General features: G+C 40.9%; 2 long non-coding RNA genes and 2 other non-coding genes across 5 annotated transcripts; 3 read left to right on the top strand and 1 right to left on the bottom strand.

Moving 5' to 3' along the window:
* Positions 1-84,579: 84,579 nt before the first annotated feature.
* LOC102551574 (uncharacterized) lies at positions 84,580-141,968 on the top strand. Of its 2 annotated transcripts, XR_005487226.2 has the most exons (3): positions 84,580-84,893; positions 138,293-138,373; positions 139,385-141,968. It is a non-coding gene; the product is annotated as an uncharacterized LOC102551574 (long non-coding RNA). The 2 variants fall into 2 exon arrangements; XR_355758.4 differs by lacking the exon at positions 84,580-84,893 and having other exon boundaries at positions 130,007-138,373.
* Mir30d (microRNA 30d) lies at positions 108,049-108,130 on the top strand. Its single transcript, NR_031842.1, has one exon. It is a non-coding gene; the product is annotated as a microRNA 30d (primary transcript).
* Positions 111,846-111,932, top strand: Mir30b (microRNA 30b). The gene has a single exon (NR_031841.1). It is a non-coding gene; the product is annotated as a microRNA 30b (primary transcript).
* On the bottom strand, positions 128,235-143,750 carry LOC120093680 (uncharacterized). Its single transcript, XR_005487227.2, has 2 exons — positions 143,638-143,750; positions 128,235-128,450 (listed from the first exon to the last, which is right to left on the bottom strand). It is a non-coding gene; the product is annotated as an uncharacterized LOC120093680 (long non-coding RNA).
* Positions 143,751-144,179: the final 429 nt, after the last annotated feature.

Raw genomic sequence — 144,179 nt, 5'->3', positions numbered from 1 at the left:
AAGGAGAAGTCTGAGTATTAGGTACTCCATGACAGTATCATAATCAGGGCAAAGACAGAAACCCTGAGCCTGTGGATATTCAATGCACAATAATAATGAGAAGAACTGAACATGCAGAAGAACTGTGGTGCTTGTTATCACCCTAATTCAAGAAATGCCATTGTGAGGCTTTGACCAAGAATGGCCCCCATAGTTTCATATGTGTGAATGCCAAGTCACAACGGAGTGGATTAAAAGGATTAAGAGATGTGGCCTTGTTGAAGTAGGGATGACTTTGTTGAAACCAGTGGGGGTGGACTTTGAGCTTTCATAAGACCATGCATGCCAGGCTCCATATCTTTCCCCCTCTGTGTGTGTGAGGAGGAAGGTATCTGTCTGTCCTTCTGTCTCTGTTTCTCTCTCTTTATCTCTTTTTCTGGGTGTGAATCAGTTCTCAGCTATTGTTCCAGTGCCATGCTCCCCACCATGATTATAATGTACTGAGCCTCTGAATCTGTAAGCAAGCTCCCAAATAAATGGTTTATAAGAGTTACCTTGGCTACAGTATCCTCTTCACAGAAACAGAACAGTGACTAAGACAGTCATGCTACTGTTTTAAAATCAAACTGAGTCTATCTTACCTCATCAGCCAAGAGTAGCACTAAGTCTATCTAAGATAAAGAATGGAGGAGACTCTACCATGATATAAATACTCAGTGTTTGTTGAGCGCTTACATGTCACATGTTGTCCCTAACTCTAGTGCATTGAACCTTTACAACATTTTCAGTAAGAGTGTTAGCATCTAATGCTATTGTGAAGAAACTAATTGTCTAAAGTCAAGAAAGTGGTGAGGAAAGATTTCAACTCTGACTGAACCCCTAACCCAATGCTACTGAGACAATAGAGTTCACATGATATGAAACATGGGACATGATCTCTTGTTTTCTACTTATCATGATGGCAGCTAAAAGTCCTCCCTGTCAAACTCTACACAGTCTATTAGAAGGCTGGCTTTTGTGGAACCACATACTCCTTCTGCGTGTTGAGGATTTTTCCACAGAAATGTCATCTGTAGCCTGCAACATGATAGATGGAGACTCAGACAGCCCATTTCTGCCATTTCTCAGCTCTAGGACTTTTGCTTTAGAATCACCCCAAACCTTTCCTTCTAGGGGCTCAAGAACTCCAATTCTCCTTTCCCAGGATATGGCTGTGGTCCTTGCCCCTACAAAGTGTCAGTCTCTGCTCCCCAACCTGCCTGGAAAGGTCTAGGCTGTCATCCTTGGGCCACTCTCATTTGGAGCTAGGGAGGTCGTTTATCAAAGATGTCTGGCTCCTTCTGGCCCCCTAGGTAAGGGAAAATGTTCTTGCTCAGAACAGATCCAGGGTCTCAGCATGGCATTTTCACACAGGAACACTCTGGGAGGGCTGTTCAGACTCAAAATAAATTTGAATATTTATTAAGCTGTTTCTGGAAGGCTGAAACAAAGTGACTTGGACATGGGGTGCTTTTTAAATTCATAGCAAGGTGACTTTAAGACTAGAGTTAGGCTAAAAAGACCTTGTCATCAGGCAAAGGTGGGAAGCCACAGCAGTTCAAATCCCCGCAACACCCCACAACTGAGTTCACCTTTGCTGAGCACCTGTTATTGCTCAGGCATGCGTCTAAGGATTAACAGTAATGACATCACTTCATCTTCAAAGCATCCTATGAAGGAAGCAGCATTAGAATGCCCATTCTACAAGTAAGGAAGCCTTAGACAATTATTTGCCCAAAGTCTCAAGAGCTAATAAGTGAAAAAGCTAGGATTCTAACTTACGTCCTTCGAAAAAGACACTCCAGGACTCAGCCTTGTACAAAGAGTAATCCTATGACCGCAGAACACATACAAATGTTGCCTGAAGCTGCAGTCCTACAGGCCTGCATTAGTGGAAATGTTGCTAGCATCAAAATCACCAATGTACATGCATATAATTGCTTAACATAAAAGAATTTCAGACACTCCCATCCTATACTAAGACTAATGATAATTGCTTTGCCTCACGGAAAGATTAAAGAGTACATTCTATATAATTCTATATAGAATGCCAGGACCACTAGCAACAATTTGAATTTGGAGCTGGAAAGATGGCTCAGTGGTTAAGAGCACTTACTGCATTAAAGAGGATGTGGGTTCACCCACACAGTGACTCACGATTGTCTGTAACTCCAGCTCCGAAGAGATTAGACATTTCTGATGTCTGCAGGCTCCTGCATGCACCTGATACACAGACATACATCCAAGCACACATACATGCGCATAAAATGAAATAAATATTTTAAAATCCATTTTTCCCTTCACACTACCAACTTTCCAAGCACTTAAACTCCTCACTGCTGAATTTCTAAGAAACCTGCCTTTTCAGTTAAATTCATGGACTGAGGTTTTTAAAGAGAGGCTGGAGCTGAGTTTTATTATCCAATGCAGATAACTTTTTTGATGTGTATCAATCATTTTCATTTGTAAGGTTGGTGGATTTTATATATCTGTATCTAGCTGCTGGGAGAGAAGTCTTTAAAGCCTCAAGATGGGATTTTAAAAACATCTTTATAGATTAAAAAAAAAAACAAGTTTCACCTTCAAGGAAAATAAAAGAGAACATGAAATCTACACTTGAACACACACAATATCAAATAAAAAAAATACTGTGTGTGAGATCTCAGATGCACGACCTTGACAGCAATTGCTTGGACAGCATAAAAAGGATTATTTTGGTCTGCCATGGTGGAGGAGGCAGCTCAGTGCGTGACACACTTCCACAGTCTGTCCCCAGGCACAATGCTGCCGTGGGGCTTGAGACTTTATGATTACAGAGGTCTTATTCATTCTTTCATTTATTCCCTCCTTGTCCCATCTCCTCTCTTTGCCCATGCATTCATCTAAAAATCTCTGGAATCTTTACCAAGCGGCAGGTACCATGGACAGCTCCGTTACAAATACCTGCTTTATGGAGAGGCAAACATGTACAGTAATAGAAAGTGTTATCGGTAAACCACTCACAGCAGCAATAGGAGCAGAGAAAAATAACTCAAAAATAAATAGGTGAACAATATAATTTTTACCCATTGAGAATCAATGAGGAAATGTGGAGCTGAAAGCTCTTGGAATTGCCTGGGTGTCCGTGGAAGGGCTATCCGTGTTCTGCAGCATAACTCAGGAGCAGACTGGAAAAGAAAGATATCGTGGGCATTCTTGTCCCCTAGTGAAGGGTGTACTACACTGCACAAATAATCTAGGTCATTCTAATTGCCCGTTCATGTATTTCCCTCCAAAGTCTTTAGTTTTTCTGATTATTTTCCAGGTCAAATCTGTGAAGGTGGAGAGCACAGGCGTGGTCAAAGTGCAGAAGGGGAAAGACCTTAATCACAGCTGTGATCTGCGTGTTTTATATCTCCCAAACTTGCTTGTTGAGACCTAATCGCCAATGCCATGGGAGCAGAAGGTGAGGCTTTGAGGAGGTGATTCAGCTGAGGGAGTGCAGCTCTTTTAAATATAATGAGTGGCCTTAAAGGAGCGGTGTAGAGAGCTTTTCTTCCCTTCCACCAGGTACTGATGCAGCAAGGACTGTCAACAATCTATAGGGTTTCTGCAACCCACAGGGTTAGGGTAAGCCTCTTCAGACATGGAACAGGCGCAGACTTCCAGACTTCATGAGAAGGGAAAGTTTCTAACATTTGTCAGTTACCCACATATTTGGATATAGCAGCTGAAACAGATTCAGATAAGCATCTTCTCCTCCAATCTTTAACTAACTGATTTGTGTGTGTGTTTGTGTGTGTGTGTGTGTGTGTGTGTGTGTGCGTGCATGCCTATGTGTACACATGTGTGTACATATGCGTACATATGTATAGATATACTCAAAATTAGCCTTGAGTACTATTCATTAAGTTATGCATCTTGGTTTTTAAGACAGAGTCTCTGAATGATCTAGGGCTGATTAGGCAAGGCTAACTTGGGTAGCCATCAAGCCCCAAGTATCTGCCTGCCCAAAGCTGGGATTACAAGAACATGCCACCACATTTGGTGTGTGTGTGTGTGTGTGTGTGTGTGTGTGTGTGTGTGTGTTTAGGTTCTAAGAACTAAATCAAGCCCTCATGGTGTATCAAAGCGCCAAACTCCCAGCCTTGTATTTTTAACAAGCTGGTTTCTGATCCAAAGAGGTTATAAGACTTGGCTATGGCCACAAAGCAAACTAAGATGCTATTCCCCAGCCCCCTCAGTGCCTACACTTGATGCGCATACCATATTAGGTGAAGATCTCCGTCACTCGAACAAAGCAGCTATTACCTTCTCCATTGCAGAAGAAAGTGGAGTCCTTTGATCAGGAAATAAGTTATGTATAAGGCCACATAGCCACCCTGAATGTTCTAGACTTCAACTGCACCAGCTAGAATCCCTTTTCTCTTCTTAGTCTCTCCTGTATGCTTTCCTGTATGATTGCTGCCACCCAGAGGTAATCTGAGAGCAGCAGACACAAAGGAAGGCTTTATCTTGGGCAAGAAGGAAGCTGGGAGCAGACTTGGAGGCTATTTTCATCTCTGTCAAGCTCAACCAGGCAGCAGCAGTTCTGCCATCCACTGTCGCCACCATACCTCAAACTTCCTGTGCATCCTCCAGGGAGACTCTTAGGTAATTCAACTAAGCCTGGAAATAGGTGCAGATCTCCCGAGAGGGATCGGTTTACACTGATGTACAGAGCCAGAAAGATACATCCCTTTGAAACAGTTGAGAGCAAAAGGCAGGTCTTCACAATGAATCTGTGTGCCCCTTAAAGTGTAGGCAAGGTGGAGCTTCATTCTGAAAAGACCCACGTACACACAGGTATAGGTGAGTAGGGGTGCAAATACTGACCATCTTTTTGCAGCATTATATACAGCAAGTCTAACTATTGGTAGCTACCACCCCCTTTGAATAATACATTTCCACAGAGCAGATGGAGGTGACAAGGGACCAGAGAACAGACCAAGAGCACAGCCTAGTGGCAAACTCAGAAATGACAACTTCATTCTTCATTGTCACAGGATGAAAACAAAGGAGAGAAATAAAGAAAAGTCCCCTGTTACCCAAGCCTAACAGTTCCTCAAATGCCTCAGTATTCCTGCCACGTTTCAGTCACAAGGATAGATGAGCAGAATGTTGCAAGATATTGAGATAAATATTTGGAGAAGTATCTGATGGATTTAAAGAAAAGTGAGTCACAGTGGCGGGGACACTTAGCAGTTCACAATCAACAAGGCTTCAGCAATTCCACTTTGTGTGTGAGAAAGAAGGAAGTGGGTGTGCAGAGACAGAGACAGAGATGGAGACAGAGAGAGATGAGAGACAGAAACAGAAAGACAGAGAAATACAGAAACAGAGAGGTATGTCACATAAAAAAACATAGTTTCCAGAAATGCTGCATGCAATTTAAGTTTTCCTAAAGTGCTAAAAGTGTGCTCTCAAGTAAGCACTTCAACTGTGAGGTCCTTCTCTCCAGATCAGCTGGAGTCTGTGTTTTTAAGGGAACTATAATCTTCTACCTAAGCAAACACATAAACAAATAAACAAACAGTGAATCTGCAGCATTCATATAAAGATACATCCATCTCATCAATGAAAAGAGGGGATTATGAAGCACCCACAGTGTATTCAAAGCTGCTCTGGAAATTGACAAGAAACCCAGAGACTTAACCAATACCCTTTCCAGTCTGAATGACACAGATGTTCAAGCCCCAGGCTAATGGGCACACATGCTGGCATCATTCCTAAAATATTGTCTCTGTCTCTCTGACTGTGGGTTTTCTCTCCTGCCATGTTGGAGTAATGATAGGCTTTGCACATGGTGGTTGTTAGAACTAATGTAAAGCTCAGCAATCATCAGATACTAACATCTCAGTCAGTGGCTTCTGTCAGATGATGATTAGGATGAATAAATTATTTAATGTAGCCAAGGACAAATTTACCCACCAACCACTGTTTCCTAAGAGACTAACACTAAGAACTAGAGACTCAAACCTGGCCAGGTTTCTCCTAGAGTGTCTACAACCTGCTTCCAAAATGTGGTTCAAGAACAGGCTGCAACATCCTCACCAGGACCATGTCTGAGGCATCTCCTCGATTTACTCATTCAAAATCTGTAGTTTAAAATGGTGTCCAGAGAGTTGGCAATCTGAAGAGTCCTGCTGGCCTGTAAAAGTAGAGGCTAGCTTTTTAAATGTTGGTCCAGCAACTTGACAGAGATTGGGCTAGTAGGTACCCAGTTTGGACTGTCCCACCCCCTTGCTTTACTGTCTTGAACAGCTCCACCCTTCCGACCTGAGTTGGAGGTGAGGGAGTATCTGCTTAAAGTTGGCAAGATGAACTGGAGAGATGGCTCAGAGGTTAAGAGTACTGAATGCTCTTCTAGAGGTCCTGAGTCCAATTTCCAGCAACCATATGTTGGCTCACAACCATCTGTAATGGAACCAAATATCCTCTTCTGGTGTGTCTGAAGACAGCTAGAGTGTACTCACTCATATACATTAAATAAATAAATCTTAAAAAAAAAAAGATGGACAAGATGGGACTCCTCCAGTTTGGTTCTTCCCATTTTTTCATTGTCATGGAAACTTGTATCCTATTTGCCCAGGGAACTAACACTCCTGGTTTCCATGAAAATAGCCAATGGACACCTCCAGAAATCAGTGCTAAGACTGGAAACTGTCCCTCTTAGTTGTTGTGGGAACTTAATAAGCGACTCTTGGCACCTCCCCTCTCCCCACCTTTTCTCTTTTCCAAGGGTAGGGGTGGGGTCTCAAGAGGCTGAGAGAGGAGTTAGGTCTAGATGCCACTCAATTTAGGACAGGAAGAACTGGATTGTACCACAGTGGGGTGGGGGAGGGGACTATATCCACATCTCAGGTAACAGAAAGATGCACGGGTTGGGGATGGAAGCTGGGTGGTCCAAAGGCAGGGGGTGGAGGAGGCTGGAGTTGGAGAAAGGCTTGATGATGGGGCTGCTTGTGGGAGGGGAGGAGGCACCCCAGCAATGGGTAAGTGGGGAACCTAGCCTGGCTAGACTCCTAACCCCACAAGTCTGTATAATAAGGTTTGCTATAAAACTCAGAATCTATAAAAACAAAAACAAAAAAAAAAATGTTGGTCTAGGTAGTCAAACCTAGCTTGAAGCAAGGCTTTTTCCTTCTGCAAATGGTCCCTCTTCGTTGGAAAGAGGATATAATTGGACTATTTGGTAGCATTGTAATGTAACTTAGTGATATCAATGAGTATCCTTCCTGTGTACACAGAACCAAGGAGCAATATGTATTCATAAAAAATATAAACAAGTTCACCTGCCTGCCTTATGGAACTGAGCAACTGCTAGATCCTTGGACTTCCATTCACAGCTGCTGCTGACCACTGTTGGGGAGTTGGACTACAGACTTCTCACATCACTGCAAGAAGAACCTGGACTGGCCGAGCCCACTGGTCAAAGAACTATGAAATACATAAAGAAAACCAGAGGTCTAGCCTATAGTTTCAAGATTTATTGAGCTCTCTGCTCCCAAACCCCGTGGGAGAGAGACCTCACCGCCTGGTCAGGTGGGCACTCCCGAGGCTGCAGAGCGGAGGAGACCACCAACACTGCCCACCCCTGCCCACATCCCTGGCCCAAGAGGAAACTGTATAAGGCCTCTGGGTTCCCGTAGGAAAGGGCCCAGGAGCGGCAAGACCCCTGCGCCTGAGACACCGCCGGAACCTGAAAGAAACAGACCAGATAAACAGTTCTCTGCACCCAAATCCCGTGGGAGGGAGAGCTAAACCTTCAGAGAGGCAGACACGCCTGGGAAACCAGAAGAGACCGCACTCTGCACACACATCTCGGACGCCAGAGGAAAACACCAAACGCCATCTGGAACCCTAGTGCACGGAAGCTACCGGAAAGGGCAGCACAGATCTTCCGGGTTGGTGCCGCCACAGAGAGCTCGTGGGCAGCACGCTGCGAGCAAACATGAGCCTCGGGACCACAGGTAAGACCAACTTTTCTGCTGCAAGTGACCTGCCTGGTGAACTCAAGACACAGGCCCACAGGAACAGCTGAAGACCTGTAGAGAGGAAAAACTACACGCCCGAAAGCAGAACACTCTGTCCCCATAACTGGCTGAAAGAAAACAGGAAAACAGGTCTACAGCACTCCTGACACATAGGCTTATAGGACAGTCTAGCCACTGTCAGAAATAGCAGAACAAAGTAACACTAGAGATAATCTGATGGCGAGAGGCAAGCGCAGGAACCCAAGCAACAGAAACCAAGACTACATGGCATCATCGGAGCCCAATTCTCCCACCAAAATAAACATGGAATATCCAAACACACCAGAAAAGCAAGATCTAGTTTCAAACTCATATTTGATCATGATGCTGGAGGACTTCAAGAAAGACGTGAAGAACTCCCTTAGAGAAACACAGGAAAACATTAATAAACAAGTAGAAGCCTACAGAGAGGAATCGCAAAAATCCCTGAAAGAATTCCAGGAAAACACAATCAAACAGTTGAAGGAATTAAAAATGGAAATAGAAGCAATAAAGAAAGAACACATGGAAACAACCCTGGATATAGAAAACCAAAAGAAGAGACAAGGAGCTGAAGATACAAGATTCACCAACAGAATACAAGAGATGGAAGAGAGAATCTCGGGAGCAGAAGATTCCATAGAAATCATTGACTCAACTGTCAAAGATAATGTAAAGGAGAAAAAGCTACTGGTCCAAAACATACAGGAAATCCAGGACTCAATGAGAAGATCAAACCTAAGGATAATAGGTATAGAAGAGAGTGAAGACTCCCAGCTCAAAGGACCAGTAAATATCTTCAACAAAATCATAGAAGAAAACTTCCCTAACCTAAAAAAAGAGATACCCATAGGCATACAAGAAACCTACAGAACTCCAAATAGATTGGACCAGAAAAGAAACACCTCCCGTCACATAATAGTCAAAACACCAAACGCACAAAATAAAGAAAGAATATTAAAAGCAGTAAGGGAAAAAGGTCAAGTAACATATAAAGGCAGACCTATCAGAATCACACCAGACTTTTTGCCAGAAACTATGAAGGCTAGAAGATCCTGGACAGATGTCATACAGACCCTAAGAGAACACAAATGCCAGCCCAGGTTACTGTATCCTGCAAAACTCTCAATTAACATAGATGGAGAAACCAAGATATTCCATGACAAAACCAAATTTACACAATATCTTTCTACAAATCCAGCACTACAAAGGATAATAAATGGTAAAGCCCAACATAAGGAGGCAAGCTATACCCTAGAAGAAGCAAGAAACTAATCGTCTTGGCAACAAAACAAAGAGAAGAAAAGCACACACACAGAACCACACATCCAAATATGAATATAACAGGAAGCAGTAATCACTATTCCTTAATATCTCTCAACATCAATGGCCTCAACTCCCCAATAAAAAGACATAGATTAACAAACTGGATACGCAACGAGGACCCTGCATTCTGCTGCCTACAGGAAACACACCTCAGAGACAGAGACAGACACTACCTCAAAGTGAAAGGCTGGAAAACAACTTTCCAAGCAAATGGTCAGAAGAAGCAAGCTGGAGTAGCCATTCTAATATCAAATAAAATCAATTTTCAATTAAAAGTCATCAAAAAAGAAAAGGAAGGACACTTCATATTCATCAAAGGAAAAATCCACCAAGATGAACTCTCAATCCTAAATATCTATGCCCCAAATACAAGGGCACCTACATACATAAAAGAAACCTTACTAAAGCTCAAAACACACATTGCACCTCACACAATAATAGTGGGAGATTTCAACACCCCACTCTCATCAATGGACAGATCATGGAAACAGAAATTAAACAGAGATGTAGACAGACTAAGAGAAGTCATGAGCCAAATGGACTTAACGGATATTTATAGAACATTCTATCCTAAAGCAAAGGATATACCTTCTTCTCAGCTCCTCACGGTACTTTCTCCAAAATTGGCCATATAATTGGTCAAAAAACGGGCCTCAACAGGTACAGAAAGATAGAAATAATCCCATGCATGCTATCAGACCACCACGGCCTATAGCTAGTCTTCAATAACAATAAGGGAAGAATGCCCACATATACATGGAAATTGAACAATGCTCTACTCAATGATAACCTGGTAAAGGAAGAAATAAAGAAAGAAATTAAAGGCTTTTTAGAATTTAATGAAAATGAAGGTACAACATACCCAAACTTATGGGACACAATGAAAGCTGTGCTAAGAGGAAAACTCATAGCACTGAGTGCCTGGAGAAAGAAACAGGAAAGAGTATATGTCAGCAGCTTGACAGCACACCTAAAAGCTCTAGAGCAAAAAGAAGAAAATACACCCAGGAGGAGTAGAAGGCAGAAAATAATCAAACTCAGAGCTGAAATCAACCAAGTAGAACAAAAAGGACCATAGAAAGAATCAACAGAACCAAAAGTTGGTTCTTTGAGAAAATCAACAAGATAGATAAACCCTTAGCCAGACTAACGAGAGGACCCAGAGAGTGTGTCCAAATTAACAAAATCAGAAATGAAAAGGGAGACATAACTACAGATTCAGAGGAAATTCAAAAAATCATCAGATTTTACTATAAAAGCCTATATTCAACAAAACTTGAAAATCTACAGGAAATGGACAATTTCCTAGACAGATACCAGGTACCGAAGTTAAATCAGGAACAGATAAACCAGTTAAACAACCCCATAACTCCTAAGGAAATAGAAGCAGTCATTAAAGGTCTCCCAACCAAAAAGAGCCCAGGTCCAGACGGGTTCAGTGCAGAATTCTATCAAACCTACATAGAAGACCTCATACCAATATTATCCAAACTATTCCACAAAATTGAAAAGATGGATCACTCCCGAATTCCTTCTATGAAGCCACAATTGCTCTTATACCTAAACCACACAAAGACCCAACAAAGAAAGAGAACTTCAGACCAATTTCCCTTATGAATATCGATGCAAAAATACTCAATAAAATTCTGGCAAACCGAATCCAAGAGCACATCAAAACAATCATCCACCATGATCAAGTAGGCTTCATCCCAGGCATGCAGGGATGGTTTAATATACGGAAAACCATCAACATGATCCATCATATAAACAAACTGAAAGAACAGAACCACATGATCGTTTCATTAGATGCTGAGAAAGCATTTGACAAAATTCAACACCCCTTCATGATAAAAGTCCTGGAAAGAATAGGAATTCAAGGCCCATACCTAAACATAGTAAAAGCCATATACAGCAAACCAGTTGCTAACATTAAACTAAATGGAGAGGAACTTGAAGCAATCCCACTAAAATCAGGGACTAGACAAGGCTGCCCACTCTCTCCCTACTTATTCAATATAGTTCTTGAAGTTCTAGCCAGAGCAATCAGACAACAAAAGGAGGTCAAGGGGATACAGATTGGAAAAGATGAAGTCAAAATATCACTATTTGCAGATGATATGATAGTATATTTAAATGATCCCAAAAGTTCCACCAGAGAACTACTAAAGCTGATAAACAACTTCAGCAAAGTGGCTGGGTATAAAAGTAACTCAAATAAATCAGTAGCCTTCCTCTACACAAAAGAGAACCAAGCCGAGAAAGAAAGTAGGCAAACGCCAACCTTCATAATAGACCCAAATAATATAAAGTACCTCATTGTGACTTTAACCAAGCAAGTAAAAGATCTGTACAATAAGAATTTCAAGACTCTGAAGAAAGGAATTGAAGAAGACCTCAGAAGATGGAAAGATCTCCCATGCTCATGGATTGGCAGGATTAATATAGTAAAAATGGCCATTTTACCAAAAGCAATCTACAGATTCAATGCAATCCCCATCAAAATACCAATCCAATTCTTCAAAGAGTTAGACAGAACAATTTGCAAATTCATCTGGAATAACAAAAAACCCAGGATAGCTAAAACTATCCTCAACAATAAAAGGACTTCAGGGGGAATCACTATCCCTGAACTCAAGCAGTATTACAGAGCAATAGTGATAAAAACTGCATGGTATTGGTACAGAGACAGACAGATAGACCAATGGAATAGAATTGAAGACCCAGAAATGAACCCACACACCTATGGGCACTTGATTTTTGACAAAGGAGTCAAAACCATCCAATGGAAAAAAGATAGCATTTTCAGCAAATGGTGCTGGTTCAACTGGAGGTCAACATGTAGAAGAATGCAGATTGATCCATGCTTATCACCCTGTACAAAGCTTAAGTCCAAGTGGATCAAGGACCTCCACATCAAACCAGACACACTCAAACTAATAGAAGAAAAACTAGGGAAGCATCTGGACACATGGGCACTGGAAAAAATTTCCTGAACAAAACACCAATGGCTTATGCTCTAAGATCAAGAATCGACAAATGGGATCTCATAAAACTGCAAAGCTTCTGTAAGGCAAAGGACACTGTGGTTAGGACAAATCGGCAACCAACAGATTGGGAAAAGATCTTTACCAATCCTACAACAGATAGAGGCCTTATATCCAAAATATACAAAGAACTCAAGAAGTTAGACCGCAGGGAGACAAATAACCCCATTAAAAAATGGGGTTCAGAGCTAAACAAAGAATTCACAGCTGAGGAATGCCGAATGGCTGAGAAACACCTAAAGAAATGTTCAACATCTTTAGTCATAAGGGAAATGCAAACCAAAACAACCCTGAGATTTCACCTCACACCAGTGAAAATGGCTAAGATCAAAAACTCAGGTGACAGCAGATGCTGGCGAGGATGCGGAGAAAGAGGAACACTCCTCCATTGTTGGTAGGATTGCAGACTGGTACAACCATTCTGGAAATCAGTCTGGAGGTTCCTCAGAAAATTGGACATTGAACTGCCTGAGGATCCAGCTATACCTCTCTTGGGCATATACCCAAAAGATGCCCCAACATATAAAAAAGACACGTGCTCCACTATGTTCATCGCAGCCTTATTTATAATAGCCAGAAGCTGGAAAGAACCCAGATGCCCTTCAACAGAGGAATGGATACAGAAAATGTGGTACATCTACACAATGGAATATTACTCAGCTATCAAAAACAACGGCTTTATGAAATTCGTAGGCAAATGGTTGGAACTGGAAAATATCATCCTGAGTGAGCTAACCCAATTACAGAAAGACATACATGGTATGCACTCACTGATAAGTGGCTATTAGCCCAAATGCTTGAATTACCCTAGTGCCTAGAACAAACGAAACTCAAGACGGATGATCAAAATGTGAATGCTTCACTCCTTCTCTAAAAGGGGAACAAGAATACCCTTGGCAGGGAAGAGAGAGGCAAAGATTAAAACAGAGACTGAAGGAACACCCATTCAGAGCCTGACCCACATGTGGCCCATACATATACAGCCACCCAATTAGACAAGATGGATGAAGCAAAGAAGTGCAGACCGACAGGAGCCGGATGTAGATCGCTCCTGAGAGACACAGCCAGAATACAGCAAATACAGAGGCGAATGCCAGCAGCAAACCACTGAACTGAGAATAGGACCCCCGTTGAAGGAATCAGAGAAAGGACTGGAAGAGCTTGAAGGGGCTCGAGACCCCATATGTACAACAATGCCAAGCAACCAGAGCTTCCAGGGACTAAGCCACTACCTAAAGACTATACATGGATTGACCCTGGACTCTGACCTCATAGGTAGCAATGAATATCCTAGTAAGAGCACCAGTGGAAGGGGAAGCCCTGGGTCCTGCTAAGACTGAACCCCCAGTGAACTAGACTGGTGGGGGGAGGGCGGCAATGGGGGGAGGGTTGGGAGGGGAACACCCATAAGGAAGGGGGGGAGGGGGATGTTTGCCCAGAAACCAAAGAATTATTATTAAGTATTAAATAAATTTAAAAAAAATATAAACAAGTCTTTGAAAGACAGTCACCAGAAATTCCTACATTTTCTTTAGGGAGGAATCTCTGCCTAAGATAGGTGAGCTGGGCTGAACTTTGTTTAGAACATGGTCAATTGTCCCCTAAAATTTTGCTGATACTTACTTCTCCATGTAACAGAATTTAAAGATGACAGAAGTTTTAAAAAGTGGTCCCTGGTAGGAGATAACTGTGTCATCACTCCATAAAGGATCAGTACTAGACTCCTGGTGGGCCAGGTCTCACATGAGTAGATTAGTACCTTCCCTATGTCTTTTCTTTTCAATTTTTATTAAATTGGGTGTTTCTTATTTACATTTCAAATGTTATTCCCTTTCCCGGTTTCCTGTCCATCAGACCCCTAACTCCTCCCTCTCCCCTTCTAAAATGGTGTTTCCCTCCCCATGCACCCCTCCTTAACCCCCTGCAACAATCCCTTACACTGAGAGTCCAACCTTGGCCGGACCAAGGGCTCCCCCTTCTACTGGTGCCCCAACAAAGCTATTCACTGCTACATATGCAGTTGGAGCCCAGGGTCAATCCATGTATAGTCTTTCCTTCCCTATGTCTTAAAGTCTCAGCAACAATCAGCCGTGCAGTGTTAGGGACCAAGTTTGCAATACATGGAGACCAACTATGCAATGCATAAACATCTACGGACAAACTCCACACAAGACACAAGTAGACTGAGAGAAGATCAGTTTGGGGCTTAAGGATTCTGCTAACCCCTTAAACTCAACTCAATGTAAGGCAACTTCGACTTCTAGGAAGGAGTCATTCATATTTCCACATCTCTTTAAGAATAATCTCCTGTACCTCAGATCTGAACCAGGTCCTGAGCATACTTTGGCCAGTGGCTCCTTACCCATTCCCACAAAACCCAGAGGAAGCTCAACTCCTAGGTGCTCTAATGTGCCCAGGATCACAAGTGAGGAGGACACAACATCTGCCCCAACACCTGGAGCAATTGGGTCCCCCAGGATCCAGGGATATAAGAATCCCCACCTAGCCAGGGGTAGGGGTGCCTTCTAGTCTGAGACAGTGCCCTGAGGAGACCTTGGGCATTGACTCCTAACCCAGTCCCACAACACTCAGAGCAAGCTGATGACACAACAGGATCTCAGGATCACAGAGGCAGCTAGACTCTGAGTTCTGACACAACCAAAATCACAGGAGGAACAGATTCCAGACAGAAACAGAAAGGGCAGGCAGCACTAGAGATAATGCAATAACAAGAGGCAAGAACAAGAACAAAAGCAACAGAAACCAAGGCTATTTGGCAACATCAGAACCCAGTTCTCCCACTGCCGCAAGTCCTGGATACCAACCACCAGAAAAGCAATATTCAGATTTAAAATCACATTTCATGATGATTTTAGAGGACTTAAAGGGGATCATAAATAATTCCCTTAAAGAAATACAGAAAAACACAGGTAAACAGGTAGAAGCCCTTAACACACACACACACACACACACACACACACACACACACACACACACACAAAATCCCTTAAAGAATTACAGGAAAACACAACCAAACAGATGAAGGAATTGAACAATAAAGAAATCACAAAGGAAGACAACCCTGCAGATAGAAAACCCAGGAAAAAAGATCAGGAGTCATAGATGCAAGCATCACTAACAGAACACATGGGAGAGAAGAAGGAATCTCAGGGGCAGAAGAAACCATAGAAAACATTGTCACAACAGTCAGAAAAAGTGCAAAGTGTAAAAAGCTCCTAACCCAAAACAACCAGGAAATCCAGGACACAATGAGAAGACCAAGCCTAAGGATAATAGGTATAGAAGAGAGTGAAGATTCTGATATTAAAGGGCCAGTAAATATCTTCAACAAAATTATAGAAGAAAACTTCCTTAACCTAAAGAAAGAGATGCCTATAAACATATAAGAAGCCTACAGAATTTCAAATAGAATGATTCAGAAAAGAAACTCCTGTTGCCACATAATAATCAAAACACCAAATGCATAAAACAAAGAAAGAATATTAAAAGCAGTAAGGGGAAAAGGTCAAGTAACATATAAAGGCAGACCTATCAGAATTATACCAGACTTCCCACCAAAGACTATGAAAGCTACAAGATCCTAGGCAGATGTCGTAAGGACCCTAAGAGAACACAAATGTCAGCCCAGAAAAACTCTCAATTAACGTGGATGGAGAAACCAAGATATTCCATGATAAAACCAAATTTACACAATATTTTTCCACAAATCCACCCCTACAAATGATAATGGATGGAAAACTACAACGCAAGGAGGGAAACTATACCCTAGAAAAAGCAAGAAAGTAATCTTCTTGCAACAAACCCAAAAGAAGAGACACACAAACATAATTCCACCTCTAACAACAAAAATAACAGGAAACAACAATCACTTTTCCTTAATATCTTTTAACATCAATGGACTCAATACTCTAATAAAAACATATAGACTATCTGACTTGATATGATAACAGGACCCAGCATCTTCCTGCATACAGAAAACATACCTCTGTGACAAAGACAGACACTATCTCAAAATAAAAGGCTGGAAAATTTTTTTCCAAGTAAACAGTTACAAGAAACAAACTGGAGTAGCCATTCTAATATCAAATAAAATCAACCTTCAACCAAAATTTATCAAAAGACAAGGAAGAACACTTCATACTCAAAGGAAAAATCTACCAAAATGAACTCTCAATTATGAAAAATTACACCCCAAATGCTAGGGCACCCACATTCATAAAAGAAACTTTACTAAAGCTTAAAGCACACATTGCACCAAACACAATAGTACTGGGAGATTTCAACACCCCTCTCTCATCAATGGACAGATCATGGAAACAGAAACTAAACAGAGACACAGTGAAACTACTGGAAGTTATGAACCAAATGGGTTTAACAGATATCTATAGAATATTTCATCCTAAAACAAAAGAATATACCTTCTTCTCAGCACCTCATGGTACCTTCTCCAAAATTGACCATATAATTGGTCACAAACAGGCCTCAACAGATAGAAGAAGATTGAAATAATCCCATACATCCAATCAGATCAGCTTCAATAACAACAAAAATGACAGAAAGCCTCATACATATGGAAGCTGAACGATGCTTTACTCAATGATAACTTGGTCAAGGAAGAAATTAAGAAAGAAATTAAAGACTTTAGAATTTAATGAAAATGAAGGCACAACATACCCGAGCTTGTGGGACACAATGAAAGCAATGCTAAGAGGAAAACTCATGCCTCTGAGTGCCTCCATAAAGGAAACTGGAGAGGGCATACACTAGGAGCTTGACAGCACATCTAAAAGCTCTAGAACAAAAAGAAGCAAATACAACCAAAGAGGTAGACGGCAGGAAATAATCAAACTCAGAGCTACCTACTTGAGGACCCAGCTATACCACTCCTGGGCATATACCCAAATGATACACCAACATATAACAAGGACACATGCTCCACTATGTTCATAACAGCCTTATTTATAATAGCCAGAAACTGGAAAGAACCCAGATTCCCTTCAACAGAGGAATGGATACAGAAAATGTAGTACATTTACACAATGGAGTACTACTCAGCTATCAAAAACAATGATAAGCAAAACTCATAAGCAAATGGATGGAACCAGATAATATAATCCTGAGTGAGGTAACCCAATCAAAAAAACAAAACAAAACAAAACAAAACAAACCGCATTGCATGCATTCACTGATAAGTGGATATTAGCCCAAAAGCTCAAATTATCCAATATACAATCAATCCACAGACCACATGAAGCTCAAGAAGGATGACCAAAGTGTTGATGTTTCAATCCTCCTTAGAAGGGGGAACAAAAAATATTCATAAGAGTAGATACAGAGACAAAGTTTGGAGCAGAAACTGAAGGAATGGCCATCCAGAGATGCCCCACCTAGGGATCCAGCAAATACATATACGGCTACCAAACCCAGACACTATTGGGGATGCCAAGAAGTGCCTGCTGACAGAAGCTTAATGTAGCTCTCCTGAGAGGCTCTGCCAGAGCACGACAAATACAGAGTAGGACACTTGCAGCCAACCATTGAACTGAGAGCAGAGTCCCCACTGAAGGAGTTAGAAAAAGGATTGGAGAAACTGAAAGGGTTTGCAACCCCATAAGAACAACAATACCAACCAACCAGAGCTCCCAGGGACTAAACCACCATCCAAAGAGTACACATGAACAGACCCATGGCTCCAGCTGAATATGTAGTGGAGAATAGCCTTGTTGGGCACCAATGGGAGGAGAAGACTTTGGTCCTGCCAAGGCAGGACCCCCCCCCCAGTATAGGGGAATGTCAGGGCAGGGAGGTGGGAAAGGGTGGGTTGATGGGTGGGGGAATACCTTCATAGAAGAAAGGGGTTGGGGGATGGAGTAGGGGGGTTATGAACAGGAAATGGTGAAAGGGGATAACATTTGAAATGCAAATAAATAAGATATCCAATAAATTTTTTAAAAAAATAAGAAAGTGTGGTCTATTTATACAATGGAGTGCTACTCAGCTATTAAAAACAGTGACTTCATGAAATTCATAGGCCAAAGGAAGAAACTAGAAAATATCATCCTGAGTGAGGTAACCCAGTCACAAAAGAACACACATGGTATGCACTCATTGATAAGTGAATAGTAGCTCAAAAGCTCAGAATACCCAAGATACAATTTATAGACCACATGAAGCTCAAGAAGAAGGAAGACCAAAGTGTGGATGCTTCAGTCCTTTTTAGAAGGATAACAAAATACTCACAGGAGGAACTACAGAGACAAAATGTGGAGCAGAGACTGAAGGAAAGGACATCCAGAGACTGCCCCACCTGGGCATCCTTCCCAAATACAGCCACCAAACCCAGCCCCTATTGCAGATACCAAGAAGTGCATGCTGACAGGAGCCTGATATAGCTGTCTCCTGAGAGTCTTTCCAAGAGCCTGACAGATACAGTGGCGGATGCTCTCTACCAACTATTGGACTAAGAACTGGGTCCCCAGTGGAGAGATGAGAGAAAGGACTAAAGGAGCTGAAGTGGTTTAAAACCCCATAGGAAGAAGAACAATATCAACCAACCAGACCTCCCAGATTTCCTAGGGACTAAACCACCAACCAAAGTGTTCACATGAAGCAGTCCATGTCTCCAACCACATATGTAGCAGAGGATGGCCTTGTCAGGCATCAATGGGAGGAAAGGCCCTTGGTCGTGTGAAGGCTTGATGCCCCAGTGTAGGGGAATGCCAGGGTAGGGAGGAGGAAGGGAGTGGGTGGATGTGTAGGAGACCACCCTCATAGAGACAGAAAGAAGGGGGATGGGATAGGGTATTGCCAAAGGGAAACCCGGAAAAGGAATAACGTTTGAAACGTAAATAAAGTGTTGAATAAAAAATTTAAAAAAATAAAAGACATATTGGAATAAATATATGTGTTGATAAAAAAAGGAATAATCTCCCTAAAAAGCAATTATCAGGAAACAACCTAGATGTTCCTCAACTCAAGAATGGATAAAGAAAATGTGGTACATCTAGACAATGGAATACCATTCAGCTATTAAAACAAAAACATCATGAATTTTGAAGGCAAATAGATGGAACTTAAAAATATAATCCTCGGGGCTGGAGAGATGGCTCAGTGATTAAGAGCACTACTGCTCTTCCAGAGGTCCTGAGTTCAATCCCCAGCAACCACATGGTGGCTCACAACCATCTGTAATGAGATCTGATGCCCTCTTCTGGGGTGTCTGAAGACAGCTACAGTGTACTCACATACATAAAATAAATAAATATATAAAAAAAGATTTAAAAAAATATCATCCTCAGTTAGGTAACCCAGAACTAGAAAAACAGATATATTGTGTACTCACTTATAAGTAGGCATTAGCCATAAAGTGCAAAATAACCATGCTACAATCCATGACCCAAAGAAATTGGGTAATAAAGAGGTCCAAGGGAGCATGTACTAATCTCACTAGGAAACTACATAATCATCAGAGGTGACGGAGAGAGGGAACTGAGGTGGGGGATTAGGAGAAAAACAAGGATGGCGATCAGGTGAAGTGAGGAGTGGTTGGAAAGTTCTTGGAGTGAGAATGGAAATTAGTTGGGAGCATCTCTGGGACTAGCTGGAGGCCTGGGATAGGGGTCTGGGGGAGGATACAGGGGAGTCTATCGGAGCGACTCTAGCTCAGATTCCTACCAGAGAGGGATATAGAAAGTGAAGTAGCCACTTCGTGTAGTCAGGCAGGACTTCCAGAGGATGAAGGGGACATCAATCTACCATAAAACTTTCAACCCAAAATTGGTCTTGCCTACAAGATGTGCAGTGATAAAAATCTCGCAGACTGAGGGAACAGTCAATCAGTGACTGCCCCAAGTTGAGACCCATCTTATGTGAGATATCCAAACCTTGACATTACTGATGATACTCTGCTCTGTTTGCAGACAGGGACCTAGCATAAACGTCTTCTGAGAAGCTTCATCCAGCAGCAGATGGAGTTCAGGGAGTCTTGTGGAAGAGTAGGGGATAGAAGTGAGCAAGCCAGAGGGGTCAAGGACACCACAAGAAAGGTCAACTAGTCTGGGACCATGGGGGCACAAAAAAAATGGGCCACCAACCAGGGAGCATGCAGTGGCTGGATCTAGGCCCCCTATACCTTTGTAGCAAATGTACAGCTTAGTCTTCATATGGGCCCCCTAATGAGTAGAATGGGGGCTGTTTTGATCTCTGTTGCTTACCATTAGATTCAACTTCCCCTACCTGGATGGCCTGGTTGGCCTAGAGGGAAAGAATGTGCCTAGACCTGCTAGGACTAAATGTGCCAGGGTGTGTGGTACCCAAGGTAGGCTTCTCCCTTCTCTGGAAAGGGGGAAGGACAGCAGAGGGGAAGGAAGGTTTGTAAGGGTCAAACTGGGAGGGAGCTGTGATTGGGATGTAAAATGAATTTTAAAAATTAAGTTACTGAAAGAAAGCAATCATCAGTCATACGTATCTGTGAACTCTTCCAGCTACAATAGTGACTATCTTGGCAAAAATGTTCACTGTTGCAATAGTAGTACCAACATGGCATTAACCAATCATTTTCTGATTGGGTTTAAGGCCTGACTCACAAAATAAGACCTGTGTCTGGCACCTACTGGGCCAAGAACCTATAGCTAGAGAGACCACAGTCCCTAGGCAAGAACCAACTACTGTTATGGAGCTAAGTGGACATAGATTTGAAATGACTCCTAATAACTTATCATACTTTATAGTTCAATGTATCTCTCAACCGAGAACTGGTAAGACTTCAAACTTTCTATTTGAAGTAGATGGTAGATAACACAGAGACCCAAGCTTACCAATATGCAAAGAATGCTCAGCCGTAAAGGTAATATATATACCAGACCCTCTTTTTCAAAGTCTCAGGGATCGTTATGAAAGAGGAGTCACAAAGAGTGTGAGAGCGGGAGGTGGTGGCTGAATACAAAACACACAAGTAGAGCATCTGTGGTGGTTTGAATACGCTTGGCCCAGAGAGTGGCACTTTTGGAGTTGTAGCTTGTTGGAGTTGGAGTAGGTGTTACCTTTTGGAGTAGGTGTGGCTTTGGTGGAGGATGTGTGTCACTGTGGGGTGGGTTTTGAGAGCTTCCTCCTAGCTGCCTGAAACTTGCAGTCTTCTCCAGCTTGTCTTTAGAATGAAATGTTGAATTCTCAGTTCCTCCTGTGCCATGCCTGCCTGGGCACTGCCATGCCTCCACCTTGACAATAATGGACTGAACCTGTGAACCTGTGAGCCAGCCCCAATTAAATGGTGTCCTTATAAGAGTTGCCTTGGTCATGGTGTTTGTTTATAGTAGCAAAACCCTAATTAAGCTACAGTAGCAATAGCATGTGGATACGAAACCTGTGCATACTCAAGAGAGACTAAATCCCATGGATATGTAACTTGAGCACAAAACTCTAACCCGAGCTGAGGAGCTATTGGTAAAGATGCTGGGAAAGAGAACATTTTCTCTAACTGTGTAACACTAGGTAAGTCAGTGACACCCCAGTGGAAGACCATATATCCAAGAGTATTCAGACAAATTGGTCTGAAGTTTTAAGGACACAAATGTGGGTGAGTGGCAAAGGGGTGGATCTGCAAAGAGTTTGGGGAGAGGGATGAAGATGCTCAAAATACACTGTGTAGAACTCTCCAAGAACTGATACTTTTTTACATAAAAGAATGACCTAGCTGGAGGCAAGAGCAAAGAAAGACTGGACTGTGTGATGGCCTTTAGCTACAGTCACAGAATCACTAGGAAAATAACAAAAGAAGGGTTGGTGTGGCTCACACACTCAGAGGTTTCAGTCCATCATGACCCGAAGGTATAGTAGACCAGAACAGCTCACATCATGGCAACACAAAGAAACACTGTGTATCATCTGGCTTGTTTCTTTTCTTTCCCCGTTTTTCTTCTACTCACACTCCCAGCATAAGGAACTTTGTGACCCACATTCAGGAAAAGTTGTCTCCATTTATTTACCACTTTTGAAAGTACTTTGACATACATATATATAGGCATTTTAGTAGTTTCATAAGCATTTGACAACTAAACAAGTTGACAACATTACCTATTACCAGTCCACCTCTTGTCGACTTGATACCCAGATACATCAACTAAAATCATGACTTTTCTGCCATGACTCTTAAAGGCTTATACCCATCTAATAAAGCAAAATGCTTTTACCATGAGTCCCCAAAGCCTTAACAGTCCCAATGCTGCTCTGAGACATAAAGCAAGCTCTTAGCTTTTAAGTCCTACAATTTCTTTTATTAACACTGCTGACATGTAGTGACACAGGGGGTTCATTCTCATTCTAAACAAGAGGAATAGAGCATGGCAAGGACAGATAGTGCCAAGGCAAGACCAAAACCCACGAGGGGAATGCTGAGTCCTATGGGTTCATGCCTGTCATCCAAGGCATGTGATAGCCTTAGATAACATCCCCAGTGTTACAACGTTGCCAGTCATAGCTCACATGACTTACCTTGGGACAACTGTTCAATGTTTGAGGCTCTTTTGTTTGAAGATATTTCTTGTTCTTAGCATGACTGGATTTCTGAAATACCCATTGCATCTTCAGTACCACCCTCACAGCTTCACTCACGTCTCTCAGGTACTGCTTAAAGGGCCCTGACCCTAACCTATATTGCTACTCAGACCTGCCTTTGAAGCCTCCATGATCTCACAGCTCTTAAATTATACATGACTACAAACTGAGCATCATGTAGATGAGGTCAAGGTTTGAGCTTGAACTGAATCCACTCATACCACAACTGCAAAGGCTTCTGTATTGCCTGGCCACTGAGCATGATGAAAAAATCTGAGGTAACAACCTCCATAGCCCTGGATGAGCATGGCAAAGTCAAAAGAGTTTACCCTTTCACACTCTCTGTTCAGGTCCTGTAATATAGGAGACCTTGTCAACTACTTAGATACCTTCAAGGGTACGTTCTTATTGTCCTGATAGGAAATGCATGGCTTCTTTGCAGTAATGTATTGTGATCTCTTTAGAAGCCATGATTTCACTTGTACAAATTCGACATAGCTTTCTCAGCACATGTTGAATAGTTTTTAATCTTTCTGCTTTTTCTTACTCCCCTTATTTCTCATTGTAAGCCTGGCTAAAAGCAGCCAGCCATATCCATGCTATAGCCTAAATGTTCTGCTGCCTTAAAGTCTCCACCCACTTTTATCCAGATTTCTGGACTCTTGTGGCCTTAATAGCATATCCACAAGTTCTTTGCCATGGTATATCAGAAAGGATTATACTCCAATGCTTAATAGAGTCCTATTCCATCAGAAACCTCATGAGCACAATCTTTACTGTCCTCATTCATACTGGTATTCTTGTACCCTGATATCACCCCAGAATTACCATCAACATCTACTTACAGCATCCTAGTGTTCCTCTGATCTTCCCCCCAAAGATCTTCTGAATTCCTTTCCACAGAACAGCATCAGGCTCAGTCATATCAAGGATCATCTTCTTGATACCATTTTCTGGTAGTCAATTTTTCATCACTGACTAAATAATTCAGAAAAAGAAAGGTGGTGGGACTTTTTCTGGGGGAAAATCAACAAATGTCTATTCATCTTATAAAGGACACCAACCACAGACCAACGACATGACTTTTGCAAGTGAGCTACTTGGCATTAATTATAGGGTCATAAGTGAGGGGTTATGTACAGGAACATAAGTCACTCAAAAGCAGTGGCATCCCTGAGAAGCTCACCCCAGCATGGCTGATGATGCAGAAAAGCCACATCCCTAAACAAGTCTCAGACCATTCAGCAAGCTGGAGAATCTCCTCTCCCAAACAACCATTTACTGCTTATAACTTTAAAGAGGCTCCTCCGGACTCTTCCAACTGAGGAAGAGCCATTTGAGTTCTGTTTCCTGGGCCTTCCAAGTCTCACCAGCTTCTTGAATCTTCTGTGATCCCTCCTCCTTCCAGCAGCAAATGTTTAAACTCAGAGAAATTATCTACACAACTTTAGTGGGGAATCATTTGTCCCAGTTCTAAGTTCCAGGACTTTCCACCCATCACACCAGGCTGGGTGTAGCAAAGGAAAGCAGCTCACAGCACAGCAGCCAGGATGCAGAAAGACTGACTACATACTAACTGGACCGCGCTCTCTCTCTTTTTCCTAGTTTTATTTTATCAGACTCCCAACCTAAGAGATGCTTTTGCTTGCATTCAGAGAGGATCTTTCCCTCTTAGTTCATCCTCTTTGGGAACATCCTCACAGGCACACCCAGTGGTGAGCTTTACTAACCTCACCTATGCATCTCAATCTGATCAAAATGGACCATCACAGGCAGAAAGCCATTAGAAGATATCCACAAGGCCTGGTCCAGATGACAGAGAAGAGAAGAAATGGTTGGGAGGCATTTCTGTACAGAAATACATGAGCCTTGGAGACTCATTGGAGAATGAGAGGAGAGAAGTATGCTCTCTCAATCTTCAAATCTTGTTACTTCTGAATCCAATTAAAAGCAAGGAACAGTTGGGAGAGAGAGGACAAGCTCTTTAAGCTGGAAGCTCCTGGTGGCTTTCTGCTGAGAGCGTGGCTTTCTCTGTTTGCCTACCTTGCACCTGGTGATTCAGAAGGAAAACACTCTGAAACCTTAACGATGTTCAGGAAGGTCAGAGAGCAAACAAAGCCCAATTTGCAAGTGTGTTCTATCAGCAAGAAATGTAAGATCATGTTTGCCAAGGAGCATGGGAGCCAGAGACCAGAGAAGAAATCCATTTAATCTCTGCCAATTTTTATATATGGTTACATCACACTTAATATGATATGAAGTAAAATGAAGTTAGCAAACATTGTGTACAATTATTAAGTGCTAGACACGGAGCTAGGCACTTGGGGTAGTCAAATGAATATGTGACAGCTATTACAGAAGAAAGCTTACTGCTGAGAAAAGTCAGCAAAGGAGACATTAAGACAACTTATAAAAATGAGGTAGCTATATAAATATGACACTAAGATTTTTTTAAAATTATTTTTCTTAGCTTTAAGTGTGGGTGGTATAGAGGTGGTTATGTCTGAGCTTGGTCTAAAAAAAAATCAAAAAGCATCAGCAAGTAGAAGCCACTCAAGAAATCAGCTTTCCTCATAGAAATAAAGAAAGGAAAACGGTACTGTGTAGGATAATGGAGAACATGGAATTTTAAATTAACTTAAAATAGGAATCTCTCTCATGTTTTCATATACTCCAGAGTGTGCAAACTGAACTATGAAGAGTCCTAATCCAGCAGTGCCTGGTGTCAATTTGAAAACAGAAAAGACACAGACAAGAAGACCAAGGGGTTTGTAAGACGGAGGGAGGGAAGCCCTGGTCCTGCCAAGGCTGGACCCCCAGTGCAGGGATGTCAGGGTGGGGAGGCAGGAAGGGTGGGTGGATGGGTGGGGGACACCCTCACAGCAGAGGAGGGAGGGGGAAGGGGTGGGGGCTTATGGACGGGAAACTGGGAAAGGGGATAACATCTGAAATGTAAATTTAAAAATATTCTATTCCAATAGTTAAATAAATATAAACATATAAATAATAAGCATTTATTTTAAATATTGAGAAAAGAAAAAGATGAAAAGATGTATAAACCAAGAAAAGCCCAGTATTACTGTGGAGAGCACCAAAGCTCGGGAGAAACAGGGACCCTTCAGAGGGCACATGGGCTGAAAGTGCCTTGATTTAGGATTTCTTGCCTCCAAAACCAGGAGCTAAGTGGCTTCTTTTTAAGACACTCAATTTACAGCTATTTGTTACAGAACCCCAGGAATCAAGCCCACCCAACACTTAGAAGGGCCACCCTGTAGAACCCAGCCAAGAAAAGCCATGGGAAGAAAGATCCCCCTGTCCCCTTTGTCTAGCATTGCTGGGACCAGACCAGCCTTGCATTTGAGTTGAAACGGTTCTCTCCATTCTGGCTATCTGCCACTGCAAGCTGAAGAGACCCAATCATTGAACCCTTTGCTTTATCCTTCCACTGAAGAGCCCACCGGATCTGAACCTATCAGCCACACACCGTGACATGACTGCTTTCCAAGATTGGTGGACAAACATAAGAAACTCCCACAATGACAATATTTGAGTCCTTTGAAAATTTTTACAAAACTAACTTCTGCTCTATACTTCATTCACTCAGCCACTCAATTTACATAAAAGATGTATCATCTCTGATTGTGGAATTTCCTGAGTCCTTATGCATTTGGATACAACCAAAGTTGTTCATCTAGAAGTCACAGATAGTGCTCTTGGGAATCTTAAAAACACAATTAACCTAATTCTTTGGAAAAAATCTAAGGAGCATTAATCTTATCATTTATTTAGAAAAAGATAACAAAGTTAACGTTAACAAAGATAATATTTCTTTGCCAAATACAAGCTGTAAATTTTCTACATGAAGGTAAAGTGGAGTGCGTCATAGATATGGAGGTGAAAATGAAGAGAAAAGTGTAAGAAAAGATGAAGGGGTGAATATAATCACAGGGCATTCTATGTATGTGTGGAAATGACATCATGTTTCCCTTCTGCACAATTTACATATTTGTATACATATGTCCAATTTATACTTCTTCTACACATGAGCTTTCAGTTGCCTTTGTCTTTATACCTGTTTACCAAGAAATATTTGTTCCAATAATTCTTTTATAATGATTCCGGGAGTCATTGGCCTGTGACCTTGGGATAATGAGTGTTTGCTTAGGAGCCTATGTGCATTTGAATGTTTACAGAATTGTGTTCTTTCATTTAACTCTCCTCCATGTTTACCATAAACACAAGCCTTTTCCTGACCTTGCGATGATTAAACCCACTGCCTACGAACTCCACTCTCCAGATCTTAATAACCCAATAGAACAAGAAGATGCAGATTTTCCTAGCATCAGGAAATAGCCACAGAAATTTCTTTCTCTGAAAGTTAATTTCAAGTAAAGAAAATACAGTATATGTCCTGAAATGTTAACTTTCAAGAGTCAGAATCTTTAAGTGAGACTCATCAATAAATGCTAAAAGTAATGGGGCAAAATGACAAGTAGCATGGTTATTACATAAGTTTTTTAATTATTTCACTGGAGTGGTAACTTTGGAGTGGATGGTCTTGGCAGGAAATATGTACTCATCTGATCAACATTACCCTCTTGATTACATAGAAAATGGTCACTGTGTGCCTCCTTACATAATGTGCAGTGAAGAAAAAAAAATCACTTCTGTGGTCTTTCTGTCAAGAAGAACCCTGAACCCACAAGGAAATGTCAGGCAAACTAAGGAAAATCTACAAAATAATTGCCTTCCATTTTCAAAACTGTCCTTGGCTAAAGAAAAAAAAACTTTGGGAGGTGTTCCAGACTAATGAAGGCTGGCATTGGGACAAGAGATGCAGGGTGTGATCTAAGATTCTAGTTTGCTATGGAGACTGCTCTTGTGGCAGTCTGGGGAAGACAATAGTTATTTCACTTCAATGTAAATTCTCCAGTTTCCATTTTTATACTGTGGTTTATGTAAAAGAATGCCTTTGATTTTAGGGAACACGTAATGAAGTAATTAGGAAGAAGGGAGCATCAATTCTGTAACTCATTCTCAACTGGGTCAGAAAGCAAGCGTGACACGTGGAAGAGAAGAGTGAGGCAATGTGAGATGGCAATCCAGTGAGCCGCTGCAGAAGGTGATCAGTAATCCCCTGTAGGGGGGGCTGAAGCCCAGATGGATATGTATTGCTGACATAAGCACAAACAAAGATCCCAGTTCTTCAGACCTGTGAAAGTGGCAACACCTTTCCTAGCTGCTGCTCAGAGGAATGGCAAAGCCTCCTGTGCTCTATATGTAGATATTGAGAGTGGGTGCAGAAAATATCTCATGTAGCTTTCCCCTCTCCCTAAGACTTCTCTCCTATGAAGAATGCTCCTACTGAGGTGGGCACTCCTGAGGCTGCAGAGCGGAAGAGACCACCAACTCTGCTCACCCCTGCCCACATCCCTGGCCCAAGAGGAAACTGTATAAGGCCTCTGGGCTCCCGTGGGGGAGGGCCCAGGAGCGGCAGGACCCCTGTGCCTGAGACACCGCCGGAACATGAAAGAAACAGACCGGATAAACAGTTCTCTGCACCCAAATCCCGTGGGAGGGAGAGCTAAACCTTCAGAGAGGCAGACAAGCCTGGGAAACCAGAAGTGACTGCTCCCTGCACACACATCTCGGACGCCAGAGGAAAAAGCCAAAGACCATCTGGAACCCTGGTGCACTGAAGTTCCCGGAAGGGGCGGCACAGGTCTTCCTGGTTGCTGCCGCTGCAGAGAGCCCGTGGGCAGCACCCCACGAGCGAACCTGAGCCTCGGGACCACAGGTAAGACCAAATTTTCTGCTGCAAGAAAGCTGCCTGGTGAACTCAAGACACAGGCCCACAGGAACAGCTGAAGACCTGTAGAGAGGAAAAACTACACGCCAGAAAGCAGAACACTCTGTCCCCATAACTGACTGAAAGAGAGGAAAACAGGTCTACAGCACTCCTGTCACACAGGCTTATAGGACAGTCTAGCCACTGTCAGAAATAGCAGAACAAAGTAACACTAGAGATAATCTGATGGCGAGAGGCAAGCGCAGGAACCCAAGCAACAGAAACCAAGACTACATGCCATCATCGGAGCCCAATTCTCCCACCAAAACAAACATGGAATATCCAAACACACCAGAAAAGCAAGATCTAGTTACAAAATCATATTTGATCATGATGCCGGAGGACTTCAAGAAAGACATGAACACACTTAGGGAAGCACAGGAAAACATTAATAAACAAGTAAAAGCCTACAGAGAGGAATCACAAAAATCCCTGAAAGAATTCCAGGAAAACACAATCAAACAGTTGAAGGAATTAAAAATGGAAATAGAAGCAATCAAGAAAGAACACATGGAAACAACCCTGGATATAGAAAACCAAAAGAAGAGACAAGGAGCTGTAGATACAAGCCTCACCAACAGAATTCAAGAGATGGAAGAGAGAATCTCAGGAGCAGAAGACTCCATAGAAATCATTGACTCAACTGTCAAAGATAATGTAAAGCGGAAAAAGCTACTGGTCCAAAACATACAGGAAATCCAGGACTCAATGAGAAGATCAAACCTAAGGATAATAGGTATAGAAGAGAGTGAAGACTCCCAGCTCAAAGGACCAGTAAATATCTTCAACAAAATCATAGAAGAAAACTTCCCTAACCTAAAAAAAGAGATACCCATAGACATACAAGAAGCCTACAGAACTCCAAATAGATTGGACCAGAAAAGAAACACCTCCCGTCACATAATTGTCAAAACACCAAACGCACAAAATAAAGAAAGAATATTAAAAGCAGTAAGGGAAAAAGGTCAAGTAACATATAAAGGGAGACCTATCAGAATCACACCAGACTTCTCGCCAGAAACTATGAAGGCCAGAAGATCCTGGACTGATGTCATACAGACCCTAAGAGAACACAAATGCCAGCCCAGGTTACTGTATCCAGCAAAACTCTCAATTAACATTGATGGAGAAACCAAGATATTCCATGACAAAACCAAATTTACACAATATCTTTCTACAAATCCAGCACTACAAAGGATAATAAATGGTAAAGCCCAACATAAGGAGGCAAGCTATACCCTAGAAGAAGCAAGAAACTAATCGTCTTGGCAACAAAACAAAGAGAATGAAAGCACACAAACATAACCTCACATCCAAATATGAATATAAAGGGAAGCAATAATCACTATTCCTTAATATCTCTCAATATCAATGGCCTCAACTCCCCAATAAAAAGACATAGATTAACAAACTGGATACGCAATGAGGACCCTGCATTCTGCTGCCTACAGGAAACACACCTCAGAGACAAAGACAGACACTACCTCAGAGTGAAAGGCTGGAAAACAACTTTCCAAGCAAATGGTCAGAAGAAGCAAGCTGGAGTAGCCATTCTAATATCAAATAAAATCAATTTCCAACTAAAAGTCATCAAAAAAGATAAGGAAGGACACTTCATATTCATCAAAGGAAAAATCCACCAAGATGAACTCTCAATCCTAAATATCTATGCCCCAAATACAAGGGCACCTACATACGTAAAAGAAACCTTACTAAAGCTCAAAACACACATTGCACCTCACACAATAATAGTGGGAGACTTCAACACCCCACTCTCATCAATGGACAGATCATGGAAACAGAAATTAAACAGTGATGTCGACAGACTAAGAGAAGTCATGAGCCAAATGGACTTAACGGATATTTATAGAACATTCTATCCTAAAGCAAAAGGATATACCTTCTTCTCAGCTCCTCATGGTACTTTCTCCAAAATTGACCATATAATTGGTCAAAAAACGGGCCTCAACAGGTACAGAAAGATAGAGATAATCCCATGCGTGCTATCGGACCACCACGGCCTAAAACTGGTCTTCAATAACAATAAGGGAAGAATGCCCACATATACGTGGAAATTGAACAATGCTCTACTCAATGATAACCTGGTCAAGGAAGAAATAAAGAAAGAAATTAAAAACTTTTTAGAATTTAATGAAAATGAAGATACAACATACCCAAACTTATGGGACACAATGAAAGCTGTGCTAAGAGGAAAACTCATAGCGCTGAGTGCCTGTAGAAAGAAACAGGAAAGAGCATATGTCAGCAGCTTGACAGCACACCTAAAAGCTCTAGAACAAAAAGAAGCAAATACACCCAGGAGGAGTAGAAGGCAGGAAATAATCAAACTCAGAGCTGAAATCAACCAAGTAGAAACAAAAAGGACCATAGAAAGAATCAACAGAACCAAAAGTTGGTTCTTTGAGAAAATCAACAAGATAGATAAACCCTTGGCCAGACTAATGAGAGGACACAGAGAGTGCGTCCAAATTAACAAAATTAGAAATGAAAAGGGAGACATAACTACAGATTCAGAGGAAATTCAAAAAATCATCAGATCTTACTATAAAAACCTATATTCAACAAAATTTGAAAATCTTCAGGAAATGGACAATTTCCTAGACAGATACCAGGTATCGAAGTTAAATCAGGAACAGATAAACCAGTTAAACAACCCCATAACTCCTAAGGAAATAGAAGCAGTCATTAAAGGTCTTCCAACCAAAAAGAGCCCAGGTCCAGACGGGTTTAGTGCAGAATTCTATCATACCTTCATAGAAGACCTCATACCAATATTATCCAAACTATTCCACAAAATTGAAACAGATGGAGCACTACCGAATTCCTTCTACAAAGCCACAATTACTCTTATACCTAAACCACACAAAGACACAACAAAGAAAGAGAACTTCAGACCAATTTCCCTTATGAATATCGACGCAAAAATACTCAATAAAATTCTGGCAAACCGAATTCAAGAGCACATCAAAACAGTCATCCACCATGATCAAGTAGGCTTCATCCCAGGCATGCAGGGATGGTTTAATATACGGAAAACCATCAACGTGATCCATCATATAAACAAACTGAAAGAACAAAACCACATGATCATTTCATTAGATGCTGAGAAAGCATTTGACAAAATTCAACACCCCTTCATGATAAAAGTCCTGGAAAGAATAGGAATTCAAGGCCCATACTTAAACATAGTAAAAGCCATATACAGCAAACCAGTTGCTAACATTAAACTAAATGGAGAGAAACTCGAAGCAATCCCACTAAAATCAGGGACTAGACAAGGCTGCCCACTCTCTCCCTACTTATTCAATATAGTTCTTGAAGTTCTAGCCAGAGCAATCAGACAACAAAAGGAGATCAAGGGGATACAGATCGGAAAAGAAGAAGTCAAAATATCACTATTTGCAGATGACATGATAGTATATTTAAGTGATCCCAAAAGTTCCACCAGAGAACTACTAAAGCTGATAAACAACTTCAGCAAAGTGGCTGGGTATAAAATTAACTCAAATAAATCAGTTGCCTTCCTCTATACAAAAGAGAAACAAGCCGAGAAAGAAATTAGGGAAAAGACACCCTTCATAATAGACCCAAATAATATAAAGTACCTCGGTGTGACTTTAACCAAGCAAGTAAAAGATCTGTACAATAAGAACTTCAAGACACTGAGGAAAGAAATTGAAGAAGACCTCAGAAGATGGAAAGATCTCCCATGCTCATGGATTGGCAGGATTAATATAGTAAAAATGGCCATTTTACCAAAAGCAATCTACAGATTCAATGCAATCCCCATCAAAATACCAATCCAATTCTTCAAAGAGTTAGACAGAACAATTTGCAAATTCATCTGGAATAACAAAAAACCCAGGATAGCTAAAGCTATCCTCAACAATAAAAGGACTTCAGGGGGAATCACTATCCCTGAACTCAAGCAGTATTACAGAGCAATAGTGATAAAAACTGCATGGTATTGGTACAGAGACAGACAGATAGACCAATGGAATAGAATTGAAGACCCAGAAATGAACCCACACACCTATGGTCACTTGATTTTTGACAAAGGAGCCAAAACCATCCAATGGAAAAAAGATAGCATTTTCAGCAAATGGTGCTGGTTCAACTGGAGGGCAACATGTAGAAGAATGCAGATCGATCCATGCTTATCACCCTGTATAAAGCTTAAGTCCAAGTGGATCAAGGACCTCCACATCAAACCAGACACACTCAAACTAATAGAAGAAAAACTAGGGAAGCATCTGGAACACATGGGCACTGGAAAAAATTTCCTGAACAAAACACCAATGGCTTATGCTCTAAGATCAAGAATCGACAAATGGGATCTCATAAAACTGCAAAGCTTCTGTAAGGCAAAGGACACGGTGGTTAGGACAAAACGGCAACCAACAGATTGGGAAAAGATCTTTACCAATCCTACAACAGATAGAGGCCTTATATCCAAAATATACAAAGAACTCAAGAAGTTAGACCGCAGGGAAACAAATAACCCTATTAAAAAATGGGGTTCAGAGCTAAACAAAGAATTCACAGCTGAGGAATGCCGAATGGCTGAGAAACACCTAAAGAAATGTTCAACATCTTTAGTCATAAGGGAAATGCAAATCAAAACAACCCTGAGATTTCACCTCACACCAGTGAGAATGGCTAAGATCAAAAACTCAGGTGACAGCAGATGCTGGCGAGGATGTGGAGAAAGAGGAACACTCCTCCATTGTTGGTGGGATTGCAGACTGTTAAAACCATTCTGGAAATCAGTCTGGAGGTTCCTCAGAAAATTGGTCATTGAACTGCCTGAGGATCCAGCTATACCTCTCTTGGGCATATACCCAAAAGATGCCTCAACATATAAAAGAGACACGTGCTCCACTATGTTCATCGCAGCCTTATTTATAATAGCCAGAAAATGGAAAGAACCGAGATGCCCTTCAACAGAGGAATGGATACAGAAAATGTGGTACATCTACAGAATGGAATATTACTCAGCTATCAAAAACAACGAGTTTATGAAATTCGTAGGCAAATGGTTGGAACTGGAAAATATCATCCTGAGTGAGCTAACCCAATCACAGAAAGACATACATGGTATGCACTCATTGATAAGTGGCTATTAGCCCAAATGCTTGAATTACCCTAGATCCCTAGAACAAACGAAACTCAAGACGGATGATCAAAATGTGAATGCTTCACTCCTTCTTTAAATGAGGAAAAAGAATACCCTTGGCTGGGAAGGGAGAGGCAAAGATTAAAACAGAGACTGAAGGAACACCCATTCAGAGCCTGCCCCACAGGTGGCCCATACATATACAGCCACCCAATTGGACAAGATGGATGAAGCAAAGAAGTGCAGGCCGACAGGAGCCGGATGTAGATCGCTCCTGAGAGACACAGCCAGAATACAGCAAATACAGAGGCGAATGCCAGCAGCAAACCACTGAGCTGAGAATAGGTCCCCCGTTGAAGGAATCAGAGAAAGAACTGGAAGAGCTTGAAGGGGCTCGAGACCCCAAAAGTACAACAATGTCAAGCAACCAGAGCTTCCAGGGACTAAGCCACTACCTAAAGACTATATATGGACTGACCCTGGACTCTGACCCCATAGGTAGCAATGAATATCCTAGTAAGAGCACCAGTGGAAGGGGAAGCCCTGGGTCCTGCTAAGACTGAACCCCCAGTGAACTAGACTATGGGGGGAGGGCGGCAATGGGGGGAGGGTTGGGAGGGGAACACCCATAAGGAAGGGGAGGGGGGAGGGGGATTTTGCCCGGAAACCGGGAAAGGGAATAACACTTGAAATGTATATAAGAAATACTCAAGTTAATAAAAAAAAATAAATAAATAAAAATTAAAAAAAAAGAATGCTCCTACTGTGATCAGCTGAACCTGTCTCTGTTCAGTGTATACTGTAAACCCTGCCTCTTTGCAATAAACTTGCCTCCCTATTCAACTATGTATAATAAACACACCGGGCCTCCAGGGTACTGTGGCTTCTTCCTCAGAGAGCCCAGACTACCTATTCCAGCCTCTCTGTGTCTGTGTGTCTGTCATCTCCTCAACTCCCCATCGCCCCAGTCAGAGTTCCAGCACTGAAGCCATGCCAAGATGCAGAATTCCCTGAATGAGCTTTGCAACTTTTTTATGAAGTCTAAAACAATGTCAAACAGAGAATAATAAAAAGGCATGATTTTAATTTTGCCTACTCTGTTCCCCATGCTCCCATAGCACTTTGACCTCTGTTTCCATAGCAACCCTCATCCTCTGAAGTTCTTTCCCTGATTCCCCTACTCTACTTACAGATTCTTTGAAGACTGCCATGCATCTGTTTGCATTCTGTTTCCAAGCTCCCTTGGAAAGGGCCTAAGCTGAGATTTATCCTTTCCTGCTAAGGGCACCATTAAAAGATTATTGAGTGATTTGCCAAGAAAGTGGAGGGGATAGGGAGTGATAGTTTTTCATTTTGAAAACATGCATATTAAATAAGAGCAATGTTTGTGAATTTTTGCTAATAAAGAAGGAATCATTTGCATAAATTAAAAGAATGAGTTTTGTATTGTGGGAATTGACTGATTATATATATATAAATAAATATATATAAATTTAGCAACCTTTTCCTCTCCAAATTGTAGTCTTCTACTTCATTACCTTACTGTTTCCTCTATTGGTCCCCCACTTCATTCTCTCTACTATCTATCACAGCTAACAACTCCAAATAGCTGACTTGTTAGTTTGGGAAATTCATCTCTCACTATCACCCCCAAGCCTAACTTCGTTTGCGTACTGACACCCCGAACACTTGCCAGGCACCTCCGACCTTGCGGCTCATGTCTTTCAGGCAGATCCACCAGGAAACAGCACGACAGCTCTGCAGCAAGTGCTGCCTCATTAGCTGAGTGAGCGCTGGACCTCTGTGAGTCCTACCTTCCCCCTTCTGTGGTAGATAAAAGCAATACTTATGCCAACAGCTCAGTGAGGGGAATAAATGAGCTGATAAAATTAATATCAACATCAATAGCGATGGCACTGTTCATGGCAAGTACTTTTATCATAATTTAATACACACTACATTAAGCCTATATCCAGGTTGTCATAATTAATCACAATCACAAGCTTATGAGGCAAATATTTTATCATAATCCCAAAACACCCACTCACAAAAGAAACAGGAGGATTCAAATTTAGAGCCCTCTGAAGCATGCATTATACACGGTGACTTAGCTAACTCCTACTCAGTGCAGCACACAGTAAGAACGATTTTCTCCCTTGACAAGTCAGGGGGGACCACAGAAGGCCTAGTGAAGTATACTAGAGATTCAGAGGGTGCTAGGGCAGCAGCAGCTGCAGCCAGATGTGACTTCCTACTCCTACCCTGATCATGGAGCCACATGGATCTCTTTTGGAGGCACGGATTGGGGGACACCTTTTCTGATTCCCTTTCTCTCTGTTCTTACACATGGAGGGGTAACTCAGCTCTGCCTTCCTGATGCTCACAGATGCCTGGGTGGACAGATACTGCAAATGCAAATAGATAGTGAGAGAGGAAATGCAAGGTAGGTACTAGGAAGTGAGGGCATAGGTTTTCCTTAGGCTGATCCAGTTAGGAAAAAGTGTACCTGTGAGTGGAAGCATGTGGAGCATGATGGAAAAGTAGATACATGGAGCATGACACATGTTACAGGATACATGGCTAGCATCTTTCTCTCTAACTGAACTGCCAGCCTTCTACTCCATTATCTGACACCTTGCAGATGGATCAGAAAAGAGGTGTGAAGGGGACAACTCCATATCCAGAGTAGCAAACAAGGGGACTTGTGGTTGGGACCTGTGGCTGTGACATTCTGCACGGAGCCACTAGAGGGCAGTTTAACACACGTTGACACTTAAGAGAAAAGTATTTTATTTGTTTAGCCTTGTTCTTTTGCCAGGCAGGTCTTCAGTAAAGTCTTTTAAGGACACTTCTCATTTCGGAGGATCAGACTAAGAGCTCTGCACACAGAGATCTTCACCAAAGGTGAAGGTATCAACATTGGGACAATGAATAACAGGGTGATGGGCAGGAGGATGTGAAGCTTGATTTGAGCTCTCTCCTTTCCCCTATATTCCTAGAAGAGTTCTGGAAACCATGCCAAGGGTCAGGCCATCTTCTTTGCCACACTCCCCTTCCCACAACCTTCTTCTTTCCTGCCACTGTCTCCGAGCAAACACCTTTTAATTGTTCATTAGTGTTGATTTTATTGCATTGTATTTATTTGTGTTCTTTTAATTAAGATTTCCCAAAAAGCAATTGCTCATGTCCTCTAGCTTGTCCCAGGTATGTCTTTATGAAGGCTGGGTTTGCCCTGTGTTTTATCCCACTGGGAAGCCAACAATCATATTTCTGCCAGCCAGAACTTGGCCAATAGTTTCCTTGTCCTTTCATGAACAGAACCTAGGAACTCCTTGAGGCTGAGAATTTATAAAAGACCGTTTAGCACCCTCAGTGGCTAACAAAGTGCTGACTGGACTTGGTGTATGTCCAGTGCCTGAACCTGTTTGCAGGGAGAGCCAGAGGGTAGAGTAGAGGAGGTAGCTACTGTGCCCTGCCAGAGCTCCAGATGCCAGGCCTCGTGTCTTTGCCCTTGAGGTCTACACCTTCTAAGATGCTTCATACCACAGATGGGTTACATCACAAGACCATGCTTCTAGACACTTCCAGCCACATCCTAATGCACCTGAAATAAACTCTACCTCATTGTCACGGCCTCCATGGCCCTCCACTATCATTCTGGCCTCCTGTCTTACTATGTGTTCCCCTAGCCACCCCATGCACCATGCTCCAACCACACAGTCTCTATCTTGAACCATACCTTTCCTACCCCTAGCCCATGGCTAAGCACAAATAGGTTCCTCTCTCTGAAATTCATCTTTCCATCATCCTGTGGCTGGATCCAGTTCTGTGCTCAGATCTCAATTTCAAAGTCTGAAAGGCTTTACTGGTTGTCCAACCCCAAAGATATACCCGTCCTTACCAAGCCACATCCCAAGTTATCTTGCTCTGCGAAGCATTTGTTTGAGTTTGGGTGTGTCAGCTTCTGCCTTTGTTGCTAGCCAGCTAGGTGACAGAATTGAGAAGAGAGCGACACTGTTCATTGAAGAAGTTCCAGTGGCCAGGAGGGTGGCCCATGTTGAACAGATGCATCTGGGATGAAAACACAACTTCCTCTGAAATGATGTTTCCTCTTCCCAACCTTCAGCCTACTGACTCCAGACCCTCCTGCTTCGATTAGGTGAGCTTCCAAGAATTTGGCACAAGTCCCAAGAAGAGAGGCAGACGCAAAGTGCTGGGCTGCCCAACCAGAATGGTGAACTTAAAAGCCAGAAAGTACATCACTTGAAGCACTCTCTCCCTCTCTCTGAGCACTGAGCAGGTATAAAGCACATTTTAAGCACTGATGGAATCTATTCGGAATCATGTGTAGTGTTAAGTTTTTTGAGTTTGGAAGTATTCCCTCTGACATTTGCTTTCAAACATTCAAACACAATGCTGGGAATGGGGTAATCACACTTCCTTGCATCTATTAGACCCCCCTGAGCTGCCCTAAACAGAAAGCCTGTCAGTCTAACTGCCAACCTGATCACCCCTATGACAGCAGCAGTCATCCTGAACACTATGCAAATGTCTACAGATAACTATGGAAAAGATTTCAGCTGACCACCCTGGCTCCTCAAGGCATAGCCCCTGCCAGGGCTGTTTAAAGCAGTTTGTACCAGACATCTGGCAATCACAAGCCTGGGTGAACCATTTCCACTCTGGCCAGTTTTAATGCTCTGCATAGCATGTATTTGAGTTCCCTCCCTGGAGGAACTAGAATGACTGGTAGGAAGGTTTTGATTGGTGGAAAACACAAGACTTAATGATGGTGACCGATGCCAAAGGCAAGGCTGTGACTAACAAATGGGTGGCTGGTGCAAACACCCCTTCTTGGGCTACGTAAATAAGCTATTGCATAGCTCACTGGCTGAGCTGGCTAGGGACATTTTCCTCTGTTACCTTCCCTGATGTTGCAACACCAGATCCAATGAAGACATCTCTTGAGTGGCCTTACTTGGTCTAATTTCAGTAGCACAGGATGAATGAGAAAGATAAACATCAAGGGACAGCAGTGACAGGCGGAGAGCAGTGGTAGGGAAGCCTGATCACTAACTAAGCACCCACCTTTCCTCCCTTAGAGAGTAGCACCATCCTCAGGTCATGGTTTGGACCTATAGACACAGGCAAAATCATAGTGTGGTTGACATGTTCACAGACCCAGGGTCATGACAATGTAGAACTTCGCAGCATATTCAGTGCGGACCCAGTCCAACCAGGCACCACACTAGTGATTGGGCCTACTTTTGATACCTGAAGCTGAGATCCCAAACAGTCCAGTATGCATTCCCAAGCCCAAGACTGCTAAATACAAAAGTATGCAACTGGTTGAGAGCCAAAAAGGTCTCAGTGACTGGCATCTACTATCAGTACATGAGTATGGACTCCTGGACAGCTCTGATTGTGACCATGACTATTATCCAGTTCCTAAATGCTGGGCTATCCTCAGTGTAAAACACCAACACCTCTGGTTGCCTGTTGAAGAGGCAGCTGAGGCAAGGCCTTGACACCGCCAGTTGACAGCTGAAGAAGTGGCTGCCCTCAAAAGCTACACACAGCACCCAAGTGCCTGAATCTCCCCCTGACAATCAAACATGGGGGTGTTTCTATGACATGGGCCCGGTCCAACTGACCCTACATGTGGATTCTACCCACCTGTTCCAAAGGAATAATGGAGCAGGGTGATACTGGCTGTGCAAAGCACCTAATTCCTGAAAGACTCTCTAGATATTCTGGCTCCAAAATATTGCTCTGACAGAGACAAGTACCTCAGTCAACAGCTAATAACTTTAAGGAATAGCTGAACAGTTCTTCAAACAGGAGGCTGGTTACCAGAAGAGCTCCTGGGAGCTATCAAGTCTTCAGAGGCATAGCACCTCAGCTTGAGAATTGTAACACCAGCAGCTCTCTGGATTCCTAATCTCAGAGGCCTGAATGGGACTACTATATTTATTCGTGTGTGATGTTTCTAGCTGTTTTTATCTGCTGACTGATACAACCCACTGCTGTGAAACACTGAGAAAACCCTGAGCTCCCAAACCTATCTATGATTTCCCTCTGTGGGACAATGGACCATGTCAGGAAACTTGGTTGAGTAGATCAGGTATGAGACCCCCACATCCAGGCATCAACCCAAGATGGTAGGTGGTTCCCTGGTCCCTGCAGTTCCTTGACTAAAACACATGCCACACACCCCGTATTGGTCATATAGCCCAAAACAGAGTTCTCCATGCTAATGAAGAACCTAGAGACCCTGAGAGTTTAGCCAATAAGCTTTCCTTTTTGGACAGTCTTCCACGTATTTAATCTATGGTCCACCCAGAGAAGTTGTTATGCATCCTTTACTATGATGAACAACCAATAAACATTTTGGAACCAAGGACTATCTCTTTCATCAAGAACTACCAAAGGTGTGCATGGAGAAGACCTTCACCTACAGAGCCACAGCCTAAGCCTCTGTAGAAGGCCTCTTCCAGACAACCACCTCCAAGCTAAGGACAATCACCCCTGAGCTCCCATTTCTGCCTCCTGGTCCCAGGCTACAAGCAGTCCTCAGCCTGTGGGCCCCCAATGGTCCCAGCTTCATCGCAGGCCAGTGGACCCCTGATCCTTTGTCTCTAACTCCTCTGTGTGGCACCCAGTGGTGACTAGGTACCCAGGTGTCAGGGAACCCCCACTTAAGCACCCCAGCATCCTGGACTGAATTTTCCCACCCCTGGAGCAGCATCTCAGCACTTTCCTGAAGCCCAGCACCCAAATAGCAGCAAATCATAGGTGGGTTTGAGATAAGCGCAGTCAAACTCCCTGAGTTTTGCCTCCCTAATAGCCATGCCCAGCAGTGGAGTGGAATGCAAATCCACATCTCTCCAAACAAAAGAGCTCTTGGATAGATGGATGGATATGTATAGGAGTAAGCAAAACAAAAGGCACCAAGAAACACAAGTCCAGGCAACAGACACCAGATATCCTATATCTGAATTTCAGGACCTCCAGATCCTAAGAATGATCTTCAACAACTTCCTATACTGCCCCTTGTCTCAGTTTCCATATCTCTAGGAAGGAATTATGGAAATCACAAAAGCTACTTCATGAACTGCTGTATTAACTTAAGTTACTTATGGATTAAAGTATGATATGTAAAACCCAGCAAGAATTTCAGTGGGTACCCTGCTGTGCAAGCCTGAGGCCCCAAGTTTGATTCTTAGAACACATATAGAAGAAGAGAACCAAAGAAGAGTAAAACTATCTCTGAGGTCCACACATGTCTTAAACATACAAATCACACACATACATGATGGTGATCATGATAATTTATCAGTTCTGGGAGAACATCATGTCTCATTGATCCCCAGTGGTCAGCACCTCTCACAGTATATGGACAATCCTGTGATCAGTGGGTCTTTCTGACTTCAGCCAGAATCAAGGAGTATTTAGACTCAGAGACCAGGGACTCCTGGTTAGACATGCCTCTGTTTCCTCTCCTTTGAGTCTCTTACCTTTAACATGTGTTTATGATCATCCCCTGCTTTCCAAAAAGAACTACTTCACAGATGTGGGCCAAACTTATACACTAGGAAGAGCAGCTATGCAAAATAAATAAATCCCTTTCTGGTTATTTCTGCTTCCCCCCCCCCCCGAATAGAATCACTCCATTTTGAGAGCCCGTGGAACAGCTCCCTCCCAGAGGAATGTAATATATGTCCTGTAGAACTGCCAAAATTGCATCCAATTTTCAAAGAAAATTGCTCCTCTCCATCAAAGAAGCCCTGAGCCAATAGCAATAATGAGGAAGACCCAAACCAGTCACTCCTGAGGGAAGGTAACAGGAAGAAAGAACAGATTAGTGTGAGAGAAAGAAGGAAGGGAAAAACTACCCAAATCAGGGACTAACTTCTGTACACGCCCTCTGACACCCACAATAAAACCAAGACTAAGCCTAGGTTGGCAGGTTTCCAGCAATCTCCTGCAACCTGGGAAATGGGAGGTATGAGAGGTGGAGCACTTGGAAGACTGCAGGACCACAGCTGCATGGGCAGTTGACCCATCCAGTGCGTTCTGGAGAACTTCTGCAGGGAGTCCAGCCCATCTGGCTACTCTTTCCTCCCATAAATCAGACCTGACAGGGTGGAGTCAAGTGAACATCTCCAGATAACTGAGTCATGAACATGTCAGGGCAATGGGCACACTGCAAAGGGGCATTTTCTCAGGAAAGGAGACTATTTACAATAGCCCTCCTAACTGCCAGCTGAGAGCTGTCTGAGCTTCTGTCACTCATTGGATCCTTGAACTTAATGGATGTGGACTGTATCCAATCGCTCTACAATCCATCTCCCCACTGCATCCCAGGCCCATTGGCATTCACCAAGCTGAGGCTCTGCAGGTTGAAAAAGCATGCAATAGTACAGGGCTAAGAGCTGGGTCCAAACTCAGGTCGTGCAGAGCCTACTTACTCCGTGGCTCTGGCTCTGCTCTGGGTTTCTTTGAGTGATAGGAAGAGCACTGCCTTTGTTGCAAGGGCTGCTGAAGACAATTCAGAGAAGCATCAGGGAACTGGCACAGTGACCCCGCCAGCGGAGACCCAGTTATTCAGGGTCCCGAAGAGGCTTTCTACCTGTGGGCCAAAATGGGGGTGAAGAGAAGAAGGAGACCAAGCAAAAGTTCTGTTGTCAAGGTCTCGTTTATTGGGGTAAACGTTACAGCTTTTAAGCTTTCAGGTAGGGGGAGTGTCCTTTGTGAAACACAGAGGAGGGGAAGGTGCAGATATAGGCAGTGATAGCAGGAGGCAAAGAGGTCAGGCGGTGGAGACACCGGGTGTTGATTCAGGAGATAACTGGCATCTGCTCGAGCTGAGGCATCCCTTGAATGTTATCTTCCTGTGCCGTAAATTCATGGGAGAGGCTTTCATCCAACAATCTTAAGACTTAAGGCCGTCATCTTAGGGGTGAGTCTCTGTGGCAAAACAGCCCAGAGTCACCTAGTCACTTTGAGCCATGCAGTCAAAAAGCGGCTAGGCCCAAATCCAATATGGCTCTGTGCAGCACAGGACTCGCTCTGAAGAGTCAGGGAAGGGATGGTCTGGTGGGCTCGGGTCAGATCCTGAACCAGATAATAATGACCTATCTCTGTAGAGCAGGCCTTGCATCCCAAAGGAACAGGAAGGGAATACATACACCATTAGTGTTTCTAGGACAGTGAAAACACTTAATCTGCCATGAATGAGAAGATGATAAAGGCCAGCATACCCTCCCAGGAGGCTTATAATCAGCAATAAACCTCAGGCTCCTTAAGTCCAGCAGAAAGATGGAAAGAATCCAAGGCAGACCCTGCTTCCCAAAGCAATCCCTGTGCTCTGGCACTTCATCTGCACAGGTAGCCCAGCTGCAGTGGCGGACACGCTTGCTTTCTTTTCTTTAGGAAAGAGAGTAGCAATTTGTGGCTTAGCTGGAACCAGGAGCCTCTCCACTTATGTGGTTATTTGGATGGAAAATTTGGATCAAAGCTGCAAGGCCCTGGCAGGCCACCTCTTGAGAGAGCTTAGCGCTTAAGTGATCAAATGACTTCCAGAGGTGAAATCCCCAATTGGCAAATGATGAGAGCCAAGTGCTTCCTGCAGTCAGCCACCGAAAGAACTGGAAGATGGGAAACGGCAGTCACAGCTCTGAGGAGCACAGCCCCAGTTTCATTCAGGAAGCACTTGAAAGTCATCCAGTACATTGATGGTGCTGAGGAAGATAGTGTGGGGAAGTAAGAGCCTGAGATAGTTGGAAGGACCTGTGCTTGCATGCTGGAGTCTGAGTTTTGAATTCTAGCCCCATCACCTTACAGTAGAATGCGCCTGGGTGAGTCAGATCCAGCCTTGGCAAAGAAAGTAGAGATTATTCAAGATGTAACGATGGTCCCACTTGAGCAGATCATGGACACATGTTATCTCCTCTCAACTCTGTTCTGGAGATCTGCCGTACTCTCTCAGCCTGGAGGGTGAAGCACATTCCTTTGCTGATGATGACTTTATGTATTTATATTCTACCAAAAGTTTTACATATGATGAGGAAGAGATTCTACCACATAGGCTGCTAATTTCCAAATCTCCCTTTGACCACTTGCCAGTGTCGGTTCCTCCAGTCTGTAAGTTAACTATACCTGGTTCCATTTAAGTGGGGAGCTTTCTCATTCAGAAATATTGACAATGATACAATGCATGCTAGAATGGGCCATATGCAGGTTTATTTAAAAAATTAAAAATAGAAATATTGACATTGTTTTCTTAATAAAAAATACTTCTAAGATTTACTCAACTGCCTTCTCTCTTGCAATGATGACAGCATCAGCTAGGGGTGGGACTTCCTGGCCACCTCTTTATTCCATGTTGGGATGTTGTGTGGCTTAATCTTTTGCAGGTCTTGAACATTACATATGAACTTTAGTTGAATTCCCAGGAGGTAAATTTATTTCCAAGTTTTTAAGGAACTTTTCTGTCTACCAAGTCCTCGTGACACCACTGATTTAATCCTCTGCTGACTTGTATAAATCTTCGTAAGGTCAGCGCAGGGAGAGTCAGATGTGACTCTACATTCAAAGAGCTCATGCCATTCTGAGTTAAATGAGGTCTCTGCAACACTTATGATACAGCGCCTCTCATTCCAACATTTTCAAGGGCTCAGAGGACAGAGGTAAGAGATTCCTGTGAGGTGGAGAAAGCAGGGCAAAGAGGAGCTCAGACATAGACTGGATCACTTGACAATGGAAGGCTTTGTGCTGTGGCCTGTTTTTATCACGTTCAGACTGAGTGCAGGCAGCTGTCACTTAATTCTGAATGCTAACCAACAGCAAAGAATAAGTGGTTTGTTTTGTGATAACACAGTAGATATGGAACCATATGCTGTGTTTCTCAGTTGCCAAGATTCTTAATTATGTTCATTGTGTTCTTTATAATGGCAGGAGTCATTGTGACTCTTTTTTAAGATAACTGGGTAGGTATTATTTTGCCCCAGGTACTAGGAACAGCTGGCCTTTGTTTACTTCTTGCCAACTACAATGTCCAACATTTTATATGCTTCCCATCACTCAGTCCCTACAATGATGCTGTGAGGTAGATGCCATTATAAACCTGATTTTTTATATGAGACAACATTTCCAGTACACACCTGGCCAGTGGTAGAATCTAGAGTTAAACCCAAGGGATTGAGCATCAGAGCCAAGGAACCTGAAGACTTTTCCAATTCACATTTCATGAGCTCTTTGTTTCTAAGTAGATGGTGTTACTAAACAAATGGTACACTTATATTACTTAAAAGCAAGAAGGGCATTTTTTAAGGAACAGTAGGATTCTGCTAGAAGATTTACAATCCTAATCATAGCAATAGTGGAGGGCATGCTTCAGAAACACTGAGATTCTGATAAAAATTACACTAATGATAGTACTGTAGTTATCATGCTTTTAATACATGTTTTAATATATCTACATGTAACAGATAGTCGCTAGAGTCTAAATGAATGAGTCCACCTGATCCTTCCCTCCACATGTCCTCCCAAATCTTCATATCTATCTTGGAATCCCATATTCAGTACTTGGGCCTGAACCTATAGGACCCTACCAAAATACATCCAACCTCTCCACCCAGACAGATCCGACATACCCTTCTCTTATATCTAGCCTGAAGATTATGGCTACTCCTCCCCTTGTCACAACTGCTCTAAACCCCAGATTTAGCCCTAAACTCTAAGCTTGGACCAGGATGCACATCTTGCACACCAGGTCCATGCCCTATATACACCTGACTTCATTACAATTTATTCATATCCAAACACAAGGTACACCCCAATCTCTACATCTTCTCTTCTGCCTCAATCTGCTCTGTCCATATCAGACTCAAAACTAACAAAAGAAGTCTATATGCCAAGATCTCATCATAAAAGTACAAAAAACATGAAAAAATCAAGGCATTCTTTCACCAAATAAACTGGTTCTATAGACATATCTGCCAGTGAGAATTTTCTGGGACACAGACTTTAAAAGAGCAATCACAAACTTCATCAAAGAATTCAAGGAAACAGCTCAATGAAGTTAAAGAGAATGAACCTGAAGATAATAAATAACTATGTAATGGTCAAGAAAAAAATTAACACAAGGTTGAGAGAAATGATGAAGATTATTCCAGATTTGAGCATAGAATTCAGTAAGGAAATAGAAGCATTGCCAAAACTAAAGCTAAAATGAATGTGGAATTAGAAAACCCAATAACACAACTAGAAAATTCAAAGGAAAGACTTACAGTAGAATGAATCAAAGAGTGGACAGAGTATTGGGACTTGAAGATAAACTAGAGGATCTAGATGAAATAAGCAACATAGTGAAAAATTAAAGCACAGAATAGGAACACACAGGAAATGTGGGACACAATGAAAAGACCAAATCTTTGGATTATAGGAACAAATGAAGGAGAAGAATCCCAGCCCATTGCACAAATCAGACTTTTAAAAATATCATAGAAGGGCTAGAGAGATGGCTGAGCGGTTAAGAGCACCAACTGCTCTTCCAGACGTCCTGAGTTCAATTCCCAGCAACCACATGGTGGCTCACAACCATCTGTAAAGAGATCTGATGCCCTCTTCTGGTGTGTCTGAAGACAGCTACAGTATACATATATATATATATATATATATATATATATATATATATATATATATAATAAAAATGAATAAATCTAAAAAAACATAGAAGAAAACTTTCAGAAACTAAGGAAAGACATATCCATGCCTATACAAAAAGCACAAAGAACACTGAAGAGGTAACACTAGAAAAGAAAATCCCCAATGTATGAAATGGTTAAGACACTAAGTGTACAGAACAAAGAAAGACTATTGCGAGCTACAGGAGAAACACACACGCATACATAAATACACACACACACACACACACACACACACACACACACACACAAGTCCCATATCAAGAAAAATTCATCAAATACTGGATGATTTCTCAATCAAAGCTCTGAAAGCTAGAAGAGCCAGAGCAATGAGTTCCGGGTCCTAACAGACTGTGACAGCCATCCTAGACTAATACATTCAGCAAAGCTACCTGCAAGAGTTAAACAGATGGAAAAACTGTCCGTGATATAAGCAGCCTAAAATACTTACATCCAACAGACGAACCTAAAGAAAATGCAGAAATGTATATTTCAGTCTGAGGAGAGAAATTAATAAAGCTAAGCAACTGTATAAAAAATATGAAGAAATTATGAAAACACAGAGTATCACTAACAACTCAAACACTACCATGAAATATAACCCCATAATGCTGTCAATCAATACTCATGGTCACTTTAAGTATCAATAGCCTCAATTCTCCAAAGACCCAGGCTGAATGAATGGATCAAGAGACAAAATCCACCTATGTGTCATCTACAAGAAACACATCTTAGATTTAAACATGGGCACAAACTTAGAATAAAGGAATGACAAAAAACGCCAATCAAACAGGACCAGGAAGCACATATCTGCCAAAATAGATTGAAAACTAAAATTAGTCAGAAGAGATTCAAAAATAAAAGAATACTTCATTCAAACCAAGGGAACAGCTATCTAAAACTGTGAGTGGCATGATTTTAAATCTGAAGACTGGTAACCTAACCATCTTTACAATAGTGATTCTGTGGATCTGTGAGCATAGGAAATCTTTGCATCTTCTCATATCTTTCTTTGGTATCTTAAAGTTCTCACTGCACAGATCATTTTTCTCATTGATTATATGTATTCCTTAGTTTTCTTGAAGCTGTTGTAAATGGAATTTTTTCTTGGTTTCTTAGCAAATACATAAAAACACCTGTTTGTTTCTGGATTTATCATGTATCGCTATTTTGCTAGATTTTGTATTTACTAGATTTATGACTTTTCTGGTGACTTTTCATAATGACTTTTAAGCACAGTAACATGGGACACTGTGACTCCTTTCTTCCCTTCCTTTCTTCCTTCTCTTCCTGCTCTAAGACTCCAGATACTACACTGAAAGGAAGTAGGAAGAGAGATGTGAGGGCAATCTGGCTGCGACATCTGTCACCCCATTGATCGCCAGGATTGATTCGACTGATCTGGCTGGCTAGGCGGGTGTCCCCTTCCTCCCTCACCGTGGTTCCATGTGCGTCCCTCCCGAAGCTGCACGCTCAGTCAAAGAGGACAACCCTCCCCAATAGAGGAGGACCGGTCTTCAGTCAAGGGTATATGAGTTGCTGTGCTCCCCTGCTAGAACCTCCAAACAAGCTCTCAAGGAAGTAGGAAGAGAGGGCACCTTTGTTTATCTTTGTTCTAGAGCATAAGTTCTCAACATGTGGGTTACAACCCCTTTGGAGTCAAACTACCTTTTCATGGGGGTCACCTAAGACCATAAGAAAACACAGAAATTTACATTACAATTCATAGCAGTAAAAAATACAGTTATGAAGTAGCAATAAAAATAATTTTACAGGGGTTGGGGATTTAGCTCAGTGGTAGAGTGCTTGCCTAGCAAGCGCAAGGCCCTGGGTTCAGTCCCCAGCTCTGAAAAAAAAAAAAAAAAAGAAATAATTTTACGGTTGGGGATCACCATGACAAGAAGAACTGTATTAAAGGGTCTGTCTGCATTAGGAAGATTAAAACCACTGATCTAGAAAGAATGCCCAGAGTTTTGTTGTCGTTGTTTGTTGTTGCTGGTTTGGGTTTTGTTCGGGGTTTTTTTTTCCCATGGGGGGGGGGGGTTGGTTGTTTTTCTAGTTCTCTAGTTTACTAATTTTTTCTCTTCTCTCCACCTCTTATTAATAAGTGTATTGATTTCCTGTAGCAGATATGATTTATTCCTTTCTAGTTCTTCTTCATCCATCTATTCCTCTAATGAAGCTAAATTTTCCTGTGATTTTGTGACACTATCTTCTGCCCCAGTGTACAGTGCTTTAAGCATCTTTTTCAATGCCAGGGTGGCTATAAACTGTCTTGGGTTATGCTTGTCTTGAAATGTCTTTATTTCACCATGAATTTTAAAAGATCACCGTGCCAGGCTCAGCAGTCTTGGTCAGCAGTTATTTACCTTCAGTGACAGTAATATATTGTTCCACGTGGTCCTGGCTATTAGGGTTGCTAGGGATAATTCTAGTTTTTCCCCAATTTTTGCTGTTGTAGGTTGCACAAATGCAGCTTCTCATCACCATCTTACCCAGAAGTGCCTTCCTCTCAGCTGTGGTTTTCATCTGTTTTGGACACCATTCTAGCTCTATTCTCAATCAAAAGGTTTCCCTTCAGCTTCCTCTCTCAGCTCCTTTCAATGATAGACCTGTTTAGAAAGATTCTTTGGAGCAATTCCAATCTGTGTTGTCTGGAAATTAACAGTTCAGTTCACAGGTTAACAAGCAGCAACAGCTCGATCCACTCGCAAACATTTTATAGATACATCAAAGGTCCAGTTCAGTAGAGTCGAGTTAGCAACAGCAGTGACATGACCTAACGAGACAGTGAAGCCTCAGTCCTGGTTCCAGTAACAGGAAGGACCTGGAGGGACATCAAGAAAAGTTCTCAGTTGTGCCTCTCTCAGGGAAGGGAAGATCAACAAAGGTGCAAGACCCATAAACATTGCACATCTAGTTGTACCAGCAAGCCAAGCTCTGTCTTTGTCACTCCATCGAGTCCTATTTATACCTCTAAATATCATGTGTCCTCCACGTGCCTTGCCTCAGTGCACGTCTTGCCTTAGCATGTACATCCTGTCTGCCTGAGCCCTCAGAGTCCTGACAAATGGAGCTCAACTATACAATGTAAGGCAGACCAATGCATGCATGTTGTTGGCAAAAAAAATTCTTTATCTCGTGTCCTTTCATGTGTTTGCTTTAGCAGAACATCCTCTATCCTGTGTCTGCTTTAGTGACATGTTCCTTCACGAGTCTGCCTTAGTCTTTCATCTGTGTTCACTTTAAGAAAACACTCCTTCACATGTTTGCCCCAACAAAACACCAACACAACTGACTTACCAAAGCCTTACATTTCTACTTCATAATGTTATCTATCTTGTAACTACGCCATATGCTAAAATTAAGCAAAAATCAGTACATAAAAACACAATAGGTATTGCTATTCGATGTAACATAAAGATAAACTTGCATACTTCTGAAGTGGTTGACAGAGGGACTGTTGTGAGAGGTAATGAGACCCTTACACAAGAGGTGTTTACACAAACAGCTGTTGAAAAAGCTCTGCAGAGCTTCCTACAATAAAAGTTAAATGTGGAGATTGGGGAATTGGGGTTTGATTCACCAGTGATGATGGTCTTTGAATGTCCAAAGACCTGAGTTCAATTCCTACTTCTAATGAAAATTGAAATCAGATATGAAATTTGGCTGAATACTGGATGACTTCTCTGGATTCTTCCTGGCATGTTATCATATGGATTCTGGCACCTAAGTCAGTTTACAATACTCTGTATTTAATTAGGAAGTGGAGGTTGTGTAAGACATCCCAATTTGAAGGGTCCTGGGCCTTAATAATTCCCTGGTCATGGGACACTGTATCCCATCAGTGCTTTGGGCCTAGCTGACCCGCATTCAGGACACAAGCCTCAGGCTTGTGCCACAGAAGTATCAAGTGTGCAAGCATTTGGCAGACGGTAGAGGTAGTTCACTGGCATCATGGTCCAAGCCTGTGTATAAGTAGGCAAAGTAGAAAGGAATTCCCACCCAAATGATGACAAGTTCAGCATGGTCAGGTGGGCAACAATTGAGAACTGAGTGCAGGATGATTCTAACTAGATGTCAGAAAGGCTCTAACCCTCTAACCACTGTGAAGCCTCCAGTCCATTCATGTCAGCTTGTCCTGTACCCTGAGCACACGGTACTTACTTCTGCCTCCCTACTACACATCCGGCTCTGTCACGTGTAGTGCCATAAGCCCGGAGAAATTTCAGATACTCTGAAATTGCTGGGACACATCAGACCACAGGGAGCTCGGTAACCGAGACCCACCTACTGGATGCTATAATAACAACACCAGCGCTGTCATTATTAAAGTCAAACTATATGCCAGGTGATATAACAGGCACTTTATATGTGATGTGCTAATTTACAAAGCAAACATGAGCAGAAGGAACAACCAAAGGCCCCAATATGAAGACAAAGAACTGGAGACTTTGAACTATTTATTAAGATAATATATGACCAACCCAGGCCTTCCTGGTTCCAAATCCAAGACTGTTTCAATTTTTAAAAAATCACATGTATTTCCATTCTTGGGTATTTCATTGCCCTTTGGAAAGAGCACGATTTTCCTGAGATCTGTGACTTCATCAGATAACCTTATGTACCCAAAGAACTTAAAATAGTACACTTGTGGTCACACCTCGTCCTAGAAGTTTTCCCATGTGCAACCAAAGGAGGTCTAGAAAAGACAATGTGCAACATTGTCTAGTCATAGATCCCTTGTTGTGGTTTGCCCTGGAGTTATCTGTATTTTCATGCTAATTCCACTGCCCCAAGGACTGCCGGTCAAGTACTCAGGACTCAGGTGACTTCCTCAGAACCTTCTCCCCATTTACTTTGTAAAATACAGGTGAGGGCTGGTACAGGACAGAAGGAGGAAGGATGGGCGGGAGAAAAGTTTGAAGGAAGAGGAGGAGACTGGAACAGAAAGGAGGAAGAGACAGGAGGGACAGAGAGAGAAGCTGGGGACAACATGGAGGCTGACGTTAAGATTCCACGCTGCACCTTTACAGGTTGTTATGAGTGTTCTTAAGGGATGGATGTGTACTGGACTTTGTATGTCTAGGTGGGCAATTATATCTTATCAATTAGATCAAAGGTTATTGTGTTGTGTGGTCTTTCTTGTGGAGAATTGAGTTTGGGAGAGCGTGTGGCGGCAGAGGGGCCTCCACGGAGTTAGGATGTCTTTCAGGCAAGATATCAGCAGATATCTTGGGGCACTGTGGTGCAGATCTAGTGGAGGGTAAAAGACAGCATTTTATATTATTTCTATTTTTACGACAACAATCCCTAAGCAAGAATATGCTTCAAAAAGTCACAGACTGGTGTTAACAAGACTCTACTCTCGGCATTCTCTCATGAAAGATAATGACACAGTACGGGGAGCATATGAAGTTCAGAGTGAATGTGTATCTTGACGTAGTCACAGTCATGTCAGGGATCCCAATGGCTCAGACCCATGAGAATGACAAAGTCTTCCTCAGGCTCAAATATGGATGTTACAAATGACCGACTTTCAGCTAAAATTGGTGTGTGCACAAACTATAGACCACAGCTTCTTCCTCCCTGCAAACCTGAAACTGCTACCCTACAGTTACCCTAGCTAACCTCCCCGCTCCCTCCTCCTCCTTCAGCCATGTACAATAAACCAGCCTCCTTTCACAGCAGTATATAAGAATTGTGCTGAGATTACAAGCTGCTGGTATATCTCCATCAGAATGCACACACCCAATACCAGTTTATCTGTATGTGTGTTTGTGTCTGTCCTTTCTTCATTTGTTTGTTGGCCTAGTCCAGTCAGATCCAAAGCTGTACAGGTTGTGGCAATCAATATGAAGTGATTTGGAGAAACACAATGCCCCCCCAGTTCTTGAGATTATATATTCACAATGTGCTTTAGGCAAGAATTCCCAGAACAGTGGCATGAGAGGTTATTCTCATGCTATTCTAACTGTGAGCATTTTCAGTTAGCCAGGAATATCGTTCTTCACCCTGTTGCCTCCTATCATGGGCCACCCACAGCCATGCTTGCTCCATGCAGATCTTCTCCTTGATTTAAGAATCTCGGCTGGACACTACCCAAAGACTATACATGGACTGACCCTGGGCTCCAACCTCACAGGTAGCAATGAATAGCCTAGTAAGAGCACCAGTGGAAGGGGAAGCCCTGGGTCCTGCCAAGACTGAACCCCCAGTGAACTAGATTGTTGGGGGGAGGGTGGTAATGGGCGGAGGATGGGGAGGGGAAGCCCATATAGAAGGGGAGGTGGAGGGGTTGGGGGATGTTGGCCCGGAAACCGGGAAGGGGAATAACAATGGAGAAATGTAAATAAGAAATACGCAAGTTAATAAAGATAAAGATTAAAAAAAAAAAAGAATCTTGGCTGGAGAGATGGCTCAGTTGTTAAGAGCACTGACTGCTCTTTCAGATGTCCTGAGTTCAAATCCCAGCAACCACATGGTGGCTCAAAACCATCGGTAATGAGATCTGATGCCCTCTTCTGGTGTGTCTGAAGACAGCTACAGTGTACTTATATATAATAAATAAATAAATCTTTAAAAAAAGAATCTTGGAATGTTGTTTATAAGAGATACATAGGGGGTTGAGGATTTAGCTCAGTGGTAGAGCGCTTTCCTAGGAAGCGCAAGGCCCTGGGTTCGGTCCCCAGCTCCGAAAAAAAGAAAAAAAAAAAAAAAAAAAAGAGATACATAAACCACAGAGAACTGTAACTGACACATGTAGAGTTCAGGGAGGGAGAGGTATAAATAGGGCTTCAATAGAAAGATCTTGGAGGCATCTGAAGGAAAGTTCACAAAGTCTCAAATCTCCAAATGTCTTAATAGAAACAGACTAAGGACCAAAGGAAAATGATCTACCTTCAGCTACTTTCATAGTCAAGCTACAGCATCAACTATTCCCTCTCTCAAACCTGCTGACTTGACCATATTTTATGTTTACCAATTCATGAGTCAATCCTGCAAAATGAATCTTTCACCTTCACTGCTTAAATCTATGTATGACACACATACACGCAGAGAGAGAGACAGACAAATAGAGAGAGAGAGAGAGACAGATTCCCTTGTATAATTTGAACTAATGCAGGAATTCATACTCTAGTGGGAATTGGACAGATATGACTTTTCCCCTTCCTAAACTACTGTGCATAGAAAATGAGAGAAAGTGGAGTCTTCTCTCCTGGGTTTGCAAGATGTCTTTTGTATATCTTGTGTTGTATTTTTTCTGAGGAAAGTATCAAGCAATTTTGGAAACTCCCAAATCTTCAGAATCCCTAAGCTTCCTAGTCTTTTGCAGCCCTGATATCTCTGGCACTGTTATCTAGTACAGACTTAACATGCTTCTCCAGTTTGTTTCACATTTATCAACCAAAGGCATGGAAAGGTTTTGGTACTCATTCCAAGCAAAGCCAAGGAGTATTATTTGAAAATAATACTGAGTCTGGACTCTGACATTGGAGAGTCCAAAATCAGTTCAATGACTTCCCAGAGTCTTGATTTGTCTCCTCTGCAACATAAGAACTGGAATAATAACCCCCAACAAGGACTTTAGAGACCCTCACTATGATAACAAATCAGTCTGAGCAGCATAAGTCCTGACCAGGAAAAGAGCTCACTCAATGCCCACTTGTTCATAGATTCCCAACCATGCAGTCAAGTCTTGGAGAATCACCATCCTTAGCTTATAGGACTTCAGATAAGGCCGTCTTGAATAGTTGTTGTCTATTCAGTTATTTCAACCTGGGCTCCTGACTCGGTTTAGTTCAAATTCATAAGAAAGCATAATCCTTCTGCCTCTTTGTCTACCCAACAAATACTTTGCTCTGGTAGAGGGATTTCACTGTTCTTGTATGTTAGTCACTGATATTCCTACTTTCCTGGAAGAATTGCCATCATTCTAGGACACACGGTACTTACCAAAGTCTGCTTCCCTCCTTCCTGCAGCCAAAGGGCAAAAAAAGTACCAGTCTAGAATTTGTTTCATAGAGACAGTGGGGCCTGACAGGAACTTCATCTTGAGGCCATTTTCCTCCAAACAAAATAAGGTGGAGGAGCTGGAGGTATAGCTCAATGGTTAAGACCATGTACAAGTGGTTCTCGTCTCCAACTCCACAGGGAACACTTGAGGTTCTAAAGGTAAAGTGAGGCTAGGAAGCATCAGGAGGTTCATACATCCTAATGTTCTCTACTTCATCGTTCTTACCAAAAGAAGCCAGAAGGTTTAGACAGCTGCTAAGAAACTTGGCAAGACCTTCCTGGTCAGAGGTCAGAGGTCAGGAGAAAGCATGGGAAATATATCTCTAATTATGTCCTGTTTAACTTGGCCCTTCCTGTAGTTGGCAAAGCCAACCACCAGCAGAGTTCTTGCCCTTGGGTGGCCATTAGCAAGGCTGACTTCTAATTTCGGCTGATTATTTTGGAGACGTTGCCCAGTCTTTCTATTCCCATCTTCCCATTTATTTGTCTGGGATAATAATAGTTCCCTCTCTTTGGGGAAAATTTCAAAGGCATTTTTTAACAGAGTAACATTATTTGTTCTTTATAATTCTTGTTGTTTGGCTAGGCAGGAAATGATTTGCAGTCACCAGCCACTATGCACTAATCAAACTGACAATTAGTAAAACTTGAACTGCCAAATGCATTTCCAGACTGAGTCTCTGTTTCTTAAGGAAGCCTTTACCTGTGTGTATGTCAATCTATGTTCAGGCATCACCTTGTGAAGGTAAGATTTTAATGGAAAGAGTCCCAAAGACTAAGAGGCAGGGAAGTCAGGATATGGGAGGCCTTAACAACATTTCAACCAATTGGTCTTTCAACCCATACAAGTTTCTGATTTCTCAATCAAAATATGAACAAGAGAGACTAATAGACATTAGACTTATGGTCAATGGCTGTGTAAATTCACTTACAATAAGATGACAGGGGGCACTATAATTAGAGCCAAGCCTAGGCAACCTGCTGAGGGAAACTGGTGGTCCTATGTGCCAATCTACTTAGCCATGAATTATAACCAAATACAGTTAGTGGGTCCATTTGTATAGGTTACTGATTCTATTCCTTTCCTTCATACATTCAGAAGACATGGTTTGCCCATCCTCCAAACACCTTTAGAAGTTAGGCCATCTCTATTGCTCAAAGCAATGGATTATATTACCACTAGAGGTAGATATTTGGTCCTAGACCAAATAGATAACTTACTAGCAAGTTCAGGGAAAATTCATGACCATTTTGGCCAGTCTAGCCCACTGCTTTAGAAATTACACTTTCTTTAAAAAAAAAAAAAGACGGGTCATTTATCCTGGTCTTAGCATTTCAAAACACAAGATACTGCAGGGTACCAAATTCAGCAGTCCTTACATTGATCCCTGGGGATTTCCTGAACATGGCCATAACTGTCACAATAATATTTCAGATGAGGCCTTCCCGACTAAGGGTTATATCTGAGATGATGGGAGATAACATGAATTAGAGAAGCACAGACTCAAAAGCAAGGCAGAATTTGTGGGGTGTACTCTTTTTTAAAATAAAAAGATCAACTCTGAACAGACAAAACCTGCCCTGTTTCAAATGAGAAGAGAGACTTCAAGGCCATTGACTTGAGAAAGCAATTCCACTGCAGTGATCAAGAAGGGAACACTCACTGCTAAAGAGTCCTCCATGGAGCAAGTATCTCAAATCACAGAAAGTCTATGGCAGGACATAGGAGGTATGTTCATGGAAACAGAATTGTTTGTGGAATGGGAAGCCTATGCTTGAATCTCAGCTCTTATGCTTCTTCTGTGGGTCCTTAACAAGTTTACCAATCTCTTTAAGGTTCATTATTGCCACCAGAACAAATGGGACTGACAAATTCAGAGTACAGATGACACACTAGGAACAAGTGGAACATAAAATTAAACACAGATGAAAAATGTATACCTACTCTTACACAGTAACTACAAAAATAGTATGTAGAAAAACATTTTTATAATAGCATCTATGGGATGTCATGCTAGTCAGTTATGATAGACTTGTAGTATTGATCAGTATAATGATAAAGTCATTGGGCTGTAAGAGCCTGCACTTCTTGCAGTTTCATAGATGCCCAGGCTTTAAAGTAAGACAGATGTGTTAGTGTACTGCTTTCTGTAAATATAACAAACACTTTAGACAATAAATTTAGGTTTATTCTGGCCCCTGGATTCTGAGGCTCTAGTCCATGTTCACATGGACACATTGCTTTTCTATCTTTCATGAGGCTACCTAAAAGCAATGGAAGGAGTGTATTACAGCACTATTCACCTTGTGGCCAAGAAGCCATGAGAAAAATGGAGAAGGGTCCCACCATCCCCTTTAAGACCATTTTCCCAATGATCAACAATATCCCACCAGGCTTAACTTCTGAAAGGTTCCACCATTTCCCAACAATACCAATCTGGAAAGGTATCCCTTAATACATAGACATGAGAGGGACATTTGGAACATCACAGACATCACAGATCCGATGCCTACAGTCTTGGCTTTCCCAGAGTTCATTGGGTTCATCTTATGGTAACAATACACTACCATCTTTTCTTTCCTCGTTTTTGAAAAGGCTCAGCCTGGTAATCTCTCACTGAGCTTCAAATGAGGCCTACCCATCACACCATCCCACGTTATAGTGAGAGGCATGTGTCCACTTGAGCGTCCACTCTACTGGGGGCTAAGTGCTGGACCAGACTTTCACCAGAACTATGAGAGAAAGCCATGCCTTTGCATTTGAGTGGCTCATTGGTAAAGGATAGCCTGTGCTGAGATCTCTGAGCAGAGAGATACACACAAGCTCCTCTAGACTTCCCAAGCTCCTGGATGTGTGAGAGTCCTGTTGCTTTCTACTCTGCTCCACTATGAGCAGAACCCTGAACAACCCAGGTGCTGTGACTCCCTGAAAACTCTATCAAGACTTTATATAATACACGTAGACACGTTCCTGGAAGGCCAGTTTCCTTGATTGGTTCCTTGATTCAAAGGTGTAAAACTGCTATTCTAGCTCTCTAACCTACGGTTTGAACTTAGTTCTAGATGAGAACGCCAAGATGCAGGGAAGGAGTAACTAGCTCACTCCAGGTCATTCACTGACTGCAGCAAAAATCTGAATAAGAATCTCGGATTCTCTTCCACTAGCAGGTGGCAATGTCTAACTAGCAGTGGAATCCTGGGACAGCGTCATCACATGCCTGCTGACCATCTCATGTCATAGATCTTCAAACGAAGGTGACCACTGCATGCATGTCACCATTCACAGAGCTAACTTGTCATATACTGATTATCACATGCCACTGACCAGTGCATGTGTCTGTAAATGTCACATGTAGCTGATCCTTACATGTAGCTGATCCTAATATAACAATCACTGTTGTATGTTGCTATCACGTGCTTCTAAACTCTGTATGCAGCTGACCACCAGATGGAGCCAGCCCTCAAATGACCCTGATTCGTATGCAACAAACTGTAGCACATAGCTATCACGTGCCGCGTGCACAGTCACATGCCACATGACCACTAAGCATTATATTCGACTCACCATAACATGTTACACACCAGTGCATGCAGCTAACCACTGCAGGCTCTAACCCTCCTTAGCCTAGGTAACTTTGAATGCCTGCAGATGTTGGTTGAGCACCAGCAGTTTCAGAACATTCCTTAGAAGAATCAAATATGAAATTAGGGTAGAAACCCCTGGTTCCAGTGTGAAAAGTAAAGATGAACGTGTCCACCCAACTCCAGCACACCTCACCAGCACACATTCAACAGTTTAGTCTGCCCAGGCATGGTACAAGGAACAAACTGGGAAAAAACATGAACCTGTCATGAAAATCAATTCATTTCTTGTACGAAATAATGAACCATCCATCAAAGGAAGCGTTTCCTTTCACAGCTAACAGAATGTAATCCTCAGTAGCCCTGCATCCAAACTCAGCACCTCATTCTCCTGTCTCTCAAATTAAATAAACAGTTCCTTTAGAAAATCCAGTCAAGGGGTTGGGGATTTAGCTCAGTGGTAGAGCGCTTGCCTAGCAAGCGCAAGGCCCTGGGTTCGGTCCCCAGCTCCGAAGGAGAAAAAAAAAAAAAAAGAAAAAAAAAGAAAAATGTGTTCAGCAAGAAAATCCAGTCAAGTGTTTGCACATGTTTGAACGTCTCCTTTAGGGAATGTAAAACATTCAAGTGTGTTTGTAATAATTCCTTGTAAGGGATATCGTCTACAGATAAGTCCACCTCCATATTGTTTTGAAGAAACACACGATCGCTAGGTGCATGTTCGCCTTGTTTCACCATGACCTATGTGACTTGACTGACTCAACTGCTTCTCTGTTCTCCACCCAGTACAGAAACAGTGGCATGCATCAGACTTGTGTTTACTAATCACCTCTGTTCCAAAAACTCTATACTGAAGATTTAGGGATTTCAAGGACAAAAAAAGATAAAACCAAGATGGGAGTGGGCAAAGTTATGTCAAATAATGAAGAGTCAAATGACAGAAGACAAATAGATTAATTTCTACTTGTAATGAAAGTGCTGTGATAAATGTCACAATTAAAGCCATAGCTTCACTTGTTAAGTACCTGCCACATGCCAGGCACCTCTCTGATATTGCACCTGTCTGATGACATTTGACTCACACAGCACCAGTATTAAATGGCTAGATATCATTTATCCACAAGTCAATGGAGAGGCTCGGAGTATTCAACAATCTACAAACTTGGAATCATTAGCAGCAAAGTCAGCAATGGCTCTTGGGTCTGTTTCATTTCAAGCATATGGAAAGTGGCCCTCCACTGGGTTCATGCACAGAGTTCCAAGGCACTGGCAGTAGATGGGGTTAATATGAGAAAACAAGAGTAGTACTGTAAAGGAGCTCATATGTAAAGAGGCACCCACATTTTAATCGCATTAAATAAAAGAGATAAATTAAGAAAAGTGCTAAGGAAAGTATAAGAAAGAATATCAAGAGCTATGATGTGTTCTTTATATATACATCACTTGCTTAACATGTATGAAACCCTGAGGTCCATCCCTAGCACAAAGAGCAAGAAAGATTCGAGAAGGAAAGAGGGAGGGAGGGAGGGAGGGAGGGAGGGAGGGAGGGAGGGAGGGAGGGAGGGAAGATATAGGAAAGGAAAGATAGAAGAGGGAGTAAGGGGAGAATGTGAATCTCAGAATTATTTATGATGATACTAGATGAATGAAATGTGGCAGTGGGTCTAGACATGGGAAGTGAGGACAGATGAAATACCAACACCGCCTCACAGCTTTCTTCAAAGCTCCGCTCTTGAAGTCTAGTTGCTGGAAGTGATTTCTGTTGCAGAGGGTAAAGACCCATCAAGTCATCCTGATTGGGTGACTAAGTCCCATTAAAGTAAAGTCATTCCTCCACAGTCACAAAAAGAGTAAGCAGACCTGGGATTTCAATGGCTATGCTGAGCCAGCACCCTAAGCTAGCTGGTTACTGTCACTGCCTTCAGACACCCCAGAAGGGGGCATTGGATTCCATTACAGATGGTTGTAAACCACCAGTTGGGAAATGAACTCGGCCTCTGGAAGGGCAGCCATTGCTCTTAACCACTGAGCCATCTCTCCAGCCCTAAAACTTCCAGTCGTTAGGCACACCAACTATGTCATGTTTCTAAAACCCACGTGACTGGTGGCTACTACTGTGGAGAGCTCAGGTGTGCAGGTCCCACCACTGCAGAAACTTGTATTATGTCTGACTGACAGAGGAAACAAAAAAGCATGGTAACGCAGATGGTACTAGCTCAGACAGTCAGTGGAGGTCAATTTGCTCAACCAACTCCTGTAGCAAAAGGGAAGTAGAAAGAGTGAGTGGAAACCCTGTCTATACCCTTCAGTGCACAGTGAATTAACCCAGTGCAATATTAACCCAGTCTAATAAAGTCCATGCTTGAACAAGGAATGCAATTCCATCCCAAGGAGGAATACAGCTTGGAAAGGGAACAAGAATCCTTTCTGTGTTGGAGAGTGTGGATAAAGTACCCATAAAGCAAACATCAGAATATTTAGCAAAGGACTTATCAATATTGACAGTCTGTAGAGTGTGCTTGCCCATCTAGAATGTGAGCAATATTCCGGAAAATTACAGAGTGACCTAGTTGCACCCAGTGCCCACCCTTGGATCAGTCACCCCAGGGGCATGGGAAGAACTGGCACACAAGCAGGGCCTATTTTCCCCTCTGAACTCCTCACTGTGCTTAGTCAGTCTTGGGTGCTTTGTCCCTGGGTTCTCAGATTTGGCGACAAGATCCCGTCTCTCTTGCTGTGCCTCAAGTTGCACCTACCTCATGGTTTTCTATTATTGTCCAAAATCTGCTGATCTGAATGGTACGATATATAGTATGTTCTGGGTCATACCTGGGGAGGGAAAAAACTTCTGCTCTTTATGAACTAACTTCATCCTTGTATAACCTTACCTGGTAGTTTTGTTTTGTTATTTTTCAGATGAAGAAGTTAAGTCTCAGACATAGAAATGCACACACATATAAATATAACCTGATGAGTAGTAAATTCACTATAGCTTGTGTGTGTATTATTTCAGGGCTAGCCACTTTGTATCTGATAAGCAACTAGGAGGCTCATCCCTGGGAAAGACTAACTCCCTCTCTTTCAACTGCCATTAGAAGCCATTGAAGGGAATGTGGAGTTTTGGAGGGATTTGAGGACAGGGAAGGGGTAAAGTAATACAGTTACATTTGTTTAATTTAAAAATAACAAAAAAGAAATTGAGTTTGTGAAAACAATGTTGTTTTTTCATAATCCCATAATCAGTTATTGATACATCTGGAATTCAAACTTTATCTATAAGACCTTTTTATGACCCAAAAAACTATATGACAAAAACCAAAATCTATATGGCCTTTTAATGACCCAAAATATTTTTAAATTATCCAGAGAATATTAGCATAATTGATTAGATGAAGTACAAAAGCCTGTTCACAAAAATCATCATTTAGAAATGTGTTCTGGAAATTATGTAACTATGAGGTCACATTGGTGAAAACTTTTGAGTTGTACCATCAATATTTGCTTTCTGTGAAAACAACATATTTAAGGAATAAACATGTGGCCTGGAACTTCACTAAGCAGAGCTTAATTGACAATGATGTTGTCAATGGAAACAATGAAGTGAAAAATGAACAGCTGGCCAGTTTTTTCTAGTCTTAGGCTCGAACCTGTCTTCACCATGTGTTTGACCTCTAAATGTCACTAATTTATAGTCTGTGGCTGGGACACAACTGATATCCAGGGTTCTCTTGGCTCGAATTTCAAAACAGCTTCCTTAGTCCCTTTCCTTACTCGAGCCTTAGCCCCTTCCCACACTGAACACCATGGACATCAGTGTGCTCGGCCACACAGTGAGCACAGCTGCCCCCTTCTACTCTGTCTTTGATGTTCTAGCAGCACAGCGGCTTTCGTACGTCATCTAAACTTGTCTCTCCTTATATATTCTTCAAGATTCAACACAGCCTAACATAAAAGTGAATGTGCTGGAGTTCAAATGTACCTCGGCTATCTCAACCTGAGGTGATGCTTGATTTGACACGCTTGGCACTTGACATTCAACAACGAAACCTACATAACGTAGAAATATTTGGATTCAAATATTCCTCTTTTAGAGCTGCCTTGCAGCATGTCTGGCATTTGGAATTTGACATGATTGACACTAGACTGGGTTATTAGTCTGAAACGAGGTTCCGCTTCCATCTCGGCCCTTGTAGCAATTGGTTTTTTGCTGTGTAACAAATAAGGTGAAAAATCTCACTAGGCTTTGACGAAACTCTTACACGGCCACATGAGAGCTGGTGTTCAGCTGATGTGGGCCCAAACCCAGGCTTATCTCCAAAGGCAATCTGGGTTCACGTGTGTTCCATATGTCACGTGTTGAACACTGATCTTGGTCTAGGGGATAAGGTGTTTAATCTTAGGGTGACAGACAGGCTGGATGACAAGCCTGACCCACTAGCACATTTTAAAACTCACATTACATTTGTTAAAAATGAATCGCACCAAAATCAGAGAGTAGAGATAGTAGTTCCTTCTCAGGGTGGGAAAAAGTAAAACTGTCCAAAGGATAACCACAACTTCACAGATAAGACCCTGTGCTTTAAGGGCCGCTTATTTTACACGACAGACTAGAGAATGCAACCCAGAGACTGAGGGAACCCCAAAAAGTCCTTAGAGCTCAGAGACGTAGAGCATAGCACATGTGTGTGTGCCACATGCACACACATGTCTGTCTTTGGGAATGAGGTGATAGGGAGGGCGCTTGAAGGGCAGGTTGGAAATCAGCAACTGCTTTTCAACAGTGCTATGCTCTCAGCAAAGAAACCTGGGGACAGAGGCAAGCTGGTGACGGCACAGGCTCATGAAACTGCTTATAGGGACATTTGAGAATCCATATCACAATGGAAAAACATGGGTACTCTTTGAACTAGAGCTTGTATTGCTAAGAGTTGCTCCATGCACAGAATTAAAGCAATAGACACAGCCTAGTTTCATTTGTTTGCTAAAGCAGGAACATTTTTAAAAAAAAAGCAAAAGCAAAGAATAAAACCAGCAAAATGGGTATCAATTTCTAAAAAATGGATTCAATGAACTTTGTTTGACACATCTATAAAGCATGTGATAATGACGTCTAAAACAAAATTAAATTTATCTAATCCAGGTCACTCATCCAAAAATATATTTACTACAATATAAATCTTGTCCTTCATATTGACAATATAGCAGAGAGCAAGTCTTCCCAAAAAGAAATGGCAGTGGGAGACAATGGACCATTCAACAAATAAGTAATTTCCGAAAGTGATGATACACAATATGATATGCAAAACTATAACCAGACAAGGAGCTGAAAGCAGCCCTAGGACAGGAAAGCATTTAATGGGAGAACGTGAAAAGCCTCTGGAGGAAAACTGTCTTTTCATGAGACCTACATAGTCAGAAAGGCCAGTCATTTTTGCAGAGTGTGAAAATGTAAGAGGAGAAACAGCAAAGTCAAAGGTCTTGCAAGGGGAACAAACCTGGTTTATTCAAGGAAAGGACTAAAGACCAGCATGGTGGGAGCAGAATAAGTCAGGGAAACTCTCAAGCAAGATGAGATGGAAAACTAAGGGACCCGGTTTTCTGCTTTGCCTACTACAACTCTGTCTTCACTCTGTCTATGTGTACAATGGATTAAACTAAAAACTAAGTTTTTCAGACTAATGCAAGAAGCAGAGCAAGCAACCACAGCCCATGAGTTTAGGAAATGTGCCTCTTCAGTCTCTCCTTTTACAGGCGGCAGAGTTAGATCATAAACTATGAGGCAAGGACTTGACAGGGTGTCTATGGAAGTCAGAAGTGTATTGCCATGCTGAGCTAATGGCTGTGAGGGAAGAGATGGAGTCCCAGACGTGTGGCAAAGCTCAACAGACTTCAGCAGCTATTGCATGTTGCTACAGCCTATCGTCCTGGCCTACAGTCATCTAACCCAAAGGCACAGAATTCAGCCAAAGGATCCATGGGATTTAAAAGATCAGACTGCAAGGCTTCTAAATGATTTCTGTGACATTAACCTTCCCTCTATAACTCATGTACGAGTCTGGCAGTCTCACTCCGTTTCTTAGAACAGAATCTGCTGGGAACTGAGAGATTAAACAGACTTCATTAGTTCTGCAAAACAAACCGTGGCATGTTTACCTGCACACTCAGAAACATTATCATAAATCATCAGAGGAAAGCTTACCTGCTCAAGTAGAGGCACAGCCTGCATTCGCCCTGGGTGAGCAGAAGGTCAGGGCATCAGTGGTCCTTCAGTGACTTCAGTTTTTTCCCAAACCCATCCACTGACCAGGATGGCCAGGACTTTGTGCTCCATTATGATCAGCAGCAGCCATGAATCCTGACCCAAAGGTCAAGAAGAAGAGGACAGTATGTATGTACATATGTGCACATACATGTCTGCTCTGAATAAGTCTAGTCTACAATCAGAGAAGTTTTTTTTTTGTTTTGTAGCTGTATTCTTTTTTATTTTATTAATGATTTATTCTTATTAGCTTTTATTGGATTTTTATTTACATTTCATATGTTAACCCCTTTTCCAGTTTCCCATCCATAAACTCCCATCTCACCCCCTTCCTCTTCTTCTATGAGTGCATTCCACCACCCACCCACACTTTCCCAACTCCCCGACCTGACATTCCCCTACCCTGGGAGTGGGGGAGGCTCCAGCCTTGGCAGGACCAAGGGATTCTTCTCCCACTGGTGCCCAACAAGGCCAGCCATCCTCTGCTACATATGCAGCTGGAGGATGGGTCTGTCCATGTGTACTCTTTGCGTAGTGGATTAGTCCCTGGGAGCTCTGTTGTTCTCACAGGGTTGCAAGCCCTTTTAGCTCCTTTAATCCTTTCTCTAATTCCCCCAATGGGGACCCCTTTCTCAGTTTAAAGATTGGCTGCGAGCATTCACCTTTGTATTTGTCATGCTCTGGCAAAGCCTCTCAGGAGACAGCCATATCTCAGCATGCCTTTCTGGCAATAGCAATATTGTCTAGGTTTGGTGGCTCTATGTATCTGGGCTGGATCCCCAGGTGGGGCAGTCTCTGAATGGCCAATCCTTCAGTCTCTGCTCCAACCTCTTCTCCATAGCTCCTCCTATGAATATTTTTATTCCCCCTTTTATGAAAGACTGAAGCATCTGCACTTTGGCCGTCCTTTTTCCTGAGCTTCATGTGGTCTAAATGGATTGTATCTTGGGTTATCAGAGCATTTTGCCTAATATCCACTTATCAGTGAGTGCATACCAGGTGTGTTTTTCTGTGATTGGGTTACCTCACTCAGGAGGATATTTTCCAGTTCCATCCATTTGCCTAACAATCAGAGAAGTTTAAGACATTATTTGTTATGGAAACTTTTTACAAATTTTACCTGGGAGTGCATGCATGTTTACATCGTGAGGGGTAAGTGCCTGTTGGTATCGTCTGCCTCATAGTTACGTAAGTCCTAGGGGATATGAACTCAGGCCCTCAGTTTGCAAAGTAGGCACTTCACCCACTGAGCCATCCCTGCAGCGTCTGACTTGTGTATACCAGAGTACACAGTTTCTCTGGGAAAGGCCTTAATAGATCTTAAGAGATCCCTAGAATAGTCCCAAGGCCCTGGAAGACTTGCCATTTCTACAAAGTCACACAAGTCTTTCATGCGTTAGCTGAGAATAGAACTCAGGATTCCCAGTTCTCAGCTCTTCTGAGAATTTCTAATTTCTAATTCAACGCACCAGTTCCAACACCTGGGTTCAACCAGAATACATTCAAGATGTTGGCTCTCTCCTGGGAACAATGCACTGTGTGATTTTGAAGGTCTTAGCCTGTGACTTCCTTTAGTAAAGAAGTGACAATGGACCTACCAAAGCATTGGGTCTGAGAAGGCTGCACCTCAGTGAGCCTATGGTCAGAAAGATGAATCCTGGACACACCCAAATCCTCCTGCATAAAGATGTGTCCAGCAGACACAGAGACATTGGAATAAAATAATCATCTATGTCGCTGACAAAGACCTTTGTGGTTATGCACAGTACATACCGAATGACGAAGGCTCATCCAATTACATGTGCAATTGCTACAGAGTGGAACAGACACCAGGAGGAGGCCACGCTTTGCAGGGCTGAATTTGACTCTTGATTTAGGAACCTCATTTCTATAGGGTCTCATGAAAGCCACTAAAAATACTCAAGGACTACATTTCCTGAACTATAAATGAAAAGAAATAATGTCTACCATTGGCAAGATGATATTTGAAGTTCAGAGTTTCATATTAACTGTCTAACTCATAGTGGGGATTAGATAACAAACTCCCAGCTGGAAAGTTTGAAAACCCATCAGTTATAATAACACTGATGGTAAGTAAAGTCAGAAATGGAGTTTCTTTGTCTTGACTTTTAGCTTGGAACATGACACGCAAAATAAAGATAGAATCCCTAAATTTCTCTGCAGCTAGTGTGATTTGTGAGACTATTTGAGGCAAGAACATAAAAGTCAGTCAAAGTGTCAAACACAACTTCTGAGACAAAAGTTCTGAAAATCAGAGATTCCTCTTCACTCCAGGATTTCCATACTGGCTTGAGTGTGGTTGTAGTGGCTAGAAGTCAAGCGACCATGAGCGGGATGCCCTGCTGTGTGTGGAGGGAAGGAGACACGTTCTGAAATGCTGGCACACCCTCCGGTGGCCTTTCTTCAATTTTAGAGAAAAAAAGGAATTGCCTGAGCCATTAGTTCTTATGGCTCCCATGACCCCAGCATCTCTTAGATGCCTGTTAGGAGCATGGATGCCCCACCCCCCACTCCTGGGTGGGAATTTCAGGGCAGGAGTTTGGGAAGCTGTTGATCACACCACTGATTCAGTTTTCCAGCACACCCATACATTCAGCCTTATGATAACAGAAAGAGCATTCCCAAATTGCAGGCTTTGTCAAAGCCTTGGTGAAGGCTGAGAAGGCAGATGTAATGAAGCCAGAGAAGACAGTAAAGCCACTAACTGACATGTCAGCATTTCAAATGGTTTTGACAGTGTGGAACACTGGATGAGAGCCAAGCGGATGAAATTTAATGGGAGCGTATAAAAAAGCAAATCAAACCGTCCTTTCTTTATTGAAGGAAGTATAAGATGTCCTACTCTTTGACTTCTTAAATTAAAAAGAAGAAATGTAAAATTACATATTTTAAAGCGGAGCAAAGTAAAGCGATGGCCCATTCTTAGTCACAACTAGCTTTAAAACGGCGGGGGAGGGAGGAGAGAGAAGCTCAGGAAATGACAAAGAGGGAAAGCAACTCGGTATAATAGAGAAACAGTCAAGAACAGAAGAGAACTGGTAATCCAGCTCAGACCAGTCTGCACACTGGGATTCTGGAGGCATGAGTTAGATGCTACAGAGACTTACTGAGTGCTGGGTACCACATGGTGGCCACTCTGAGCTCAGTCACAGAACGAGTAGCAGTCAGAGTCACACAATGAGCTAAAGGTAGGAGCAGGATCTGATCCCAGAGGGTTCAGGGGCCCTCCAATTCCCTACTAGACACTGTCCTCTGTTGCTGCCTGTCTTAGTTAGGATCACTGATGCTGTGATGAAGCACAACGACCAAAAGCAAATTGAGAAGAAAGGATTCATTTCACTCACAGTTCCATATAACATTCCTCATTAAATCCCATAAGGGCAGGAACTCAAGCATACAGGAATCTGGTGGCCGTTGATGCAGAAACCATGGAGGGGTGCTGGTTAGAGCTTGCTCAGCCTGCTTTCTTGGAGATCCTAGGAACACTAACCCAAGGACGGCACCATCTAAAATAAGCTGGGCCCTCTCCAATCAATCTATAATTAAGAAAATGCCCTAGAGCCAGTTCTTTCGGGATGGGGGGGGAGCAGGTTCTATTTGGCTTACATTTCATATGATGATCCATCATTAAAAAAATCAGGACAGGACTGAAACAGAGCAGGAACCTAGACACAGGACCTGATTCAGAGCCTTGTTCCCTAGGGCTTGATCAACTTGCTTATAGAATACAGGACCAGCAGCATAGAGATGACACCATGTGTAATAGACTGGGCCCTCTCCCATTAACACTAATTAATAATTAATAATAAAGCCTGCATCCCAATCTTATGGATGCATTTTTAAATTAAGGTTCTCTCATCTCAGATGACTCTGGCTTATGTCAAGTTGACAGAAAACTACCTCGCACATATATCTACAACAATACAGTTTTTCAAACCACACTATATATGATACAATTATTTTTTCATTCATTCATTTATTTATTCACTTTACTGATCACAGCCCACCACTTCTTAGTTCCCACTTTACACAGTCCCTCCCCCATTCTCCCCTCCTCCACTGAGAAGGGGGAGGGAACGCCCATCCCCCCACCCCCCCCACCCCCCACCCCAGTGTACCAACCCACCCTGGCACATCAAGTCACTACAGGACTAGGCACATCCTCTCCCAGTAAAGCCACACAAGGCAGCCCAGTTAGGGAAACAGAATCCATGGGCAGGGAACAGAGTCAAAGACAGCCCCCATTCCAGTTGATGGGGTCCCGCACAAAGACATTTCTACATATGTGTGGAGGGCCTAAGTCCAGCCATGTATTCTCTTTGATTGGTGGTTCAGTCTCTGGAAGCCCCAGTGGTCCATGTCAGTTGACTTGTTGGTCTTCTCATGGAGTCCCTCAATCCTCCATCCAACTCCTCCACAAGATTCCCTGAGCTCTATCTAATGTTTGCTACAGTCAGATATATGGGGGCAAATTCTCACTTGAGGTTCCTTCCTCTCAGATAGCTCTAGCTTTTGTCAAGCCGACATAAGACTATCCAGTACTACCCCACTCTTGTTGGGAAATACTTTCCAAAGAAACTGAAGTTCATGGGAGAAAGGAAATCCATGGCCTCATTTATCACTGGAAAACAGAGACGTGTGGGCCACGTGATCACACAGAGACTGTCAGAAATGTGACCAGATGCATCAGCTCCTTCCTGCTTCTATTGTCCCTAGCCCCTGGCTCCCTTCTAGGATGGAAGCCCCTCTCGGTTCAGTGGTCTTGAAGCTTTGTGTTTCTTGCTGAGGCAAAACAAGAAACTCTTCTCAAATGCCACATCCTGGAGCATCCCTCCTCATACCCAGATTTACTGGATCGATGAAAGCAAATGAACCCTTCGGGGCTGTAGGAGTCATCAATGGTGAGTGTACAAATTGGAAGGGATATGGTTCTCAGGGCCTGTCTACTTCTGGAGTTGAAGATAGAGTATGCCAAACCCCAATCTCTGGTACCCACAGTAGCCCCAGTATTTGTGGTATGGTTCCGTCTTCTTCCAAAGCAAACCATTTTCTCCCTTGTTATACTTCTATCAAAATAATAAAACAGTGGGGAAAACAACCACTCACTGAAAGCACTTGGGATCTGAGCCAATAAAACCCCCTTTACAACAGCCTCCTGACTTATAAAGACATCACAGGAAAAGTGCTTTGGGCACCGCCCTTCCTACTCTCTTTCAACAAGTTGTTTGTTCTATGCCAGGGGCAGTCGGAGTATCAGAGGACACCAGCATACAGTGGGGATAGTAGCTGGTACATCAGAAGGAGGCAAGCAGGTGGTGACAAGGGAGATGATGGTACAGACCATATCATTTACTTCTTTTATTAATCGCTGCATGAAGGTAGTGTCCCTGCTTTATAAAAGAGGGAACAGAGAAGTGGAATTATTGGGCACTTGGCTCAGCCTCACTCACAGGACAACACTAACACTACACTAACATTCAAGCTCACATCTATATGGTTCCAGCAACTATCCAGTTCCTCTCCACACTGCCCTTGACTTCTTGTTCACTTCCCTGGCCTATATTAGTTATGAGAGCTACACTCACAACGTACCGAAAAGCATTTCATGTGCACATCTCAATTACCCAACAATAATTCTGATAGGCAGTTTATTCCAAAAAGAAAAAAGAAAAAAAAGAAAAAAAAATGTTTTTAGTTACAGATGAGTGAATCCTTGATCAAACAAATAAAAGGAAGCCAAGAGAGGAAAGGGAAGTTTGCTTCACAGGCGACTATAACTGAGGACAAAGAGCTCAGGGACTTTGGGCACAGCTGGCTTCAGCAATATCAGCAGAGGCATCAAGGCTGAGGTCTGATAGTCTTAACCTCATTCGTCTTCAGCATTAATGTGACTGGATTTAAAGTAATCTATAGCACATACCTCTGGGCTTCTGTATGAGTTTCCTGATAGGTTTATCTGAAATGCAAAGGCTTCCTTTGGTCATCAGACAGGGGAAAGCCACCTGGAGCAAGCATGTGCCTTCACTGCTGCCTGGTGCTTAAAGACCCAGCACAGCCTCTTGCCCTCCCTTAAAGAAATCATCAGTGGGGGTTGGGGATTTAGCTCAGTGATAGAGCGCTTGCCTAGCAAACGCAAGGCCCTAGGTTCGGTCCCCAGCTCCGAAAAAAAGAAAAGGGGAAAAAGAAAAAAAGAAATCATCAGTGTTCACCAAGTCATCAGTAAAAGAGTCTGGGTCTCACACTAACTGAGGGGACCTACTGTAGGAAGCAGACTTGATACAACTATGGAGAGATGGGGAGTAGAGATGCAGGGAGAGAGTTGCCAGTTAGGGAAGTCAGTCTCAGAAGCCAGAACATGCCAAGCCACTGAACTTGGGACCATGAGTGAGTCCCCAGGTCGCTGGCAGCTGTGTCTCAGAGTCTGCCTTAGTAGGGTTTTACTGTGTGAAGAGATTACCATGGTAACTCTGACTTAGTCAGAGTTTCTATTTCTGCACACACATCATGACCAAGAAGTAAGTTGGGGAGGAAAGGGTTTATTCAACTTACACTTGCTGTTTATCCCCAAAGGAAATCAGGACAGAAATTCAAGTAGGACTGGAAGCAGGAGCTGATGCAGAAGCCATTGAGGGATGTTACTTACTGGCTTGCTTCCCCTGGCTTGCACAGCTAGCTTTCTCATAGAACCAGGACTACCAGCCCAGGGATGGCATCACCCACAATGGGCCCTCTCACCCTTGATCACTAACTGAGAAAATGCCTTACAGCTGGATCTCATAGAGGCATTTCCTCAAGGGAGGCTCCTTTCTCTGTGATAAGTCCAACTGTGTCAGGTTGATACACAAAACCAGTCTACCCCTTAAGTTGCTGTTGTCAGATATTTTTGTCATAGCAAAACAGAAATAACTAATACAGCTTGCCTCCACTTACACTATATATGAGGCCTCCCAGAAGTCCAGCAGGACTGCATCCCTTTTGGTTTTCCTGAGTTTTACTCTCCTTCCTGGTTCTTTTTATACAGTAGACAAGACAGATGTCAGAAACCATTTTGCATAGCCCTTCTTTACACAGCCAAGCAATGCCTTGATAGCCAAGGACAGTCAGCAACATTCCAGACAGTTTGAAAAGCCTGATATTCTAGGCTTTCTCGGCTATTGCAATTTTTGGAATAATACAGTATATATGTTTACAAAATAATTTGACTTAAAATCGATTATTCAAATTATATAAAAAGGCTGAAAATCAGAACATGTAAGCACACCACCCTCTACAACCCCACGGTTTATTATAGGAAGATTCCATGTCAAGGATAAGACTCTAGTTGAAAACTTTTCTGAACAGATTTGAGAAAGTAAAAAGAAAGCTAGAAGATGAGGATAAGAGGATATCAATTAAGAGTATTAGGTGAGGTCTACAAACCAGGATGAAGTTCAAACACTTCATCACCAGGGTTGTTCTGAAGTGAAAACTGTTCACATAGCTGAGACAATTCTTTGTATTCCTGAGGCATACAAGAGGTATAAGCACTGTTTGAAATTAGTCCCACTCTGAAATTGAAAAGTTTGAGGCTCTCTTTATATTAAACTTTTAACATATGGGGTAAATTAATAAATTGTTCAAAAAGATTAGATGGTTGGGATCAAACATCAGGTGTCGGTAGATCAGGTCCTTAGTATCCATATTAGTTATATATGTCATCCCTGGAAACAAAGCCCTGACAACAGGCAAGAGGAGAGATATATCACAATTAAGAATATTTCAGGTATCCCTGCCTCATGTAAGCTCCTCTCCCAATTTGGGAGGGGGGGGTGATATTAGAATGTAAAGTGGAGAGAGAGAGAGAGAGAGAGAGAGAGAGAGAGAGAGAGAGAGAGAGAGAATATTGCAGGTGAGGTCTACAAACCAGGGTAAAGTTCAAATAGCTGGATCATGAGGGTTGTTTTGAAGTAAAACCATTCACATAGCTGAGACAAATTCTTTCGGTTTCTGGAGCAACAAGAGGCATAAGCTAAGTATGAATAGTTTATCATGACTCTTGGAACTTCAAAGAGGAGAGTGAGACTTAAGTGAGGAGAGGTTTACTTCAGCACACACCATCACATCACGTCTCTCGTTAGCTCAAGGGTGTTACTTCTCCCATGCTGGCAGATCAGGAAATGGGAAGTTCTATACTAAAACCCAAGGTGAATAAACATCAATGGTCCATTCCTTGCAATCTACTTCTGTGAGCCAAACCCCATGTCCCATAGTTTTTACAACCTCCCCAAATAGCACCACAGGAGACCAAGGGTACTAACACATGAGCTAATGGGGGACATTTCAGATTCAAATCATAAGAGTATCCCAACATTGTGAGCTCAGAGAGGATGTAGGAGTTCTTTACTGCTTGTCTTTGTAGCTCTACTCCTCTCCCCCACCCCCCACTTCCCACCCATACCCAGCACCCTACCGGGACTACTATAGAAACAGTAAGACTAGACTAAAGGAGGGTCACATGAGAGAGGGCCATGGTACCTCCAGGGAGTGGTCCCCAGATCCTCCACTGAGGGCCTACTGGAACAGCCCTGCCTCACTAAGATCAAGCAGAAGATCACAACCAGGCCATGGATATCTTTGGTCCCACAAAACCCTGGAAATCTTTTGTTAGTCTACACCTTCTTTAGTGTGAGCTGTTATCACTTTTCACAACCTAACTTTCTCACATTCTTATCCACTTGATTCCAAAGAGCTTCATGGGCCAATGGTCATCGGTAATTCTTGTCTTATAACTCTCTAGCATTGGTTGCTGGTAATTTGAACTTACTTGTTTCAGCAAGAGAAGTACATTTATATATTTTTTCTGGAAGTCAATTTACCTCAATGACAAATGGTAACACTCTAATTCAGAAAGTATGATGGCTGGTCTTTGTCAACCTGACATAAATCTAGACATACACGGCCATGGGAACCTCACCTGAAGATTGCTTCCGTCTGGCCTGTGGGCATGCATATCTGCGGGGCATTTTCTTGATTACTAATTAACGGAAGAGAGTCCCCGCCTACTGTGGGTGGTACCATTCTTAAGATGGTGGCCCTCGGGCTACATCACAAAGGTAGCTGAATGTCAGCCTGGAAGCAAGACAATAAGCAGCTGTCCTCTGTGGTCTCTGCTTCAGTTTGTGCCTCAGTTTCTTCCCTTAATGATGGACTGTAAATCATGAGAAACACAGACCCTTCCCTCCTCCAATTTGCTTTGGGTCATGGTGCTTATTACATCCTATCATAGCAATAGAAAGCAAACTAGAGCATAAGGACATACCACCTATTGGTCCTTGCCATGAGATTGAGTATTAATCAGCCACTGTAACTTGAAATGCATTTTCTGTATTTATCTTTTATTGTTTAGAATCAGCATCCTGTAGTTCTCAAATACCTGAGCCTTCTGTTCTCTCTCTCTCTCTCTCTCTCTCTCTCTCTCTCTCTCTCTCTTTCTCTCTCTCTCTCTGATCTCTACACAACATATACTCTTTCCCAGGCCCAAGGCCTTCTAGGAATCACTATGTAGTCCATAGCAACTCAAGTATTCCAGTAAAGTTCTGTCTTATGACCTCTGTCCCTAGAGGCAAAAATTCATTTAGTACACTGTCTCTACCGTGACCACTGGTGAACATTTTATCACGTAGATTGCTACTCAGTAATAGAGGTTGCCATATTTTAATTCTTCAATAACACTTTGTTATTCACACCCAACCTCCAGAAAATATACCACACAATTTAGACAACTATAACGGTACCTCAGTTAAGGCCCAACTACTGATTGGGTCAGTATAGTCTGGCTAATGTTGCAATAAGAAGCCCCAAGTTATTATAAGTAAGGCTTATTCCTTGTTTCTGTCCATATTGTCCGCAGATTGGCTGTACTTTTCCAGCATACCCTGTTCATTTTAGGGTTCAGGCTGAAGCAGCATACAGGATCTAGATCACGCTATGTGGTGGCCGAGGAAAAGGGAAAAGCAAGCATTTGCTTTTTCATTGCAATAACCAGGATGCTGAGTACCCTCCAAAGGCTCAGGGCCTGGTCCCCAGGCAAGTGCTTCTGGGGAATAGGGACTCAGAGGAGGTTCTCGAGTCACTAGAGGTATGTCCTTACTGGACATGGTTGGCCTTCTTTTCCTCTGGCCCATATGCTGAACGCCTGTTCTACTGCACACTATTCTGTGTGCTGTGTTTGCCAGAGGAACAGAGCCATGAGCCACTTGATCCTGGAATAAAATCTCAAGACCTATACACAAAATAAGTCTCTCCTTCTAGCTTAGATAATTTTGCTGTAGTAACACAAAGCTGGCAAATGCGCTCTGCTTCAAAATTAACATGTGTACTTCTTCTTAAGCTCCGGGGCCCAAAGTTATTCCCAGTATCAAAGCTAATAAAAATAGGTGGAGAAGTTTCTCCTTCTCACAGGGAGAAGCAATGGGAAATCTACCCAAATTGATAATGAGAAGATATTTTGGAGACAATGATATAATCTCCCCAGCAGTGTGCTAGTAAATATTTAATAGCTGCCTCTCTGGGGGAGATCGGTCCTGACATACAGCAATCACCAGTGTCCACTGTGGTCAATTTACAGCTGCTAATGTGATAAAGTGGGAAGCTGGGGAGAAATGTATGATCAGCTCTGATGAGCCAGGATGGACAGACAACAGCACATTGTTTATCCCACCGATTCTACATTAGTCATTTATTAAACATAAACTGCCCAGTACCTGCCCCCCACTATGGAGCGCACCTGCAGTTTTGCTGCAGATGATGACAAAGGAGGAGACTGCAGATTCAGCATAAACCTGTCTCTAGATTGAGATGCGTATGTGTAGCAGGATGAACACTGAACAGTGCAAATTCCATCTTCCCGTCCTTTGCTGCTTCTGTCTTAACTGCACATGCATCCAGACAATAAGGATATGAGATTGAAATAAAAATAATCTTTTGCCTCTATAAATAAGACTTAGCCCCGGGTTCCTCTTTTAGCCAGATGCTTATTACAGATTTGGCTACCCTCCAACAAAAATAAGGTAGGAATTGTTCAAAGACCTTTAATTCTAAATTATTCCTGCTAGGAGTTGCTTGGTAAGGATATGTCTCTATTTTTTTTTTTTGCATGTTTATAATTCTCCAACGAAAATCTTATTTAAAATGTTCTTGAATTTGGAACTGTCTCTCACACTCCCTGAGACTTGGGTTCTGTTTGTCAAAGAATGCCAGGGAACTTTTTTTTTTTAATTTTTTTTGTTTTTATTAACTTGAGTATTTCTTATATACATTTCGAGTGTTATTCCCTTTCCCGGTTTCCGGGCAAACATCCCCCTCCCCCCTCCCCTTCCTTATGGGTATTCCCCTCCCAACCCTCCCCCCATTGCCGCCCTCCCCCCAACAGTCTAGTTCACTGGGGGTTCAGTCTTAGCAGGACCCAGGGCTTCCCCTTCTACTGGTGCTCTTACTAGGATATTCATTGCTACCTATGAGGTCAGAGTCCAGGGTCAGTCCATGTATAGTCTTTAGGTAGTGGCTTAGTCCCTGGAAGCTCTGGTTGCTTGGCATTGTTGTACATATGGGGTCTCAAGCCCCTTCAAGCTCTTCCAGTTCTTTCTCTGATTCCTTCAACGGGGGTTCTATTCTCAGTTCAGTGGTTTGCTGCTGGTATTCGCCTCTGTATTTGCTGTATTCTGGCTGTGTCTCTCAGGAGCGATCTACATCCGCTCCTGTCGGTCTGCACTTCTTTGCTTCATCCATCTTGTCTAATTGGATGGCTGTATATGTATGGGCCACCTGTGGGGCAGGCTCTGAATGGGTGTTCCTTCTGTGTCTGTTTTAATCTTTGCCTCTCTCTTCCCTGCCAAGGGTATTCTTGTTCCCCTTTTAAAGAAGGCGTGAAACATTCACATTTTGATATCCGTCTTGAGTTTCGTTTGTTCTAGGCATCTAGGGTAATTCAAGCATTTGGGCTAATAGCCACTTATCAATGAGTGCATACCATGTATGTCTTTCTGTGATTGGGTTAGCTCACTCAGAATAATATTTTCCAGTTGCCAGGGAACTTTTTACTTGAATAGGATTCATTCCTCTGGTGAGGCTGAGGAAGTTGCTTACGTGCTCTGAATTTTTGTTTTCCGCCTTTAGGGTGGAGTCCTAAGCCTACATCACAAAGCCATTGTGAAGCCTGAATACCTGACCGGGATAAAGCTCTTGGAAAAGTACCTTGCACGTGCTAGTTACTCAGAAGTAGCAAAGAATGATCACGATTCACAGCTGAGGACGCTCCTTAGAGTTATGATTATTATTAGGGCACAGAACTAAACATTTTCAACTAATTATTTTATTAGCGTCAATAAGGCCTCACTTAATGGCCTCCATGCATGCAGCAGGTTAAGACTCCAAGTACAATGGAAAATAATAACTTCTGCAGCTCTCCTGGAAGCGTAGATGCTACCATCATTTAGCAAAACTGCTTTCTATTCATTAGTACGTTAGAGCTATTATCTAGTTTGGCTCCAAGGGCAAGGCCAGCACAAAGTCTAAATGTTCTGCAGAGAGACCAGCTATGACCTCTATAGGGTGCACCCTACAACCCATCCCAGGGAGAAGGGAGAGCTCGCTTAGCCATGCCACAGTCATCTTTACTGCTTCTGTCACCAAACATCAGGAACTGCTACCTCTGTGTCCACAGACCATCCAGAAAGCCATGCAAACACATGTGCCCCTGTGTAACACTGCCCACTCCATGGTGTCCTTAGACAGACATTACGGAGAGACAAGTCTATCACTCATAAAATGGAGCTGATCAGTTCCCTGGAGAAAGTCATTTGTTCTTCCTGAGTTGCTATGAATAAACACGATCATAATATCAGCCCATTATGCATCTGGATTTAGAAATAATGATAACTAAAAAAGGGCAATAGTAGCTCAGGTGTGCTCACCCCTGCTTTGGTCTGTGTATGTTTGGGTATGTGGGAGATTCCTAACCATACATGGCACATTGATCCTTCAGAGTTCTTGCTCGTTCTTTAATCCTCTGCAATCTGTGTATTAGCTTCTGATACTGTCATAAGTTTTCAGAAGTTAACACGCACATACAGCAAGACTTGGGGAACTTTGAAACAATATATAAGGAGGCAGAAGCTTACTTAATTAGGTATTTCTTGTATGAGTGTCCTCACATACTTGGGGTGCAAGTATGGTCATTTATTTGGTTTTCGCATTAATTCACGAGGAAAGCTTGCTACTCTAACAACAGCAATGAGTCCACACCTTTTCAGTGATTTCTTGCTTGCATAACCAAACCTCTCGCCAGAGAACAGCTTCCCCACAGCTCCAAGGATCCTTAGGGATGCAAGCTTGATGGTCCTCTCTACCCTGGATGATGGGTTGCTAGACTCATCCAATAAGGATTGCTTGTCCCAGTGTTCCCAGGACACCCCTAGGCAAGCCAAATTACCTCCCTGACACCTCTTCTGAAACAGGTAGAAAAAAATAGCGTTGCGTTAAAACTTTATATTCACTAGTGCACCCTCCCAGATTGGATTGTGTGAAACAGACGAGCCAAATGTCATCCCCAGGGTTTACTAGATGCCACTGAAATAAAGAGGATTTGCAGAAACATTTTCACATTATTATAACAAGTCATACAATGGAAAGTGTTCAAAGGAATCGGACAGTTTTTCTAAGATGTGTAATTGAGGCTCAATACATTTGTTATTTTTGATTGTGTCTATATTTAGCAGATGTCCAACTGCTGTTTTACAAAATGAATAAATGGATGGTAATGATATCAATCGAGTAAGCACCTTGAAATAGGCATATATCTTCGCATATCAGTTTGTGTACTAAAATCCATTTGGTGTTTGCAAGATGACAATTAGTGCATATTCTGTAAATATGTCTATCATCAATGAATCATCATGTAAATTGCTAACGTGGAGAGACATGGCCCTACTACAGATGCTATTAAGATGAAATCCAGTCTAGCCCTGAGGATACTGCTCACAGGTCTATACAAACAGCTACGTTGGTGTTCTGCTGAGCATATCGCTACCTGATTTACATCCATCTAAAGGGACCCGGGCTTGAAGAACTGATTCACAAGGGTCATCAACTGAACAGAACGAACTGACTGGCTAACTAGGCAGATGTGGGCCCTTATTTCTCCATGACTCCGGCCCCCTCATTCACTACATTACCATTCAAGTTCCTGCCTTGTCAGAGAGGTTCATTTTTCCCACAGGGGAGTGCCCTCCAGGCAAGGATGTGCTTAGAACTTTGTCCAGGAGGACTCCACTGCCCTCTCGACAATCCTGGAGCAAGAAGGCCCCTCAAGAGAAGAACCAAAGGTTCTTTCTAATGAAGTGAACACACAGGCAGCAGTTTTAAGACCCAACCTTTCGGGGGCTGTCTTTAAAATACCAAGACATAAGTCAGCTCTCTCTGTTAAGTAGCAGTATTGTGAACTGAGAGATGTTTTTACAGCCTGTGATAAAAAGAGTTAAAGAATAAACATGAAAGGAGATTTGACCAAGCCTGCTCAGTCAGGCAATGGGTTCTCCAGGGAGGGAGTGAGGATTAAAAAGAAAAAAAAGACAATTAGACAACACTGTAGTATGATCCCAGCCAGTTCAGAGGCTGAGGCGCTTTATTTTTTTCCAGTCTGCTTTTATGCCTTTCTAGGTCCATACAAAGAATATGGTCAGTCCTAAGTCATAAACAAAGTAGTTAAGGAACAAAAAAAGCACAGACAGGATAAGTAAGGAACAAAGCACAGATGGAAGGTCCCAAGATTCTGGTATTCAGTGTCTTAAGACCCATCAAGATACGAAGAACACATTCCTCGGCTGTATTCACCTTGACCCTACTTCCAAGTCCTGGCCCTAAGTCAAATTCCTGCCTGAGGCCTATTTTCCTTTCCTGGCCCAATGTCAAAGTCCTGCCAAGTTTCTAGAAGCAGCCCCAGAAGCTCTCCACAGAGGTTGGGGGAAAACAGGAAAAGCAAAGAAAGGAGAAAAGGCAAGGGGTTGGGGTTAATTAATTAGCTGGGCCCTTCACATCCTCATATCCCGGACATCTATCTTATAAAAATTGCAACTTTATTTATCAAGATGGGGTCCCATTACATAGCCCTGGCTGGCCCCAAACTCACAGAGATCTGTCTACCTCTGTCTGCCAAGTGCTGAGATGAAAGTTATGCATCCCATACCTGGCCTTAAAACTATAATTTTAACCCAATTACAGACAAATGACTCCAAAGAGAAGCCATTTAGTTTGACTTGCGCACATTCATCCTGTATAAAGCAAATCACTTCTTTTCAAGCTGGCGGGAGAGCAGGGATTTCTCAGAGAAAGAGGAAATGGGAACACGGTCATGATTATCACTGCCACTACAGCGGAGTAGACTAGATTATCACTGCCACTACAGCGGAGTAGACTAGATTATCACTGCCACTACAGCGGAGTAGACTAGATTATCACTGCCACTACAGCGGAGTAGACTAGATTATCACTGCCACTACAGCGGAGTAGACTAGATTATCACTGCCACTACAGCGGAGTAGACTAGATTATCACTGCCACTACAGCGGAGTAGACTAGACACACACAACTTACACGGTGACCTGTTTCCAGAATCAATCCTGCCTTTCCTACAGTCAAGCATGACAGTGACCCAGTCACTCCCTGAACCCCCAATGATTTCCCTGTTTGCAGAGTGAGGAGAGCATTGCCTACTGCTGAAGGTTGTTGCAGACTGAGCTATCCAACAGATGCTCCCTCCCTGACACATGGCAGTCTTACGGACTGAATTCTAACTCATGCCTTACCTGCTGATTGCTCCTATAATTCTAGACATAGCTTGGTGAAGAACTGAATAAGTATAATAGGTTTTGGTTTTTTCCGTTTTGTAAGGTTTGGCCTGGTGTGCACCTCTGTCAACTGTGATAAACCCCTCAATTAACATCCAGGAGGACGAAAGGGTTGTCCCAACTTACACCACAGATAAAGTCTATCACTGAGGAAGTCTGGGCAGAAACTCTAGGAGCAGAAGCAGGAACCACAGAGGAACACTACCTAGTGGACTTCTCTTAGTAGATTGCTCAGCTTGTTTTCTTATACAACCCACAGTAGGGTGGGCCCTCTCCCATCAATCATTAACCAAGAAAATTCCCATTGGCCAATCTGAAAGGGGCAATTTCTCAACTGACATTCTCTCTTCCTAGTTGTGTAACAAGTAAAAGGCTCAATGCATCAATGTATTCAATAAACAATAACGGACTATCTATTACATACCAGGTAGTGAAGTAGTGCCAGAAATACATACATTATATGAATGAGGTAAGTCAAGGCCCAAAATCTCTATTACCCCATGTTCTGGTTCAGAATAAAAGACCTAAAAATATATGAGGTAGTTACAACATAGAAACAGAAGTAACCCCAGAGGGCACACCATGGGCACTTTTACAAACTTCAAAGTCACAGGGACCAGAGCAAAGAACCCTAGGAGGGTGGGGCTGTTTGCACAAAGAACAAGATACATAGGAAATGCTAAATACTTTCAGTATCCATGGACAAAACAACCCCGGCAGAAGGAGTGAGAGAGATGGCTGAGGAAAACTGCATCAAAAGCCACACGAGAAGCCTGGCCAGTGAGTGAGTAGGTTTCTGGAGGAATTTCAAGCTGGCTGATGAGATGCCCTGTTTTTACCTTTCAAAATGGTCTTTGGAATCTGGTGTATAAACATGCATTGGGACTGAATGGTCCCAAAGCAAGACAAAATGACCAGTTAAAAGTTTTGTGATGAGTTTTAAAGAAGGAAGATTATAGAGAGAATTTCGGTTTCTTTAAAAACCCAGTTACGTTACATGAATATGTTTTTGTTTTAATCCCAGGTATGAAATATGGGGCTGCTTTGGGTGAGTTTTGCCAGCTGCACATAGTTTATGTTTGGAATTCTGGGGACTCGTAAGATGGTACAAATGTGAGAACCCTGAGAGGACCTGTGGAGGCTACTGCTGCCTCTGCTGCTGCCGCCCCTGCTGCTGCTGGTCCCTGATGCTGTGTTTGCTCTTGCTGGACTGCTGTTTTGTTGTTTTGCTGGCTTACAGGTTGCAGATATCCCTGACAATGGAGATCGGATGTACCCCGCAAGGAACCTTATGCCCCTATTCATCAGAAAGTTGTCTAAAGAGGTCCACACCCCCTTTTCCCTCTAACCTTCTTTTTCTCCTACCTAGTGCTGGGTGGTTAGAAGTGAATGGGGTAGAATAAGGGTTGGAAGGGTGGTAGATTATAGAACCCAAAAAAGTATCCTCCCAAAAATTCACCAACAGAAGACGGCTTGTACCACGACAATGAACACCACTTCAGATGAACTGGTTAACATCTACCACAGGAAAGGAATGCTTTTAGCAGGTGCCAAAGACAGAATTGATACAGGGGAAACTGAGAACAACTCTGAGGCAATGCTGCTGTGTGCTTGGCAGTCCCAAGAGCACAGTGAACAATAAGAAAAATCAGTTCAGGAAAATTTATTTACAAAATTAAACAGCATATCAAAGAAACACAATAGTAGACACAAGAATGCCACTGGGCTTCAGAAACCTGTGCCAAATCAGATGCAGGGACAGGTGTTACGAGTTCAGTATAAATAAACCCTGATTGATACCCGCATTTCTCCTTGCACATAAGTTCTCTCTCCAGGGAGCAACATCACTGAGAGACCCTGGGCATTTCACCTACTGGCTGCCTCACCCCTAACAACATCTGAGAATCCTAGGTCCACAAAGGCAACTAATTTTCATTGGTCTCCTCATTTTTTCTGCCTAGCAACTTGTTACTGTCACTTAATTCTATTGCACAGGAGTAACCTTGAAATTTCAGCTACTTCTGTGAGTAGTCCAAGACTTACTGGGTATCTTAAGTTCTCATACCCTAGCATTGCCAACTCTGCTTCTAAGGACCTTATAGGCTGAGAGCCTAGGCAGCAGTTTGCTAGGTGGCTGCTTGAGTGGTTCTAAGTATGGTATGAGGACCAGGCAGGATATAGCCAAATTGAAGTGGACATGTTTCCTTCCTTTAAGTTTTCCAGATCAAGGAAGAAGGCAAATGACCTACATTTAAAGAAAGGGTATTATGTGATACACTGGACCAAACACGGATGCTTGGAGTGGACTTTTGCAGGTGGCTGACCATGAAACCTGTGAGGAACTATGTCCAAAGAGAGGTATGCCAGCCGCTCTGGAAAAGAGACGGATGCATTCCAACTGAGTAATTCCAGCAATCTTTTGGGGATTTTGAAAGGGCACATAAATATTACTACTTTTGGAAGAAAGTATAAAACTCCAGAGTGTATCTAGGGAGCCTGGGTAATGTTTTCTATCGAGACTAGGTTTAGGTTTAAGGTTATAAAACAGAAGCAGCAACTGTAGAAATAGTCCTGCAATAGCCCAGAGACTCTGGGAGGCAGACTGTAATTAAGAGGTAACTTAAAGAGTTTCAATCAGAGGTTTGAGGACTAAGGAGGTAATCAGTTGGTCGGAATTCTAAGATCTGGTCATTGGATGTCTGCAAAGTGGGACGGCCTTCTTTCCACCTGACCGCTAGAAAATACTGGGTAACTAAAGTATCTTTTCTTCATATACCTAGACGTTTGAGGAATACCTTTAAAGAAAACTTGCAGTCAATGTCAATGTACACAGGTTAAGGAATCGGAGGAAAGGACAATTTTGTTGATTTTGTGAGTGGTACAGAATTGCTCCCCTTAAGTAACTTAGGGGTCCAGCCCTTAGGTTCCAAATTCTAAATCTCTGCAGGAATGAGAAGGCACGAGATTAAGAAGTGATTCCATAGTCATAGGGGAAGATCTTTAAGGGGAAAGCCTTGCTCCCTGCAATTTGGTATTCTCCTCTCCCTAAAAGCTGGCTTCAGAAGCCACATGACCCTTGAACTTTTTTTTTTTTTTTTTGGTTCTTTTTTTTCGGAGCTGGGGACCGAACCCAGGGCCTTGCGCTTCCTAGGCAAGCGCTCTACCACTGAGCTAAATCCCCAACCCCATGACCCTTGAACTTTGAAGGCAGTAGTTGACTATGACAGTAAATGACTGTGATCATTTAATGTTTTATTATGGGTCCCGGGTCACTCTGGGGAAGGTGGAGTAGGCTTTTAATCCCAGCACACACAGCTTTTGAGTTCTAGGCCAGCCTGGTGGTCTACACTGTGAGTTCCAGGACAATGAGGGTTACATAGTGAGACTCTGTCTCAAAAAACCCTGGTCCCCACTTGCAAAATTCTTAGGTCATGTACTCCATAATAGCAGCTAGAGGTTTAGTGTTTACCATGCACCAGGGGAGTCATTTCGCAAGTTCTCTCTTTTAGTACTAATGATCATCTTGCGACAGATTTTCTTAGTATCCCCCCCCCCCCCCCGCTTTTGCCGGGACATTCAGTTCAGAGTGTTTATCGTGCATGCCCATGATCACACAGGGAGAGAGGTAGAAGCAGACCGTTCTAAGGCAGCCACGCGGTCCCAGTTCGACACGCACTGACCTGTCCTAAAGTCCAGCCTCTTTCTCGCTACTCTCTGAATGTCCTCCTTCACCTCGCCCAACTCGGGCTCACACGCCCCCTTTCCCCAGACATGCTCAGTGACCGAGGGAGAGTTTTCGCCCTACCTCAGGATATTTTTCACGCAACATAGCAACCAAGTGCTCCCGCCCCTAGCACCTCCTCTCCATATTGGTCCAATTCCGGGGGACCGCGAGGATAAGGAGGAGTTTCCAGACCGCCCCGTTACCCCCCAGCGCTCCGCGCTGCTGGTGCGTGCGCACGCGCATTCAGTGAGCACGTGAGCCCCCACCTCCTAACGTGCCGAGGGGGCGGGTACAGGAAGCGGGAAGAGGGGTGGAGGCTGCCGTTGCCATGGCAGTGACGTCAGGCGTCGGGGAACGAACCCGGCCCCTTCCCACACGCGCGCGCGCGCACAGCCAGAGCCATGCACATGCGCGCGCGCACGGCCGCTCTCCTCAGACACACTGGAGGGAAAGGTCAAACTAAAGGCGAGCGAACGGAGAGAACGCAGCGAGCGACCGCCGCGCCGCGCGCCATGACGGACGCGGCCAAGCGGGCTTCCCCGCGGCCGCCGCCCGCGCCCTTCGCCCGCGCGTGCTCGCGACCCCCTCCCCGGCCGCTCTAGGCGCGCGACGGACGCGGGGCGCGCGCGGGCGGGAGGTGGACTCAGCCGGGCGGGCTGGCGACGGGCGGCGGCCTCTCCTCGCGCGTCTCCAGCCTCGCGCGGCCGGTCGGTGGGAGCGGCCAGGTGAGTGCGGCGGGCACTGGGCGCGTGCGGGGCGAGGCGCGGCCTGGGAGGCGCGGCTGACAGGCGCTCGGCCGGCGGGGGGCGGCGCCGCCCCTCGGGCTCCGCAGCGGCTCGGCCCGCGGCCCTGGGGCAGGTGGGCCCCCGGGCGGCCGCAGCCGGGAGTCGCCGAGGCCACGGGAAGGGCTCGGGACACTTCGGAAACTCCGGCCCGCGGCGAGCCTCCCGCCCGTCCGGACCCGCGAAGTGCATTTCCCCGCCAAAGTCGCACGGAGCCAAGACGCGGGACTGAGGGGCGGTAGCTCGGGGCCAGACCGGGTCGGAGACCCACAGACCCCGCCTGTGGGGGACCCGGCACGCCTGCTGGTCGTTGCCTTGCCAGTGCCCAGTGTTTGTTGCTTGTGGTTATTTCAGGACGAATGGTTACCAAAAAGTTACTTGGAAGAGAGGGAACTGCTTGAATTGTCATGAGTTCTTTTCCTGTGTGTGCAGGAAATAGATTAATCTCTCACTCTCGCACGCCGACAACTGATTCTTGCCGGTTGCGCTTTAAAAATAAATGCAAAAGCCCCGAAACACGGTAGCGTTTGTGTGAAGTTTCAGGTGTCAGGCTCCACGTTCACGGGAAGAAAATAGAAGACGCCGGAGTACTTGGTAGGCTCCAGCACCAGCAGCTCTGGGGCTGGTCAGAGCGGAGTTTAGTTTTGGCTGGCAAAGGTTAAGTAATCAGGTTGACCCAGTGCCACCCACCAGTGCACACTTCCCTCAGAGTAACTCCGAACTGTTCCAGCCCAGGTCTTTCGGGACTGTCGGTCGCTAATCCGGAGCTGCATTTCTTCATTGATACATTTGCTTTCTCCTTTTTTAGTTTATCAGGATCATAAGGTGCACATGGATCCTGCCTCCTTATCAGACATTAACGTGAATTGCCCACGTGAACTGCTCTCCACGAAATCACTTTGAGAATACCAGGCACCCACTCGGACCTGGTGTGCCTTTATTTGGAAGTTTGGAAATTTCCAGTGTAGTGTGTTCAGATAGAGATCCCCCCCGCCCCCAGTATAAACCAGTCTAAACAGCCAAACAGCCAGATGTGTTTTAAATTTTAAATCTAATCCAAGAAGACGTCCCAGTTAGTGAAAGATGTAGTGGTTTATAGAGAAGAAACAACCAGAAGGACACCCTTCTGTAAATTTGATGCCAGTTGGAAGACTTAGTAAATCAAGTTTGATTCCCATCCTGAGCATTTTGATATATGAGTACTTTTCCTTATAATTCTGAATATTCAATTGTCGCTTTCAAAAAGTTCTCTCAATGGAGAACACTCACTCTGAAATTGAGTCCCTGTGGCATGGAGCCCAGCACTGGAGGTTCTTGGTGGGGAGGAAGGGAAGGTCAGTAGGAGATCTTGTTCCTTACTCCTGAGCAGTCAGTTTTGTACCTGCTCCTAATCTTTCTTCCACTGGCCATTACGGACAGAGAGCTACATACTATCTTGTAGTTGGGTTATTGCTCGTCACAACCTCAAAACAGTTCCTGTAATATACAAATAATTTTGTTTGTTTGGTTTTTCTGCTTTTTCATAAAGGGAACTGTAGAAATGGGCGATGGCCCTTACTCAGCATAACCCCCTGGTGTGTAGGCTTGTTGACCTTGCTGACATCACAGGAGTCATGTGTTTATGGAACTAAACAGTTCTTGGACATTTTACTCCAGGTGATGAGGACCCATGGGGAAGAAACTTGAGATTATCATGTCTCCATTTTCAGAAGTTATTTTATTGAGTACTATTGTAAACAATGCCAAAAGTAAAGTGATTCATTGACTCTTTATGAAGTACATTTCTGCTTATACTTTAAAATCACTTCATTATTTTTCAAATTTGCTAGTGCTGCTTGCATATTCTACTACACAGGAACACTTGGTTTGGGGCTAACATTTTTTAGAGCTTGCCTGAGGGGAAATAAGGAGAAAAATAGTTATGCTGCAATGAGTTAGAGGGGAATAGGGAAGCAGCAGTTTCCACTTTAAGAAATTGGATATTTTAACGTTTAAGGTGACATAACAGGTAGTTAGTTCAATGAGGATTTTACAGGACAGGATATCTTCAAGTTTGCTTCAATAGTACTTAGTAAATATTGTTTGACTTAGGAAATTTGTTTGTTGGACAATTTAGTAGTAATAGAATTCTGACATCTCTGTGACTTATGAATGTTTCCTTGAATCTGGCTGTCACAGATTATCTGGGGACAAAGTTCAAATCATTGTCCCATATTTTCATGTATCAATTAATGAGTGGAAAATTTGTCATCTGATTTATGCTGTACCATTTAAGGATTATATTGAAACTTAGTTCAAATTGTTTCACATTCAGTCAAGTTTTACCACAGATTTGACAAGAATCCCACCCTAGTTAGTTACTGCTGTCTCAAAAGCACATTGTGGTGGTAAGATTCTCACTAGGAGGTGGTCCTGCAGCAGAGGCCAACAAGCAGTTATACCCAGACATGAGCAAAGTCAAAATATATAGATTTGGTTTAGGTCCACACACAGTAAAAATTGTAACCTTGAAATTTTCCCTGGGTGCACTGTACTCTCTTCAGAACTAGAGGCTAGGTTTTCCTAAGTAATTTTTAAATTTTGAGGGAGTGCATGTCTTTCCTTCTTTTTTCTTTTGTAATTGGTTCCTTGAATTGGTTTATTAGAATTGCAAAAGTCTGGTGCAGTAGCATGGTGATTTTAACTTTTGCTTTGGTTATGTAAAAATATTTTAAAACTAATCTGACAAGAATTTGACTTACAGGTCAGCTTAGACATTATGTTGGGAAAAGAAGCAAGAGGAAGAGTAGCCATAAATGTCTTGGGAGAAACCTAATGCAGATGCATTCTTTACACTGCATGCTTGGCCTGGGTTGTGCTGCCTTCAGCACCCTGCTATCTCAAGAACCCTTATTGAAGGGAACCAAAGGGGAAACTAAGCATAGGCACGTGCTAAAAATAAAAGCGCCCTAGGAGCACTTAAGCATTTTATTTCTGTATGTGCATCAGGAAGTAAATTATTTTACCAAAATTTTGGGATACTGGGCATAGCTTTATTCCTTTTAGCAGATTTGAATACTATAAAGATTGAAGGAGCAGCTTGTATGATACAGAATTGACTATGTGTGTGTGTGTGTGTGTGTGTGTGTGTGTGTGTGTGTGTGTGTTTGTGTGTGTGTGTGTATAATGTATACACACAGAGATTCTTAATTTCTCAGTTGAAAAAATGAGATTAAAATGAAGTTGAAAAATAGGTGGAATTAAAAGAAATGTTTTCCTTTTTTTAATCTCAAGGGACTATCTTAAAGGATAACTAATTTCAGAGCATGATGTAAAATATTACATGGGATTTATGATTAGTGAGAGCATTTCTTTTTAGATATAGGCAAATAAAGTAAAAATATTACTTCATTTTAAAAGTGTCTGTGCCAGGATGTGTAAGAATAGCAGTAATAATTAGAAATTTTAATTGGAAATTAAGATTGATTTATAGTCTCAATTGAATCATTTAATTCAGTGTCACTTTTTAAATGTCACACAATTTTTCAGTTTCCCAGTGTTGTTTTCTGGAAAATGTAATCAAAGGTTCAAAACAACGAATGTGAATTCACGTTGAATAACACTTGCTAAGCATAAGATGTTTCAATCAAACCTGTGGGGCTAAACTACTATGTGGAAATTTTTAATTTATTATAACCTATAGAAATCTTAACAGTTAAGAGGTATTACCATGAGTATTGTGCAAATTGTGTTTTCTTTCTCCTAACATCTTTCTTTCACTATTAAATATTTATGTTTCCAAACTCCACTCATCAAGTTATCATGTTTATAAGAACAGTAGTAAGTTCATTTGAAAAGAGAAACTGTCCTTTTTATTTTCTCCCAGCCATTTCTTCTGGAAAATGGTTTCAAATTTAAGTATTAATATAGTTTATTCAGAAGATAATATATAAGATAGTTATATAAACTAGGGGAAAATACAAATTTATATTCAGATAAATTTTGTCTATGAACTTTTCAAAGGACTCCTAAAATCATGAGCTTAAGGAGATAGAAGTTTTTCTCTAAAACCTAATTGAATATTTAGATTAGTATGTGAAACTGGTATCACTTTGTTTTTACTTTACATGTGAGGAATGCTTATATTTTGATTCTATGTTACTATTTTCAAAATATGCTTTTAGTTTGAATCATAAACAGAAACGTCTCTAAAAGAACACATTATTTTGTTTTAATGATTATGTTAGTCCTCAGACCTATTTTTGAAAGAAGTGGAGAAGAGTAATCTATTAACCTGACTAAAACAGCTAATTCATTGGAACATGTGAGGTGAATTCTTTTTATTATAATACAGTTATCTTTATTTCAAATAATTTTATGAAATTATTATAATAAAATATTAATGAAAAAAGGTTTAAATATTTTAGATAACGTTTCTGATTAAGGGTTTATGTGTGATATGTAAATTCAGATATTTGAATAATACTTGCTAGACTTCCAAATCATAAAATGTTTAATAAAACCTGTATGACAGTCTACTATACAGGATTTTGTAATTTATAATCATAGAAAAGGAACAGTTTACAAATTATATTGTGGAATAATATTGTGTTGATCAAAAGATGTACTGAAGGATTTAATTTATGCATTGGGCATTTCTTGTCTCCTTTCAGTAGCTGTGATAGAAGCTATTGGTGACATAATCTGAAATAATTGCTTTATAAATATTTTATCTAGAGGAAAAAATTCTACCTGTAAGTTTGATTTGTAATTCTTAGTATATGTTAAATGTTTCTTTTTAATGTTTGGTTTTAGCCTGTTTAGAAGTAGGTGCTCTGGGCTGGAGAGATGGCTCAGTGGTTAAGAGCACTGACTGCTCTTCCAGAGGTCCTAAGTTCAAATCCCAGCAACTACATGGTGCCTCACAACCATCTGTAATGAGATCTGATGCCCTCTTCTGGTGTGTCTGAAGACAGCTACAGTGTACTTACATATAATAAATAAATAAATCTTTAAAAAAAAAAAGGAAATAGGAGATCCTTTAAAAAAAAGATGTGGACTGTTTGCTTACGTTCTCCACAAATGTTAGTTAGTACTAGGCATATGAGAGGTCAAGAGAGAAGAAAACATTGGTAGGGACTACATTAGATTGTCCCATTGAGTGTGACTATTTTGATATAAAATATTAAATGAGTCAGTATATATAAAGAAAGCCTAGAGCTTTCTTTACTATAGAGCAAATATTGGTGAATTGTTAGAAATAGGTTATCTTCAGTTACTTTTCAGTGTTATCGATGGAATGTGGAGGTTATGAGAAACACTTTATGTCAGTGACTGATGGGTGAAAGAGTAAGTTCTTAAGCATTTATATCTTAAGATATAAAATCATGTTTAAAAACTCAAATTAACTAATCTTGAAAAACAACTTAGCACCAGTTATGATATTCTCTGTAGTCCAGCACTGTAGCAGTTTTGTGACTGTAAGAATACTGGTGTTTACCCAACTATGAGCTCTGATTTTGAGTTTAGAAACTGTCATCACTTAAATTATAAAATTAACTCAAGTGAAAAAAGTAATAATAAAAGCATAAGATTAACCTTTTATTTTCTTTTTGTTTATTATAAATTTTTGTCATTAATCTTAAAGATATAATATTTCATGTTCTGTATATATTTCATTCTGTCATTAATGAAAAATGACTAGAATGAATCTTGATACCTAACAAGTTAAAACTTCATGAGAGGCGTGAAGAGACCTAGGTATTTGTACTGCTCTCTCTTGTTTTTGTCTTCTAGAATTGTTTTTACTCTGTACTCTATAGTACATTCTTCAGTCCCCTTTTTTAAAAATGTTTATTTATTTTATGTATGTGAGTACACTGTCGCTGTCTTCAGAACAGGGCATGGGATCCCATTACAAATGATTGTGAGCCACCATGTGGTTTCTGGAAATTGAACTCAGGACCTCTGAAAGAACAGTCAGTGCTCTTAACCACTGAGCCATCCCTCCAGCCCCCATTCTCCAGTCTTAACAACTGCATTCCTATTTTGATTAGTTTTAAGTATTAAAGTTTGCATGAGATTTTATTTGAAAGTTGTATTCTGATTCTAGAAATGATAACCATTGCTGTTCCCAAGTTTGATCTTACCACTCTCCTGTTATACAGCCTTGTAATGTGGCTTTATTTCTTATTGTTCACTTATTGTTCACTGCTAATAAGACTTTTCTTGGGGGCTGGAGGGATGGCTCAGTGGTTAAAAGCACTGACTACTCTTCCAGAGGTCCTGAGTTCAATTCTCAGCCAACCACATGGTGGCTCACAACCATCTGTAATGGGGATCTGGCACCCTCTTCTGGTGTGTCTGAAGACAGCTACAGTGTGATTACATGAAATGAATAAAGACTCCTTTATCTAGCTCCTGTTTCATTTTTCATCTCTTAATTACTCTCATTTCCTTTTCATGTAAACTCTGAATTCTAGTGCTGTGTAAATTGTTTTCTGCTCTCTGACTGGAAAAAGGTACTTCTACCTTTGCATGTTGAATAGCCACCATTCACAGTTAGCTAGACTATTTGATCCTTTAGAACCTTGGTGATATTTCCAGGAAAATGTTCCATACATTATTTTATAACTATGACCTCTTTGACATCTTAAGAGCAGAGACCATCCAGTTTACCTTATTTCTATACTACTTGGTGTTCATTCAGTATTCAGATATCTACTGAATATTCAGAATTTGAGAGACAGCAGAATTGCTTTAATGTAAAGTCGTATGAATAAAACATCCCATACATTGAGTCTGTGGAAAGGAACTAGCAAGTGTTGGGCATTATGCTAAACATTAAAAAAGATGACACTTAGGAGGACTTACGAAGAATAATAAAACTTAGAGGTACATTGTGAGGGGAAATAGATTAGGTGCTAGAGCTTTCTGAGATGGCCTAGATTCAGGCGTCTGATCCTAATGCTATTGTGAAAGCACTTTAATAATTCTATACCATTTTGGCTGCCTATAAAGTAGTTCTTCATAAGTGATTAAAGTTAACAGACTCAAAAGGGAATTCAAGTGTCAAGGTATATAATATCCACACTCATAAAGGTTAAAAAGGGGCCTGAAGCTATCCATCTAAATTCAAATTTCCCCCTGCCTGTCATTAGCTATGTGATATGACAAACTATTTGACCATTCTGTGCCTTCTTTTTCTCACTTGTAAAATGAAGATAAGAATATTGTGAAGAATGTGTATGAACTAATGCGTGTTAAGCACTTAGAATATGTGACATAAAGAATACTCCATACAAGGTATAATTTTAAAGAAGTACCCAATCTAAGGTTTTACATTCCTCAGTTTTTCACCATCAGCTGCAGTCTGAAAATATTAAATTGAAAATTTCAGAAATAGTACATAGGTTTTCATGCCATTCTGTAGCATGATAAAAATCTTACACTGTCCCAAGAAGGGTGTGACTCATCCTTTCATACAGGCAATGTATTTGTGTTGTATCTGCTACCTACTACAGTGCAGGCTGTCTAATCACCTATCCAGTATCGCAGTGCATTTAGCCAGGCACTATCACTTACTCCATATTGTTTTGTAGTCATTGTGTGATTTCCTATCACATGGTAAGAAAAGTACAGTGCAAGATTTATGTGAGACTACCTTCACAAATTTTATTACAGAATGTCACTATAGTTATATCTTACTAGTCCTTATCTTTAATCTTCGCTGTCCCTAATCTGTTAACATTACCATCAGTATGTATTCATAGGGGATAACATAGTATATGTAAGATTCAGTATTTTCTTATGCAGGTATCCATCTACTCAGAGTATTGGGACATACTCTTGGAAAATAAGATGTATGTATGAAGGGGATACACTACTATTGTTACCCTGTCTTTAAACAGACCCTTGTTTTAGCATATCCATAGCATAGCTCTTCACTGACTCATTTCTCCCCTCCTTAGTGGACTAGAGACTATTTTGTTAAATGGAGTGGCCTGGGAGATTTGAAACTATGTTGCCCTGGTTTCTGTATCCTGACCTATATAATTCTTCATAGAACCCATAGAAAAGATGAGATAAAGTAGTTAGTCTAGGAATCTGATGACAAGTTGTTTTGTTAACTAAATTTTTTTCTTATATTTTGATCAATCATAATTCTCCTCTCCCTCAATTCCTCTCAGATCTTACCACCTCCCTACCTAGCCTCATGTTCTTTTTCTTTCTTATTCTCAAAGCAAAAGGAAAAAAAAAATTAAAACAGACAAACTCAAAGAAAGTTAATAAAGAATACCAAAATAAAGTGCACCAAAACAAAACAACCAAAACCATGGAAACATTTTGTGTTGTTCAACTACTGCTAGGCATGAGGAGTTTTATCAGTGTCATGTGATTGACATATCCTGTGGTACTTGTTGGGAAGCTGACCCAGCAGGTGTCAATTGCATTTTGTCCACTTCCCCTTCTCAGTTCTGGGATTTTGCACTGACAAGTTCTTAAACAGGCCTGAGTGTATACCATCTAAGTCCTAAACTTTCATAGTACTTAGTAGAGAGCAAATGATAAGTATTTAGCTTTTCAAATTTTTCTTGGCTTGTCTTGGCTTGTATTTGTTCCAGAGAAAATATAAACATACTCAGTTAATAAATGAGTAAACTGGGTTTTGGAACAACAAAACTTTTTTTATTTATACCTGCAGAGAGAAAAAATGATAGGGCTTTAATAATTTATCAAGACTGCCTTCTATGATATCCTGATAAATATTTACATTTTGGATATAAACTAAAAACAGTGTTTAGCATTTTTTTTTTTTTTTTGTGGTAGCTGTGTTGAAAATAGACTGGGATGCAAAGGTACACCAGGTCTTTACGCATTGTTGATGACCTACCAGGGATTCTAGTATATAGAACATAAAAAGGAGTTTACATGCTGAGAATAAGACTAGAAAGTGCTAGAATTTGAATAATATAAAAACACAAAAACATCAGCGAATGATAACTTTTTAATGACAGTGGAATGCTGTGTAATAGTTATCACAAAAGTTTTTAATGCATATGCAAATTGGTCACTAAATTAATATTGTCTTCTAGTTTGAATACATTATGAACGTCAGTACTTTTTTCTCAGTGGCCATTTCGAACCTGTTTTGTCAGTCATTAGATTATAGTAAGGGAAAAAACAATTGTAGAATAAATGCAATTTTGACTAAGCCCATTTCCTCTGTAAAAGACACTGAGTTTGTGTTTAATGTTATCTATCCTTAAATTTTCATGTCACTTCTATAGCATGCCTGTGCATGTGTGTAAAGCCAGACATTTTGTGATTACTTTTTAAGCCCAGTTTTTTTTTTTTTTTTCTTTTCTTTTTTTCGGAGCTGGGGACCAAACCCAGGGCCTTGCTAGGGCCTTGCTCTTGCTAGGCAAGCGCTCTACCACTGAGCTAAATCCCCAACCCCTTTAAGCCCAGTTTTTACTCCTTGCTGCTGCTGTTCTTGTTTGTGTTTATTTGGAAAAGACCCACACCATTGAGAAATTGTGCAGTACATCAAGTGTTTGGTTACATAGGAAAGTAACTTAGGTTTATGTGATCCAACCTGGGTTTAGTCTCCTAAGTAGCAATTCTGTGTCTTCATCTATCTTCCTTTTAGGTTTCTCAGTGTTAATCCTTGCATCTCATTGAGAACTGATTCCCTTCTAGCTTTCACTTACGCATTAACAAAGTAGAACTATGTGTTTGAAGCTTACTCTTATATACAATAAATTTTAAAGAGTATTTGAAGATGATTAATATGTCCTAATTGAGTCTTTTTTTTTCCCAAACTAAGTTGGAGATACCCTAATTCTCAAGCTGCATGGACATAACATGACATAGTTTACAGACTTTCTCCCATCCATATTTCTGAACTCATAACAAAGTCTTTGTTACTGAACCTCTTAAAATATAGAGGCCAAAACTGAACTGACTACTTTAGATGTGGTATGACTTATCACAGAATACAATGGAGCTATTATCTGGTTCTTGTACTTGTATGAATGCAGTTTGAAATTTGCATTACATTTTTGGCAGCAGTATTACCCTTTGATCATACTGAGCTTATGGTCAACTGAAACATTGCCTCTTTGTCATGTGAGCTACTTTAATCTAATATTTTTCTATTTTATTTGTCAGTTAATCCTTTGAAAGTATAGGATATTTTTATAGATCCTTGTTATAAATGTCTAACCATATTTATCTTTATCAACCTTCCTCAGATTTGACTAAAGGTATCAACTGTCTTTCTAAAAATCAGCACATTGTCTATGGCACTTTTTCACATGTTGGTTTGCTTTTGTAATTTAATAAAATCAGAAGAGAAAAATTACTTTCTATTAGGTCAGTCTTTGGTAGTTACAATACATTATCATAGTCTGTTTGATTGTAGGTCTCAGTCTCCTCTCATCTCTGATCACTCATCCAGTATAAATTTAGTTCAGCCATAAAATGGGGTAGGCACTGGAAAGTCTGGTGTCTTGGGAGTACACCCTTATTGCCCTTATTGTGGTGTTTGTGGCCACATTCAAGCATATGTTTTCTAGCTTGTGGCTCTGCCAGTGGCCCTTACCCACTGTCATGGAACCATCATGCCTTTGGACATTGAGTGTTGGAAAAGAGCAAAAGCTAGTCCTTAACAGACAAGTTATGCTAGAACCCTTAATTTTTGTGTTCAAAGGTACCATGATTTTTGGAGTCATTTTTTGCTGTAGTATGATAGAGCATGAATAGTGTGGTAGTGATATCATTTAAGGTGCAAGAGGATCATAAGTAAGACTCAGGGTCCAAAAACAACTAACAGTTTTAGAAGATGCCTTCAGTTCCCATGGGTTGTTGGTAATTAAGGAAAAGGAGTACATATTATGAAAAAGTCTTTGAATTAGAGGACCTTCTTCACTGCAGCCTTGCTTCAGGTATCAGTAACTGAATGTTTTGAAGTCTGGGTCTATAGTCAGCACTGTCAGAACCTCTTATAACCTGAAAATCATTAAATATGTTTCCATGCCCTCATTCAAAACAAGTTTTAAAAGCAATTTTGATTTTTAATATTTTTAATTTTATTTTTTGCCATGTGTGTTTTGCCTGTGTGTGTGTGTATGTGTGTATGTGTGTGTGTGTGTGTGTGTGTGTGTGTGTGCGCGCGCGCGCGCGCGCCATGTGCATGCAATACCTGTAGAGGCCAGAGAGGACATGGGGTATCCTGTCATTAGAGTTACAGACAATTGTAAAATACATTTTGGTTGCTAGGAATCAAACCCTGGTCCTCTGGGAGAACAGCAAGTACTCTTAACTGCTGAGCTATCTCTCTAGCCCATCAGAACAAGTATTTAACAGGGTGTACTAATCCAAATGATTATCAGAAGCCTCCATCATAAACCTGATGGTCAGAATTCAGTAAATAAAGTTGTAATCTGTCCAGTTGAACTGTTTGTGCAAGATGTCTACAAAATATGAAGTCCTGATGTATACATTATACTCTTGATATTCAAATTTTCCATTTTGTTGATTCATACCTTATTTTGCATTTTATTTTTCAAAAAATAAACTAGGTTGGAATTCTGTAAAGAAACTCCTCCTTGAGAAGTAAGGAAGAAAATAGTTACCTAGAGTTTAAAAGACATTGTTTTTGTTTGGGTTTTGTGAGCGGGAGGGGTGGTTTTTGTTTGTTTCATTTGGTGGGGTGGTTGAGACAAAGTCTCAAGGTCTGACTATGTAACCTTGGCTGATCTGGAACTTGCTCTGTAGACTAGACTGAACTTGAACTGGTAGAGATTGACTTGTCTGCCCACTGAGTATGGGTATTGTGAGATTAAAGATGTTTGCCACTACTACAACCCCCAGCTTTCTTTTTTTTAAAGAGAGTTTTTAAAAAAGTCTTTGAAACAATGACATGAAATTTTGTGTTACTATACATTGTCCTAGCTTCTAACATTCACTACATTATCAAAAGGAATCATAACCACCTTGGGAGGCTACCTGTCAAAGAGTGAGCCTAAAACCACACAAGGACATGGAGAGCTCAGTTGTTAAAGGACAGGGCAGTCAGGAATGGAAAGAAACTAGAAAGCCTAAGACCAGCGGAAATAAAATACCAAGAGGGGCTGGAGAGATGGCTCAGTGGTTAAGAGCACTGGCTGTTCAAATCCCAGCAACCACATGGTGGTTTACAACCATTTGTAATGAGAGCTGATGCCCTTTTCTGGTGTGTCTGAAGATAGCTACAGTGTACTTACATATAATAAATAAATAAATCTTTAAAAAAAATCAAGAAGAGCTAGTTCCTTCATAGGCAAGTTGTGTTTTACTTTAATCTGGAAATTAACAGCACTTCTTTTTCATTTCTTGGAAACGATCAAATCTGCACATATCATTAGTGTCTCACAAAATTTTTTCTGATCTTCATGGAGTATGAATGAGATGTCCCTTTTATGCTTAAGCAGACACTTGGTCCATAGTTGATAATGATGTTAGGGAGGTTTATATGTGGCCTTGGCCTTGGGGAAGGAACTATACACTGGGAGCAGACTTTACGGTTTAAAAACCTCCTGCTGTCCTCAGTTCATTCTCACTGTCTTTTTTGCTGTTGCTTGCCTTCTGTGATAGTAATGGACTCTTTACCCTCTGGAACCTTAAGCTCAAATAAGCCCTATCTTGTAAAAGATGCTTTGGTTGTGGGTTTTTCTTTTCTTTTCTTTTTTTTTTCTTTTTTTTAAATGTGAGTACACTGTCTTTAGACACACCAGAAGAGGGCATCAGACCCCATTATAGATGGTTGTGAGCCATCATCTGGTTGCTGGGAATTGAACTCAACCTCTGGAAGAGCAGTCAGTGCTCTTAACCACTGAGCCATCTCTCCAGCCCGGTTGTGGTGTTTTTTGATAGTAATAGAAAAGTAATTCAATCCATAACTGTGATCTAAAAAAAATCATTTTTATAGTCTTTCTATCTTGGGCTTCATTTTTGTTTGCTTTTTTCTTAATTTTTCTATTTTTTTTTTTCTTTTCATTTTTTCAGAGCTGGGGACCGAACCCAGGGCCTTGCACTTGCTAGGCAAGCGCACTACCACTGAGGTAAATTCCGAACTCCTTAATTTTTCTATTTTATCTCTTCATATTTATCTTTCCACATTTAAAGACTGTGTTTAAAAAGACTGACTCAAAAGTGAGAAACAGTTCTGTAAGTCATCTGCTAATAAACAAGTCCAACGAACCTGACCTGGCCTTTGTTCTTCTTTTTGCATAGTAAGTAATTTGATTTTCTTAATGTTTGTGGCCAGTTTGGGTTGTTTTTGTTTTGTCTTTCTTCTTGTACTATTGTTTGTTGGTTTTGTTGTAAAATAGGGTCTCACTCCTTAGCCTGGGCTGTTTTTGAACTCATTCTGTACCCGAGGTGTCCTCAACAGCAGTCTATTCACTTAGCTTCCAGAATGCTGAGATTACCTACAGGAGCCACCACACATCTTAGGTCTGTTTTTCTTTAATCAAGTTTATTAGCATTTAAACATTATAAAATAAGCTGCATGAATTGAAAAGTATAACATTTGATATGCGTTGACATGTTAAACCCATGAAACCACCGTCAGAATCAAGATGCTAAACCTGTCCCTCCCCCACATTTTCTAGTCCTCATTTAAATCCTTGCCTATTTTCTAGGCAACCATTTTTTGTTTTCTTTCGCTTTGCATTTATTTGTATGTCTTGGCATAAGGTATACACACTTCTCTTGCACTAGACAATTTTGAGATTTATTCATGCTGTATTTCTTCATGTATCAATGGTTGCTCCTGTATTACTAAGTAGAGTTCTGTTGTGGATATAGTAATAGTTTGTGTATTCAGTCACCTGCTGAGACTGTGGGTTTTCTAATTGTTGACTTTGAGAAGTAGGCTTATGTGAGTGAGCATCTATGAATGTGTTTTTATATGAGCATTTCCTTTGGAGTAAAATGGCTAACTCAATTGATAAATAGAAGTTTAACATGAATATTTAGTGTCTTCATATTTATTTTCTATATCTTTTATGATACATCTGTTTGAATCGTTTATCTATGTTTTTTAAACTGGATTGTTCCCTTAAGTTTTAAAGATTATTCATGTGTTCTAATTATTCATTAGATCTCAAACTTACAGATATTTTTGTTAGTCTGTCCTTTATCTCTTCATACTCATTCTCCCCACTTCCTTCAACTTTGTGTATATGTGCATGCCCATACACACACACACACACACACACACACACACACACACACACACACACACACAGTAACATATACACTGGTGACTTCAGATGCCAGAAGTGGTACTGTCTCTTGAAGAGTTCATAAATCTATGATTAGGTGGATTATGCTTTTAGTGTTATATCCACTTTTTTTTTTTTTTGTTCTAGTACAAGATAGTAAGTTCTAGGCTTGTATGTAGGTCAGTAATACATTTGGGGTAAATTTTATATATATAAAATGACATAAAGTACCATTTGTCATTTGTTGGAAATCATTCTTGTTTACATTAAATTGCCTTTACACATTTGTCAACAATCCATTGTCTATGTATATAACATATAGTATATATTTAGTTCTGTTTTCAAATTCTGTTCTGTCCAGTTGAGGTATTTGTTTTGATTCCTGTACTGTGTGGTTGTGGAATATTAGTGTTAAATGTAAATATAATGAGTGTTGGCATCCTAAAATGTTAGTTCTTTAGTACTTTTTCCAAACTTTTCTTGCTAGTCTGGATTCTTTACATTTGATGAATTTTAGAATGAGTTGTGAAGTTTTTTGTTTTGTTATCGTTTTGCTTACTGAGGAGTGAGGCATGGAAACTCATGCCTATAATACCACTGCTAGGGAGACTTAAGGTAGAGGAGCAGTAGTTGGAGGCTAGCCTGGGCTACATAGCAAATTCTAAACAAGATTGAAGTGAAACTCTGTTTTAGTGGGAGAATAAAAAGCCTATTTAGATTTAGAGTAGGATTCAACCAGCTCTCTAGATGACTTTGAAAGGAATCAACATCTTAAACATAATGAGCCTTCTGACTCATAAACATGGTGTAGCACTCTATTCTTTTTTTCCCCTCTATCTTTATCAACTTGGGTATTTCTTATTTACATTTCAATTGTTATTCCCTTTCCTGGTTTCTGGGCCAACATCCCCCTAACCTTTCCCCCTCCCCTCTCTATGGGTATTCTCCTCCCCATCCTCCCCCCATTACCACCCTTCCCCCAACAGTCACATTCACTGGGGCTTCATCCTTGGCAGGACCAAGGTCTTCCCCTTCCACTGGTGCTCTCACTAGGCTATTCATTGCTACCTATGAGGTTGGAACCCAGGGTCAGTCCATGTATAGTCTTTGGGTAGTGGCTTAGTCCCTGGAAGCTCTGGTTGTTTGGCATTGTTGTTCATATGGGGTCTCAAGCCCCTTCAAGCTCTTTCAGTCCTTTCTCTGATTCCTTCAATGGGGGTCCTATTCTCAGTCCAGTGGTTTGCTGCTGGCATTTGCCTATGTATTTGCTGTATTCTGGCTGTGTCTCTCAGGAGAGATCTACATCCGGTTCCTGTCAGCCCGCACTTCTTTGCTTCATCCATCTTATCAAGTTTGGTGGCTGTATGTGTATGGGCCACATGTGGGGCAGGCTCTGAATGGGTGTTCCTTCTGCCTCTGTTCTAAACTTTGCCTCCCTATTCCCTGCCAAGGGTATTCTTGTTCCCCTTTTAAAGAATGAGTGAAGCATTCGCATTTTGGTCATCCTTCTTGAGTTTCCTGTGTTCTGACTCTATTCTTAATTACCTTAATTTTTTCTTAGCTCTTTTCAGTATTCTCTTTTCATCCTGTATATATGAGGATTATACTCTTTGTTATTCTTAAAAAACATAAGACTTGTTTTTTAAAAGAGCTAGATGTCATTTAACTTGTCTTTTTCCTTGCTTATTGGAACTGTCTGACAGAAATGACAAGTTTATTGTTTTAAGAATCAAGGCTTGTTTGAGTCATTTTTCCTGTTATTGTTTTTTAAAAGTAAGATTATGATAATATTTAGTCTACAAATTTACAATATAGATAACTTGGAACCTGAAGCTTAGATACTTGGCTGAATTGATATGCTATTACCTAAAAGGGAAATATTGAAAAATGTAAAAAAAGTAAGTTCATATTTTAAGTATCACCTTTATTCTGTTCCTTTCCTTTAATTAAGTCACATAAATAATTTCAAGTGCCAGTTTCTTGTCTGTAAAGTAAAATAATACCCATTTTATGGAGTCACATTAAAGCAGATTGTACCATATTTTATGAGGAGCCTAGAATAATTATATGGATCCAGTTCCTATTTTGTTTGTTGTTTCCGACAACAAATCCTTTACACTGTGTGCCTATTACTTTCCCAGATCATGAGATCATGGGAGTCAAAAACATCAGACAAGCATCTTTCATGAAGCTTTTATGCTAGCACACTATGACAGAGTCATACAGAAAACATGGGATGAAGCAAACTACATTGTTTTAGAATTGAAGGCGGAGCTGTGGGAAAGGATGATCAGGGTGGGAGCCCACTTGAGTGTGTGTCATTAGGGCAGAGAGAAGGTAAGATGTGAGTAGAAACCTCAATATTTGAAGGAGTCTTGCATGGCAACTGGTATGGAATGCTCACTTTAGAGTAGGGAAACTAAGCAAACTGAAAGAATTTTAAAAAGCAGAGTTTCTTAGTCAGAGGCATCACTTGAGGACAGGATTGCATTTTTAATGCTGAGGAAATGGAAATGCCATGATCAGTAGATTTACTGTGCATTGCCAGGGACCTTTGGAAATGGGAACCAGCAGTAAGACATCAGCAAGCTCATAGAATTTAGAAGCGTGAATTGCTAGTAGTCTAGGAAGCATTAGAGCAGTGGTTCTGTGGGTCATGACACCTTTGGAGTTGAACAACCCTTTCACAGGGGTCACACATCAGATATCCTGAATATCAGATATTTATTTATATTATGTTTGTAGCAGTAGCAAAATTAGAGTTAATGAAGTAGCAATGAAGATAATTTTATGGTTGGGACTTGACACAACTGAGGAATTGCATTAAAAGGTTACAGCACTAGGAATACGAGAACCACTACATTACAGCAAAAGACTACTTTTTCCTGGTCCAAAAGCCCTCAAGACTCTAGGAAGTCTAAGTCTTGGCTATCTAAAGAAAACACATTTTACATTACTTAAATTTAATATGGTTTATTGCATACTTGTGTTTTCTGAAACAAGTTTGTAGCTTTTCTTTTGAAACTCTTATGCCAGCCAGCTAGCTGAATAATTAAGTATATAGTTTTGGTTTCATATCGGAGCATAGTTACCTTCCATGTAAAGGTAGGTTTTCAGTAAAGATGTGCAAGCATCCATTATTAGTAATGATTCCATTATAGAATCTTAAAATCACTGAGCAGAGTAGCCCTTAAAAATTAGTATTTCTCTTATAGACCATTATAATCCAAAGAAAACAAATGGCATATATTACATAAATATTGACCAAAGTACAGACCTGGTTTTGAGTATCTTAGCTAACAGGTGAAGAGATTCTTGAGGAAAATATGAAGCCAGGCACACCAGTTTGCTGTGTCTGCTGCATTCTTCAGTGTTGGTCATCTGTTTCTTACCTGTACTGTTTACACTTATCTTTGGACTAAAAGCACTAGGTTAAGTCAGTCACTTAATATCAAAACAGACAAGTAAATGACCACACTGTACATTAAATATTGTGATTGGCAAGCTTAGATTGTTGTAGTTGGGTGTAGTATAAGCATTTCTGTTCAGTAGCTTTAAGTTTAAGGTCTTCTCTCATACAGACTTGGATAGGCTTAGACCCTCTCTTCAGTGATATATTACATTGCCTTGGCTATTTATACATAACTGTACTGTTTAGCCTCCCTGCCATCCACCATGGTTAAACACTGTAGTTTGAAGCCCATGTGTCAAACCTGGTAGGCTAATCTGTGCCTAAACAATAATACTTGTCTGGACAGCCACTATAATGGCAGCATTTATTATAAATAAAACCGCAGTTAGAAGATAGCAGATGTAGCTCATAGCATGCATAAGTCTATGAGTTTCAACCTACACACACACACACACACACACACACACTCACTCTCTCTCTCTCTCTCTCTCTCTCTCTCTCTCTCTCTCTCTCTCTCTCTCTGCAAGGGTGGGGTGGAGTGGGAAAGGATTGGATCTACCACCAAATTATATCCCATCTTCTTTATTCGTTTAAACAGGGTCTCACTAATTTCCCCAGCCTTGCTTTGAACTTGTAATCCTCCTGCCTCATCCTCCCAAGTAGCTAGGATTGTAGACCCATGCTGTCAGACCAAGCTAATTCTAAGTTTTTAAAATAATTTCAAGGGGTTGGGGATTTAGCTCAGTGGTAGAGCGCTTGCCTAGGAAGCGCAAGGCCCTGGGTTCGGTCCCCAGCTCCGAAAAAAAGAACCAAAAAAAAAAAAAAAATTCAAAAGGTAACCTAGGAACAGTGATCTTTTCGCTTGTTAATTTGTGCATTTTGACTTTATGGCATGCCTGATCCTGAAAAAACTAGCACATGAAGTTTCATTGTTGATTTCTAGTCAGAATCTTAAAGACAGTAGGAATCATTTAGAAAGCAACAGATAAAGGAGTGCTGTAATTAGGGAGGAACTACAGCCTCCTTCTAAGCCTGTGTCTTTCAAAAGCTTAGAATTTTCTATAAAACCTAAACATTAGCTTTTGACCAGGTGTATTTTATTTTAGCTCTTAAGTCTGTTTTTTAAAGTTGAATCAAAAGGGAAGATAATTTCTGTCTTCCACACAAAGAATGTTCACATTTGTATTTTTAGAACCCATTTCCATACCCCAGAGTCTGCATTTGTTTAAAGAATATCTTTTTTCTTCAAAGACTTCTGAATTTATGTGTCCATAAGACCAAAATCTGTAAATATGGCATACATTGTTGAGAATATTAGTTGATTCCTGACAACTGTATTACATCTGCACAAAATATTAGATGACAGCCATTTTTGACAGTCTACTGTTGCAGATGATCTGACATTATCCTTCTCTGGCGTCATGTGAGGATAAAGCTGTTATTCGTCTTTGTCTTTCTCCTAGGTCTTAGGAAGAAGAGAACTAGAATTTTAAAATTTTAACTGAGAAAATTAAACTTAAGTTAGCAGACTAAAATATGATGAACTCAAATTGTGTGTGTGACGATTACCCCCATTATTTCATGTGGCTAAAGTGGAACTATGGATGTATTTACAAAGGGTAAATAAGGTATACAGAGGGAGAACTTGATGTTTAAGGCACCTCCTTCCATAATGCACTTGAAACTGCCAGGTTGTTGAACATCTCTGCAATAATTAATCATCCTTCTCAGTTAACACTACAGAGAGCATAGCAATGGTACAGGAGTAGACTCTGGAACCAGGCACTGCATGCAGGTTCTGGACAGGTTGCTTTTATTTACAAAAAGAGGATGATACAGTTATTACGTCGTAGTGTTTTCTTGGGGATTGAGCAAGTTAATGTATACAAACCAGTAAGTATACAAAAAATAAGGATGATTACTCTTTCTTTATGGATACATGTCTGATATTTTCAAGTTGCTAGTTATAGTGAAGTTTTCATAAACAATTTGACATTTGAACTAGATCTTGAAAGACTTTAAAAATTGAAATACAAAGAATTCAAAACTGTAAGAGCCATATGAATAAAGTAAAGAATGGTTTTTATTTCAATTTATTTTATGCTAGCCATTTACCTGCCATTGAGCTTTACATTATCTTAGTCATTCCTGGCAATAATCCATTAAGATAGGTACTTTAAGGGATTTTACAAATGGGAAAGGAGTCACAGAAAAATAGTCATTTTTCCAAAGTTCCCAGAGTTAAATTTTTGGCCTAGTTCTGTCAAATTGTAAAGCTCAGGTGGGTTCTTAATTACTATCTATAGAGTACTGCCTTCTGAAGAGCAGACTTTCAGAAGATCACCCTGAGAGTCTCTGGTTGTGGCTTTGGTAGTCATTTTAGGAAGCCAAGAGAGACATAGAGCACAGGTCTGTCTTTTCTGAGAACATTGTTGTTTAGCAATTCTGTCAGCATAAGATTGCTTGTTTCTGAAGTGGAGTAGGTATGCTTTGGTTTTTGAAGTTTGTACTATTTTCCTTGCTAAAAATGACACAAATTTCCCATTGGTATCCTGATTGACATCATAGACTTCCCAGTTACCCCTTGTGTTGCTGGAAATGATTCTCTGTGAGTGCCCTTTGCAGCTCTCTACATCAAAGAGATGTCTACAGTTGTGGTCCCAGTCTTCAAGCATCATGCTTTCATTTGGTGAGGTTTGTTTAAAATGTCCTTAGGATAGTTTCATTATGCTGCTGTTTACTCCTTCCATCCTGCAGCTACTTGTCACATCGACTTTTTTTGTTTTGTTTTGTTGAAACTGCTAGTGAATTTGTGATCGCTTAGATTTTTTTTCCTCATTCAAACACCATCCTGGCCTTTACAGATTAAAAAAAAAAAATTTAACCCCATCTCCTATCCTCTTCTAGTAGTTTGGTAGCAGTTATCTTCTCCGACTCAGTGCCTTAGAGCCGGTTCTTTAATGTCATTACTATAGTTCTGAAGTTGAGAAGTTGTGAATCAAAGAACCAGCCTCTGGTAAAACTTCATAGTATATCATCTAATGGCAGAGCAAAGAACAGATGTGCAGAGAGGTAGTGGGCAGAATATGCTGGGGAGATGGGATGAATTGATACTATATCAAGGTTCCTTTTCCATATAATTCTCCAACTTACTGTGTGTTAGCATTACTCCATTTCTTAAGGAAGGACCTTGTTATCTGTCACTCCTTAAAAGCCTTACTTCCCACCATTATTGCCTTGAGGGGTTTTCAAACATACTAACTTTGGGAGGCATCTAGAAACCATAACAGTTTCTTATAACAATATTGTTGAAAATATCTTCATTATGGATTGTCACATGTTAGTTCTATTGAGGTATCTAAATTATTTCCAACATTATACAAGAGAAGTTGTGGCAAATGTGGTATAATCTGTGTGTGTGTGTGTGTGTGTGTGTGTGTGTGTGTGTGAACATTTTTTACAAATTGACTTTATGAAAACCTCCAGTTAATTGCACAGTTCCACTGACATTTTTGTTTGGACATGCTTGCCTATACATTTTTCTACTTTTGTCAAGTAATGGTAAACCAAAAAGTTAACGTGCTACTACTTCTGGCATTAAGAAGAATACTGCTGGGGTTGGGGATTTGGCTCAGTGGCAGAGCGCTTGCCTAGGAAGCGCAAGGCCCTGGGTTCGGTCCCCAGCTCCGAAAAAAAGAACCAAAAAAAGAAGAATACTGCTCTGTTAATCAGAGGAGCTCAAGGCCCCCCAAACAATACAATCAGCACTGCTGTTGGTTACCTTCCAGAAATAGATAATAAGACCCTGTTGCTGAAGATACCACATGCCTTGGTCATAGGACTTAGAGAAATCAGTGTGGAACTTGGCTGGGAACTTTCTGCTGACTAGCCTTTGTGGTTTTGGAAGGTACTACTCAGGCTGATGGGGAAAGCTTATCATTGACATTTATACTCAGCTATAAATCCTGTGTATAACAATACCAACCAACCAGGCATACTGAGTCTACTTGTATAATAGTAGCAAATCTGTTACAGGAGTAATCAGTTGGTTTCTGATTGGAGTTGGTTGATGCCTATTGTACAGGAGGGAATTCACATACAGTCCTGTAAACCTGGTTAGAAGACTGTGGTTGGAAGGTCCTACTGGGGCAGCTACTGCTGTTGTGCTAAATGAATATGAGATGCATCAAAATGTCTTCTAAATAACTTTATTTCCATAAAATAGTGCTACTATAAGCTTTCGTCAGATAAACTCTTTAACATTTTACAAAGGTAGCACTGGGACAAAAATCCCTTCATAACTCTAAAGAAGAGATTATCTGGCAAATTCTTTTTTTTTTTATTATTAACTTGAGTATTTCTTATTTACATTTCGAATATTATTCCCTTTCCCGGTTTCCGGGCAAACATCCCCCTAGCCCCTCCCCCTCCCCTGGCAAATTCTTCTTAATTGATTTAAGAAAATTGAACTGAGGGCAGAAGGAGAAGTTGTTGAAAGAAGTTGTATTAATGGTTGATTGCTCCTTGGTGTACTTAGGTACACCAGTATGCCAGTGTCACAGGGCATTTTCAGTGGTTAGAACCTTTCACTTTGTAGTGTGGATTAGGAAGTTTATAACCTTTTAGAATTGTAATGGCTTGTTGGGGGTTTATTCTTGTGTGGTGTGGATGCTTGTGAATGAACGTATATTCATTTCTTGGAAATCACTGACTTTTTTGTAAACTTAATTGCCTTAATAGACTTTAATTTTTAAGTTAATTTATATGTCTCAGATTAAAGTTAATCTGTAAAGTACAAATTTACTATTCTCACTTAATCTTTCTTTTTTCTTTCAGCAAACTAATAGAAGAAAAAAAGCAAAATGTTACAGTCTTGTTTTGTAAGCAAAGCCAAGGCAGCTATTGTTCCTCTTCTTACCCACTTAATTCATTTCCATGGACCACATTCCTAACCTAGGTCAGCTAAGGATAGGGAGGAAAATGTTAGCATCTTTCTCAGCATAGATCTACTGCCAGCAAAACTTGTATTTATTTTCATCTAAATTAGGCCAGCTTTGTTAATGAGAGATGTCACTTCTAATAGTATTATCGCTTAGGAGTGTCTGGGAAAACTGAGATGTATGGTCACTCTACTTTTTAGATTATTATTTATTATTAATTTTAGAATTCTGGATTTGTGGGCAAGAAAAAAAGTATATACATCTGTATTCTCATCTGGAATAACATAGGTAAGTTTGTATTGAATCTCTTGTTAGATAATTCAGAAGAAGTTACTCTATCCTCCTTATTGTTTACTTTATTGTTTCTTTTTTCCCCTAAGATATCACAGTTGTCATTCAGCTCTGCAGTTGTCATTCAGCTCTGCAGTTGTCAAAGTTAGTAGCACAAACAGTGACTGACCATTTGCTCTGTTCCTTTGTAGCTTGCTGTCAGAAAGTCTGTGTCTGTAAACATCCCCGACTGGAAGCTGTAAGCCACAGCCAAGCTTTCAGTCAGATGTTTGCTGCTACTGGCTCTTCGCATGCATCTTTTGGACAGTCTGGCCAAGGATTGGAGCTGAGGAGGGTGAGAAGTACATGGGATGCATCAGAAATCTTGAGGACCCTTCATTTACTGCTTGCTTCTGCTGGCAGCTTCTAATGTAGGGGCTGACTGAACAGTCTTCTGCTGGACCTTAGAGGATCTGTTCAAAACAAGTTTTAATTAAAATTTTGCCCTGTCAGTAAAAGTTTATCCTTTATACCATTTTCAAATAGGCTAGAGTTTAACTTCCTAGCAATCCTGAAAACCAACTTTCTCCCCTATAAATTCTGTAAGTTATTCATTTCTACCACCCAGCAGTCTACAACCTAGGAATTTCAGGTTTCTCTGTCCTTAAGAGATTTATATATAAAATTTTGATCCTCCTTCTGTTCTCTTTACCCTCAGTGATCTGGAAGATTCCAAACGACTAAACCTCTTTGCAACATTTGCTAATGGTTCTGTATGTCTTTGTGGATTAAGTAAAGCTTCCTGATTGTTTTAGTTTATTTCTTGATTCCCATCTGCCTTTAAAATAATTGTATTATGTTTTTCATTTTTGTTTCTCTCCACAATACTAAATAATATAGGCTTTCTATCATAAATGGCAATTATTGTGAACCAGTATAATTTCACAACTTGTTGGGAGTTTTGGCTAGTTGGATTTATTTTATAGTCTTTTTCCTTAAGTTTTAAAATGTTTTCTCACCTATATTTTTCTTTGGATTACTAGTAGTTTTCAATTTTATTGAAAATTATTTCCTAAGGCATTTGTTTGTTTGTGAGAAGGTAGCTCTGATTGGCCTGTAACTCCTAGAGATCCACCAGCTTTCTTCCTGCTTAATGCTGGCATTAAAGGTACATACCACTATACCCAACAGACATTATATTTTCAATATTATTAAGTTGAGTTAAGTTCAGTTTAGACTTAAAGCAGAAGATACAGTTCCTGCCATTTGATTTCTTATATGTTTCTCCTGGATTAAATTGTAGCCTTTCTGGATATTTTTGGATAGTATGTCTTTATAATTCTGCATTTTATACCTACCATATATATCAGGTTGTGTATTTTGATATACAGTACGCTAATAATGATTTTATTCCAATAGTATGTTTCCACTTACTTGTTTGTTGGTGCTGGAGTTTGAACCTAGTGTTCTCAAATGTGCTAAGCAAAGGACTACTGCCAAGCTGCATTTTTAGTTTTTATTATGAACCCATTTAAGTACTACTTTGTTAGAAAGGTAGTGTGCAAGACTAATTTGGGAGAAGAGCTTAGTTGTTTTAGATTTAGATGACCTTTCCTCTTATAAGACTTAACGGTTAGCATGCATCTAATATCATTTTTTGGACAGAGACATTGCTAGGAGCCCACAAAAATTCTCTCTGCCAGGGTAGAGTGTAATGTGTCCTCAGGTAATAGAATTATTTTGTTTGGCCAGGTGGCATTGGTTATTTTCCATAAAACCTTGATGTGTAAGTTAAAACTTGGGGGGTGGATAGAAACTACATGGTTTATTATTTACAAATTATTTGGAGTGCTTTTGTTAAGTGGTAAGTCAAATCTAATCTAAAAGAGGAGGAGTCATTCTGCATAAAGCTACCATCCTCTGATTCCTAGTCTGGATGCTTCAGGGTTAATGCTAGTCTAGTATGAAACATTTGTTGTTTATTATTCTGCCCCAAAGAAAGGAAATCAGAGACCATGTCCGCTTACGTCCTCAGCGTCCTTGGTTCTAAGTATTTAAGCATAGCCTTTTCGTCATTTGCAGATGACTTATTTATGCTTTCACTTTAAAGCACCACAAATGTCTTGTTGGCTTGCACGATTGACAGTTAAATATTAAGCCACGAAAATTGGGTTGTCTTTATTTTCCAATAAACTTAAAACAAATTGTTTTCTTGGCCTTTAACTTAGGTTTTCAGGAGAAAATGTGTAAACGTTGATAATAGTTTTAAAAGCTCAGAAATTCATTTACTATTTAAGTTTCTATGTTTGTTTATTTTGCCCCAACTAATACTAAATGTAAAGGTAGTTCTCAGCCATTGTGCAAATAATATTATTCCTCAGTGTATGTTTTAGGAGTTACTTTTTCAGCAAACAACTATAAAAGTGTATAAAGACTGAATAGTACATGTACAAATTCTATTTAGAAATGTTCATAGAAAAAAATACATTTTTGTTGAGTCCTCATGTCTCCGTGGTCTCAAGTCCTTCTCTGCACAACGAAAGTCTTGGCATATTATGAGAAAGGACCATAAACCTCTAACCCAGAACATAGTCACTGTTGCATTAGCGTGTTCAAACTTGGATTTTGTTACAACTTCATTCATTGGATTAATGTTCTGATATTCATTTTGCATGTTCGATTTTGAAATACAAGTTGTTTGGTTTTATTTTCTGAGCTTACATACTTTTTAAACTTAATTCTGTCTTATGATAGTTTGCCTAGCCTGGTTGGTGAGGGTGGACAGGTACAGGTTTTGACCTTGTCAACTTCTGTCAGTAGTATGTTATGCACACCCTGATTATTTGATGGGAATTGCTGCCTATGTTTTGGCTTCCCAGCGTAGTTAGGAAAAACAGTTTTCAAATACTATTGTGCATCAGAATTATTGTGAGCTTACTAAAACACAGACTGCAGGACCCTAAAAAGAGATGCATCCTTAGCACGTATGGGATAGAGCTTAGGGATCTGCTTTATTTCCTAAGTTCCCATTGTTGCTCTAGACCTAAAATCCAGAGTGCTCAAATTATAGGTGTGTGTCACCATGCCAAGCCCTAAAGTGTGATTGCAAAGAAGGACTGACCCACCCCAAAGAATTAAATGTGTTTACGAAAAAACAGCAGGAAATCAGACAAACAAACTGTAATTGTAGTGAAAACAGGAAAAAGCAACATGCTTGAAGAGGACAGAGCAGTTGGAGGTAGGGTAGATTAGTTCTGAGAATGCTGCTCCAGGAAAACAGGAGGTTCCTGAGGTCATGGGGTACCTGTGAAACGCCAGTAATTTTTACTTGATGACAGTGTTATATGTAATTTTATTTCCTAATTTAAGGACTTTTTCCCTGATGAAAGTACTCCAAGAGCAACTTTTAATGTTTAGTAAAAGAAATTGTTGATTTTTTTTTTTTAATCAGGAATACAGAAAGGGACAGATATCCTTGAGCTACCCTAACCATACTTTAAATAATGGGCCCAAGGTAGAAACATGGGAAAGCCATGCCTGTGTTGCAAGGACCTGAGTGTTAAGTAAGAATAGGGGATTGGTACACTGTGTTGCTCATCAGATGGGTTCCAATAAATTCAGGTGCAGTTGTTTAAGGGGAAAGGTGGAGAAAGATGAATGCTGTCAGAACGGTAAGTTGGCCTTTAGATAAGAAAAGCTATAGAATTTGCCATACGCATGCGCGCGCGTGTGTGTGTGTGTGTGTGTGTGTGTGTGTGTGTGTGTGTGTGTGTGTGTGAGAGAGAGAGAGAGAGAGAGAGAGACAGAGACAGACAGACAGACAGAGACAGAGAAAATGGTGTATGTTTGCTGTTTCTGTGGATTGTACACCTACTCTGAAGATATCTTTCAAGGCGATTTTGTCCTCATTGTGTGGATCACTGTGCCTATTGTTCTCTCCAACAGGTTCTACAAAGTTTTCTAAGCCTCAAGTAAAAGCCAAGTATAAACATAGTAAAGAGTTCACAGGTCCCTCTTTAAGCCGAGTTTCAGTTCATGTAAACATCCTACACTCAGCTGTCATACATGAGTTGGCTGGGATGTGGATGTTTACGTCAGCTGTCTTGGAGTATCCACCAGTTAACATATTGATATAGGACTTAAGTGGAGTATACCTTGATGCTTAGCTAAAGGCCATTTTATTATAAATGCTGTTTACATTTAGGTTTTCAATAACTATTTTCTGTACTATATAAAATAGATACTTGTTTATCTCCATTTAGAGGATACCAATATTTTGATTCAGAAGTGATTTGAATCTTACATATAGTGTAATTTAGTGCTAAATAGTCTTAAAGCCTAGATTCTGGCTCTACTATGATAATTAAGAAAAATATTAATTTTTTTTTACTTGGATGGTTTTTATTAACATTTCAAATGTTATCCCCTTTTCTGGTTTCCCATCCATAAACCCTCTATACCATCTTCCCTCCCCTTTCTATGAGTGGTTCCCCTACCCAACCACTGGGGGGTCAAGACTTGGTAGAACCAAGGGCTTCTTCTACAATTGGTGCCCGTCCTATGGTACATATGCAGCTGGAGCCATAGGTCTGTCCATGTGTACTCTTTGGATGGTGGTTTAGTCCCTGGGAGCTCTGGTTGGTTGGTATTGTTGTTCTTATGGGGTTGCAATCTCCTTCAGCTCCTTCAATCCTTTCTCTGACTCCTCCAATGAGAACCCCATTCTCAGTTTAATAGTTTGCTGCTAACATTCACCTCTGTATTGGTCATACTCTGGCTAAGCCTCTCAGGAGACAGCTATGTCAGGCTCCCATCAGCATATACTTCTTGGCTTCATCAATATCGTCTAGGTTTAGTGGCTGTATATATATGGGCTGGATCCCCAGGTGGGGCAGGCTCCGAATGGCCATTCTTTCAGTCTCTGCTCCAAACTTTGTTTCCATATCTCCAACTGTGAGTATTTTTGTTCCCCCCTTTAAGAAGGACTGAAACAGGGGTTGGGGATTTAGCTCAGTGGTAGAGTACTTGCCTAGCAAGCGCAAGGCCCTGGGTTCAGTCCTCAACTCTGGAAAAAAAAAAAGGAGGACTGAAACATTCAATGTTGAGCTTCATGTGGTCTGTGGATTATATCTTAGGTAATTTGAACTACCATGTGTGGGGTTTTTTTTTTGTTTTTGGTTTCTTTGTTTGTTTTTGTGATTAGGCTATGTCACTCAGGATGATATTATCTAGTTCCATCCATTTGCCTAAGAATTTCATATAGTCATTGTTTTTAATAGCTAAATAGTACTCCATTGTGTATATGTACCACATTTTCTGTATTCATTCCTCTATTGAGGAACATCTGTGTTCTTTTCAGCTTCTGGAATAAATAAGGCTGTTATGAACATAGTGGAGCATGTGTCCTTGTTATATGTTGGAGCATCTTTTGGGTATATGCCCAGGAGTAGTATATCTTGGTCCTCAGCTATTACTATGTCCAATTTTCTGAGGAACCTCCGGACTGATTTCCAGAGTGGTTGTACCAGCTTGCAATCCTACCAACAATGGAGGAGTGTTCCTCTTTCTCCACATCCTCGCCAACATCTGTTGTCAACCTAGGCTTCTTTCTTTCTTTCTTTCTTTCTTTCTCTCTCTCTCTCTCTCTCTCTCTCTCTTTCTTTCTTTCTTTCTTTCTTTCTTTCTTTTTTTAAATCTTAGCCATTCTGCCTGATGTGAGGTGGAATCTCAGGGTTGTTATGGTTTGCATTTCCCTGATGACTAAGGGTGTTGAACATTTCCTTAGGTGCTTCTTAGCCATTCGATATTCCTCAGCTGAGAATTCTTTGTTTAGCTCTGTACCTCATTTTTTAATAGGGTTATTTGGTTCTTTGGAGTCTAACTTTTGAGTTCTTTATATATATTGGATATTAGCCTTCTATCAGATGTAGGATTGGTAAAGATCTTTTTCCAATCTGTTGGTTGCCATTTTGTCCTAATGACAGTGTCATTTGCCTTAAAGAAGCTGTGAAGTTTTATGAGGTCTTTTTTGTCAATTCTTGATCTTAGAGCATAAGCCATTGGTGTTCTGTTCAGGAAATTTTCCCTAGTGCCCATGTGTTCGAGGCTCTTCCCCACTTTTTCTTCTGATAGTTTGAGGGTATCTGGTTTTATGTGGAGGTCCTCGATCCACTTGAACTTGAGCTTTGTACAGGACCATAAGAATAGATAGATTTGCATTCTTCTACATGCTGACTGCCAGGTGAACCAGCACCATTTATTGAAAATGCTATCTTTCCACTGGGAGGTCTTACCTCTGTTGTCAAATACCAAATGACCATAGGGTTCATTTCTGGGTCATTAGTTCTATTCCATTAATCTACCTTCTTGTCTCTGTATGAATACCACACAGTTTTTATCACTATTGCTGTGTAATACTGCTTGAGGTCAGGGATGGTTTATTTCCCCAGAAGTTCTTTTATTGTTGAGGATAGTTTTCGTTATCCTTGGTTTTTTGTTATTTCAAATGAATTTGCAAATTGCTCTTTCTGACTCTATGAAGAATTGAGTTGAAATTTTGATGGGAATTACATTGAATCTGTAGATTGCTTTTAACAAGATAGCCATGTTTGCTATATTAATCCTGCCAGTGATGGCCATGGGAGATCTTTCCATCTTCTGATATCTTCTTCAATTTCTTTAATCAGAGACTTGAAGTTCTTGTCATACAGATCTGTCACTTGCTTGGTTAGAGTCACACCAAGGTAATTTATGTTATTTATGACTATTGTGAAGGGTGTCCTTTCCTTAATTTCTTTCTCAGCATGTTTATACTTAGATTAATTTATTTTACATATGAGTACTTTGCTGTCTTCAGACACACCAGAAGAGGGCATCAGATCCCATTACAGATGGTTGTGAGCCCCCATGTGGTTGCTGGGATTTGAACTCAGGACCTCTGGAAGAGGAGTCAGTGCTCTTAACCGCTAAGCCATCTCTTCAGCCCCCTGTTTAACCTTTGAATAGAGGAAGGATACTAATTTGTTTGAGTTAATTTTATATCCAGCTACTTTGCTGAAGTTGTTATCAGGCTTAGTAGTTCTGTGGTGGAACTTTTGGGGTCATTTAACTATACTATCATATCATCAGCAAATAGTGATATTTTGACTTCTTCCTTTCCAATTTGTATCCCTTTGACCTCCTTTTGTTGTCTGGTTGCTCTAGCTAGGATTTTGAGTACTATATTGAATAGCTAGGGAGAAAGTGTGTAGCCTTGTCTAGTCCCTGATTTTAGTGGGATTGCTTCAAGTTTCTCTTTATTTAATTTGATATTGGCTACTGGTTTGCTGTATATGGCCTTTACTATGTTTAGGTATGGGCCTTGAATTCCTGATCTTTCCAAGACTTTTAACATGAAGGGGTGTTGAATTTTCTCAAATGCTCTCTCAGCATCTAGTGAGATGATCTTGTATTTTTTTTTCCTTTGAGTTTGTTTATATAGTGGATTACATAGAAGGATTTCCGTTTATTGAACAATCCCTGCGTCCATGGGATGAAGCCTACTTGATCATGATGGATGATTATTTTGTTTTGTTCTTGGATTTGGTTTGTGAGAATTTTATTGAATATTTTTGCATCGATATTCATAAGGGAAATTGGTCTGAAGTTCTCTTTCTTTGTTGGGTGTTTGTATGGTTTAGGTATAAGCTTAATTCTGGCTCATAGAAGGAATTGGATAGTGTTCCCTCTGTTTCTATTTTGTGGAATAGTTTGGACAGTATTGGTATGAAGTCTTGGTCTCCACTCCTTAGTCTGCTGAATTACATTGTCATAATACCTGACAGGATTGTTGATGAAGTGAGTCGATGTCAGTTGAGTGTTCTTGACATAAGTCAGATATCATTATTGTTATTATTTTAAGACATTTTTATCCATTACTTTTTTCACATATAATTGTGCCATATGTTTCTAAATACCGTAAAAATGGAGAAGCCAACGGCTGATTGGTGTATGGTCTAACTGCTACTTTCATATTTGTACCAGACAGACAAAGTAATCAATGGACTAGAATTGAAGACCCAGAAATAAAACCACACTCTTAAGGACACTTGATCTTTGAAAAAGAAGCCAAAAACATACAATGGAAAAATAGAAATCATCTTCAATAAATGGTGCTGGTCTAACTGGCAGTCTGTATGTAGAAAAATGAAGCCACTTTGCACATTAGCTCAAGTCCAAGGGGATCAAGGACCTTACCATAAAACCAGATGAACTAAATCTGATGTAAGACAAAGTAGGAAAGAGCCTTGAGCTTATCAGCATGGGATGGGGTCTGGGGCAGTGGGAGGATTTCCTAAACAGAACTCCAGTGTCTTAGGCTTCAAGATCAGGGACCTCATGAAACTGAAAAGCTTCTGTAAGGCAAAGGACATAGTCAATAAATCAAATCAGCAACCCATAGATTGGGAAAAAAATCCTCACCAACCCCATCCCAATAGAAACCTAATATCCAAAATATAGAAAGAATTCAAGAAACTAACCCCCCAAAACCCAAACAACCCAATCAAGAAATGGGATATAGAGCTAAACAGAATTCACAGCAAAAGAATCTCAAATGGGTAAGAAGGGTAAGAAGCACTTAAAAGAAATATTCAAGATCCTTAGTCATCAGGGAAATGCAAGTCAAAATAACGCTGAGATTATACCTTACACCAATCACAATCGCTAAGATCAAAAGTTTAGGTGACAGTACATGTTGGCAAGGATGTGAAGAAAGAGGAACACTTCTTCATTGCTGGTGGCATTGCAAACTGGTACAATCATTCCATAAGTCAATCTGGAGGTTCTTCAGAAAATTGGAAATAGATTTACCTGAAGACCTACCTATACCAGTCTTCGGCATATACCCAAAAGGTGCCCCAGCATACCATCATGGCATGTGCTCCACTCTGTTCATTAGCAGACTTATCTATTATCACAGATGAGCTAGAAGCTGTAAACAACCCAGATGTCTCACAGCAGAAGAACAGATAACAGAAAATGTGGTTCATTTACACAATGGAATACCATTCAGTTATTAAGAGTAAGGAAATCACGAGTTTTGCAGGCAAATTGATGGAACTAAAAAATATCCTAAGTGAGGTAACCCAGACCCAAAAAGACATGCATGGTTTGAACTCACTAATAAGTGGGTATTAGTAAAAAAGTACAGAATACCCAGGATACAATCCACAGAACTCAAGGTTAGCAAGCAGAAGGGCCCAAGTGAAGATGCTCACTGGGGAGGGGGAAGAAAGCCATCATGGGAGGCGGAGGGAGGGAGGACTCTGGGTGGGAGAGGGGTATTGGAGGGGAAAAGGGGAACATGATTGGTTATAGGGAAGGGGAGAATACAAGAGAAGCCCTGAGGGCCAGCAGACTAAATGGAGGAGGGGGTTGGGGGTCATGGGGACCCTCTAGAAACTATCAGACCTGGGAGGTGAGATACTCTCTGGACTCAAAGGAAGGGGTCATAGATGAAATGCTGAATAGTGGGGAAAAGGAACTTGCAGATTCCACCTCCAGTAGAAAGATGACATCAAGTGGAGTGATGGGGTTGCCATCCCACATTGTTCTGTCTAAAAGAACTGCAGGGACAAAGATGGAGAAGAGACTGAGGGAAAGGAAGTCTATTTATCATTCCAAATTGGGACTCATCTCAAGGGGAGCTCCACAACATGACACTATTACTGATGTTACTATCTGCTCATAGACAGGAGCCTAGCATAGCTGTCCTCTGAGAGGCCAACCAATGGACTGAAATCGGGAAACCCCATGTGGTTGAATTAGGGAGAGGCTGGAGGAAGCTGAGGAGGAGGGCAACCCCATAGGAAGATCAGCAGTCTCAACTAACTCAGACCCCTGAGATATTTCAGACACTGAGTCACTAACAAGAGGGCGTGTAGTAACTGGTTTGGGCCCTGACACAACAGAGGACTACATGGTCTGGCCTCAGTGGAAGAAGACTCACTTAACCTTGGAGAGGCTTAAGACTCCAAGAAGTGGGGAGTCCTGACAGGTTTGAGGGAGGGGTTAGATATCCTCTTGGAGATGGGGAAGGAGGAATGGGATGAAGATCTGTGATAGGGTGGACCAGGAGGGTGTTATCGCTTGGACTGTTAAAAAAAAAATGAAAGTAATTTTTAAAAAATTCACTACTTAGCAAATTAAAAAAAAAAGCCTCAAATGTCTGTTTATTTGCACTTTATCCAGTGCTTATAGAGTTTTTAAGTTTTTGGTATACTTTAACAAAAATTATAAAGGATCACCAAGATATAATCTACAAGTCACTTTAAAAATTAAGTATATGTAGGGATTTGCCATCATTTTTTCTTTTAACTTTTCTTTCTTTTTTTTTTTGTTTGTTTGTTTGTTTTTTGTTTTTTCGGAGCTGGGGACCAAACCCAGGGCCTTGCGCTTCCTAGGCAAGCGCTCTACCACTGAGCTAAATCCCCAACCCCTTTCTTTTAACTTTAATGGAACTTTTCATCCCTATCTCAGAGATAAAAAGAAAAACCACACACCCGTGGTTTATACAGCCAAATGACACTATATGTTGGAGTCTTCACCCTTTTATTCTCTTTTTTTTTAATGATCATAATATATGGCTTGGCATCATGCACTTTGTATTTATGTATGTGTGTATATGTTTATGTATATTCTTGATCATATGGGTTACCAGCTTGGCCTCACTTTAACAGGCCATGCATTAAAGAGTAGCTATGTCTAAATTAAAATTTTACTCTTGTTTGAATGCAGTAAAATATTCTAGATATACTAACCTGAACCCCACATCCTTACAAACAACTACAATAACTATCAAGCAAAGTATAATTTTTTTCTGGTGAATATGTTTATCAAGCCTAAATGTTATAGAATTTGAGTACATGTTAAAATACCTCTATTTCTTCATTGTTTACTACATTGAAATTGTATTATAGAGAACATAATATAAAATTGAATTCCAGCAATAATTTTAAGATGTGCAGTTCAGTTTGAAGATTTGGTATCTCTCCTTCTGATTATTTGCTGAATATTTGACACACATGTATAGTTTCTCCCCTTTCTGTTTTGTCATTCCCATTCAGTTCTATGGAGGTAATTTCTCCTGTAGACTTCAGTAATCTATGATATGTAACAATTTACCTTTTAACATTTTTTTTCTTTTTTTCGGAACTGGGGACCGAACCCAGGGCCTTGCGCTTGCTAGGCAAGCGCTCTACCACTGAGCTAAATCCCCAACCCCTACAATTTACCTTTTAGTTGTACTTCTAGTTTTTAAAACTAATCTTATTTCAAGGATAAATCTAAAAGCATTTACAGAGGAAAGTAGTATGCAAAAGTATGATAAGAGCAAATATGTGACCTTTTTAATTGCTAAAAACTTCATGTTGAAAGCTTTGTTTTGAATAAAAATTATTTTGAAGTCTGAAACTAAAATAAAAAATACTCGGTTTTTAATTTTTAATTCTTCATAAAGCTGCTATGCATGATGAATCGAAAAGTAGTTTCATATTTAATATTTTTCTGTGTATAAAGTAGGTTAATTTTATGTGGCCCATAATATATTTTAATTTTATGTTAACTAATCTCAACACTTTTTACAATGTAATACACATTATAAGTGAAGCTATTTATAACTATGCAGAGAATCAGCATCTTAGCAGAAGAACCTGTTCGGTTGCTTACCTGTCTGGAGATTGTCCATGTACAGTCATAACTGCTGCAAAGGAGTTCTTACTTCAGAATGGTTCTTTGAAGAGTCTTCAGCATTTGTCCTTCCTGTGTGAAAGTATTTGGGCTGCTTTGCTTTTTAACGTAAATTGAGAATGTTCTGTTGTTACTTCATCTCTATGCAGATCATAAGAACTTACAAGTCCTCTGAGTGAAGGGGAATTTGTACTTTTGTAAGGGTACTTTTGTTGTTCTTTTTGTTTGGGGAGTGTTTGTTTTATGAAAGTAAGGTTCATAAACATCTACAGTTACCTTTATTTAACCCAGTCATTTGGGGATTATTCACTCTATATAAATCAGAGGTTCTCAACCTGTGAGTCTCTGCTCCATTGGGTAGAATGACCCTTTCATAGGAGTACCATATCAGATATCTTGCATATCAGATATTTTCATAATATATAACAGCAAAATTATAGTTACAAGGTAGCAGTGAAAATTTTATGGTTGGGGCAGTCACCACAACATAAGGAATTATATTAAAGGATCACAGCATTAGGAAGGTTCAGAACCACTGCACTAGAGGATCTGAAAATTTTATTTTAGGAGGCAATTTATATTTACTAAGCACTGATTTACAGTTACCTATGTAGTCAGTAATACACAGATATATAAATCTACTTGCTGTTCATATCATAGTCAATATTGGCCAAAATACTGGGTCAGTTGAAGTTACAAATGTGAGCGTGATGAGTGATAAGAGTTTGAATTTTAAATACCACCATCTTCAGATACCTTTCTCCACATCAGACTTTTTATGGTTGGTAAGTGAACATTCTGGGTTGCCAAATGATGTATTTTCATGATTTATGCTCAATCCTTATTATACTGAACATAGAAAATGGTATTAGAATAACCTAAAACAATTGAAATATACTTGTGTACATACATATTTATTGAGATAAGAACAATCTTTGAGCACCACAGCAATACCTAAAGTAGAAACAGTTGTCAAGAATGATTTCTTCCTATTCATTTGTATTCCCAAACTGAATTATAAATGTTTTCTTAGAATGCTTTTTCCTATCTCATGCCATTTATATCACAAATAAATGAACCATCAGATGTTTAAAGTAGAGGTCATTAAGCAGGATGTTGAATGAAATGGGATATTATTAGCCACCTAGGAAGGGGATACTTTTACCTTCTTTCATATTCCATGCAACACTATCACATGTGTGTGGCAGTTTCTTTCTACCAGCAGTCAAATTCTCACCAGAAGATTGTGCAGTGGATGCTATCTGGGTGATTTCTCAGTATCACTCAATTTTAATATCATCTACCTAATGATAGCTTTAGATCCTATAGGTTGTAAGTTAAGTACCACAAAACTGTCCCTACATCATATGGTGATTGTAAACATTTATGTTACCTGTACTACTGATGGAAGCAGTTGTAAACTAGGGGTAAGTATTCTCACAACCCGTCTTGTAATGTGCCAAATGGTTTTGCAGAACTCAGGGTGAAGTACTCAAATTTATTCATCCTTTATAAAGAACTTGTAAAAGCTGCAGCAGATGAAGAGTCCAGCACTAAAGATACATATGTAGGATATGTTGTAAAGGACAGAGAACTACAATTTTGCCATCCTCTAGGAGCCTTGACATGTAGAACTCATCCAAAACCTGTGCTTCTGAGTTTGTGGAGACTTCCTTACCCAGGACTTGATCAACTGAACCATTGGCCACTGGTGATCATGTAAGATGCTGAATAGGCTGAAAATCTCTAATGATATCTTAGACTTTCTGGTGACTGTTCCCATCCTGAGGCTATCTAGAAGCTCTGGGCACCTGTTACCTTGTTAGCATCATTACTAAGAGATTCCAAGGGCTTTAGCAGCTTTGTCAGAAAACAGGGATGAAGACCAAATATTTCAATGTTAAAAACATCACTTGGGAATTAGACCTGATATAATCCCAGTCCTAATCTGATCTAATCTGGATTCCATAGCTTGACATCTGGGTGACCTCGAAAAAATTGCTCAACTTCTCTATTTCAGTTAAAAAAACAAAAACAAAAACAAACAAACAAACAAAAAACCAGTGAAGCTATCAGGTTGTTATGAAGAATAAATATTAGACAAGGGAACTAAATGAAGAAACCACACAGTATTGGCAACATAGGTGCTCAGTAAATACCATTTTTGTCTCCAATGGAGGCACTCATTATCTGTCTCCAAACATTAACTGTATTTTAAACAGTCCAAAAAGTGCTAACAGAATCTTTCTGTTTTTAAATTTGCTTTTGTTTAAGTTGTGATTCTTAGAATGTCAGTTTTTTTTAGATAAATGTTAAGCTGTGCAGAAATTGTCAGTGGTGTGTATACTGTTTAATCATGTATAAAATATGATTGTATCAGGTAGCTCTGAGCAATTCCAAAGACTGATATCCAACTACCAGAGTACCCAGATACCACAATGTGGACCAGGCCATACTGGGATTTGGGAACAATAAATAGGAAGGTTTGATGTACTGTGGAGAGACCCAAGCTGGTTATGTTAGAGACATCTTTGTTAAGTCATGTTAGGTATCCTGGGATTTGAATTAATCCCTTGTGTTTATTTCCATGTATAACAGGTTGCATTTAAGGAAGAGTATTCATAGAAGCTGGCTTACTTGCTTTACCAGTTAAATTGTTCAGGACAATGTCTAAACCACATGTTTGTAGTAAATATCTTACTTTAAATATTAGCTAATTATGTTAAATTGTGTATTTCTGTACTGCATCATTCAATGACTGTAAACCAGTATGTGATTCAAAACAGCTTTTTTAGTACTGATGGGTTTGACAGAGTTAAAGACAAAAACAAGAGAGTAACAGTTTTAGAACAAAACAGTCATTCAACAGACAGGATTTGCATAGACTAAATTAAATCTCTTGTCTGCACTGTGACCTTTACAAAACTGTAGATGTATCTGATCTTGTGTTCCTTGTATGTAAATGAAAGTATTGTTTTTCTGCCCCCCCATTAGTCTATTACTCTATGTGTATTTATCAGTAAGCATATCATTCAGCAGGACAAGTTCGTGGTTAAATGCCTGGACTCATAAAGAGGAGTTACTTGTGTCTTTAAATGTAATGATTATTAGATTATATAATCCAGGTAAATCATACAGTACACAATCCTGTTAAACACTCAGGTAAAGCTTCATTCAAAACTCAGCTTATATCTTGAGTCTTTGACTTGGACTGCTAGGTAAAGTTAATCTTTTCTTTGTACCACGGGTGTGTCTATATTCACCAACCCTAGGTGCTCTCCTTCCCTCTTTCCCTTTTTTCTTTCCCTTCTTCTTTTCTACGTGTATTGGTATTTTGCCTGCATGTATGTCTGTGTACCATACCTCTGTCTGGTGCTCAGGAAGAAATGAAAAGAGGGTACCCCTGGAACTGGGGTTACAGATGGTTGTGAGCCACCCTGAGTACAGGGAATTGGGTCTCAGTCCTCTGGAAGAGCAACCAGTACTCTTAAGCACTGAGCCATCTCTCCAGCTTTCTGTTCCCTTTCTTGATAAAAGATAAAACAGAAAAATAAGTGGCAAGAGAAATTGTCTTTGAAATAGAAAAAAAGCATGTTCTTGATCAGTTTACCACCACTGCCCTCCATCATACTTTTTCAATATATTAAAAAATGTGCTAGATGAAGAAAACTCTTCTACAAAAGAATTAAAATGCTCTTACCTGAACTGTATGAAAGCAACATAATGAGACCGTAAAAATGGCAGTGTTGGGATTAAAAACGTTTAAAAGGCTGTATGCTCATATTATGGCCTGATGTTTTGTGACCATATGATAGTCAAGTCATGTTACCTCTTTGATCTACAAAGTAGATCATTTGATAGGAATGATTGACATGAGATAATATTCATATAATATTAACTGTGTGCCTGAATATGTTCAAATATTTCTTGTATGGACCTTGTTTCACTTAATGCATTAAACTGAGAAAAGTTTGTTTTACCACATACACCACTTGGCTTACTGCCACAAGTAGCCATTAAATTATTTGGTATCTGTGTGTATATCTTGAAAGACACGTAAAATACAAGCTCATCACTAAGTCATTTTTCATCCATCATGTTCTTGGTGCAAGGAAAGAACAGACATTGTGCATAAATAGTGTATCTGAAAATTAAGTTTAGGTAATCACACAAGACAGCAGTGCTCTCTTTTGATGCCTCTGCAGTTGAATCAGTGAAAACATTAGAAATATTCGGAAACCTTGGAAGCCATCAGAGTCTTCTGTCATTTCATTTTTTTATGAGATGTGCATGTGGAGAAACAATGGCTCCTGACTCAAAATCAACTATTCATGCCTTTTAATTTGTGGTTGTGAAATATGCACATTTATTATAGCTGTTTTGTTCAAAGGGCCTCATAGTTATTGTTTTCAAGCAACTTCTTAAAATCCTCTATGTGATTCTTACAGATTTCACACCCTTTTGCTAAATAAACATTTTCTTCCAACCTTGTTTTATGTTTTCATTATGATCTGTTCTCCCAGTTATCATTTAGCCATTGATTAGGCTACCAAATCCCCCAAATGGTAGCTTGAACAGGGCAGATTTATTCTTTAAACTCTATAGTTGCTAAGCTAGCTTTGTGACTCTTGTGTCTTTATTAAAGAGGATCATGATAGTAATGACCAAAGCACAAGCACTGTGCAGCCAGTGTTTGGGAATGGTGGTGTGGCTGACTAAATGAAGATTTTTCCCTTCCAGCCCAAATTTCATAGCTTCAGATCCAATTGTTAGGCAAGTAGGTACACAACCATTTACAAAGAAGGAAGGAAATTCCGTCTTCCAGAGGTTAAAAAAACAACAACAACAAAACAGTACTTACCCTGGAGCATAATAATCTGCAGCTATGAATCTTGCCAATGGGCTCTGGGAGTTTAAGCACAGGAGCTGGGGTGTGGTATGATGCAAGGAAAATGGATTGACCAAGCTAAGGCCTTGGAAGATACAGCCTCACAAAGAGGATGAGTAGAGTTCTACACAGTCCAAGAGAACTTCAAGTAACAGCTTTCTGATTAACAGGGCTCTGTAATATGCCACGTCATTTGAGATGATTAATTATATTCATGATACTTAATAGAACAAATGTTAAATATTGCACCTGGTTTTTCCTGGGTTCCTTGCAGTCCCCTTTGGAGGTTTAAGATATCTTTCTCTAGTAATAAATGGCAACTGGGAGCAAAACCATATGTCCAATTTCTGTGAGCCACTGACCTGAGAAAACTGATAGAACTACTTAACAAAATATATAAGCTATGTAAAGAACTATTTGATGAGCAGTAGAGATCATATGTGGCCTGCAGAGCTTAAAATATCTGCTATCTGTTTTTTTCCGGAGTTTGAACACTTGATCTCCAGCTGGTGGCTTCTTTGGAAAGGTTATGAAATCTTTAGGAGGAGATAGAGTTGTGGTGGAAGAAATGGGTCACTAAGAGTGCCCTAAATATGTTATAGCCCTTCCCACTTCCTGTTCACTCCACTTCCGGACTGGATACAGTGTAACTAGCTGCTGTCTCAAGCTCCTGCCACCATGACTTCCCAACCATGATGGACTGTACTCTCCAGCTTTGAGCCAAATAAAACCTTAAGTTGTTTTGTTCAGGTAGTTTTTCACAGTAACAAGAAAAAACAGTTTTCTTTTTCTCTAAAATCAGGAAGTATCAGGGCCGGTCTGGTGGCTTAATGGGTTAAACTGTTAACCCTGAGAACATGAGTTCTATCATTTAAACACATAAAGATGGAAGAAAGGACAAACCATGGCTTAATGGGTTAAACTGGTTTACCACCCTCAGAATCTGAATTCTGTCTTTCAAACACACATAAAGGTGGAAGGATGGAACCAATGCCACAGAAGTGTCTTCCAATGGTCTTCCGTGGTCCACATCCTTCGCATATGCACACAAACGCACAACGAGACTTGAAAATAAACCCAGAGATGAAAGTGAGATCAGACCTTGAAACAAAAATGTTAGCATTTAAATGTATTTAAGTCAGCTTAGAAGTTACAATGATTGTGCTAAAACCCTCAGCTTTTCAAACTATTTTTAAGGCTAAAACCAGGTCTTGATGAGTAATTTGCTCAAGGTCATGTGTAATTCTTATCTTCATTGAAGACACTTTCCTACTAGAAGTACTTTAGTACTGACAGCTTAGTTTCTTCACCTGCAGAAACTTAGAAGTTAATCTTTGAAATGGAAAGAAATGAGGACAGCATAGAAGCACAGATGGTAGGTATAGAATAAGGGACTAGAGGCTATAGATCTCATTAGGAAAGGGAAACAGAACAGGTAGTTATGGATGGTTGGGGGCCTAGAGTGAGAGGATCAAGGAGGAGAGGGAGAGGATAAGGGGTTGAAAGATCTGGGTGAGGGTTATTATGGAAACAACACAGTAGAAGCTTCCTAAAATTTATGCATACAAGAAGGTGATCTGAATGAAATGGCCAAATAATGGCAGAGACATCTCTTATCACCAAATGAAGCTTCCAGTGTTAAGATTGTGTTACATCTAATTGAATTGTTAACTAAAGGGATCCCATGGGACTCCCTAAACAATCTAGGCAATTGCCAGGAAAACAGGTTGTTTTCTGCAAACTGACAGGATGGCACCATTGCTGGAAATGACACCTACATAATTCATTGACTATGGAGAAGTCAAGCTGAAGTTTACTCTGAACATTCACCCCTAAATCTATTATCCTTGGTATAGGAACATACTCTGCATACTACCAAAAGAGAAACAAACACCGAGCCAGTAACAAACCCTTTCGTCTAAAATAGTGTCCTGCTTGCAAGATTATGCTAGGGCAGTGGTAGTACAAAGCTTGTGGGAATAACCAAGTATCTGATTGATTTACGGACCACTCCACAAGATGAACTATATCTGATAGTACTAGGTGACCAAGAACCAGAGACTCCATAGCCCAGGGACCTAGAGTAAAACCAAATACTGTTGGTCTAAAAACAAAAATAGTGATAAAATGACTCCTAATGACATTCTGTACTCATAGACTGACCATTGGCCTTGCTTGACCATCATCAGAGAAGCTTCCTCCTGGATTAGGTGGAAACAAACATAGACCCAGAGCCAAAGACTGCAGAGAATGAAAAACTTTGGAACTCTTAGCACAAAGTGGTATGTCTATCAAAACCTTCCTCTCAGAGCTCAGGGATCCCTGCAGAAGAAGAGGTGGAAAGAGTTTAAGAGCCAGAGAGAATGGAAGATACAAAGACAACAAGGCCCTCTAAATCGACTGAGCAATGCTCATGTGAATTCACAGAGACGAGCAGAACGCACAGGGCTTACATGGCTCTCTACCAGTCCTCTGAGTATATATTATGAATTCTAATATAGTGTCTTTCTTTATGGCATTCCTCAGTGTGCATACAAGTGGGTCTCTAAGACTTGTGCCTTTTCTTGGGCAATGTGATAATTTTTTTGTCTTATTTTATTTTGTTAAACTTACTCTTAAACACCTGTTTCTACTGAGATAGGAAGGGGGTGGATCTAATTAGGAGGAGAGGGGAGGAGGAACAGGGAGTAGTAGAAGTGGGAAACAGCAATCAGAATATATGACAAGAATATTTTCAATAGGGAAAAATAAGGATAGAATCATTAGGCTATAAATTCAAGAGATGTGGAGACACTACCTAAATATGGAAGAAAGAAATTTATTTTCTAAGAATCCTACAGCTTTTCTACAAGTACTAAAGAATTTAACTCCATTTTGGCAGCAAGCCATTACATTCTCACCAAATTTACAGGAAAAGAAATATCCTGATATGTATTTAAAATGTTTTTTGTTGTGTTAACAGAGATAAACCCAAGTTTAGTGTCTACTTGTATTTGAAAGACTTTTGAGGGCACTACATTTTAAGTATTATAAGCGTCGTAAGTAATCAAGAAAATACTTTGATTAGCTCAGCTTTCTAGAATACAAAGCTTAATAATTCTGGGAGTTAGTAAGGAAACAAAAGGGAGACAGCATCCAAATACTAAACAGAGTCTCACCTTTGTAAATGGACTGGCCCTGGCAATATTTGATTCCAGGACTAAAAGTAGGAGCTGTTGATTGGTATAATTACTGACACAGACTACAAGAATGAAGATACCTGGAAATAACTGAAGATTATTCTAAAACCTACTTGAAGGTTAGCATAATGTTCATTACATAATATCCTTAATTTTATAAATATGCCACACAGGAAAATGGCACATTCTATAGATAGCAACTGATACTTTTAAACCCTTTTTATTCTATTAGGTAGTATGAGGTGGCAGGAAGCTAGGATTTGAAACACTGGGATGGAATTCAGTGAACTTGGGCTTTGCTTTTTTTGGTCTGATTCCTGATTGTATTCCTGATTGCAAGTGGATCTCGGGGTTGGGGATTTAGCTCAGTGGTAGAGTGCTTGCCTAGCAAGTGCAAGGCCCTGGGTTCGGTCCCCAGCTCCAAAAAAAAAAAAAAAAAAGAAAAAAAAAGAAAAAAAAAAAAGAAAAGAAAAGCAAGTGGATCTCTACAAGTTTCAGACCAGCCAACATTCCCTATTAAGACCCTACTTTAATGTGAGTGTTCTATCCAGTCTCCACACTATTTTAGGTTGTGGGTAAGATTTAACATATATTAAAACGCTTTCAGAAACTCACGGTTGTTATACAGGACGGGTTTTATTTTCAAGTAACCTGTGAAATGTTCTCACAGAAGGTTTTGTTTGATTGTTGATCCTCTGACAGAAACTTCATTTTGAAAATAAGACTGTTGTACTGGGAGTGAAGCCACAGGCCTTTAAATCCGAGCTCTATGGAGGCAGAGGCAAGTGGATTTCTACAAGTTTCAGACCAGCCAACATTCCATAGTAAGACCCTATTTCAAAAATAAAATAAAAATAAGGCAATTGTTACTTCAATTTTCTTGTTTTTAATAATACTTTATAAAAGTTATGCACAGTGACTCTGCACCATGTGTGTAGCCTCCCATAATTACCAGAGTCAGGAAGGTGTCAGAATCGGGACTGTATACATGTATGGTCCATACTGCCATTTCCTGCTTGGTAGTTTTGCAACATTTTTAACTCAGACTCAAGTGTTTCCAGAGCTATCCTCACTACTCCTGCAGAGACTGTCCTGTGGTAAATGGGTTAAGACTTTTTACACGGTCTGTTAAACGTTCATTTCAGGAATAGGTTCGGAATCCTCAGTGTAGTACACACAATTATCTGGCCAATAGTTTTCAAATATTTTTGTAATGGCATCTGTTCTTTAAAGTTTTCAGTGCTAGGATTATAGCTTAATGCTGGAGCGTGTGACTCCAACACACTCATAAAACCCTCAGTTAGATTCCTTTAGCCCTACCATCAAATTTAAATTTAACAATTTATAAAGGCATCATTTTTGCCAGAGCCCGATAAATACGGCACATAAATACAAATACATAACTGTTTCCCTTAATCTCCCTTGCAGCAAGCATCTGAAGAACACTAGATAACCTTTCTGGAGCCCACCTTCTAGTATCTTTATTTCTGAAACAAACTCACCATATTTAATTCTTCCAAAGCATCCTGCTTGTAACCCTTTGTCTCCAAGTTTGCTATTTTTCCACAGTGAATACCCCACTTTCTTATTAGTCTTGCCAGCTTGCATGGTTACTTGTTCTCAGCTCCATGTGTAACCTTCTCAACCTTGAATTCTTCCATTCAATTCAAGACAGAAATCATGAAGAAGCAACCTAAATGAGTCTTTTATTAGGGTAAATGGGGGAGCCAGTATTCAGGTAAAGTATTCCAGAACTGGTTCCTGACAACCTGGAGGAGAAAGGTCATGGAACCAATGGATAGGCTCCCACTTTCGCAGTGAGCCATTGAATATGATCTTAGGGTGTTGCAGGTCTTGTCCTGTGTTCTGCACACCAAAATTGCATTCAGTATGGTAATGGGATTGTGCATGATAAAGTGTCTACTACCATCAGTGAGATCATGATCCTGTCAAATTCAGACATGTTGGATGTGTCTGGGGTTGAGGAAGGGCTATAATAAAATCTGAGGAAGAAAGAAACATGTTCCTGAACCTAGTCATTACAGAAGAAAAGTTTTAATGGAGTTTGCCTTAGGTAGGAAATGGTGAGGAATCAGGGCTATCCCTGATCTACCAAACTGTTACTGATTTGATGGCATTTAATTGTTCCTGCTAAAAATCCTTTTCTAAAAATCTCCTCTGATGCCTTTGCCTGAGTTCCTGTGCATTCATTCTTCTATGTGTGTTAGAGAACTCCATGACAGTAAGTGTGTTATATTTGGAATACATTTTAATTGATATTCTACCTCTAAGGTCAAGCATGTGGTTAATAATAGGGAAGGGTGGATGGATAAGTAGGTGGGTAGGTGGGTAGGTGGGTGGGTGGGTGGGTGGATGGATGGATGGATGGATGGGTAGATGGATGGATGGATGTATTGGCCAACTGAATGATACCTTGATTTAAGTGAGTAAGAACTGACAAGAGAGACAATTCCTGACAAGAATGTCCTTTTCTTATTGCCAGCTTGTTTTGAATTTGCCTATGTGTGAAGAGTAGATCCAGCACATTTCCCAGAATGCAGTCATAGCAGAGCTGGCCTTAAGGAGTGGTCTAGTATGAGTCATAGCCTTCTTCCCATATCTGGAGCCATATATTTATAGCTAATGCAGTGGGGTTTTTTATTTGTTAAACTGCAAAAAATAAATGGTTTTATGAAGGCCAAACAAAAGACTAATGGAAAGGGCTTTAATAATTAATTTTAAAGAAACTTACAAATGACAGCTCAGCTATGAAGTTTTAGCAACACTTATGTTAAGGTTTTGAGTGGAAGATGTAGCCCTTTAGGTCGTTTGGGGATCCACTGAGGATGGTGTGATGACAATCTCACTTCTTTTGTCCCCTGTTTCTCTTTGAAATAGTTCACCACATTCTTGGACAGAGGGTGCTATTCACTTGAGAGCTACACGATGGTGAGAGTCAACTAAGAGGTTAACGTGTTCTTTATTGCATAACACACTTTCGAAATCACTCTTAAACGATGTTTAGTTTCTTTTTAGCCTAGTTAGCACATTATTGTTCCCAGATACTGACTACAGACCAGTGTCAAAAGAGCTGCTGGGTCTGTACATTTTCCTTTCTTTAGGTAATTCCATTGATGGGTCTTAGTGAATCCCCTCAAAAAAGGAAGGAACACAAATTACAAAACTGTTGCAATTCCTCTACACAAGAGGCAAAGGAACTTATATTTATTGAATATGTACTATATCCAAAACACCATTATTTGCTTTTTCATGAAGTGCCTTAGTAAATCTTCATAGTTACCATTTTTTAGAGGAAGAAATAGTCTTGGGAGGTGAAGCAGTCTTCCCACCCACCACACAACATGTGGACAGCTAAGGATCATTCCAGGTACATGTAACACTAAGCCTCCATTCTTTCAATAATATTACTGTTACTGTTATTAATGTTACATGTTTGAAAAACCATGTTGTGAGAAATCTTGCTGACAAAGTTAACTATATCACAAGATGCAAAGAGAAGCACTCTAAGATGTTCATGTCCTCTCTGGCTCCCTCATTCATTCTCCTTTGGAGCAAGTAAGGAAACCTATTTCTCCTACTGGCCCCTCCATTGTTGTATTCAATGCCCAGATTTATGTTAATTAAATAAGATTATTTGCATTGGGATGGGAATTTCAGACTTCACAAAAAAAAATTGCAACATTGTGTTTCTTCTCTGTTTGACTAAAATTAAAATCCGTTCAGGTTAGTGACTTACCCAAAGTCATATAGCTAATTAATAGGAAAGGGCTTTCAACTAAATGTAGAATTTGCTGACCACACATACTGTTCCCAGTACATCCACAAGTGAGAATGTGTGCTTTGTTTGCTAAGGATGGGAAAGGATTTCACTCTTTCATGTGCTGCTGCTTTTTTGCTTGAGAAAAGCTCATCTCTCTAAGGCATAAAATGTATTAGATGTTCACAGTCCTCTCCGTATCTTTGGTAATTAATTGAATGTGAAGATGTCAATCTGCATCTTAAACTATTCCACAAATGAGCACTGGGGGTATAAGAAAGTGGTTAGAGTATTATGATTCATTCTCAATTATACGAAGGTCGGCCTCAGCACAGTGTAGAAAGGAGGATTAGAAATTCAGCTCTGATGGGAGTCGAGGCTGCCAGCCTTTGCTGAGATTTCTTAAGTGATGTAGTTCTATCAGCAACCTAGGCTCAGCTGTTTTCTAAAAGATTCCATATATGAATATGAATATATATTAAGAAATTCAAGCAAAAGGAAGAAGAGTGACTTTCAAATGATTTACCCATACTCACCAGATGAAATGGCAAAGCAGGAAGAACATCTGATTTGGGTTGCACAAGCTGGGATCTACATTTTTGAGTTTCGTTTTTAACTAAATCCGGCATTGTAGAACCACAGAAACCCGTTCAGTGATTTAAGACAGGATATGAGGGCAGAGGAACTTGATTCTGAGTACGAACTTCTGAAACATAAACTATCAGCAACAAAGAGAAGGCTTGGTGAAGGACACTTGGCATTGCCACTCGTGAAATGAGTTTAAGCTTTCAGCTTTTAGTGTTGTAGCTTTTGCCATTTCAAGTAGTGCTGAAGATGGCAGGAACAGTTGAACCTTTAAACCTAGCATCCATCATCGTTCTCCAAGATTATTGATTCTTTCCCATCTCTGCGTTGCCTTTAATACAAGCAGGCATACTTGGTCTGAATGTAAAGAATCATTCCTTAGTCTAATCATTTTTTCACATTTATAGGCATTGGATAAAATAGCCACAGAATGTTTTTCTTTTGAGTACTGAAATTCTTCATCATTTGAGATCAGTCTTCTCATTTAGAAGGAGAAGATAAAAATCTCAATAACCGTTAAGCCAAATAAATAAATAAATAGATAGATAAATAAATAGATAAATAAATAACTGACATGCTCTATGGGACTAATGAAAGATACAAAATGAGGAAAATAAGCCCAGAACTTGCTGGTGCCTCTTCTGTCTTGGTAGTATTTGCAAAGCTAAGAGAGCTGTCACATTTTTTTAAAGTTAATTTTTTAATTGTTTCATTTGTTTACATCCAAATGTTGCCTCTGTTCCCAGTTCCCACCCCCATCCCCTTTCCCCTTTGCCTCTGAGAGGATGCTCCTCCCACCCACCTCACCTGCCCCCACCACCCTTCCTTGGGGCATCAAGTCTCTACAGCATTAAGCACATCTTATCTCACTGAGACCACTATGCTCTTGGACTGGTAGTTTAGTCTTTGGGAGCTCTGAGGGGTTTGGGTTTAATTGATACTTTGGTCTTCCTATGAAGTTGCAATCCCCTTCAGTTCCTTCAGTCCTAATCCTAACTCTCTGATAAGGGTCTCAGACATCTGTCTCAGTCAGTTGCTGGTAGAGCTTCTCAGGGGACAGCCATGCTAGGCTCCTGTCTGCAAGCCCAACATGGCATCAGTAATTGGTGTCAGGATTTGGTGCCCACCCATGGGATGGGTCCCAAGTTGAATTGGTCACTGAATGGCCTTTCCTTCAATCTCTGCTCCATTTTTGTCCTTGCATTTAAAACAGGAACAATTCTGGGTCAAAACTTTTGAAAATACGTTGGTGACCCCATCCCTCCACTGTGGCCCTGTCTATCTACTGGAGGTGGTCTCCTCTGGTTTGATCTCCCCACTGTTGGGCATTTCAGCTAAGGTCATCCCTATTAAGTCCTTAGAGCTGCTCACATTCCAGGTCTCTGGGACTTTCTAGGGGTTTCCTCCACACGCATACCCGACTTCCTGCAGCTTCATGTTTCCATTTACTCTCCTGGCCCCCTGAGTGTCTTCCTATCTCCTCCCATATCTGATCCTGCCTCCTCATTCCCCCTCCTGTCTCCCACAAGATTCCTTCTTCCCTCTGCCCTCCCCCGTGATTATTTTTCCCCCTTCTAAGTGGGATTGAAGCATCCTCACTTGGGCCTTCCTGCTTGTTAAACTGCTTACTGTCTGTGAGTAATATCATGGCTATTCTGTACTTTTTGAAGGGGAAGACTCCATTCGTGTTTCCTTTATTGCTTCTATTTCCATTTTTAGGTTTTGGATTGTTTTATTCATTTCTCTCACCTGTTTGATTCTGTTTTCCTGTATTTCCTTAAGAGATTCATTTAGATCCTCTTTAAAGGTCTCTACAATCTTCGTGAGATTTAAGGCCATTGTCTTGCTCTTCGCTTGTGTTAGGATATCCAGGGCTTGCTGTAGTAGGAGAGCTAGGTTCTGATGGTGCCATATTGCACTGGCTTCTGTTCCTGTACTTGCCTTTTGCCATTTGTTTGTCTTTTGTGATGACTGGCCTGGTAGTCCAGGGGAGTATAAACCCTCTGGGACTAGTTGTCCTGTATAGCGGCAGGACTCTCAAAGGCAGACCAAGCTGTGGACTGGGGTATAGGGTGCAGATCCTTGATTGCAGGTGGAGGGAGGTATAAAACTGAAGGAAAGGTGGAGCTCCAATAGGAAGGAGTAGAGCTCAAGGCTGCTAGGCTTGCTGGGGTCCCAGTAGGCAGAGGTATTAGGGCAGGAGTGTTTCACCTACCTGTCCCAGGTTGGACCAGATCTCCTGGGAGGCAGGCAGAACTGTGGGGTGTGGAATGGTGTGCTGATCCTCTATTGCTGGTGCCAGCTCATGCTGGCAAGGATGTGGAGTAATGAGAACTCTTCTCTATTGCTGGTGGGAGTGCAAACTTACACAACCAAATGTACTTGGCGGTTTCTCAGAAAATAGGGAAGAGTTCTACCTCACTCCTGGGCATATATCCTAAAGATGCTCCATCACACCCACAAGAGCACTTGTTCAACTATGTTCATGGCAGCTTTATTTGTAACAGCCAGGAACTAGGAAAAACCTAGATGTCTGTCAACTGATGAATGGATAAAGAAAATGTGGTTCATTTGCATAATGGAATTCTACTCTACTATTAAAAACAAGGACATCATGCACTTTGCAAGCAAATTGATGGAACTAGAAAACATGATCCCAAGTGAGGTAACCCAGACCCAAAAGGACATGCATGGTATGTATTCACTTATAAGTGGATAGTAGCCATACAATACAAGATAATCATGCTTAATCCAGACCCAAAGAAGCTGAGGAAGAAGGATCCCCGAAGGAAGATGCTTGAACTTCACTGAGAAGGGGGAAAATGTTAACGTGATTCTTATTGACTAACATGTCCTTTCACCCAGTATTCCACAAAGATGCCTTGGCTTGGGGAAAGGATGTTTTTATGATTGTTTTGTTTCTGCTCCATGACTCTTCCAGAGAAAGAAAGACCCAAATGTTTAACAAAGAAACTCAGGATCAGGAGTCAACAAGTTGAGGTATTATTGTCACTTATGTTCTGAGCAGGCCAGTAAAGAGGACCTTTCTATCTTTTAGTTTTTTCCTCTGTCAGTCCAATTAATAGTACCTGTCTGACTGACTGTTTGGTTATAAGCATTGACAAGGAAACTAAAATGTATGGTAAAATTATGGTCTTGTTTAGATATATTTTCTAAAAATTATTAAATTTATTTATTTTTACTTTCTTTTTGAAATTTTTTCATTGAAAAAAATCATACAGTATTTTATCATCACACCCTTTCCTTCCCTCAACTCTTCCCAGACCCTCCCTACCCATCACCCCCAACCCTTTCTTTCTCTCTCTCTTGAAAACAGGTCAGAAAAGTAACATAAACTAAACAAGAAATTCTCTCTCATACATCATCACTAGAAAATAGAGAAGAAAAACAAAAAAGCCCACAAAATCAAAAAAAGGATAACGTATAAGCAAAAGACCAATAAGACAAAAGTGCCCAAACAAAGCAGTTATGAAACTAGACATTTTATACTATTTTAATGTGATGCTGCTATAGGAGGAACTCAGTTCCCAGACATGTGAAAACTTCTCTGGGAGTTGTTGAAATAAGAAAAGAGGAGGGGGCTGGAGAAATGGTTTAGCAGTTAAAGCACTGACTACTCTTCCAGAGGTCCTGAGTTCAGTTCGCAGCAACTATGTGGTGGCTCACAACTATCTGTAATGAGTACCGGATGCCCTCTTCTGGTGTGTCTGAAGACAGTAACAGTGTACTTATATACATAAAATAAATAATTCTTTAAAAAGGTTTAAAAAATGAAAAAAGAAAATAGGATAGTTCAACATTACAAAAATGTAAATAGTAGGGTGGGTCTCTAGAGTTAAATTCTATGGTGTTTAGGAGTGTGGGACTAACTCAGGATTCAGTCAAGAAAAGCCTCTGTTTTCTGATCTGGGCTATGAGGCAGGCAGGAGCAGTTGGAATGTGAATACTCTGGAAAATAATCCAGTTTTTGATGAAACACATTGACCCCTAGGTGCCTCTTTTGGGTAGGAACACAGCAGCTGAAAACAGCCTTCCTGAGTTCAAATCCCAGCTGTAACGGAACCTCCATGTTTTAGTTCTTTCATCCTTACCCTGATAGAGACCTACATCCTAGGACCTTTGGAAGGTGAAAAGGTTTAATTAATAGAATGAGTTATTATGAGTAGCATCAAGCATCCATATAACACCTGAACAGAACTGGGTTTAGTATATAAAGAGCTAAATAGATGGGATTTCCTGGGAACAGGCCTGGAGCTGTGGTGAATCATGACTAGCCATCAGGTGATAACAGGAGGAGCTTGTTGGCCTTACAACCTTTTCAATCTTCTCATTTTACAAATCACTTTTTAAAAAATATTGGCCCAGCAAACCCAATACATTCGTACCTGTCTTCTTTCATTTAGTCTATCCTTGTATTTGATCACTTTAGGGGCCTAGGCCACTGAGACTGCTAAGAATATAAAATTATGTTTGACTCATATTCTATAGTAGAAAATATTTGATTCTAATATATTTGGACAAAGTCACATTAGAATTAATTTTATCAAAATCACTGATCTTTGTGTCTGAAATACAAAGTATCTTCTTTATAAATCAGTAGGTCTCAACCTCTGGATTATAACCCCTTTTGAGGTTGGGGGGGTCAAATGACTGTTTCACAGGGGTCACCTAAGATTATGGGAAAGCACAAACATTTACTTTACAATTCAAAACAGTAGCAAAATTACAATTACGAAGTGGCAATGAAATAATTTTATGGTTGGAGAGCACCACAACATGAGAAACTGTTTTAAAGGGTCACAGCCATAGGAAGGTTGCTAAGCAAACACCAGCGCTGTGAAGCAAACAGACATAGTCAGGGCCTCTAGTCTGCAAGGAGGTGCATGTATTAAGAGATCTTTCTGAGTTAAACAATACCTAAAATACCGTGGCTGTCATGTGCACTGGTTACTTTGTGTAACTTAGCAGTGCTTATCTAAGAGTTGTGATTATTTCTTTCATACATACTGTTAGCAACAGCACCCATCTTTCAGAACAAGGCTCACCCATGAAGAATTAACGAAGCTCAGTACATGGTCAGAAGTTTCTCAAAACTGACATTTCTCGATTTCCCACTAGACATGAGCGCAAGCAACCAGTGGATTTTTTTTTTAAATGACCTAAATACAGTCAATGGTGACAATAAGGAATGGAGAATTCTATAGTTTTAACATTCTAACTCATTTTCATCAAAGAAAAGCATAAAGTCTGAGGCAGCCCTGGGGCTGAATCCAGTTCCTTCTAGTTTCAGATTGTCTGATTTTGGGCAGGTGGCTAAGCTGCTGGATCTTTGTTTTTCCATTCGCAAAGCAGAGTTAATGCTGGTGTCTGGTGAACTGGTAAATGTTTAACAATGAGTTGTCAGTGAGCAAGAAAACACACATTTATGGGGGTTGCTGACTTCTACAGTATAATTCCCATTGTGGCTTCTTTCGAGCTACCAATGGGATGTCCCTGAACACAGAGCTGTGAAGCAGTGAGTGACAGGAGGATAACACTTCTACCCATGAGAGGCACTGAGCCTTAGTCAGCCCGGGAGACAAGATAATAGTCTAGGAAGCAGTGCATAGTGATTACTGCATCTGTTCTCCAGATGCATTGATATGGTTTGCATCTAAAATGGCCCCTTAAAAGCTCACGAATTGAAGGCTTTATTCTCACCGCAGTAGTGTTCAGAGGGTTGACTAGATCATGAGAGTTCTGACTTCATCAGTGGATTAACTCATTGATCAGGTCATAGCCTGCTGAGCTATCAAGAGGTGGTAGAAATTCTGGGGATGGGGCCTAGTGAAGGAAGTAGGTTATTAGTGGCACTTCCTTGAAGGATGCATTTATTCTCCAGGTGTACCCCTTCCCCAGGTTCCATGCATTCTCTATTCTATGCTGCTTTGCCCCAATATAGGCCAAGAAACAACAGAGCCAAGAGACCATGGGCTGAAACCTCTGCTACAGTGAGCCACGTTAAGTATTTCCTCTTTGCAAATTGATTATCTAATTTTGTCATAGTGGTGTGAGGCTACTACAGTTATTTAGGTTTATATACTTTGAGGTTTTTTTTTTTTATTAATGGTAGTATATATAATCCTGCTCAAGAAATTCATGCAAATTCATGTTGGCTTCCTGGAGCTTTGTGACTAGTTCCCACATACTGCTGCCTATCTCCAGGTCTTGGATTTCCTAACTACTATATGATACAAACACCACAGAATACAAGACTAGAATGTGATCAAGTGTCCTTTCTGATTCTCCAGGATGGCCTTCCAGTCTGCCTTCCAATTAGCCGTGCATATGGAGTCCCACCTTTCTCCTGCTAAAGTATCAGTGATGGACAGGTAAGGACAAGAGAGGTCAGGTACCGCCATGCATGCCACATTTGAAATAGCCGATGGCATGCAGCCTGAACCAAAGGCGAAGCAGAGTCAGACTTAGAGCACAGGGTTATTCACGGGAGTTCGTGTGAAGCAATATACTTTAGTTTAAAAGAAGTGTTTAGATATGAAGATGTTCACCAGTTATAGCTCACTGGTTTCCTGTGGAGGGTGGGGCTACACTGAGTGAGTGAAGCCACTTTCAAGCTCTGTACCTATTATCTAATAGATGTGACATTTATCTAATTTTTTTCTGGAGAAATCCAACAGGGAGCCCATATTTGGTGTCCATAATAGTGTGGTATTTCTAATAATAAGCAATAGAATTTACTAACTGGCTGACCATTGACAGACACTCCTTGGTTCTAGGCCTCCCACCATGTCTCTTAAGACCTCTGAAGTGGAAAGTTTGGAAAGTTGGTTGGATGATGTTTTACTGGGGCAAACACATGAAAGAATGTTTACCCGAAGTAGACTCAGGTGAAAGACTAAGGCAGACTCATGAAGGAACATTTTGCTGAAGCAGACACAGGAGAGAAGATGTTCTGCTAAAGCAAGCATGTGAAAGAACACATGATTCAAAATTCTTTGCTAACAACACCCATGTATTGGTCCATCTTACATTACGTAGTTGAGCCAAATTTGTCAGGACTCTATAGAGAGAAACAGTAAAAAACTTCTGGTGGTGTGTTGCAGTTTCCTGACGTGGGCTGATTGGCAGAGTGATGTCAGCTGAGACAGATGCACATGCATGTGGAGGACGTGTGATATTTGATGTTTGGAGAGAGTATGAAAAGGACTTGATAGACAGTGATGGAGGCTGAGCGTGGCTGGCTGATTGAGCTAGCTGTGCGATGCTATTTGTCTTGTCTCCGCTGATCTTCTCTTCCCTGAGAGAGGCACAGCCGAGAATTTCTCCTGGAGTCCTTTCATGCCGTGCTGAGGCTGAGGCTGAGGTTTGACTGTCTCTGCTAGGTAGTGCCACTGTTGCTGATTGACGCTTGCTATCCCAACTCTACCAAACTGGACCGCTGGTGTATCCATGAAGTGTTTGCGTGTGGATCAAGCTGCCATTGCCTGCCACCCTGTGAACTGAATTGCCAATTTCCAAACAACATAGATGGAAGTTGCTCCAAAGAAACTTTCTAAACAGGTATACTCCCCCACAAAACCCATATCCTTTGGTATACTCCCCCACAAAACCCATATCCTCTCTTCCACTACCTCTGGTGGGCTACAAGAGAGGTTACAGCATTCAAGAACCATCATTAAAAGTAGGTTTTGAAAAACGTATAGATCTCAGTAATGCATTCTTTCTCTCCCTCAACTCTGGCCTTGCTCTCAGCCTACTTGTGTTGACCAGAATTGGGGCTCAGCTCCAGCCTTCCTGCCTGATGCAAGGACCATGTCCTGGAGTGTGGGCTATGGATTAGAGGGAAATAGTTCTCTGAGGCTGGTGTTAGGAGGAAAGGCTAAGGGACCCACACTGGACAGCAATAACCACAGGCAACTCTTCAGAGGCCTACCACACACGATAGAAGTGAGATTGCCGGTGCAGAGCAAGACTGAGAGACTTGGTCAGAACACAAACTCTGTGCACAATGGAGATGCAATTTTGTCTGACTCTCAAGACTGCTACTTTCCTACACCAAAGAATGAGTGCATGTCCTTGGCCTGGAAACTGCTACCTTTTAACCTTGTGGCCTCTTCTCTCTCTGAACCTTCAGCAAACTTACTACTAAACAAGACCTATCAGAGCAGATTACAATAACATCCAAACTTTCATCAGCACCCAGTGTTCCTGCTTTTCTGCATCTGCTGCAACTGAAAAGGGGCTGGATATAAATGGCATTCTCTCCCCGCTGAGGGTCCCTTCCAATTGTTTCTTCAACTGCCTCTCGTCCTGCTCTAATGAGTACCCTTTGGCTGGAGCATTTAGTTCATTTAATAGCTCAAGTTCACTTCCTCCTCCTCCTGTTTCTCCCAGTCCTCACTGTTCCCTGCTTCATTATGAAGCAAACACTTCTTTCCACTATATTGACCCAAATATTTTTGTCAGTTTACTTGTGTCACTGAAAACCTAGTATTTATTCAGGCCAACCACAAAGACTGTGTTGTGAAGCTGTGGCTGTAGCTAGATCACCTTTCATTGGCATGGATTTTTTTTAAATGCCAGTGTCTTTCAAATATAATACAGGATGGCATATCATTTCATTACCCTGACAAATAGTCTGTGATACTTTTAATTCTTACTGATTTTGTTACTCTGTAACATTTACTGTGTAACTTTGGCATTGTCATTCCGTTGTTGTAAGGCTGTGTGGCTATAGCTTTGGACTTTGTTTATTTGAAGATTTTTTTCTGTCATCTCTACCATGCACATTTTATATTAATCTTTTTTTAAAATTATTTGTATATGTGTGTTGGGGATATACACACGTAAGTATACCTACTCCTCCAGGAGCCTATGGAGTCCAGAAGAGGTTAATAGCACCAGGAGAGCTGGAGTTACATGTGAGCTGTTCAACACAAGCACTGATTTTCTGCCAGCCGAGTACACACCCTTAACTACTGAGCCATCACTCCAGCCCTTTCCTTTCTGTTCAATTGCTTTATAAATGATAAAAGTGTGTATTGGTCCATCTAACAAACCTTATTTAACAACTGTTTGAATGTCCTCTATGAATTACTTTCAGGTATGGTAAAATATGTTTATAATTATATTAGATAACATTCTAAATATAATACATAATATTCATATACTATGATTATGATAATATAGACAATATCTGTATGCACGTACCTCTCCTGACTATTAGGATAATTTTCATTTTCATTCCATGAATTCTCACACTTAAGATCACTATAATGAACATTTTGGTAGCTCCTTGTAGTACTATATCAGTAATCTTGTTTCTACACCATCTTCATCATTTGTGAGATAAAATTTGAAAATACAAAGCCACCCTATGAATAAGCTTTTGACTGTCTCTCCTTCCTAATTTCTCATCACTTCTCAACTTCACACTTTTTCAATAACCACTCTAATTAAATATAGTCATTGTTTTTTAAATTTAGAATACCTTTAGAATGAACATGAAATTGCTACTATCCTGAACCGGTCTGCCTCCATTTTGGGTTTGAAAGTCATCTTACAATAAAGACAAACTATATTCTTTCCTATTAATGATAAAATCTCTGTGTCTCAAAGATTGTGCTATGCCCGACCTGTAACCTTAACTACAAATGGTTCTGTACTGCCTGTTCTGGGGAAACAGCAGCCATGTCTTTCTTTCGAAAAGTTGTTATTAACTTGCAATTGTGCCTTTGTTTCAGGAGGTTGTTACCACAATCTTGCAACCATAATTTGGTTTCAAAAGGTTATTATGACCAACTGTTGCTATGACTACCTTAATATATTTTGCTTCTGTAACCCCACCTATTTGCCCACCAATCCCCTATTTGGAAACCCTGTACCCCTGACCAATGCTGACCTCTTGAATCCTGCTTTAGCACAGAGCCAGCCTGTGTACACACAAATAAAATAGGCTTACTTTAATTAATTGTTTGCTTTGATTAATTTGCCCATCATCATTTGGAATCGTTCTCCTTGCAATCTTTTGGATTACCAGAGGTAGTCAGGGTCAGACACGGTCATGATGGGATATGAAGAAGACATTAGAGAAGTTGTCCTTGCTCATTTGTGTGCTCTTTCTCCCTCTTTCCCTGTCCCTGCACCAGGTAAGCACAAAACAAGAAAATAGGCACCTGCAAGCTTCAGATTGTACCCTCGTCAGCCAGCAAGTCTAACTTGCTCCTTGTGAGAAAACATGCTATTGTTTAAGCTATTCAATCTACCACATAGCTAGGGCAACCCAGGCTAATTATACAAGCAAGATCCATCGATCCTATCGTTTGTAACATAAATAGATAATTGAATAGCTAATAGATTGGTTTACGATTTATTATGTTCCTGTATTTTTTACTTTCTTTTTTTTTTCATGACAGCCTTACAAATATTCCCATTATGTAAAATAATAAAAGTCTCCTGGGATATTTGGAGAACTCAAAATGGCCTAAAAGTGGTGGTGCAGTGGGAGGGAAGTCACTGGAGAGATGAGCAGATTCTAGAGGCTACAGTTTGAAGGGCCTTCTATGCCAAGTCCATGGGCCTGGCCTTTAGCCTACTGAGGCTCCTGTTTGGAAAGTTTCAGGGGTGGGGGAGGAATGCAATCCAATTCACATTCTACAGATAACTCTGACAGGAATGTGGGGGCTGCAAGTAGGAATCCCAGCTAGGAGATTCAAAGGAGGGTCAAAGGAACGCAGGAATGCAAGGCACAGGCAGGAAGAATGGCAAAGCTAAGGGGGGGGGGCCTTAGAGGGTAAGAAAATGGGCAGAGAGAAGAACTGTCTACAGCCCTTCAGCTCATCCAACAATGTACTCCCTGTGGACAAAGCACTGCAGAGCAGCGGGGGTAGATTTGCTCATGTGTAAGAAACGTGTTCTTATCCACAGTCTATGAAGTAAGGTGAATATTTTCAGCAACTCCCCACCCCCACCCCCATTCTGTAGAAGAGATGTTACTCAGAGCTCACTGAGGTCAGAGTGCTGCTAACTGGCAGACCAAGGCTTAGGCCCTGGGCTTCCATCCATCTGCCAGGTCAGGGCTTCCTCAGCTGTCTGGATTCACCGGCCTAGCAGGGGTTATCTGGTTACTGTTTGCCAATTTGTTTATCAGAACAGAGACTGCCCCATGGAGCAGGCCTACCATCTGTAACTCTCTGTATACAATCTGATAGCTTAATTGCTGTTACATGAATATATCAACAGTAACACTGTTCTTATTTAAATATTTGTATAATATAACAATAAACACTAATTTCTCTTATACCACCATAGGTTGAGGGTATAGCTCAGTGGTAGGTCCATTTTGTACCACACACAAGGTTTATTGCATCCCCAGCTCCAAAGACAGCAAACCAACCAACACTATAGCTAGCTTAATTAATTTTCAAAGTATGAAAACAAATAAGCAGAAAACCAACATTGTCAATATACATCTTGGCAAGAATAAGGGCTGGACTGTGTGTCCTGATTAGTGTCTGGCCAAATTGGTTCCTCAATTCTTTTTCTTGATTTTAGACAGGGTCTTGTCATGTAACCCAGGGCAGCTTTGGATTTGCAACGTTCCTGTTGGGGGGCGGGGAGGATTAAAGTCACATACCATGATGCCTGGCTGCTTCAACCATCACACCACACCCATGTTACCGCCACTAGCCAAGGTTTCTACAAAGAACTCAGAGAAGAGAATATCCTGCAGGAATTGGACAGAACAATCTCCATCTGTGACATCACATCAGTATTTACCAAAGTGGATGACAGGGTGCACGGGTTCTGGAGAGGCCTGCAGTACCATGTGTTAGAAGTCAGAGTTACAGTTTCAATTTGAGAACCTAATTCTGAATTATCTGTACTCAGTGAGTGCCTCAGGCTTGCATTTTGGGATTCTATGATGTAGCAAATGAGAATCCAAAGGAGGCACGACAGAGACCATGTCTAATCATCTTTCTGCCCTTCACTCTTATTTTTTCTGGAGTTTGGCAGGGACCATTTAAGAAGGGGAATCATCTTCTCTACAAACCCCTCAAGTGCTTCAGTGGAAGGAAAAGAAGGAAAGGGGTCTTCAATAGAGCTGCATTTTCCCCATCTATCTATCTACCTATTTATCTATATTTGTATCTATCTCTCTATCTCTCTCTCTCTATC

This window comes from Rattus norvegicus, chromosome 7 (assembly GCF_036323735.1).
Source record: "Rattus norvegicus strain BN/NHsdMcwi chromosome 7, GRCr8, whole genome shotgun sequence".
In the NCBI taxonomy this organism is placed as follows: Eukaryota; Metazoa; Chordata; class Mammalia; order Rodentia; family Muridae; genus Rattus; species Rattus norvegicus.
The sequence above is the reverse complement of the archived record's forward strand: the minus strand, read 5'-3'. Positions and strand labels throughout refer to the sequence as shown.